The 144,179-nt window shown below is 34.8% G+C and overlaps 1 protein-coding gene across 1 annotated transcript; it reads left to right on the plus strand.

Moving 5' to 3' along the window:
* Positions 1 to 8,151: 8,151 nt before the first annotated feature.
* FSIP2 (fibrous sheath interacting protein 2) lies at positions 8,152 to 101,488 on the plus strand. The gene is made up of 23 exons (XM_087865181.1): positions 8,152 to 8,250; positions 8,575 to 8,700; positions 12,061 to 12,222; positions 12,941 to 13,030; positions 14,317 to 14,456; positions 15,593 to 15,734; positions 16,228 to 16,338; positions 19,775 to 19,901; positions 22,781 to 22,870; positions 31,828 to 31,940; positions 32,728 to 32,770; positions 34,050 to 34,156; positions 36,458 to 36,521; positions 44,410 to 44,467; positions 48,131 to 48,167; positions 50,429 to 59,381; positions 61,372 to 70,904; positions 73,578 to 74,072; positions 75,804 to 75,919; positions 92,958 to 93,004; positions 95,669 to 95,712; positions 98,965 to 99,034; positions 101,352 to 101,488. Exons 1-23 carry the CDS (start codon positions 8,152 to 8,154, stop codon positions 101,486 to 101,488), a joined length of 20,904 nt encoding a protein of 6,967 aa, XP_087721307.1.
* The last annotated feature ends 42,691 nt before the right edge of the window (positions 101,489 to 144,179 follow it).

Below are 144,179 nucleotides of genomic sequence, written 5' to 3' on the forward strand. Positions count from 1 at the left end.
CATTTATATTTTAAATTGAGAGGGTTATATTGATTATGTAACATTTTGCAACCAGGCATTATCCATAACTCCATATATTACAGTTTATTTACCATAAACAATTCTAGACAATTAGGCACATCCTGCTAAAAGAATTCCATATGAAAAGTCTCTTTTGCTAGCACCTTTGTTGTTGTTGCTGTGGCAGTAGGATTGTCATCAGTATGTTTATAGGGGGAATTAGTTCAGGTTACTTGCCTTCTTTCCTTCCCTGGAGCACTCCCAGTAAAAGAGATTGCATTACAGACCTGTAATTTAACTTCTTTCTTTTCATATGACAAGGTACCTTGGACATATTATCAAATATATTTACATTGGAATGAGAAGACCCTGGTTAAATCTTAAGAGCCAAGAGTGAAATTAGAATTTAATCCAGAATGTAGTGAATTTACATTCTTCTATATTAAGAACAGAAAATAACTAAAATGGATAAAAGTAAACACATAGATTTTGATAAACAGATATAAGGGATCAGAGTGAATTACTGAAGTATTTAAAGTAGTTTAGAGATTGTATCTTTAACATCTCAGACAGGATTGAGGAGAGAAATTGGTACATTAATCCTGCCCCTCATGTCTTAACTCAGGCTCTGTCAGGGTCATAATGGTACACAGTATAGATAATGAAGTTTATACCATGTGGTGGTTTTATTGTTGGTTTTCTATTATTCTCCCTAATTTTATACTGGTGAAGTCCAATGTGAGAAGTACATAAGTGCATAGTTTGTCAAGATTTAAGGGTAAGGGTAACTGGAGAAAGCTGGCCAAAAGGTACAAAGTTCCAGTTATAAAATAAGTACCAGGGATATAATATACGACATGATGACTAGCATTAACACTGTGTGTTAGAGGAAAGTTGTTAAGTAAGTAAGTCCTAAGAATTCTCATCATAAGGAATTTTTTTTCATTTTATTGTATCAATATGAGATGATAGATGCCAACTAAACTTACTACAGTAATCACTTCACAATATATGTAAATTAAACCACCATGCTGTATGCCTTAAACTATTACCGTGATATATGTCAATTTTATCTCAATAAAACTGAAGAAAAAAGATTTAAGATGTAAGAAATAATTTCAAAAAAATGATGAGGAGAAAAAATAATCGTTTACTGATTAAGAATTCATTTCAAAGCTTTATGATGACAGGCAGATCAATTTTTCCAAGCTCAAGTTTCCTTTTTGTAAAATGGAGATTGTAATAACTGTCTTACAATGTTAATGAAAGTGTTTCATGATACACATCTTGGTAGCTACCTAACAGAAGGAATGGTACATTGTAAGCCTTTGTTATCTATTGTTATGTAACAAATTGTCCCAAAATTTAATAGCTTAAAACAACAGACATTTTGTATCTCACAGTTCCTATAGCACAGAAATCTGGGCACAGTTTAGCTGTATATACCCAGTACAAAGGCTCTCACAAGACTGCAGTCAAACTGTTGCCCAGGGCTGGTATTTTAAAAACAAACTGTAATTACTTGATTAATAGAGTAAAAACACTCATTTTGCTGAATAAAATTTTCCAACAATTTCAGAAATTTCTCCCCAAAACACCAAATGTATACCTCATAACCCCATTAATAACAGTGATTAGGATTGTGAGGGCAATGTATTCCAATAATTAAAATGGAAAGAAAAAATCTTAATAATCAGAAAGTCCAGTCTCTCAGTGTCTCTATGATTTTAAGCTTGAAGGCATGGTACAGTGCCTAGTGCTACACTGAGCAGGACAGATTGCCCACTATTAAAATTAACCATGCCTTCATTCACCATGATCAAGTGGAATTTATCCCTGGGATGCATGGATAATTCAACATATGCAAATCAATCAAGCTTCTAAGTCCACACCAATTTCTCTTTTCCTTCATATTATGGTACTTGTGTGGCAGCATTCATGTGACACATCACATTGATAGAATGAAATAAAAGAACCAAATTATCACCTCAATAAATGCCTAAAAGGCATTCAACAAAATTCAATATCCATTCATGATAAAAACTCAACAAATTAGGCATTGAAGGAATATATCTGACATAATAAAGGTCATCTATGACAAGACCACAGCTAACATTATACTCAGTGGAAGAAGGATGAAAGCTTCTCCTCTAAGATCAGGAACAAGACAAGGATGCCCACTCTCACCATTCCTATTCACCATGGTACTGGAAGCCCTAGCTAAAGCAATCAGACAAGGAATGGTGTCAGAATTGGAAAGAAAGAAACAAAAATGTCTCTATTTGCAGATGACATGATTTTATATATAGAAAATCCTAAAGACCACCAAGAAACTGTTATGTCTAATCAATGAGTTCAATAAAGTTGCAGTATATAAAATTAATAAATAAAAATTAGTAGCATTTCTATATACTAACAATGACATTTCTGAAAAAGAAATTAAAAGAATAATACCATTTAAAGTAGCAGCAAAAACAATAAAATAATTAGGAGTAAATTAAGGAAAGAATAAAAGATCTCTACACTGAAAACTACTATAATACATTGATAAAAAATAGAAGACATAAATAAATGAAAAGGTATCCCATGTTTGTTGATTGGAAGAATTAATGCTATTAAAATGTCAATACTACCGAAAGCCATCTGTAGATTCAATACAAACCTTATCAAGATTCAAAGGGCATTTTTTTAAGAAGTAGAAAAAATTTCTTTTAAAATTTATATGAAACCACAAAAGACTCCAAATAGCCAAAGAAATCCTGAGAAAGAAGAACGAAGCAGGAAGTATCACACTTCCTGATTTCAAGTTATAATATAAAGCCATAGTCATCAAAACAGTATGGCACTAGAATAAAAACAGACAAATAGACCAAAAGAAAAGAACTGAGGGCCCAGAAATAAATCCAAGCATATAAGGTCAACAAATACTTAGAATCATCATTCCTATTCAAGAATATTCAATGGAGCCAAGAATATTCAATGGAGAAAAGATAGTCTCTTCTGTAAATGGTGCTGGAATAATTGGATATTCACATGTAAATGAATAAAACTACCCATATCTTACACACTCACAAAAATTAACTCAAAATGGATTAAAGACATAAATGGAAGACCTGAAACCATGAAACACTTAGAAAAAAACTACAGGAACAAAGCAATGACCAAAGGTAATCAGGAAAGCAGCCTGAGTGCCTAGCAAGCACCGGGCACTGCTGACCCAGGGGATCCAATTATTATACCTCTCATCAAAAGCACCTGGAGTCTTATTGAGAGCATAAGACCCACAGAGAGTCAGCAAGTAATGAGAGATAAGAGCCAGGCAATAAAAAATCAGGTGCTTATTTGTTCTGCTGTAGAGGTAGTGCTGTATTAATGATAGGGACAAAACTTCTCTTAAGAGATTTTTTAATATAAATTTTCATTTTTTTCTTTTGTAAAGATGATAATTATTTGAAAAAATCTAAAACATCAGCAAGTAAGATATTTTACAGAAATACAGAAAAACAGTTAACATTTGATAAGTTATATATCTTGAGAGGATGGTTTACTTTAATATTTGAGTCAGTTTTGTCGGCAATATAAGAAGTAATGTTTAATCAGAGGCAGTAACTAATCAGAAGCTAAGTAAGCTTTTACCTGGCAGAAAAAGACCACTTCAGAAAGTATATGAGGGAGATACTCATTTATTCTTTTTGCCTACTTTTACTGAACCAATTATGGGAGGTTAGATAATTTTATTCTATCTCTTCAAGTTTTGGAATCATTTAGAAAACATACACATCATGATGATTCTAATATCTGTAATTTTGTTATTTCTACACAGATTCTTATTTTGAGCCCTCTCTCTAATAAACATCCTAATAAAGCCTTTTTTGGCATGTCAATATATCAAACTTCCTCCATTAGCAGGACGTTCTGTAACTTTTTGTACTTGGTTGAATGGTGTCCTCCCAAAAATTTAGTCCATTCAAAACCTGACTATGAAATTATTTAGAAATACAGAATTTGCAGATGTAATCTGGGTAAGATGAGGTCATACTGCATTAGTGTGGATTCTGATCCAATGATTGGTATTGTTAGAAAACATTATACTAGTGAAAATTCGAAAAGCTCAAAAGCACACTAATGTTCATTCCCTCTTGATGCTGGAAACCCCAAGACTTCCATGTAAAAAAGCATGATCTAACCACCTAGAATATGAAAAGAACATCTGTAAAGAGTGTGCCAGCAATGCCAACCATTATAGCCATCTCAGCTGAGGCCCTGGGCATGTCAGTGAAGCCACGGTAGATGATCCAGCTCCAGACGAGCGAACTCAGACTAAAAGAAATGTCAGCCAACCCAAAAGCTGTGAGAAATAATAATTCATTGTTTAAAGCCATTGAATTTTGTGAATGGTTTGTTATGAAGAAAAGAGCAAGACAGTCTCTGAAAAGACCCCAAAGTTCATAAAATTTCAAACACATGCTCCTCTGTCATCTCCAAGAATACAACAAATACTTCTTTACACATAATTATCATAGACATCCTGCTTCTCTATTCTCACTTTCCAACTGCTTTCCTTATGAAAATAGCTCACCTTTTTGATGTGGTTTTCTTAGGGAATTCATTTACTTTTCTGGTTTTACTGCTCTCTCCAGAAGTCAAGCTTGTCATCTACTTTTGTCAGTTTCACAAAAACAATCATTCCCTCCAACTCTTTTTTTTTTTTTTTAAGATTTTATTTATTTATTCAACAGAGATAGAGACAGCCAGCGAGAGAGGGAACAGAAGCAGGGGGAGTGGGAGAGGAAGAAGCAGGCTCACAGTGGAGGAGCCTGACGTGGGGCTCGATCCCATAATGCCGGGATCACGCCCTGAGCCGAAGGCAGACGCTTAACTGCTGTGCCACCCAGGCGCCCCAACTCTGTCATTTTTAAAGTGGGTGAGATGGGGAAGAACCTGAAGTTATGACAATGTTGCTTCAAATGTCTCTAAAATCCATTCTCTCCCCTTCATTCCTATTGACTCATTATTTCAGGACTTATTGTTTCCTGCCTATGTAACTACATATCATAAAGTCTCCCAGGCCTTCAGTCTCAACCCCTACAAATCCATCCCCTATCCTGTTGCCAGAATGATCTTCTAAAATAAAAATTTTTTAAAAAAGATTATTTATTTATTTATTAATTTATTTAACAGAGACAGCCAGCGAGAGAGGGAACACAAGCAGGGGGAGTGGGAGAGGAAGAAGCAGACTCCTAGGGGAGGAGCCCAATGTGGGGCTCGATCCCAGAACGCTGGGATCACGCCCTGAGCTGAAGGCAGACGCTCAACGACTGTGCCACCCAGGCGCCCCTAAAATAAAAATTTTCTTAAAACCCTTTGATGGGTTCTCATTCAGGTCTGCCTAGGTCAAGACAACAAAAATATACTGGGGTTTCACTAAATGCTTGCTAGACACTTTGCTAAGTGTTGTGCACATAAAGTTGAATACGCCAATAGCTGCCTTCAAGGAGTTTCCATTCCCTTAAAGGGATACTGATAGGTAAACAGGTATTTTGATATAATATGAAAGCACTAAAATGGAGGGAAGCACAGAGGAAAAAAAAAATTGGCAAAAGCTTAGAATGGCAGAATAACATCCTAGAGATGATGGTACTTAAGCAGTCTTAAAATCTGATTGAAATTAGCCAAGCAATGAAGTGCAAAGGACTATCAGGCAGGGGAACAGTACAGCAAAGACACAAAGTCTTGAATCAGAGGCTCAGTGTAGGAAACTAAACTCAAACAGTTCTACATCATTTGAGGTTCAGTTTTGAGGGGGTAGTGTAGGGAAGTTATGTCTTACAAAGGGAGAAAAGAGCTATAGTAGGCAGTATGATACCCCTCAAACGTGTCTACATTTTAATTTCCAAGACCTATGAATATGTATGTTTCATGGCAATGGGGAATTAAAATTGCTAATGGAATTAAAGTTGCTAATCAGCTGATCTTAAAATAAAGAAATTACAAGGGTGCCTGGGTGGCTCAGTCGGTTTAGCAGCAGACTTTTGATTTCAGTTCAGGTAATGATCTCAGGGTCATGGCTCCATTCTCTCTCCCTGTCTTCCTTTGCCCCTCCCACAGCCATGCTCTCCCTTTCTCTAAAAAATAAAAAATAAAGAAATTACCGTAGGTCATCTATATGGACCCAATGTAATCAAAAGATTTTTAATTATAGAGAGGGATGTAGCAGTCTGAGTCAGAGAGAGATCTGAAGACACTACATGCTGGATTTGAAGTGGGAGGACAGGGAAGCTTCTAGAAGCCATAAAGAGGAAGGACGTAGATTGTATCCTACAGCCTCCAGAAGAATGCAGCCTTGCCAACACCTTGATTTCAACAAGACGGGATTCATTTAAGACTGCTGACCTCAATTACTGTAATAGTTTTGTGTTGTTTTAAGCCACTAAGATTGTGGTAATTTGTTATAGCAGCAAGAGAAAACTAATACAGGGACCAAGTCATGGAGGCTGTTATATGCTTTGTGTTAAGTCTTATGGCAACTGGGGATTTACTAGACGGGAGAGAGATGGCATCAGAGATTAATTTGATAAAAGATGGACTGTTGGGTAAAAGGTGGCAGACACCTTTTACAGATCACACAGACAAAAAATGATGAGTGGCTTAACTGAGGGAGTAATGTACAGATGGATAGGAGAGGACCAATTAATTTCAGGAATAAAATCAGTAGGACAAAGAGATCAACTGAATGTGGGGAATAAGGGGAAAAGGCAGATCTAATATTATACCTCAGTTTCCATTTTGGATAGATACTAATATTGTCACCAAGATGGGAATTCAAAAGAATAGGGCCTTAGTTTTGTACTGTTTCAGTGAAAGGGTAGGTTGAGATTGGAGTACACTGAATTTGAGATGATTGTGAGACACCCATATGGAGTGCGGGTAGTGGACTATATCCCAAGATCAAATTTCAAATTTAGGAGTCCCATATGAGTGGCATTAAAACAGAACAGATGTAAAACTAGTATATTGACTAAGAAACTGTCTCTGAGGCCATGATTTAATAGTAACTATCATTCTTCTTTAACCTTTGGAAAAAAGAGGTCATTATTGGCAAGGCTGTTATAAAGATTAAAGATGTTGAGTTTTAAGCACAGTACTTAGAGTTAGTAAATTCTCAGTAAATACTAGGTATTACTACTAAATGGCCCAGAACTAGAAAGAATAACAATGGGTTAAGGAATATTAAGGGTCTAAGTCCACACTCCTGACAAACCAGATACATTCTGTGCCCTCAAAGTACTCCTAGACTAGTTAGTTCCTTGAAGGAAGGGGCCAAATTTTACCCACCGCCACATTCCCAGTGCCCCTTTCAATGACTGGCCCCAAGGAGTCAGGCATTTTATAAAATCTGGCAGGATGGCTGACAGGAGAAAGAGGGATCTAGGAGAAAGCAAGGGAGGCAGAGAGGAGGGAGTAGGAGAAGGAGAAGAGAGCTAGAAAGGAAAGAGGAAGACTAGAGGAGGGAGGAGGACAGGAGAAAGCCAGAGCCCCAAAGGAAACCAAAGTACAGTTATGTGGACCTGGAATGGAAAGAGGTCGTGGGAGCCTGGGAATGGGATGTGATCACAGTGTCTACAAGGGGGCACATACAGAAAACCAGGCCTCTGTCCTTAGAATGGGCTATACAATCACTCCTGGATTTTATTTATTTATTTATTTATTTATTTATTTATTTATTTATTTATTTATTTATTCATTCATTCATTCATTCATTCATTCATTCATTTATTTATTTATTTAGCCCGCCAGCTACCCTCCCGCAAAGCTTTCAAAGTTTGGATTTTGGTTTGGTGTGACTGAGGGGTGCTAGTTTCTGAGAGAAATGATATTTTAACTGAGGCCCTCATAGACCAGGCCCCTAGGTCTGATTTCCCCAAATCCGGGGCGCTGTAGACCCAAGCACCGGGGACCAGCCCTCAGGAAGGCACCACCTTTCTGGGGCCCCCAAGTTCGGAGCCTGGAACGCCGCGAGCGTGAGGCCTCGCGGACGCGGGGTACTGGCCATTCCAGGTCCAGTCGCAACGGAGGGACGACGACGGGGAAAGGGGTGCGAGGGAAGGGGGTAGGGGAGGGCGGAGGGTGGCAGAAGGGCCCAGACCGGCGATGGAGCTGTACCTCAGCGCCTGCTCCAAGGCTGCCAACGTCGCTGCCACCAAGACGGCCACCAGTAGCCTGGCCGCGGACAGCCAGAAATGCGGAGACGTGAGTGGCAGCCCGCCTGGCGTCGCGGCCCTCTGGTGCCCGGGCAAGGAGAGCCGCAGACCCGTCGCGCGGTTCCTAACGGCCCGCTTCTGGCGCCCTCGTGCGGGCGGCGGGTGGCATGGCTCTCGGTCGGCTCTGGCCGCACCTGGCTGTGGTCCAGTGCCAAAACGGGTGACCCGGGAAGCGGGAGGAGGGCTTCAGGGCGGTCTGGGAGGGCGGGAACCTTCGACCCTGACTGTATGACTCTTCATTTGGAGTAGGAGTAGAGTGGCCTAATACCTAAAACTAAAAGGAAAGGCCAAACTTTCCAATTGCATCTGACAGGGCGTTCACAAAACCCACTTACCAGGGGTCGGAGCGGGTCAACTACTGGATCTGCCTCTTGGGGTCAAGCTGCCTATGATCCCAGGAAGCAAAACTTTATACTATACTACGAAGTTAAGTGAAAAGGTAAAGTAATTTTTTGTGGTCTTACGTTGGTTTTCTTTGCTCTTTTCTACTTGCTGTTAGAATCGGACACTACATACAAAGTCCATTACGGGAATTTGCACTACCATACACAGAAAAAAAATAACCAACCCCACATCTAATCTAAGATGTTGCATAGGATACATACCAAGCAACTTCATCTAGTATAGTTTGCTCAGAATCTTGGGCTAGAAAGTTTAGGTTCTTAGTTCTGCCTTAATTTATAATTTATAGAACCATATTAACTTTTCTTTATAACTTTATTTAGTGAGATTTTGTTAGAAAAATATTTGGTTGAAAGGTGAAAGGTGCTAGCTGGCCATTTAATTGTGCTATGATTTTAACCAATAATAACTTGGACAAAACTCTCATTACAGAATACTTTTCTATGATTTTGTTTTGCACTGCATTCTATTTCATATACTAAGTGGGAAAACAGTGAAGTTGAAATAACTTGACATGTTTAGTATTTAACCAACGACTCCATGATTTGCCCCAATCTCCTCATCCAGTTTTTTCTCTAATCAAGAGCCCAAGCTTCTTCCACCTGGGGTCTTCTATGCCTTACTCACACATACCACATTAATATTTCTGTGCCTTTGTTCACCTTGCTTCCCAAAGCTGACATATTCTTTCCTCTTCTACACAATCTGTAAATACGAACCATCTTTCAAGATTCTTTCTGAATTATTAAAACCCCCAATTAGCTTATATTTCCTTAAAATTTGCATTGCCCTTGGTTTGTGTAATTATATTCAACACTATAATTTTACAATTGTAATTTTATAATGAAAATCATACTGGGGTATAGTGTGCTTCCCTCAAACTCTTTCGTATTTTTAGTCCTCAATGTTACTTCTACCCTCAAACCTCCCCAGCCTTTGACCCAGTGACTAATGCTGAAGGAGGTTCAGTACATTCTTTTTTTTTTTTTTTGAGTGGTTGCTTTGATCAATAGTGCAAAAATTTTTACAAGAAAGAATTCCGAGTGATCCTTGTGCCTTCCTTCTATCTATGATGTCATCAGAAATTAGTAGAACCCCTTGGTATTTGATACTTGCCTAATAAGCATGATTTCTTAAAGAAAGTTTTCTTTCTGGGAAATATATAATTTCCCTTTGTTTTACTACAATAGAGCAAGCTAACAAAAAATATGCTACCTCACACCATTTGGCTGAGTCACATCCAAACAAATTAGCTCTCTTAAACCATGCTTGAAACCTCTTTAGGGTATAAACTTAGCCTTGTCTTTAGTCTGCTTAGTCAAATATATTGTTTGCCAAATTACCATTTCTGTCAAATATTAATTCACTTGTCAACTACTTTTTTAAAAGATGTTCTCTCTATTCTTTATTACATTCATTTCCCCCCAAACTATCTTCATTTAATCATAATCAAGCACCAGACTATTCCCCTGAAGACTGACTTTGTGAGATCCTTCTTTTTCTTTCAGTACAATCTCCTCAATGAAGTGATGCTTTACGTTTACACTTTTAGTTTTTTTCTTAAGAGAAACCAATCACTTTAATTAACAACAGAATGCATACCCTGGCTCTAATGAATGGTATGTCTAAAAGGTGTTCCTTGTTTACAGGTCAGTAGCCCAAGTTTGGTCTTGAGAAACATACTGCCATCACAGCTAAAGTTCAACAGCTAAGAGATGCTGACAGCTAAATGTCAACATCTTAAAAAAAAAAAAAAATCCATTCTTGAGTCATGATTGTTGATTGTTCCCCTTACAGGAAAGGTATGGGCTTTATATCTGGTCTCACTGAATTCAAGATACTGTCCTAAGAGATTCTTTTCTCTGCCATCTCAAGGAAGCATTAGTAATTAGGGAATTCTGCTTTATGATGTATGCCCTTGGAAGAGATTAAAGCCTTGTGTTAAGAAGTCAGAAACTTATCAAGGAAGCTTTTAAATGGAAAAGGAAAGCTAGTATCCTATCAGATTCCTCCAATCTGCCCCTTTGCCCACATATGAAACATCCTCCCACCTATCCCTTGGGGGGTTCTTTATAGGGTCCCACACAGCTAGGCTCCTTAGTGTTCAGAATCTGTCTGAGGCGACTACTGCCAGACTGAACACAGAGGTCATAAACTGGTACCTGCAGCCAGATCTGGATTGATGCACAATCCGTGGGGGCTTAGCAATGGAGTTGAATGCCTGCAAACAGGGCAGGTGCTCTCAGGTTTGCCACATCTTCCACACATTCCAGTTGTCTTTCACTTTACCCAACTACTGCTTTGACTGTACTTTAGACTAAAACTTCTGTTTTTCTGGCCAAGAAAAATTAAAGGAAAGCAAAAAGAAAGAACACAAAGGCAATATTAGGACAACGTCCACACCTACTTATATCCTCCACCTTTTCCCTTTCAGAGGTTCTCCAAAACCCATTATCATCATCCTGCCATTGAAAAAATGGACTGGGGACTCACACTCTCTCACACACACACACACACACACACACACACCCCAACCCAACTCACTTTGGTGATGTTTTAATTTACAAATGAGATGAGATAATTCAGCTGATTCCTCTAATGTAACAGGTAGAGAAACATGACTATTAGCTGATATTTTCCTTCTTTTATATGCTAATGACTACTGTATAAGGTTGTATTTGGTCTTTACACATATGAAGAAACCTCAATCCTTATCAATATCTTTTATAATTGGTTCTTCAATATGTTGAACTTTAAAATACAGACCCTGATTTTTTTCCTGACTGTAGCACTCTCAGAGACCACTGGGTTTCTTGACTTAGATAAGATCCTAACACTAAATAACCTTTATTCTACATATGTTATATCTTTAACATCTGAGTTTTACTTCTACTTTTTTGGTTAAAGTTGTTTCCATGAATCTTGGGAAAGGCTTTCTATTTTCTTCATTTTCAGATTATTGAGATAATAATAATCATAATTAGTATTATCCTTTATCCTTTTAAACGTGGTGAGTACCTTGACCTGGACGTGGGAAAAGGAAACGGAAAAATCATAGCTTTCACTGTCTTTATACATTAAAACAATTTTTATCCTATTTCTTTTCTTTTCCTTCTTTCTTCTCTGACTCAGGGCCAGGGACTGATAGTGATCAGGGGAGGAATCAGTTGCAGGAGGTTAGGTTTTTAGAATAAGTCAGGTCAGTGGGGAAAAAGAAGTCAGGATAATAAATTTATGTTGCCTAATCCAAATCTTTCTATTGCTGGTTCTTTCCCACTTCAAATTCTTCTTGCATGCTTTATTTTCAGTGAACAGTCTATTCATTTCAATAGATTGACATTTAAAAGTGAAATTCATTAGTTTTACCTTTATAATATTTTAAAATCTGTGTTTGCAGCTTTTTCGACCTTCTTACGGTTTTAACCTGACTGATCCTTACTGTCGACTTCTGGAAAACCAATATAAAAGTCTTCATGATCCACATTTAAGAGCATACTATAAGCGCAAAGATATCCTGAGAAGATTAAAGAAAGGTGGCTATATCACCAGCAATAATAAAGTGGGTTGAATATTAATTCTTTTTAATCACTGCAAACCTCCAAGACTTGATAAAGCTTGCTTCTGTACCTCACTGGGGGGTCTGTATCACCTTTAACTTGGTCATGAGAAATACTTAATGGGAAATTTCATAAATTACTCAGTATTTGGGTCAAGGGAAACCAGACAATAGTTTTTTTTCCTAAACAAATCTACTTCTTCCCTCATCTTTTCTCTTTATAATATCAAAAGATGATTACCAAATAACTTGAGGCTGTAAAAGTAATTTTCCCAAATGTATCATAGTCTTCTTTCTCTGTCTCTAATGTCACTGTATGCTTGTCAAGGATTATGTCCCACAAGCTTTTTAAAAACTTGAGACATAATAGGAACCTAGTAAAATCAGCCTGATAGAATCTTGATGGACTATATTCTTACTGGGGTCGAACATTATTATTAAATTGGTATTTTCTTTTAATAACTCCAGTTGTGTGTACTAAATCCCTTATCATGGCATTATGCATATTAATAAAGTAATGTTATCTGGATAGAAATTTCCTGTTGATTAAAAGTTGTAGAGAGTTATTGCTTACAAAATCGTTAGCAATTTATTACTCTTATACCAAAATATTATCAAATGGTATGCTATAACTATTATTCCTTGGAAAGTAATTGCTATGATTTTTAAATATTTGTATTTATATATTTTTTCATTACTGTTGTTTTGTTTTGTTTTTTAGATTGTATGTACCTTGAGGGAATTGAATAAGTACAGGCAATATCTTACTGGTTTAAAGTTAGACTTTGAAAGAAACTATATAAGAGATCAAGTAAGTTAAATAATTAAATTTGGTTCTTTACATAGGGTTTGAAAGAAAGCTTTATTTGTATGCAAAATATTTTTATATAATATTTTTACCTTTAATTTTGACAAATTACTTTTTCCAAATGAAAATTTAGAAGAGGAATAAATAATATTTTGAGGTTGCTATATTAAGCCAAGAAAAGAAAAGGGACCAAGTCATCTGTTAATATGCCAATAGTAGCTTGCATAATTTAGCAATTAAATTACTACTCAGATATGTCATTTCAACCTGAGCTAAGAGCAATAGGAAGAGTCTATTGTGGCAGCAAGATTTTTCAGCTGGAGCCCCCGCAACAGCTAGCGTAACAGGAGAGGAGTATGAATAATTACAACGTCCTATAGGTGACTGGAAGACATGTACACTGTATATGTGTACCCACACACATGCAGCTGTGTTCATTCAATAAAAAATGTTGTTCTTAAAGGTGAAGTGGAATGATTTGGTGTAGAGTGGGTATAGATAATGACTGCCTTTCAATTTTTGACTCAAAAGTTTGAGAGTGTGTGCACACATGCACATGTAGATGAGTGAATTTAGGTTTTAGGGTCAAGAGTGTTGGATAAAAATGAGAAATGTATGTGTACGTTTACAAATTTATGTTCAAAGGTTAAGAGAGTTGTAGAGAGGTGCCTGGGTGGCTCAGTCGGTTGAGCAACTGACTCTTGGTTTTGGTTCAGGTTATGGGACATGGGTAGTGGGATTGAGCCCCATGTTAAGCTCCACATTCAGCATGGAGTCTGATTGAGGATTCTCTCCCTCTTTCTCTCCCCACAACTTTTGCGCTCATGCTCTCTATCTCTCTAAAATAAATAAATAAATAAATAAATAAATAAATAAATAAATAAATAAATAAATCTTAAAAAGGAGAGAGAGTTGTAGAGAAATGGTAATGACTTCCCTATACTATTAAGTGTTCTATATTTTACCCAATTTTCCCCTTACGCCTAGAGCTTCTCCTCCCCTCCTTCCTTATTTTCATTTAATTTTTTCAGAATGGATAGAAAAGATGAAATATTTATCATTTATTTTCAGAGAAAGACAATTTTATTTTGGGTCGGTTGTCCTTGTCTACAATAGGTTTAAATGCAGTTAAACAGAATTAGCTATTCACGAAGTACAGGAATTTTACAAAGCATGTGATAGGACAGTTTTATTTCTGGAGAATGTAAAAAGAAGATTTTATATATACATAGTCAAAGTTACATATATTTATGTATATGTGTATATATGATAACACACTTTTTTAATAGGAAATGCTTGCAAAGCAAGTAAATAGACTACATGAAAAAAGTCAAATACCTAGACGTTCTGATGTTGCACGGTTCCAAAACTGGTTGTTACAGGAAGGAACCCAATCTATTAAGGACCAGGAACGATTAATAAGGCACAGGTAAGATTGAAGTTAATGCATATTTTACTTATATATTGTGGACCCAAATATGTAGGAAGATACTAGAAAGAATTGAAGGTAGGATTTTTAGAAAACTAGACACTATTTAACTCCACTATTGTCCCCGCTATGGAGAGGAAAGAAGACCAAGAGATACGGGAATTGGGAAATTATGGTGGCAAGGCTATAAAGAGAAATTTCTACCAGGGAAGACAGGTTGCTGTGAGTCCAAAAGCTGATAACTGAAGAACAAAATCAGATCCAAATTCCGTCCTATTGTAGGAGATAGAGGGAAAGTATCTTTAGCACATGCTTCTACAGTATCTTCTTATGATCATCTTTAAGGACTGATAACATTAATTTTGAGGAAGTTAGCGAAAAGTGAAAAAGGAAAGTTTATCTTATGCCAATATAAATATGCATCAGCTCTAAACTGTCTAAGTTCTTCATTCTCTAAACTGCCTAAGATAGTACCTACCAACATTTAATCATTACCATTCCATGATCAAGACCCTTTCTTGGGAAGTGAAGGGATGTTATTGGTCTTTTTCCTCCTCCACCATTAAAGTGAGAGATTGGGATGCAGTGCCTGACATTTTATATTTCATAGTTTGATTTCACGGTTGTTCCATAAAACAAATTGACATACCAGAGACCCAGACTATAGATGGAAGATTTGTTCAAGGCCTTGTAAATTACAATGGACTCAGTATCTTTTTCTTAGGAAACTCAGATCTGTTTGGGGTTTTTTTGTTTGTTTTTTTACAGGTTTGAAGTCAGTGTTTCAGTTACTTTAGTCTTCTTTGCAAACCCATATTCCTAAACCTACAAAGTTACGAATACTTACTGTGCAAAATGTTTTTAATCAATTTGCTCCACATTTTACCATTGGCTACGCCATAATAACAGATACTTATATAATAGGGAGATTTGTATAAGGAGAAAAGTATGGTGAGTTGGTGGGTCAGGCTGGCTTAAAGGTCCATGAGCAGAGCTGACAGAAAAACTGTAAAATTCCTGTAGTTTAAAAAATAAAAAGCAAGCAAGAAGGTGGTTTGGGAGTATCAAAGCAGAGATGATGCCATCATAAAGGAAACAGCTAATTCACCTTTACTTGTATATGCACTTTTACTTAGATATTGGGATATGATAAATAGGGAATTAGAACAACTTGAGCGCACAGCAGAAGAGCAACGCCTACTTCGGATGGATAGAGAAGAAAGACGACAGCGAGAATACACAAGGAGAAAACTTAGTCTTCGCAGAAAAATTGAAGAGGTGAGATAACAAATTGAAAATATTTAGATTAAAAAATGTATACAGTTGTTTCATTTGTAATTTACCTCTCCATCACACTTCCTGAAGTTATTTGAGGTCTGAATCATTTATCCACATTAATCTTTTTTCACAGCGATAATGTACAAGTTGTTAAATAAAATAATGAGGCTGACACCAGAAACTATATATATGAGCCAATATCTACTTTTAAAGAGATGATTGTGAAAGTCATTAGATGCTATTCAACTCCCCTAAAGTCCTCGTTATGGGGTGGAAATTTTTTTAAATTTAGCTTTGGTAAAAATAACCATGCCTGCATTCCTAATAGGACTGTGTAAGAAAAGCCCATCCTAAACCCAATGTATGACTTTAATTATGCTTGACCTGATTTCTGTTAGGCCCCTGACTTTTCTAATTTGCTTGTTGGTGGTGGAAAGAATACAAAGGTTTATTGTGAAAACATACTGAGTTCAGTAACTTTCGTACTCTCTAGGAATGGAAGACAAAAGAGATGTTACTTCTGACAAAGATTGGAGAAGATGTTAAAAGAGAAGCTAGAATAGAGGAACAACGGCGTAGAAGCAGAGAAGAGAGTGACAGGAAGGTAGGGTGAGCTTTAACTTCTAACTCGGGCTGTTTGAGGAGAAGCTTTTGCCAGTTTTGATATTTGGGAGTATGCTTTGTGAGATAACGATGGACCAGTTACCCCAAATGATATGCATTATACAAAACTGAAAGTTATGAAGTTCACTATATTTTGGCTATATTATATTCTGACAATAATCTGAAAATTACTGACCTATTATTTGATACAACTGCTTTTAACTTTATCTCACACCATAAACTATACTTGTAATTCCTCTAGAAAAAAATGATAAACTGATTTTTCTTACACTCAGAATTTCTTGGAAAAAGTTCTCAATATTTCCCCACCAGCTAATATTTTTAGAATAACTTTTTAATTTTAAATAATACATAATATTTTATGATTTTAGAGTGTAAACCAGTATAAAGGGAAAGAAAAATTATTTGTAATCCCAGTACCACTCATATTAAGTGGTATACACACATTATTTCTATGTATAATATTTCTATGAAAATTTATTTATTACAATAAATAAATTACATTATTGTGCCTTATAAGGTGTTTTGTAGATTGTTTTTTTCATTTAATAAAATAACACTGACAACTATCCGTGTCACTTAATGTTTGTCTAAAATTCTAAATAATTTCAGTAGCTTATTGTTGACAAACCTAGATGCAGTGTAAGATATGCATAATTTGGTTATATTGATACATACCGCTATATAGAAGTTTTTTAATATTATAAATTTAAAGATGTATGATAAGCTTTTATTCTACTTTTGTTACATGTACCTTTAAGTATTTTCAGTGCTGGTATGGTGAGCTCAGTTTATTCCACTTTACTGTGATCACAGTAAAGTCACATCAGGTCTCCTCTTTTTGCCTAATACGAATTACTATTTAAGGAGTCCCAGCCAATTTTAGGGGCAGCTAGTGCAATAGGACAGGTTCTGGCACTGGGAGTGCCCGTTAGACATGACCACTGATGGCAGGCATGGTAACGCCACAGACTGCTTGAGCAAGGTTATTGGCAGAGTTATTTGAATTCTAGATATTTCCAGTGGAGTTATTCTAAATTGTTTCTTTTGAATTATGTTTTAATGCAAGAGGTTTTCAATTCATTGCTGTCTACTTCTTAATATTCTAATCTTTTTCAGATTGAATATATATATATATATATATATATATATATATTACTCCAAAGTATGTGCTTGAATTACAGTTATCAAAATCTTTAAAAGATTTTGCCTTTGCATCTTTGTCAAAAGTTAGTTGTATAGACTGATTTTTGGACTCTTTTCTGCTCTTTGGCATATTTGTTATACATCTTTTATTTTTTTTAAAGATTTTATTTATTTATTCAACAGAGATAGAGACAGCCAGTGAGAGAGGGAACACAAGCAGGGGGAGTGGGAGAGGAAGAAGCAGGCTCATAGCGGAAGAGCCTGATGTGGGGCTCGATCCCATAACCCCGGGATCACGCCCTGAGCCGAAGGCAGACGCTTAACCGCTGTGCCACCCAGGCGCCCCTATTTGTTATACATCTTGATTATTATACCTTTAATAGTTCTTTAAATCAGTAGTGCTAACCTTGAAAGTCTGTTCTGTTTTAAAGTTGTGTTGGCTATTCTAAGCCCTTTACATTTCAATATAAATTTTAGAATCAGCATTTCAATTTCTACAAACAAATCTTGCCAAGATTTTGATTAGAATTATGTTGATTCTATAGTTAAATTTCAGCACAACTGATGTCTTGATACTATTGAGTCTTCCAACTTGTGAACCAAGTATCTCTCTCCATTTATTTAGGGTTCCTTAATTTTTGCAGCTTATAGGTCTTACACATCTTTTGATAGATTCATCCCCAGGTATTTCATAATATTTATGCCATTATAATTGGTATTTTTAATTTCCAATTCTGATTACTTGAGGTTAGTATGTAGAAAAGCAATTTTTTATATTCACCTTGTATTTTGCATTGACAAAATCACTTATTCTAGTAATTTATTTCTAGATGCCAACTGATATTCTACATAAACGATTATGTTGTCTACGAATAAAGATGGTTTTATATCTTCTCTTTGGATGTGGATGCATTTTTCATTTTTTTGCCTGATTGCACTGACTATAACCTCTGTTATAACATAGAATAGAAAAAATGATAATGGACATTATTATCAAATACTTCTTTTGCCCCTTTTCTCTTCTCTACAGGCATATTAAGATGCTTGATGTTGTTCCACACCTCACTGATTCTCTTTTCATTTTGTAACTTTTTTCTCTCATTGTTTCCTTTTGGATGGTTTCTTTTCCTGAATGTGCATTAATAAATCTCTTCTTCTGCAATGTCTATTCTACTATTAATGCATATCTCATATTACTCATCTCATACATTTAAAACATTTATTCTGGTTTCCTTTTAATGTCTTCTATATCTTTTCTTTACCTTATAAATATATGGAATACAATTATGTTTTAATATTCTTATCTTTAATTCTAACATTTGTGTCATTATGGGTCAATTTTGATTGATTGATCATTCATTTCATGGGTTATATTTCCCTGCTTCTTTTTATGCTTGGTACTCTTTGATTGGATGCCAGATATTGTGAATTTTACTTTTTGGGTGCTGAATATTTTCATATTCTTTTAAATATCCTTTAGCTTTTTTCTTGAATGTAGATAATTTCTTTGGAAACAGCTTGATTGTTATAGGTCTTGCTTTTTAAGATTTGTTAGAGGGGCCAGAGCCATGTTTAATCTGAGACTAATTTTTCCCCACTACTGAACCAAGACCCATTTTAGAACTCTACACAATGCCCTATGACTTATGAAGTTCTTCCAGAGTGGCTGGTGAAAATAGGCATGATAGATGCCAAGCACTGTCTTCTCTAATCCTTTGATACTGTCCTTTCCATGGCCTTGCTTAGTTTCCTCACACATCTGTACTGATCCATCTGTTGCTGACTACTGTAGGCAACCCTTTGAGAATCTCTAGAGTTCTTTCGTTGTGCAGTTATTTTCTTTCTGAGACATCCAGGGTCAATATTAGCCCAGAGATTCACAAAGGGAAGTCACATTTCATGTATTACATATATCTTTGGTAGGCCTGGCTGTTTCTGGTTAAGTTACTCAGGAATCCCTCCCATTGAAGATGATTTACAAATTGCCCAAGCTCTGCAGGATAGCTATGATTAAGAGACCCTACCTCATCTGTGACTGAACCAGTTCCCTGAAGGTGTACAGTGAGGTAACTGTACCTAAGTGTTCATGTTTGATCACAGATGAAAATTTACCCCTCACTGCCCTCCTAAATTTGTACCATGTAACTTTACAAGTCACACGACAGGAGTGACTATTGATTTCCAATATACACTCTCGCATTTTAAATATTTGTCTTGTATTTTTAAATAGGAAGCTGATATTAACTTGTACATATATATTAATATTTTAGAAACAAGCCCTTCTAGAGAAAAAAATGGCTTATCATTTACAAAAAATGCAAGAAAACGGCTTTAAAGGAGAAGAGATGAGAAATGACACATTTCATTACAGAGGACAAGACGGAACATATTGTGAACGTGAGATTATTAAAAGCTGATGGAGCTATGTAGAAAATGCTTATTTATATATTTACATAAAAATCCTTATGTAAAATTCTATTTGCTTACAATTGCTATCTGCTTTGTGTTAGGCACAGTTCTAGGCATTTCTCTATTACGGTTGAGGTTGAAAAGCAGACATACGTAAAAATTAAAACAAAGTAAAATAATCTTATCAAGTGGTTCAATAGACAAGCCTGCCTACACTGCAGTTCTAACCAACTTACATATGCTAAAAATACTGTATTTTTTTTTGTTACTGAAACTTTAAAAACTGTGTGTAACATAATTGCTATTATATACCAAAATGGTAATCTACTATGTTGGCAGCCAGAAAAGACAGTACCAGAAGAAAAGCGGGGGTGGGGGGGCGAGCAGGAGGTTGGGGAATAAGGGAGAGAGGAGGTAGAGAAGAAGCAAAGTAAGGAAGGAAAGAAAAAAGAAGGAAATGAAGAGTTTAAAGGAGGAATATCCAGTCAGGACTTTGCTATGCCCAATCTCTACCAGCTTTCTTTTATTTATAACATTATAATATATAGTGAGTTTATTACATTAAATTAATTAATGATATTGATTACAATTACATGGCCAGATGCAAAAATGTAAACTTGCTTTAATTATCAGGACTATGCATTATTAGGAAAGAATAAGATAATCTTCCATCCCATCAATCCTATCTCTATCCCATCAATCCTGTTTCTAGGTGAGAACCTCCCTGCGTCTCTCCAGCAGATTACTAACTAGTTTCCACTGGCTCTTTTTTCTACCTACTTCAAATCCAGGTTTCATGCTGCTACTAATTACACTTTAAACCTGTTCTGAAACTTTCTTCCAGCCCCAAACTGTAAAGATCCCCATTACTTCTTAAATGAAGCTCAGACTTTTGACGCAACCATTCATCACCATCTAGAGCTCAACCCAAACCTAACTTTTAAACTTAATTTCACACTACCTCCTTGAAGAAGGCAGTTATGATCTAGGTGTGATGTGTATAGGCTCTGGAGCCAAACTGCTGAAGTCCAAGCCCTGCTTTCCCATTACCTAGCCATGTAAATAGCTTGGACAAATTATTTAACCTCTTTGAGCTAAGTTTCATCATCTGAAAACAAAAATAATATTCCTAAATTCTCATAAAAATCTCAAAAGCTCTAGCGCACAGTAAGCTCTCAATTTATTTCACTGTCCAATCAAATAAGACTACTGACCATTCCTAAAACACAAGTAACTTTTCTTACTTCTGTGCCTCTCTTCATCCAGTTTTCTTAGCCTGGAGTGATGTGCTCACTGCCCATCTCTCCCAATCCCACAGTTCTTTTAGCTCCACTATAAATGATACTCCACAAAGTCTGTCTTAATAACCCTAATTGGAAGATCCTTTTCCAGGGTACCTGGGTGGCTCAGTCAATTAAGCATCTGGCTTCGGTTCTGGTCATGATCCCACAGTTCTGAGATCGAGCCCTATGTTGGGCTCTCTTCTCCTTCTCCCTCTGCCTGCTGCTCCCCCTGCTTGTGCTCTCTGTCAAATAAATAAAATCTTAAAAAAAAAAAAAAAGAAGAAGAAGAAGATCCTTCTCCTTTGAATCCTTTATAGTACTTTGTATCATCCTCCATACACTCAATACATACTTCCCACTGTTTTAATCACCCATAATAATCTGACTTCCACTTTTGTGTTCACAGAACAATTAGTACTGTATGTATGTGTGTGTGTGTGTGTGTGTGTGTGTGTCTAAAATATATATTTGCTAAATGGACTAGTTCAATCATTCAGCTCATTGAAATAATGACAACAATCTCATGCTTCAGAAAGGAAAACACTTTAGGGGCGCCTAGGTGGCTCAGTCAGTTAAGCATCTGACTCTTAGTTTCAGCTTGGGTCATGATGTCTCAGTTGTGGGATCAAGCCCTACGTCGGGCTCTGTGCTCAGTGTGGAGTCGGCTTCAGATTCTCTCTCTTTCTCCCTCTCCCTCTCTCTCTCTCAAATAAATAAATAAAATCTTTAAAAAAAAAACTTTAGTAACAATATACATCCCTACATCTTCAATTGTTAACTTTCTCATTTAATAGGAAAAGAGTTTCAAGTAGACATTTTAGACATTTGTTACCTCAGAACCCCTCTTCTGAAGAAGATGTAAATGAATTTAATTTATATTATCAAGGTGACAGAAGAATATCTATTTTACAAATGAAATTGAATTATACTTCCAAGCAACACTGTCATCTTCCACTAAGTAGACAGTTTCCAGAGAGACAGACAGAATGAAAGAGGAAGGGAATATTAGGTGAATTTGCTCCAGTGGGGAGAGAGATTACTCCCACATTTTACATCTCTAATGAAAATATCTCTAATGAAAGTGTAATTGAGTACACTTGATGTGAGGAGACTTTGCCCTCCTTAAGTGGTTAGAAACAGGAAATATAATTACCTTTATCACAAAGGAGGAATATGTATACAGTTGCTTATACCAGGCTGGGAGGCACATCCAAGAACTACAATAGTTACTGTGGGCAACTGCAATAGTTACTGTGGGCTAGTGGGTCCCAAGCCAGTAGCCATGTTGGTATGCATCCCCACAGACAGGAAATGACATGTTACAGTTGGTCTGTGTGTATAGCTTTCCTCTCTACCAGAAGAAAATTCTATCCCTCCAAGTATATCTTTTAACTTGAAGGATAATGTTTCAAGAGTAATTGTTTTCCCATTTCACATCTCTCCATTTGCTGCAATACCTCCCCACAGTGCAACATACAAATTAGCAGAAGGCTCACTTCCTCTTGGGCATGAAAAAATAGTCTATCTTGCATAATTCTGTCATCACTATTATTAAAAATAAATGTTTTATTACATTTCTTTAAGCTTATTCTGCAAAGAAGAAAAAGAAGACTTATGACAATACAAACTTAATTTACAATGTTGGTTACCAGACAGCAAATAAAGGAGCATATGGTAATTGAATATTTTGATAAGAAATACTAAGTAGTAATTTGGGGAAAGACTGAGCTTGGATAGCATCTTTTGGTTAAATGCTTTGAATGCTTAAATCTTGTTTTCTGTTGTCAAATGACTGACTTAGAGTGATGCTTACCAATAATGACACAATCTCTACTGCTTTCAGAATTTGATCTCTAGTTAACTGATTTAGTGTTCTAAACTTAACATTGTCATTATTTTAGAAAAATCAAATGAAGAGTCTATTGCTGTTAAAGAAACAGTATATGAAACCTAACAAGTTGCAAAATAGTTTTAATAATGCTCAAAATGATTTTAGAAAACTCTGAAGTGTGTCAGAAATTAACTCCAAAGCCTCTGTGAACCCTATTATTTATCTCATTCTGTGTTACTTGATACTGTCCATTAGGCTCACTGGATTAAACAAGGAACCCAAATTACACCCTAAAACTCCTCCAAATAATACACTATCAAAAGTGTGAGACTTAAAAATTGAGCAAGTTTCCAGGGAAAAGTTAAAGTATAAAAGTTAAAATTCCTTTGGCCTTATCAGTTCAAATCTAAAGGAAAAAAAGTCCAAAATCTTTCCTCCCTGATAATGTAATTCAATTAGTCTCCTCAAGACAGAAACTTGGGGAGTGACAAGGCTGCTTTAGTGGAAGCTGTCTTCCACTCTCAGGACCACTGAGGTAGCGCTTATTCAACACTAAGCTTCATGGGTCCTATCTTTAAAGTTCAAAGACATTTTTTTAAGACACTGGAGTTATTACAACATACAAAATTATGACAACACCAGCACCACTCTACTAAATATAGACAATAAAACTAAATTCTCGGTTTCTAAAGCAGTTATCTCACAGTGATCTAAAACTCTAGTGTTTAATGCAACACAGACTGGTCTTACTGATGGCAAAAATTCTAGTGCTATTAGGAGAGGATAGTAGATAGAAAATAGTGTTTTCAGCCTTCCCAAGCTACTAGTCTATGACAATTGTTCAGGGATCAAACCTGTAAATTTAATTAAGCATAGTTGGGAAACATTCCATTAAAAGATGAATTATGAAACTTTACTGATACATGTCTTGGGGTGAGAGGCCTTCACTCTAAGAGTGGCATGTGAATCATTCTTTTTTTGTGAATTTTAGAACTATACATCAGTGACATCACAAGTCATTGTGTGTTATTAGAGGTTCCTCTCTCTCCTAGTCATTATAATCAAACCTTCTTACTTTTCATCATTGAGCCCTGAGTATACAGTATCACAGCTTTTATAGTCCTATGGGTAATTTGCCCCACATTTTGTAGCTGGCAATTCTCCAATCTGAGTTCTGAGCCTTGAATTCCCTGTATTTCTTGCTCCTGATCTTGTGTCTGTATTTCTTATTTCCCTCAAAAAGATCCTGAGGTATTCACTTTGTTTTTTTAAATTACCTGAGGCAAAATAGAATTTTGCATTCCCATCAGTAATGCATGAAAGATCCATTTGGTATGCAATCCTACAACCATTAGTATTTTCAGCAATTTTTTTAAAAATTATTTGTCAGAGAGAGAGGGAGCACAAGCAGGGGGAATGGTAGGCAGAGGGAGAAGCAGGCTCCCTGCTGAGCAAAGATGCGGGAATGCAGGACTAGATCCCAGAACCATGATCCAAGCTGAAGGCAGACACTTAACCAACTGAGCCACCCAGGCGTCCCAGCAATTTTTTATTTTAGTCATTCTAATAGATGTAGTGGTATCTCATCATGATTTTCATTTGCATTTCCTTAATAGCTAATGATGATGACAATCTCTTCATATGTGTTTGCCTTTTGTAAATCCTGCTTGGTAAAGTATCCATTGAAGCTTTTTGCTCATTTTTAATTGGGTGGTTTTCTTACTGTTGAGTTGAAGGAGTTATTTATATATTATGAATACAAGTTTTTTTCAGATATGTTATTTGCAAATATTTTCTCTCAGTCTGTGCTTTGCCTCTTCATTTTCTGTTCCATTGATCAATTTATGTGTCTCTCTCTTTGCCAATACTGCACTGTCTTAATTATTGTAGCTTTTTACTGTCTTAAAATCAGGTAGTACAATTCTACTATTTTTTCCATAAAAATTTAAGGACTATTTTAATTCATTTGCCTTTTGCCTATAAATTTTACGATCAGTTTGTCTGCAAAAATTATGTTGGGATTTTTGAATGAAGTACATTAAATCAATTTATAGATCATTTTGAGGAGAAAAGAAATCTTTACAGGTCTTGGTCTTCCAATCCATAAACATAGTATCTCTTTCTGTTTCTTTAGGTTGTACTTGATTTCTGCTGTGTTTTTATAGCTTTCAGCATAGAGATCTTGATATGTTGTGTTTATATTTATACATAAGTACTTCATTTCTTTGGTACTATTATACATGACATTTTTAAAATTTGTTTTCCAATTGTCCATGATTATTTTTTTTAAAGAGTTATTTATTTATTTTAGAGGGAAAGAGTGTGCAAGCCAGGGGAGGGGCAGAAGTAGAGAGGGGGAGGGAATCCCCAAGCCAACTCCCTGCTCAGTGCCAAGAGGGATGTGGAGCTTGATCTCACCACCCTGAGATCATGACCTGAGCCGAAATCAAGAGCAGGATGGTCAACTGACCGAGCTACCCAACCGCCCCTGTTCACGATTATTGTTTTACTATGTCTACTTGTACAGGTTTTTTTAGTGGTTGTTGCAGATAACAATGTACTTAGTTTTTCACAATCAACTATGAATACATATTTAACCCTTTAAGAGGAATGTGGAAATTTTGACACTGTATATGACTTATCCCTCTTCCCTTTCAGTTGTCGCATGTATTCCATCTACATACATCAAACATCCACTCAGACAATGTAATAAGTTTTATTTTAAATAACTAAATAGAAGACTAGCCTATTCATTCAGATCATTACCATTCTGAATGCCCTTTAATTTCTGATAGCCCGGATTTCTTTCCAGTATCATTTTTTTCAGTCTATAGAACTTCCCTTAGAATCTCTTTTAGAACAGATTTTTGGGCACTGAATCATCTTAATTTCCCTTCATCTAAGAATATCTTTATTTTACCTTCATTCCTGAATGATAGTATTTTCATTTGATAGAGAATTTCATTTGATATAGTGTTTTCATTTTATATAAGTTGACATTTTTTTCCAGAACTTGAAAACTGTTGTTCCATTTCATTGTGTTTCCATGGTTCTGATGAGATATGAGCCATATTTGAATTGTTGATCCTCTATAAGTAAGGTGACATTTTTCTCTGGTTGTTAAGATTTTGGGGGGTAGGAAATAGTTTTTAGCAGCTTGATTATGATATGTCTTGGTGTGGATTTCTTTTTCTTTCTTTTTTTTTTTTTTCCCATTTTAAGGTTCACTGAATTTCCTTAAGCTATAAGTTTATATCTTTTGCCAAGTTTCTTTAAAGCAGATTTCCTTCTCCCACAGAAAGAACCACTATCCAAATCTGGTGCTTGTCATAACCATTATTTTTAAAATATATTTACTACATGAGTGTATACCCTTAAACTACATACATACATATAGACATAGATACCGTTAAAATATTTTAATGTAACTTATATGCTGTTGTATTCAGTCTTATGTGATTGGCATTTTACACTCAGCATTGTATTTCAGAAGTTTTATCTCTGTGCTGCCTGACATTTTATTTCATTTCACTACTGATCCTGTCCCATTGTGTGATTATACCACAATTTATACATTTGTTTTTCTGTTGATGGAAGTATCTGTTATTGGAACAATATTGCACTGAACATTCATATATATATAAAATCTCATGGTATTCACAGAGAGAAGATTTTCTAAGGGTTTTAGGCCTAGATACAAGATTTCTGGGTCATGTTTCTTTTTCTGAGAAATTATCTTTTCAAATCTCTTGTCCATTTTCCTACTGGGTTTCTTTTTCCTATGGATTTGAAAGACATTTAAAGCCATACAAGACATTTGTCTAATAATATATACTAAATATATATATATATATATACAAAATATAGTATATATAGTACTATTAGTAGTATATATACATATAATATATACATATATATTATAATAAATAACTTCTAATTTGATATTTTTTCTATTCTTTCTTTTTATCTTTTGATGACGGAAGTTCTGAATTCAATATGGCTGATGTTGTCTGTCTTATTTATAGCAAATATTTCCAGTTTTGTTAATGACTTTTTTAGCTTTTCTTATTAAACATTTCAAAAATAAATAAAAACAAACAGTACCCTTAATGTGCCTATCATTCAACTTCAACAATGACTCATGAATAATTTTGTTTTGTCTATGCCCTCAACCTCTCTCTGCTGCCTTGTTGTTCCAAAGCACATCCCATCAATATGTAAATATGTATCTAAAAGATAAGGATTTTTTTAAATGCATAACAACAATACCATTATCACATGGAACAAATAATCCTTTAATGTAATAAAATATTTAATCCTTATTCAACTTCCCAATGATCTCATAAATGTCACAAAAATATTTTGATGTTAGTTTGAATCTACATTGACATGCATTGCAATAATTTGTTACATCTCCTGAATCTTAATGTAATAGCTCTCCTTCCATATATCCCACTCTCTCCCTCCCTGCCTTCTTTTATTAATTAGTTTATTTATTGAAGAAACTGAGTTGCTCATCCTGTTGAGTTCCTTGCGGACTGGACTTTGCTGATTGTATCTGTATGTAAACAATGTATTTTATTTCTTCTTAATTTCCTATAAATCATTAGTTAGATCTAAACACTTTCAGGGTTTTTTACTGAGGTATAATTGACATACAACATTATCTTAGTTTCAGGTATACAACATAATGATTTGGTATTTGTATACACTGCAAAATGATCCCCACAATAAGTCTAGTTTCCCCTGTCACAATGTAAAGGTACATAATATGCAATACAATACTATTGACTATAGTCACTGTGTTGTATATTACATTCCCATGACTTATTTATTTTGTGATGGGACGTTTATACCTCTTGACCCACTTCTCCCATTCCTCACCCCCAACCCTGCCCCCTCTGGCAGCTACCAATCTGTTCTCTGCATTTATGAGTTTGGTTTCGTTTATCTGTTTTATTTTTTAGATTCCACATATAAGTGAAATCATATGGTATTTGTCTTTCTCTGATTTGTTTCACTTAGCATAATACTTTTCAATATATAAAATTGTGTCATTCACAAATGACAGTTTTACTTCTTCCTTTCCAATTTGGTTTCCTGTTCTTTCTCTTTTTTGCCTATTTGGCATCCTAGTAGGTCCCTTAAGCTACCCATGGGCCCTTTAATCTATCTCTTTAAAATTCTTTTTTTTCTTTCTCCTGCTCTGGGTGAATTCCACTGCCCTATATTCCAGATCACTAGCCCTTCCTTCTGTTTCATCCAGTGTGCTGTTGAACCCCTGTAGGGTCTTTTTCATTTCAGTTATTGTACTCTTCAGCTCTATGACTTAATAATGTTTGGCACTGTCTTATATTTTCTCTCTCTTGGTTGATTTCTCTGTGTTTACCCATTCTTCTCTCAAGATCCATGAGCATCTTTATGACTGTAATTTTGAACTCTTTATCAGGTAAATTACTTATCTCTGTTTCATTAAAATTTTCTTTGGTGGCTTTTCTTGTTCTTTAATTTGGAATACATCCCCCCCAACTTTCCTCATTTTGCTTGATTCTCTGCTTCTATGTATGAGGCAAAACAACTCTCTCTCCCAGTCTTAAGGGAGTGGTCAAAAGAAGACTGGGGGTGTGTTTCACCTGTTGTCTGTGCAGCATTCTGCCAAGAACTGTCTCTCTGATTGTTTCAGTCACATGGGGCCCCAAAACACAGAGCCCCTTGGCCACCAGAGAAAGGAATTCAAAGGGTGTCTCCTGTGAACTACGTGTACTTGCTGGCTTTGGCAGGGCCACAGGGGAGCATTGGGGCAGGCAAGCCCACTCACTGGCTTTAGTGGGACAGAGCCACAGGAGCAGCACTAACAGGGTAAAGAGAATAAAAAATGGCATTTGGCATTGCCAGCACTTAGCGAGGTAGAAGAGTGCTGGCACCAACCAGCACCTCCTTCCCTGGAGAGAGTTGGAAGACTTCTGCCTGTTCAGCAGTGCTTTAAGAATAGCCAGTGGATCTCCTTCATGTATGGTCTAAGTGCTCTTCAGCCTGCTGCTTTCGTGCTGAGTCTCAGGTAAGTAGTCTGTGCGCAAGCCCTCTACGATCAATGTCAGTTTCCTAATACCCTTTGAATCTCCTGGACATAAGCCATGTTGATTTTTAAAGCCAAATGTTTGGGGCTCGTCTTTCCAGTGCAGGTCCCAAGGATTAAGAAGTTCAAACTCAGGGATGTGCTCCATATTTGTGAAATCTCTCTAAACCTGTGGCTTGCTGCACTGGGGGTGGGGTTTTCAGCTAGACCACACCTCTGCCTCTCCTTTCAACTGGATGTGGCCTTTTTATGTCTCTTTTTCAGAGAGAGTTGTTCTAGGTGTAACTGGAGATTTAGTGGGCCCAAGGGAGGAGGCGAAGTCAGGGCTTTCTTATGCAGCCATTCTGCAGGTTCAGTTTCTCTAACAAGACTGATTCATAGATGGTGGTTAGTCTTTCCATCAGGTGGTGTATAATATCTCTTTTTCTTTCTCTTTGTAATATTAGCAGTGATTTATGTTCAGGGCCTAAATCCATGAATTAAATGTTGCAAAGTTGGGATATTTTAATTCTATCATTCCTTCCTCATAGATTAACTGGAATACTTGTATAAAATAAACTTCCTCTTATCTATTATTTGGTTACAATGTGGTACAGGATACTTCAGAAAAGCAGACTGATGTTTAATATTTTACCATCATTTATCAGTTTTCAAAATAGTAAATTGTTTCAGTAGAATCCTCCAACAGTGAGCAACTAGTTTTCTTTTGTATAGTTATGAATTTATAGATTTAAATAAATTCAATGTGCCTCAATACAATTCTGTTACTGTGTTTAGCAATGTTGAAATTTTGATAGCTTTGGCTAGTGGGATCTTCCTTTAGGATAATTCTTGAGTCCTTTGTGATATAACCCTAGCGATTTTTGATAGCTTCCTTCCTATCTGGGAAGACAGGATTATTCAAGCTTATCTTGTACACACTCAACTGCTTCAACATCATTGACTTTTACTGGCATTTTTTGCAAAGATAGAGCAAACATATATCGATGATAAATATACAGACAGACTTATTTGTGGAAAGTCTCCTGTTTTATTTATCTATTTGTTCTTACATGAATACAGTGTTCTTTTAATTACTATGGCTTTGTAATAAGTCTTGAAATTTGGCAGTTTGAGTTCTCTAACATTCCTGGTTCTTCAGGGCTGACTTGCTTATTGTAGGGCCTTTGTATCTCCATATAAGTTTTAGAATGAGCTTTCTAGTTTGTACAACATAGTCTGCGGGGATTTATTTGGACTCACTTTTCGTTTCCTTTTTCTTGCTGGCTAGCATCTCCAGGGTAGTATTGAATAAAATGGTGTTGTATACATCTTAATCTTGTTTCAAAACCTTAAGCAAAAGTGATCAATATAGAGTATCAACTCTAAAGATCTGAAGATAGCTTTTATCAGTGGAAGGACACATCCTCATATTCTTAGTTCACGAAGAGGTTTTATAATGAATGGGTACTGAACTTTATCATATTTTTCCCTGCATCTTTGAGATAATCATCTAATTTTCTTTTTTCTTTTAATTCTGTAAATCACTTTGACTTATTTTTAATGTTAAATGTTAAACCAGTTCTGCATTCTAGGGATTAATCTTATTCATTATATATTATCTTTATCATATATTGTTAGATTGAATTTATTTTATTTATAATTTTTGTATCTTTGTTAATGGGTGGATGTTGACTGAGGTTTTCTTTTCTTGTAATGTCTTTTAATGATTTTGGTATCAAAGTGATCTTGATCCCAAAGTATGAGTTGGGAGAGAAGTTCATTCCTCTTCAATTTTCTGGAAGTGTTTGTGTGGAATTTGTGTGATTTTTTCCCTTAGATATTAGGTATAATTCAGAAATGAAGTTCTTTGAGCCTGGAGCTTTCTTTCTGGAGATGTTTTTAACATATTCAATTTCTTTAATAGATATGTAGTTCTTCATATCATCTATTTATTCATGAATGAGATTAGTTTGTGTTTTTCAAAGAATCTGTCATTTGTATGTAAATTTTTTAACTTACTGCCATACATTTTTCATAATATTCCTTTGTTATTATTTTTAGTATTATCTATAGACTTTTGTTGTGCTATTATCTCTAATTTTCCTGATGCTGAAAATTGTGTCTTCTCTTTTTCCTGGTCAATCTGGCTTATCACTTTTATTGAAGTTTTCAAAGAATCAGCTATTAGGTTCATTATTCTCTTTTTTCTATTTCTTTCATTTTTCACTTTGATCTTTACTATTTTCTTTCTTCTGCTTACTAAATGTGGACAAGGATGTGAAAGAATTGAAACTCTGATGCGTTGCTGAATGGTATGTAAAAGGTATAGCCACTTTGGAAAACAATGTGGTGTTTCTTAAAAGCTAAACCTATATTTACCATATGATCCAGTCATTCCACTACTAGGTATTTACCCAATAGAAATGAAAACCTGTCCACACAGTGACTTATACATGAAAGTTCATAAAAGTTTGTGAGAGGCCAAAATGGAAACAACCCAAATAGGAGGTAAGTGGAAAAAAAATTGTGATGTATCCATGTAATAAAAACACTTCTCAGGGGATGAAAAAGTTTTAGTGGTATTGGAAAAGTTATTTTGATTGCAGTGATAGCTTCAGAGTTTTAGACATATTTTAAAATTGAAAGAAACATTCAATTTAAATAAGTATAATTTGTTGTATTTCAATTACACTACAACGGGTTGTTAAAAAAAAAACTATGGTGTTTCTCATTTACTTTTAGGACCTGCAGCAAATGTTATTTATCAATCTTTCAGTAGTTCAAAGACTGCTGTCAAAAAACCAGCAACTTCAGCTGGCCAGTCAGAAGTGCAAGTTAATGGTACTGAACAAAAGGTATAAAATTCTGTTTCGAACTTTTGAATGGTGACTATTTATCTAGTTAATTTTTCACTTCTATGACCTATCTCCTTCACTAGCATGATACTGATTGGCTAAGGATATTAGAGTCTATTCGTGAAGCCAGATCTTTCCCTCGGAATATTGAGTCACTATGTAATTTAGCAGAAACTAATCCAAAGATTTAGCAATTGCAATAATAATAGCTAAAATTTATTGAACATCTATTGCTGGCCAAGCCCCGTGCTGAACCAGAAGGAAGGGAAAATTAGGAAATTGGGATACATAAGATAATAAGATGAATAAAACATAATCACTCCCCTTGAGGACCCATTGCCTGATGGGACAGACAGACACAGAAAAATGTTATCACAATGAAATGATGTTCTCAAAATCAAAATAAAATTTTGAGAAATGTGTTTGCTAAGCTGTAGGCTGGACTGGAATGGGTTATATTTATTTCCAGACTGAATGACTCTAAACTTTTTAGAACCAACCAATTGAATGGATTACTATCTCTTTAAACAAAATATGGAATATTAGAAAAGGAACAACTGTACATTGCTACATATTCAACTCGATTTTAAACTAATTAAATTTGAGATCCCTAAAGAAGATATTCTAGAAGGTTGTTAATACATATTTTCCCTGAGACAATTTTCCTGTGAAAGTTAAGGGATAAATAGGGGGAAATTTTTATAAATTTGGTTGATTGATAGAGGCAAAATTTCTTTTTAGAAGTACAGTTGCTAATGAATGTTTTTCTCTTTAATGTACCATATAGAAAGACAGAGTAACTAGAAAATCAAGTGCTTTTGATGATAGAGGTAAGAAAGTGAAAAACAGTCATAATTGTTATTTTGTTATGTTCATAATCATGATTTTATCATATAGTTTTTCAAGTTGTTTTACCTGATTATAAAAACCATGGTTATTTTGGAAAGTAAGGCATGGTATAAAATTATTTATAAATATGGATATTATAATTGGCTCATATATTTCAGTGATTGCTTGATGAGGATGGCTTTTAAATTTTGTAAGGTGTGGAAAAGTTAGGGTCCCTGCTGTGGCTGTTTATAGTGCTACAGCACATTACTGATATATTGGTATTCAGTAAGGTACAGTACAGAGAACTGTCTCCAGCAAAGTCCCCATACTCCACTGTCATCAATTCTCCATAGATAATCATCTTATTTCCCATCTCCCCTTCAATGGACTATATATTAGCTATTTTTTTTCTGTGCCTTGTTAGATTTCTGGAAGTCACTAAAAAATACTTCCATGCATATCCCATATATATATATATATATATATACACATATACATATATATGTGTATATATATATATATATATATATATATATATATATATATATATATATATATATAAAATATTAGACACCTCCATCCAGTGGCCAATGATCACCTCAAATTCAATAATATCAAACTCATCATCTTCCTGATCTTTCTTCTGTTTTTACCCAGGTGCAAAATGTGAGTTATCTTTGACTCTTCTTTTTTGTATTTGTGTCCCAAAGTTACCACTTTCTGTCTAATCTACCTCCTTAATTTCTTCTGCCCCTTTCTTTTTTTTTATTCCCACAGCTTCTACCCTTATTTCCTTCATCCTTGACTATTTCGATAACCTTCCTCCATTTCTTCCTCCTCTTTTTAATCCACCATAAATTTTACTTTGAAAACATTCTTCCTAAAACACAGCTTTGGTTATTCCCCTATCCAAGTAGTGAGTGGTCTTCCATTGCAAACTGAATGAAATGAAAACAATTAATTCTGGCAGTGGTCTGTGTTTAATTATAGGGATTAAGCTGACATAATATTAAATAAATTGGGATTAGAGGTTAAGGATTTCAGATTTGTCTCTAAGGGCAATGGTAAACCACTGGAAATTTGTAGCCAGTGAACATTTAAAAAGGTCATGTTATTCTTGGAGATACTTCCTTAACTCAAATATATCCCTAATTGTGGTAATTCAGTCACTGTGGCAGCTCAGCAGAGAGAACACTGGATCAAATATATTCATTAGCATTCACCCTTACTCCAGAAATATGATCTTCTCATATGTAAAATTATCTCTTCTTTCTCTAGGAGCTGCATACATCTCAACTCAAAATTCAGTTATTTCACCCCAACTTTCACCCACAAGAAATTGTCCAAAATCTTCACAGTCTTACTTGGATCCTCCAAAAGATGAGGTATATAATATTTCTTTTGCTCTAAATGCAAGTGGAATAAATGAGATACAATTTTATAATCAGCATTGGTATAAAAATTTTCTTCGTGAAGTGACCATGCCAAACTGCTTCACTCCCTGAAATTAGTCATATCATAACAAAATTTTAATAGCCCTAGGATAATCTTTCTAAATACAGGCTACAACATTGTAGTTCACAGTACATACCTGAAGCCTTCAGAGGAAGTACCAATTTGGCCTTTGATTGGGATTTGACGACTACTGATGGACTGTTCAGAGACAGCCATGTTATCTGTCCTCTTGGCTCTTGACCGCCCATCAGTTTCCTGCTATTGAAAAGTTACCAGCAAAGATTCAGGGTATGTCTTCTGATATAAATTAGATTAGAAGTCAAAACCACATCATCCATTCCATTAGTAGTACTGTGTTAACTGTTCAACCGTGCTAAAGAGTTAACATGATTTGTAAGTGGTAATTTATTAAGTTCTTTCCAAATGAATTCTACTTGACTAGGGTAGGAAGTGGCATCATTTTCTTTTCTTCTAATGCATAATAATTGACAAGACTACATTACACATAACTTCTAAAATACCATACTATGCTTCTCTGTAGTTCAGTTTCATTATAAACATTTTACAGTTCAGTGTTCTACTATGTCATTATCCATTTTAAGTATGCTAAGAGTCAAAAAAAATTTCTTAACAACTTCAATATTTAAAATCCTCATATTGTCCAACAGATTGCAAAAGCTATGTCCTTTACTAAAAAAGAAACAAGCAAGCAACAAAAAAAAAACTCCTGTAAAAACAGTATCTAAATTTTATTACTGACCTTTTTTTGGTTAATGTGTGTATTATTAAATTTGCCACCTATCTTGATCTCAAATCAGTACCAAATGTCCACAAATTACTAATATATTATGAGAAATAGTATGGCCATTTTATTATACTAAGTGTTACATTCTGCTTCCAACATGTACACAGCCTATCACTGTCAGGAAATGTATTTCTAGTGGCCTATGTTCAACTCTCAGACCTGGGGGACAAAAAAAGAAGCCTATTATTTCACTGGATTTACCTCCCTGAGCATGTTGAGTTCTTGAACAAGTCTAGAGAACCACATCCTCTGTATTCAGAGAACCTGTTCTCTGCTCCAGCTCTACTTAAACTTTTCTGCTATTGTAGCTTTGTTAAAAATCACACCTATTCTTTTGTCCCACTGAGTTCATTAGCTTACTTACTAATCAGTGCATTTCACAGAAATTTTTACAATGCCAGTGAATACTATGTGTAGGAAAGAGTTAGCATAGCAGACTTGAGACTGCTGTCTTTAGAAGGGCCTGCTTTCATTACTTGTGTATAACACCCAGTGCACCATGCAATATGTGCCCTCCATAATACCCATCACCAAGTAATGAATCATGGAACTTTACATCAAAAACTTGGGATGTACTGTATGGTAACTAACATAACATAATAAAAAATTTTTATAAAAAATAAAATAAAAAAGTACTACCTAGATGTTTTGAAGTTCATATGGAAAAATGAGCAAATAAAAAAGTCAGAACATCAAAAAAAGGGGGGGGGGCTGCTTTCAACATTGCCCTTTGGCTGGTGTTGGGGAAGTTAGCTTTCATAACATTCCCTAAGTGATATGGAACTTTCCCTAGCTGAATGGATGGTGCACTACATTGCAAATAATGTGATTTTTGCTGAACATATGATTTCTTTTTAGGAGGCTAGTATTTTGATATGCACTAAGACAGAGGGTGTCATTATGACCAGCTTTCAATAAGGACTTTGCATGCTGAGTTTCTAATGGATTTCTCTAGGCAGAAACACTGTACATGTTACTGGATTTTTTTTTTTTTTAATTCCTGGAGAAAAGAGCATGCTTAAGTGTGTCCTCTCACAGGAAGAGAGAGCATAAGAAAAACTATGCATGGATTTTTCCAGACTCAGCCTATGTCTTTGCCCATTCTTTATCCTTTAGTGTATCCTTTTACTGTAATAAATCTTAGATGTGAGTACAACTATATTCTGAGTCCCATGAGCTTTAGCAAATCACCAAATGTGTGGGAGGTCTTGTGGACCTCCCATGATACAACTGTGAACTTTTAAATTCTGTAAATAGATTAAACATAAACATCAAAAAATGTGTGCATTTCTAAAAAACTGACATTTAAGAGAAGTTCAAAATCCTAAAATTTCTGTATTTTAAATATATAAGTAATAGTTGATGTTCAAATCCTGGGGGGAAAAAATCCTTTGAGGATGTTTGTTTTGTTGTTTGAATTATGTAGAAGGAGATAAATGCTGATTGGAATGAAAGATCAAACAAGAGATCAAGCTACTTCTGCGAACCAGGTAAACATCAGTAACAGCTATTGAGTAAGTTATGCAATCTCTTAATTCACTTTTTCAACTAACATTTATTGAGCTGCTTCATGCCTAGTGTGGTGCTAAATATTCTTTGAATGTTTGGTACAAATCACTGGCAAAATATTTAACCTGGTCCTGGCTCTCTTAGTGAGAAAAATTTTAAAACTACAGATTCAGTTAGATTTGAGACTATATATTTTTGTTTCTTTCTATGTTTGTTTTCACAAGTTACAATTTTGAATAAAGTTTATTCATCTAAATTTTCAAATTTCTTGGCATAAAGTTATCATGTATCCTATCCACATGGATCAGATTATAAGAAGGCAGTATAGCATAATAAGTAGAAACATATATTCTGGCAAGACTACTTTAATTGAATCCACACTCCAATACTAAAAATTTATGTCTGACCAAGTTATTTAATTTCTCTGTTCCTTGGTTTTTTTCAGCTATAAAATGAGAATGTTATCTAACCCAAATTCTCTGCCCATCTCTGGAAAGGCCAACCAAGAGATGACTTTTGATTGGAAAGGAATTTGAGCTTTATTCGGGAGGCCAGAAATCTGGAGAGAGGCAGACTCTTGTCTGAGGTTTTTGCCTGGCCATAAGATTTTTAAAGGGTTTTAATCAGTTAAGGGAGTGCAGTAGTCTGTTACATTTTTTGATTACCTGCAGATTTGATGATGCCAGTTACAGTTGTCTTGGAGCTCAGAAGTTGTGCAAGAAGTTCTAGTTCTTTCCTGTCCAGGGTGGGGGTTGTGCAAGAAGGTCTGGTTCCTTGGTACCCAGGGGTTCTGCAAGACTACTCTGTTCTTTCCGCAAAGAAGGGCAAGGTCTACAGATGCACAAAGAGAGGTCAGTAAAGTCACTGTGTGACCTTAAAAAAGAAAAACATTTTGCTAAAAGATTGTTGGGCTAATCAGAGTCCAGGTGGCTTCAAACTGATTTCTGGCCTCTGTGGCCTGGGAATGTTCTGGTCCTTCACTTCCCAAGGCCAGTGGTCTGCAGATCTCAAAGAAAGTAAATTAGTTCTGTTACAGATCAAGGACCTTAGGTCAGTAAGCAAGGCGTGTGTTAACTTGAAGCAAGCTAACTCTAAGACTGGCTGGAGTGCTGTTACATGAACAGTAATAGTACATCATTCATGATTATGGTAATTCAATAAGTTAAGATTTGTAAAAGTGCTTAGAGTAGTGTGTGGCACTTAATTGGTGATATATGAGATTTTGAAATGTACTCTAAAACTTAATGTGCAATATTTTCATTTTTTTCTAAATCATATCTAAATTTCAATTTTGTATTATTTTGTATTTATAAGTTAGTTTTAAATTTTCAAGTATATTGGATATCTAGTTTCCTTTTTGTTATTGATTTCCAATTTAATTGCTTTGTGGACTGACAGCATGGCCTTTATGGTACCAGATTTTTAAAATATCTGCAGAATTGCTTTATTGGCTTAGCACACATGATTAATTTTTTACATGTTCTGTGTGGTTGAAAATAATAAATATTATCAATTTTGTGGTGCCATGTTCTAAATATTTCCATTCAATCAAGATGTTGAATTGTATAGTTCAAATATTCTGTATACTTACTTTTATTTACTCTGTTCTAAAAATCATTGGGAATGATTAGTTTATCAACTCTTCCATGTGGTTCTGCCCATTTTAAATTTTATTTCATTTTATTGTCCACAGCCGGGACATCATGGTGAATTGAGGGTTTTTTAATTTTTTAATTTAAATTTTAGTTGTTAACATACAGTGTAAAATTAGCTTCAGGTGTAAAATTGAGTTTTTTATTATTATGTATGATCTTTATCATAATTGATTTTTTTGTCTCAAATTTAGTAGGTCTGATACTAATACAGCTATATCAGCTTTCAGTCTTAGTATCTTTTTGTGTATAGATGTGGCTTTTGTAAACCCTCCACACCTGCATCATCTTGTTTTATTTTTATTGAGTCTTGGAAATTGACTTTTAATTGAATTTAAGCCATTTACATTTATGTTAATTCCAACCTTTGGAAGATTTTTACTGCCTTATTGGTGCTTTTGCTTTTTTCTGCTTTTTTATATTTTCCTTTAATTTCTCCTTTCTTGCTTTCTTTCAGAGTATTAAACTTATTTTTTTATTATGTTATGTAAGTCATCATAGAGTACATCATTAGTTTTTGATGTAGTGTTCCATGATTCATTATTTGCGTATAACACCCAGTGTTCATTGTAACACATCCCCTCCTTAATACCCATCACCAGGCTACCTCATCCCCCCACACCTCTTCCTTTCTGAAACCCTCAGATTTTTTCCCAGAGTCAATAATCTCTCATGGTTCGTCTCCCGCTATGATTTCCCCCCCTTCAGTTTTCCCGTTGTTCCCCTAATGCCCTCCATGTTATTTCTTATGGTCTATTCTGGAGAAAGTTGCATGTGCATTTGAGAAGAATAAGTATTCTGTTGTTTTAGGGTGGAATGGTCTGTATATCTCTCTGAAGTCCATCTAGTCCAATGTGTCATTCAAAGCTCTTGTTTCTTTGTTGATCTTCTGCTTAGATGATCTGTCCATTGCTGAGAGTGGAGTGTTGAGGTCTCCTACTACTAAAGTATTATTATCAACATGATTCTTTATTTTGGTTAACAGTTGGCTTATGTAGTTGGCTGCTCCCATGTTGGGGGCATAGATATTTACAACTATTAGATCTTCTTGTTGGATAGACCCTTTAGGAATGATACAGTGTCCCTCTGTATCTCTTACTACAGTCTTTAGCTTAAAGTCTAATGTGTCTGATATGAGAATTGCTACCCCCACTTTCTTTCGAGGTGTGTTGGCATGATAATGATTCTCCATCCCCTCACTTTCAGTCTGGATATATCTTTAGGTTCAAAATGAGTCTCTTGTAGACAGCATATGGATGGGTCATGTCTTTTTATCCAATCTGCAATCCTGTGCTGTTTCATGGGAGCATTTAAGCCATTCACATTGAGAGTGACTATTGAAAGATACAATTTTAGCGCCATCCTGTTGCTTGTGAAGTCCCTGTTTCTATAGACGGTCTCTGTAAATTTCTGTTCTATACTACTCTTGGGGTCTTTCTTCTTTTATAGAACTCCCCTTAATATTTCTTGCAGGGCCTGGTTGGTGGTCACATATTCTTTCAGTTTCTGCTGGTCCTGGAAACTCCTTGTCTCTCCATCCACCCATTCTGAATGGCAGCCTTGCTGGATAAAGAATCCTTGGGTGCATGTTCTTCTCACTTAGTATCCTGAATATACCTTGCCAGCCCTTTCTGGCTTTCCAGGTCTCTGTGGACAGGTCTGACATTATTTTGATGTTTCTCCCTCCATACCTAAGAAATCTTTTCCCCCTAGCTGCTTTCAGGATTTCTTCCTTGGTTCTAAGATTTGCAAGTTTTACTATTATATGCCAGGGTGTTGATCTTTCTCCTTGATCTTGGGAGTGGTCCTCTCTGCCTCTTGGACACAAATGCTTGTTTCATTCCCCAGATTATGGAAGTTCTCAGCTACAGTTTGCTCAAATATATCTTCTAGTCCTCTCTTTCTCTCTACCCCCTCAGGGATCCCAATAACTCTGACATTGGAGCATTTCATGGTGTCATTGATCTCTCTCAGTCTGATCTCTTCAGCTTTCAGGAGTTTATCCCAGGCCTCTTGGGCTTCCTTCTTTTCTATCATCTATCCTTCTAGCTCACTAATTCATTCTCAGCTTCATTTATCCTGGCTGTCAGAGTATCCTGTTTAGACTGCATCTCATTCATAGCATTTTTAGGTTTGGCCTGATTAGATCTCATTTCTGCCTTTAGAGATTCTATATTGTCATTAATAATTTTTTCAAGCCTAGATATCAACTTCATAATTGCTATTCTGCAGTCTGTCTCTGACATCTTGCTTATATCCATACCCATTAGGTCTGTGGCTGAGACCATAGTGTCTGATTCTTTTCTTTGTTGGGGGTTCCTCCTCTTAGTCATTCTGTTGAGGGGTGGTCGAGGGAATGTACAGAGTTCAAAGTATTAACCATGACCCAAGCAAGATGCACCCGTTTTATAGGGACCCTAGGGTTGTCGTCCTCTTTTTCTTCCAGCCTGTCTTCTGGAGGAGGGGTTTGCTGCACTTTTACTCATGCAGCCCTGCTTGGGCAGAGCTGCCCTGCCCCCTGTTGGGGGCGGGGGAGTGCTCAGTGGAAACTGGTTTTTTGAGGTTTTGTTCTCTGGTGGCTTTCCGTGTCTCTTCTGTCTTTTCTGAGAGTCAGAGCAGAAATGACTGCACCCAAACCTCTGACCCAGAGCAGAGAAACTATAGTCTGCTCTTCACTGAGCTCTCCAGGACACACAGTCTCTATTTCTGTCTGCGCTGCTAAAAACCGTGGACTCCCTGGTGGTGCATCCCACAGCAACTCTCCCAGAGGTTGATCCCAGGGCTGGGCATGTCTCTGCCCTTTGTGCTTCTAAAACTGGGAGCCTCCCAGCTTTGTGTGCACACCCAGAGCTCCTGGAGCCTGTCTGGGAGCTGCTCTAAAGTCCTTTCCCTGCTGCTACCAGTCTGCAAGTCTATGCCTGATCCCAGTGTAGGACACTTTTGCACTCTGGTGTTATATCATCTTCCCAGCACCAGCTTATGGTGGCTCCCTCCCCCTTCTGTTTATTTTCCGCTATCTGCCCTCAGAATCATGGCTCTGCCCTTCATACCTTGCAACTGCCAGAGATTTTCTGCTTGTAGAGATCCAGATATATGTTACATTTCAGCCTGATTTTGTGGGTGTTCAGAATGGTTTCGTAGATATCCAGCTAAATTCAGAGGACCAGTTGAAATAGAGTTCCCTACTCCTCTGCCATCTTGCCTCTCCTAAGCTTATTTTTAAATATGCTGTGTATATACCTTTTGACAATTACCTTTGGATTTTGCATGTAAGCTTAAAGTAAAAGTCAAAGTTAAAATAATTAACTTCTAGTTCACTATCTCATATCATATTTAACCAATAATTTAGCTGTGGCTTTTTTACTAGCTAAATTAAAATTCTGTTTTTATACAGTCAGGTTTTGTTTATATTTGTCCGTGTTTACCAATATTTTTTTGTTCACCATTCCTTTTTGCATTTCATACTTTCTAGAATCACCTTCATTCTTCCTAAAGTAAATGCATTCTTTAGAAATGTCAGTAGTGAATGTATTTGGGGAGTAAATCCTCAGATTTTGTTTGATAAAACTCTATTTTACCATGTTCTGGGATATAATTATGGCTGGGTATACAAGTTCTTGAGGACAGTTATTTTTTCTCAGAACTTAAAGATATTATTTTACTTAAGTGTTCTATTTTTTTCTCAATTTAATAATTCCTGAATAAATGATTCTCCCCCTCCCCTATCCACACACACTTCAGTCTGCTTTTAAGGTCTTTCCTTTGTTTTTCGTTAGTATTATTATGGTGAACAGTTCTGGACAAGTTTCGGCTATTTTTCTTTCCTGTATTGCCTCTCCCCACTTTATTATTTTCTTCTAAAACTCCAGTTATGTATATTTAGATCTCCTTTTTCTCTTCTACATTTTAGCAACTACCATATTTTCCATTTCTCTGAGCTGCATTCTGGTTAATTTCTTCAAATTTGCCCTCCAAATCACCAATTCTTTCTTCAGCTTATCTAATTTACTATTTTATCAATTCAATGTGTTTTGAAATTTCTCTGATTTAACAAACATTCTATATCTATGTGCAATATATATATATATATATATATATATATATATATATATATATATATATATATATATATATAAATTTCTGAAAAGTTATTTTTCAAATTTGACTGGACTTTTTTGATAAGTTCTTGTTCCATTCCTGTTTTCCAATCCCTTCTTTATATATTTAAACATATAAGATGCACTTTTTAAATATTCTATATCTGGTAATTCAAATATCTGAAATCATTGATGTTTAATTCTAATGCTTTTTTTTTCCCTGCTAATAGTCGTGGGGATTTGTTTCTTCATATTTGTCTGTGGGGGGGGGGAATTACTGTTATATAGAGCTCATTTTTGACAGAAATGTACCATTGGGAATTCTGTATTTGGATAGTATGTGTTGCTCTATAGAAACTCAAATTCAACACATTAAATAGGTGCAGTTCTTTGAATACCAATTATACCCCTATAAAGCAGGTTAAAAATTTTCCATATGCTTCTGCTAGGCATTTGGAAGAGGTTAAGATACAGGTTCATTTTACATTAATTTCCCACGTGGAGTTTTATGACCATATGATAGATTTGAACCTCAAAGTCATATAGGAATTCATAATGACAGATTATCTCTTAAGAGAGATTTTTATTTTTTTTCCTCTTCTTCCTCTATCCATAGCTGAAGCCAAGACATAGTTTATTTGTGCTGCTACATCTGTGGCATGAGTTGTTTTTTGTTTTTTGGGGTTTTTTTGTTGTTTTTTTTTTTCAGACAACTCTTCAACAAAGGGTATAGCTCTTTGGCATCCAGTATATTTTTAGAGGCTCTTACTTAGTTTTGATTCCCCATTTTGTTTGTAGGTATTGCCAATGCTCATAGAGCAAACATCAACTTCAAAACCAGCTTACCACTCTAGATTTGTGTTACTCCAAATATTTTACTGTCAAAGATTGCTTTTAATGTGTTTGAAAGCTTAGCTGCTTTTTAGAGGGTGGGCTTAATGATTTATATAGAATTCTAGGCAAATTTTTTAGATATCTACTCCAGCATGTTAATGGAAACAGAAAAGCTTTTTGGTTTTTTACTTTGCTTTTAAAATAGTATTGTCTTCACACTTAATTTCTCAGATCTGTGCACTCTTAATTCCAGTTACTTCTACCAAACTGAACATATACAAAAACGTATCTACAAAAACAAACTCCGAAAGCTTCACAGGAGTTAACTAAGACTTTTTATACACATCGTTAGTACCTATCGGTTACTCGTTTGCTGGAAGAAACAAGAGTTACCATTTAAACTTAACTTTAACTAGTTCTAATTACTAATACTACTTTCTGAAATTAGGGCAATCTTTTTGTCTAAAACTTTCATTCATTTGTGTTCACATAATTAACATACACCAATTCAATATGCCTTTAGAAACGTACTGCAGAAAGACTTCCTATATCACTTCAATCCCAAGTATTTACCAAAACTCAACAATAGAATCTTGCTGGATTATATACAAATCAAGTTAGATAATATTCAAGTAGGAGAAGATTAATGGCAGACAAAACAATGAATAAATGTTGAGGAACATTTTAATTAAATAATGGATTCAACAAATGTTACTGAATACTTATTGTGTGTTAAATGCTGCGGGTATAGTGGTAAATTTATGTCATAGTCAGAAAGACAGAAGAGTAAACATTTAATTATGATATGAGTTTTGTAGCAGAAACGTGTAGAATGCTTCAGGAGCACTAAAGAAGGATATTCATTCACTTAGGCAAGGCTTTCTAGTGGAATTCATACAAACTGAATGAAGCCTAAAAGATGAGAAATTAAAAAGAAGGCATAGGGTGCTCCAGACAAAGGAAATGGCAAAAACAAAGGCCCAGAGGTGTGGAAAACATGATATATTTAGCAAATTAAGTCATTCTGTGTCTATGGACCATAGAATATGTATGAATGGATAGAGACTAGACAAAGCAGACACTGCAGAGGTAAGTGAGAACATCAAATTGTATGATATATTTTATGCCTTCCTAAGGAATTTGGGCTTCATTTTGGAGAATCTCTGGAGGGTTTTAAACAAGATAGTACCAAAGAATAAAGATCTACTAGAGGATATTAATTTCCATTTTACAAGTTGCTGGGGAAGAATACAAGCTAATTACAGTTTTCTTTTTCTAATAAATAGGACCTCAGGTTCATGCCACAGCCCAGGGTACTTTCCCTTCTCATGCTTTCTCAAATACGTAAGTATCTAAGAAAATTAATGTGTAAATATAAATTAATATTTTAATAATTACATGAGTGCTATTGAAAAAGCAAATGATTACATAGAATCCTCTAGTAGTTTTACTTGGATTTAGTGAAACTTCTGTCTTTTGCAAACTCTCAGCATTAAGCTTAAATTGTAAGGCAGACAAAGCGAATGCTTTTCCTCTTCCTTCTCTGTTTCTTTATCCCCACTGTGGTTCTACACTTCCCCCCTCACTTCAGAGTCTTCATGCCACATTCAAGTATATCCTACCATAATTCCTCCTCTTCAAGAGATTTCCAGCATCTGGACTTTGTTCCTTTGCTTTTATCTCCTTTGAAACATTTACCATTTCTTAGGCCTTTTGAGATTATTGGCTTCCCAAGGATGGTAAGTTAGTTTACTGCAAATATTGATGACTTAACCAATTATTCTTCTCCTAAAGGGTATTTGCAGTATAATCCCAAAAATATCCTCTGATGATGGAAATTGCAAGTCTCTGGAGAAGAAATTTGGGGGGGGGGTGCTGAGGGATTTTCATTCCTCAAACCTCAATGGCCACCTATTCTGTTGCTGGTTATGTATGGTTTTCTCAACTCTAGGGAGAAAAAAAAACTATTATTTTAGACCCAATATTATCACCTTCTTAAAAAGGTTATATGCCAAATAATGTCCAGGATATACTTTAGAAACCCCAAATCCCTATGAAAATGGTGGGTCAAACTTAAGTGATGTGTGGTGGTAAATGGTATCAAAATTTCAGATCAAACTTCTTTGGAGGAAGTATCTTGATTTAGGACTGATGGCTGTCAACTGACTTACTGAGAATTCATAGGATATGTAGCACTGTAACAGATGCAGAAAGAGGAAAACTGACGAGTTCAGTTTAAAGTACAAAGTGGAGGAATGATGATCATGTGTAAATAATGACTATTTTTATTTTATTTGTTGAATAAATACATTTTTATTTATTGGAAATATAAATACTTGCCTCCTCATTAAACAGGTTAGAATAGGCTCATAATAAAGTCCTAATTCCTGCCTCTTCGTTTTCTCCCACCCAAGATTACAGAACTAGAGAATTATTTGAATCTTTCATAGCAAATATTTTGGCTACTCTTTCATTAAAAATCTTAGCTCAGCTAAGATGATTAACTTTAGGCATGGCCTGGAGCTTCTTCACCAGTCCCTCCCAAAATGACAGGAATAAAATACTTTTAGGTTCACATACCCATCCTAACCTCAGGTCAGAGTATAAATAAAACACAACTAACAATACTTTCCAGTCTGACCCTGCCCATCATACACATATAACATCCCTCTTGTTCTGATTTAACTCCAGATTTCCTAAGACTTTACGATAGAATCATCACATCTGATCTACTGTCCACCTCATCTTCCCTCTCTTTCTTCTATTGTTTAGTTCTATTTTTTTTTCTAATGTTAATATAAAAGGCATACAGAAAGTTTTATAAAATAGACATGGAAATTCAGGACCAAGAGAATGAAGACAAAGCAAATACCATAGCAATGAGGGTAAACAGAGTTGCAATAATTATGTACTGCACTTAGATAATGAGTAAGTCCATATTATTGGGATGGAAGACATAAGGAGTAACAGAGTGAAGAAGGCAGGAAGTCTGCAGCTATACAGACTGTGGTCAGGAATTTAGTTTATTTAATGGGTGGCACTCTGATGGTTTGGAGGGGGAATGTAGTGGTCATAATAACATGCATGATAGACAACTCTGACAGAAATATATAAGAAAAATTGAAGGCGAGAAATCAGGAACCAGTTCTACAAGTCCACTAGCGACCTGCACAAAGGCTTCATTTTGTAGTAGAGAGTAGGCCTAGATCCAAAAGACTTTAAATGGGAATTTATTTATCAAACATGTATTAAGAAACTACTATGTTCAAAACATATGTTAAAATGTTAGGCAGATACTACAATGAACAAAGCCATGCCCCTGTGATTGGAAGATGTTTTTAAAGGATACCATAGAGCTGGAGAAAGGGGATAGAAATAAGGCAAGTTAAAACCCCACAAAGCTCACTGTTTTTATCTAGATCAACCATTTTTCTTGAATAAACATTCTCTGGAATGCTGAAAGCCTTTGGTTAATTTTCAGAGCTCAGAAAACTGAAAAAAATGACTATAAAAACATTTACTATGAAATTATAAAAAAAAATTTTTTGCCAGTTTTCCCATTGCTTTTATGGAGAAGTTTTCAGAGCTCCTTCCTCTGCCTTTTTCACTGATATACTTTATCTGGTTATCACAATTGTTCAAAGGGGTCTTCATTAAAGCTTTCTGTTATTTGGTCAATTTTATTCTTAGGTCTTTACTCTTTGTTTGGATCTATATACATGCCTTTGGGGCAGACACCCTGTTGGGGACAGTTATCAGTCAATAGATTGGACTCCTTGAGTTCCATATGGCACCTACAGTATAATGTAAGAAAATAGAAAGATGAATCTGGGAGAGTTAGATTGCAGAATGTCTAAAAGAAGAAAATTATGCTTAGGTTGACCTGAGAAACCAGATCCCAAAAAAATAAACAAGGCCAAAAGATAGAAAACATGTCACCAACATCAGTTTTCATGCTCCAGGTTCCATACTGCAAAAAGGTTTTAGTCTAAATATGGGTTGTTACTACCAAGCCTAATTTCTGAGCTGAAACCAGTGAAGACAGGGTGTTTCTGTTTTGTTTTGTTTTGTTTTTCTGCCAAGATTTAGGATGTAATTCTCAGTCTTGCTATTTCTCATGATTGAATTTTAGACTTTGGGAAAAATTGCATGTTACAATGTATAGCACAGGCCTATAAAAATGAAAAAGGAATGTCAATTTTCTTTTAAGAAAATAGGAAGAGGATTGAAATGTATGAGAGTATCATATATCTGATTATAAGAAAAGAGCCCATGTTGAAATTTATAAAGTATCATATGGTCTTTGATCTGGTTTTACTATTTGTTTTTTCTATAATTTTTCTTATTTTCTTTTATTTGTTACAATTCAGAAACTATTTTTTTTATTTCATTAGTGTGTGTTGATAAATAATTCTAATTAGAATACATGATAGAATATTTTCATACTAAGAAAAGGTCTCCATCTAAATTAGTATTGCATATGGCTAGGAACCTATTATTTTAACCCATAGTTACTGAATAATCATTCACATATTCCCTTCCTGCTGTTTGATGAAAGTGTAGGTGGGACCATGGGATTTAAAAGGGTAAGTAAAGGATATCAGAAAGCTCTGGTCAAATACTTTGCCTCATGGTGCCTTTTAGCAGACGGAAAGGACTAAGCCACCCACTCCCTCCAATTCTGTGTCCTCCCCCAGAGAACCACAAAGCAGGCATGGCAAAGGTGGCTCAGAAGTAGACTTTGTAGATAGATATATTTTTTATACAGTAGTTACAATTCTATTCTTACAAGCAATAAAGTATGTGGGGATCAAAGGAGCAGGATAAATTAGGGAGGCAGGATTAGACAAAAAATAAAGTTTATTCTTCCTTTTGAAATTCTGTAGAAAAACTCTCAGATATAAAGAAAAGAAACAAATGATTCAATGATTAGAAATTTTGGAAAAAGTTATATAAATTCTTGACCCTAGGTAATAACTAAGTGCTCAACCTTTCTTGACTTTACAGAGAACAGAACCTTCTACAAAACTGCTTGCAAGAGAAAGTATGTATCATAAAATCCATTGATAAAGCAACATATTTATGGTACTTCCTAATGTATCATAATAGAAAAAAAACCTGTGAATCAAATAAGGAGTAATCATCTATTGATATTAGTCTATCTCTGACTTTTTTTTTTCTTTAAAGTTTACTTTCAGTTAATTCTTAAATTTTGCAGGGATCTAAAGTTCTTATCAAAAGATAATGTTGGCCCTTCAGGAAAGAGTTTCATGGACACAGAAGTGTGTAGAATGACATTAAAGGAACTAGTCATCATAACAGCATCAAATACCACAAACTCCTTTTATCATGGGAAGCCATTAGTGACAGCTATGCAGACTTGGCTTGTGTCTGGCTCTAGCCATTTTAGTGAGAAGGACCTGGTCACCTAAGACTGTCACATAAAAAAGTACCTGGTCACCTATGAGCTGAGACTTGGAACAGGCAGATAAGATGGTCCAATTTACAAAACCCAACTCTGGAACTAGTCAGAGCAGTCAGGAAAGACAAATGTGTAGGAGAACAACACATACTCTGACATACTTTTTCACATGGACACTTACTCAAGTCATAGAATGTGTAGCAAATATTAAGATTTGACTCAAGGGAACATATCTCACTTTAATATTAAAATGGAAAGCAACTGAAAACTAGGTTCTAATTATTATATTTCACTACATAGGAAACTTTAGGAATATCTCTCTTTCACATATAAAGTTGGAAACTTTCACACCTAGTGTAAGAGTAACAATGTAGATTTTTTTTAGTATCTCTGGTAATAAGAAAAATAATATATACTGAATGTCTTAGTTTTTATGTGCTGTAGTGGATTAGAAAAAAATGTTTTTTTCTGTTAAAATTTAGATTTTATTTTAAAAATGTTCGATTTAGGATGTCATTATGTAAAATAAGTATTTTATAATATATGCTGTCATCCAAAATATGTTTTTAAACCACTAGCCATTGTACAATAAAGGAAAAAATACATTAGGAGGCTCATGAATTACAGCAAGATAGAATTGCTTTTCCTAAGGTGTCTCTAAACACTCTCAAATGTGTCAGGAAAGAGTATGTTACATAGGTGTTAAATTTTCTTTGAATGTTTGACTGAAATGTGAATATTTCTGTGCTAATTTAAGGTAATATTTTGGGTATGAACAGCCCCATTATAGGAATCATATTGTTTAACCTAGTACCTACATACCAACCTTCTAGGCTTTGCTGCCAATTACTCATATTTACATCCTTTATGTCTCAAGAGTAATAACAATTTAAAACAGACTACTCGTTTATTATAGGCAAAAGGATTTTTTCAAGCCCCAAATTCATTTTTAGTAAATAAGAAGCGGTTTATAGAATTCTACAGATGCATTTTTTCTACTTTTGGTCCGGTTTAAGCTGTGACATCACCACTGACTACTAAGGGATGGTTTTCCAAATCTGGTCCCTGTATTTCTATTTCTGGCTCAAAAACTAATACAATTTCCCTACCCTTGTTCTTCTCCTGACTCTTTCAGACCCAAGTCTAGGGGGGCCCTTTGTTTCTATCTTAACTAATTTGTTCCTTCTTTGCACCATCTTTTCTCAGCTTTCCTATCTAAAACAGTTTGCACTGATACTCTTTTGTTGAATACAAAGCCAGTCGGTCTCCATAAGCATTAACTTTTTTGTTGCCTATCAAATAATTTTTAATAGTTAGCTGCACTCATTTCCATATACACAAATCAGAGGTTCACCTCTGTAGCAGAGAATGGGAAGAAGAGATGGCTTATTTTTCATCCTTACATCTTAGCTAGACAGATGCCCCTGAAGGCACCCAAATGTTTTGACCACATCTATTTTGAGAAATACTTTGTAATAAATTATCTGACATATTATTAAATAATATCATTGGATTGCAGACACTGTTTCTTTTTGCCAAAACTTGCATGTTATTTGGCTAGACAGCAATTTGGTGATTTTTTTTTCTCTTTTTACCAAAAAGTCATTTATCTCAGCAACAAATGTTGGGGAAAAGCAACAAAAAACTTGGGGGGAATGTGAATCAAATAGGAACTTATAAAAAAAACTACTTTAGTACAGAATACATCAACTTGAAAGTAATCTGAAATTCTAAATAAATTCTTTACTATGTTCTCTTTATAACCATGATGGTATCCAGCTCTAGGTACTGTTTGATGTAAAAAATTAAATGTTACCCTCTGTCCCAGAATAGAATAAGTTGTTACATGATTTTCTCTCCATTCCTGCTTGCCTCTTTTCCAGGTAACTTCTGAAGAACTGAATAGTATAATTCAGAATATAATGACCTGGGTTGTAGCTACAGTGACAAGTATATTATACCCAGCTATCACAAAGTACGAAGAAAGGTTGCGAACTAAAGCATATCCAGTGTCTGATGACTCTGTCCTCTCTTCAGAGAGCTCAAGTTTCTGCAGCACATGCAGTGAAGAGTTTACACATGGAAGCTACACATCTGCAACAACGAAAACATTTCGGGGAGAGCCCTGTGCATTTACAGTTGACCTATCAGTAAGGCGACCAGCCACACCTTTAAAACCACCTCCTGCCCATGTGGAAAGAACAATTGTGGGTAAAACATATCACACGGAAGGACAATCTATGACATCTGAACTCAAATATAATAAAACCAGTATGACATATGCATATCCTAAGCTCAGAACTTGTAAATCTGATAGTCACCTTTTAGCATCATTTGAAACAGGCACAAAAAAATCTAAGGATGCCACCACTGAAACAGATGGCTTAGAGGGTCCACTGTTTCCTGATCAAAGAGAAAAAGCCATGAGTGAAATGAAGAATTTAAAGAATGTTTTTGTTAACTTTAAATGTCACTTAAAAGGGGAAACTGAATTAATTTTAGAAAGTATTTTTCAAGAAATAATGTCTGATTTAACGCAGGCCATTCCTTCTATCTCTTCTGTTACTGCTGAAGTTTTTGTTGACCAGAGTGAACCTGAAAAAGGAGATTTGCTTTCCAATGTTGATATCTGCTCAGCAGCTTCAGAGATTGTAGAGAATATGCTTGAGAAGCTACAGTCTGCAGTTGAGAAAAAATGTGTTGAGATATTTTCACAAGAAGATCTGTCAGTTGACATTAAACCAAGCTTACCACCCAGTAGAGAACATCTCAGTCCATCAAATGGAAAATCTTTAAAAGTTTCACTGCCTTATAATTTGGAACCCATGTGTGATATTGCTGAGGATATGGTACATGCCATTTTAGAAAAGCTGATGACTCTTGCAACTTGTAAGCAAAATGAACTTCCTTATCTTGAAGATCCAATTAAACTTTCTGATCAGCAACCTATGACAGACCCAACATACATATCCCTTGAAAGAGACAACAAAAAGAAAAGTAGCCCTGAACCTGATGCAGCTAATTTAATTGTTAAAGATCAAATACAAAATTTAATTTCAAATATTTTTTCCCAGTCCTCTTTGGTTGGATATATAGAGGAAGCAATCAGCACGATACTAGAATACATACAAACTGAACTTAATAACGAGAGACTTACTGCATCTGAAGAAACAGTAGTACTCCTTCAGGTTCTTGATGATATTTTCACTCAGCTACATCAGGAGCCAGTAAAAGTAGATGTTCAAAAATGCAGACACTCTAGACCAAGAAATCTTCCTGACACTGAAGAAAAGTACAGACTTACTGGCAGTAGATTATCTAATGGTCCTAGGTCTAGAAGATCATTTCTACCTATTAATGTTCCTGGCATGGTCCTTTATTCTGAAGATGATAATGAAGAAATAGACAAAATTGTGAAAAACGTGCTTGATTCATCTTTCAAAGATGAAAAGCCAAAATCACAGAAACAAGTTCCTGAGAACTGGTTTACAAAAGGAAACACCAATTTTGAATATAAAAGAAATAGCAAAGCACCTACAAATGCTGCTTCTCGAAGAAGCAAAGTTGCATTTTGTGATGGGGGATTAAAGGCTGAGCTACCATCTTTTAATATTAAAGAAATTTTAAAGGAAAAACCCTGTTTGAATAGAGACATTTTGATTTTCAGCCAAGATCAGAAGCATCACATACAAAAGGCTTCAGAAAACATAGTTAAAAGTATTTTAACAGAAATGCTCAAGGACCTATCTTCTGTTCCTCCTGGTCACTTACACAATAGAACTGGCAAAGAAGCTTCAGTTCTTGTTTCAGAAAAATCTCAAGGACTGTCACATCAAGAATGGATGGACCAGATGTTCTCTGTGTCAGAAATTAGTGCAGTGGCTCAAGAAATAACAGATGCTGTGTTAAATATACTTCATAAGACTTCAAGCTGCATTCCCAATACCACCAAACGTTCCATTTCATCACCAATTCAAACTTCTCTAGGTAGTTCTGATACTCCGCACATGGTCAAAGAAGCACCGAATAAAAAGTCATTAAAAGTATGGTTTGACAGTGAAAAGAAAGTGAAATATTTATCTTCATTCGATGTAGATCCTGCAAAACCTTCTGTGTTAAAATCCGAAAAAAGTGAACCTCAACCTGTAGATGACATTACTGATAAGATCATTAATACAGTTTTTAAAAGGCTGAAATTATTCATTTGTCCAAAATTGCAAATGGGCTTCAAACCTTCAGTTGTGGAGCAATCTTCATTACAATCTCAACTTAGTACTTACACAACTAAAGTGGTAAACATTGTTTTGCGTGCTATCCAGAATGAACTAGAACTCAATAAGAGAAGCCTAAATCGTAGGGAAATAGACCATACCAAATCCCTTACAGGTAAAGGATTTTTTGCTGACACTGATAAATTAGAATCTCTTGTCTCAATTATGGAATCTCCATTATTAACTTGCATTTGTGAAATATTATCAAGTGGACATTCTGATCAAAGCAATATATCACTCCCTTCAGATAAGCCAAAGCCTGCAACTTCGTATAGGTCTGACACTGTTGATAAACAAAATGTTTTGCCAAGTAGGCAGGATAAAAAATCTTTTCACAAATATTTGGCTACTCCATGCGCTTTCCATAGTGTTGTAAACGGAAAAGATCTTAAAGACAATGCTAGACTGCAAGTGTTAGACAGTATTGGGGAAACACTATATGAAATGTTATGTAACCTCATAGGAACCCATCAACACCACCAGCCACCTTATAGTAAACTAAACAGAGAAAAGAATGAAAATGCCAAAATGGCTACTACATTGCAGTCTAATATTCAGCTCATTTCCAAAACAATTTTGGAATACATCCTTGCAAAATTATGTAGTGTTGATATGGATACCAGTTTTGCGAGTTCTGGATTTAAACCCATCTCAGAGTCTCTTGATATTGACAACCTATCATTTGCTTCAATTATTGAGGAAATGGCCAAATGCATCGACATCATCTCAAGCATAGTTTCCAGGATGATTCAGGAGGGTAATAAAGAGGTGACAAAAAGTAAAGCAAAAACTATTGCTCCTGTGTCTTCCAAAACAGGGAGCACAAAAGAAATGCATCCAAATGAACTGAAAGCTCTAGCTTCAGATATTCTAAATATGGTTTTTGATAAACTGGAAGGGTTCGCTAATGGAAATTTAGAAACTCTGGGTTCTATTAATGATGGAAATGAAGAAAGCAATAAAATAGACTTGGAATTTGAAAGTCCCAGTACTTTCACAGACACACATGAGGAACTATTGCAGTCTGCTTTATACATAAATGCAAAGAAGATATCAAGTACTATTTTGAAAGCTATTCAAACAGAATTAAATATGAACTCATTAGATTTGAGGACAAGTGTAAATACCCCACCACCTGAGAAACAAATGCTTAAGAATATAGTCAATTTAATTTTAGATGCAGTATCCTCAGATATGTTTAATGAAACTGAATCTGAAGAGAGGGGCATTGAAACACATCGATACAGGCCAACCTATGGAAATTTTCTTCCTGGAGGAGCTGAATCAGATTCATTTCTAGAAGATGTCTCACATACAGGGAAAGAATTCATTGGGGACAGAACATTACTAAGAGAAGAAGCTAAATCAGATTCTCTTAAACAATGGGTTCTAGAAAGAACCTTGAACAAAATTGAAGTGAAACTCAAAGAACCACAGAAATCTCCAGTTGTTCCCATTATAAGAAATATTTTGAATGAAATTTTTCAAAATGCTTTGGTCAATCAATTAAATGTGCTTTCTCTTTCCCACTCTCATTTAAGTGGCATCGTTCACAATGTTGATGAGCCAATTCCTCAAACATCTGTTCAATTTACAGATAAAATGATAGGTCCTTTAGTATCTGAAACAGATGTTATCATAGTGGCAGATGATGTTGTTACAACTGTATTTCATAAACTTCACTCAGCTGCTATGCTAGAAAGAAATGAAACCGAAAATAGGTACAAAACCATCACCTTTAGAGCAAATGTTTCTTTACATGAACACACCCATGGAGGGAAGTCCTCTGTTACCGTGCTAGACAAGAACCCATGTCCTCTTAAATCCAGATTCAGTGTTGACAAACAGGCCAAAGTAAATATAGTTGAAGATATTGTACAGGCAATATTAACAAATTTAGAGACTTTTGCTACTTCCAAAGTAAAATCTCTCTTTTGTCCCCAAATCAACTTCGCTGTTCCAGTGGCTTTACCTATTCAGCAGGATAAAAGTGCATTAAGCAAAGCATTACCAGCCAAAGATTTGTATTCTGATGATCAATTGTCCTCTTGCTTAGTGGATCATATTACATCAGAAAAGACCAACTCGGTGTGTCAACTCTCTGTGAATAAATTAAATACATATGCAACAGAAGTGGCTAGAAAAATTTTACAAGGAATCAAACATGAGTTAGATAAAGAAAGAGAAAGTCCTTTCTTAACTCATAACATTGTGGTTTCTGAAAGTATTGCAAGTCAAGTTGTTAACACAGTGTTAGATATTGTAACATCTAAAGGCAAATGTGACAAAAATTCTGAGAAAGAGATTAATTCAGATCAACAAGAAGGTATTATTGAAAAGCTGTTTAATAAGACTGAATATAGAAAAGTACTTCAGTTTCAAATACAAGATATCATTGAAGGTATCTTATGTGATATTTATGAAAAAACACTGTATCAAAATAATCTATCATGTGCCACACCCACTCCGAAATGTAGCATAGCTGGGAAACATTCCGGAGCAAATTCTGAAATATTCATCGAGGACGCAAATAACATTATTCCAGAACTTTCAGTTCCTAAATCAGATGTCATTTTGATATCTAATGATATAGTGGATATTGTTCTTCATAATCTCAGTTCTGCTGTCATGCTTAGCATAAATGCAAAAAATCCCATTTCTGCAAGATTACCCCTGACCACCTGTGACACATTTTCAAAAGCAGTGTGTCAACAGCCTCCTCTTATGGGGTCAAAAAGTGAAAGAACAACAGAGTATTTGCCATTCTCAAGAAATCTGAAATCAGCTTATGCTGATGATTGTCAGAAAACTACAGCAGAGAAAGAAGATGCCAAGGAATTTGCTCCTGACCCATGTGAGGAAAATGCTAACTTCATTACTAAAACCATTTTCAATCGGTTAGAAGCTTTTGCCACAGAAAGAATAGATTCATTAATTACTCTTGCTTTCCAGTCTAAAGAAAAGTCGATTGCTAGCCTGGAACTGGAAAATTATAAACAAGATGATAGCATCTTTTATGAATCAAGTCAAGTGGAATCAAACGTGAATGTCCTGAAAATATCCACTAAAACAATCCTCAGCCAAGAGCTCACAGATTCCACTTTTGCAAGTTACAGAGAAAATCTTCGGTCCACAATTCATCTCTCACAAGCTAGTCTTAAGGAATATGCGGACATCATTGCCAGTGCCATTTTGAAACTTATTAAAAATGACTTAGACTTTGAAATTCAAAAGATGTATCCATATCCAAACAACATTTCATTCCAAGAAAATATCATTGTGAGTGGAATTGTCAGCAGTATCTTAAAGAGTTTATATGATAAAAGATCTACAAAGGAAATTAGTGTTTACTCAAAAGACAATCCTAAATTATTTTCACAACTAGCTGTATCAAATGAAATATTGCTGGGACAAAGAGAGCAGGAAAAAAACAAATTATCTTTGTTTTCAAAATATCCATTGGAACAAAACCAAACAACATTGGAAAGAGAAAGCCAGATAATTGTTTTGGAGGAAATATTTATGAGAAATGGAAAATCAAAACAAAAAGAAAAGACCGCATTGCTCAGTGCAGTAGAAGAAGTTTTAACTAAAGTGCATCAAAGAATAATGGAAATCATAGGCCATTTGCCTCCATTTAATGAAACCCCCCACTTAATATCTAACTCTAAAATTAAAACATCAGACATAACACAAAAAAACATCTTTCAATCACAGATTAACAGCGTAGCAAATGACATAGTTGAATGTGTTTTGGGGAAAATGTACTCTATAGTTGTTACATCATTAAATGAAAGTAACAAAAAAGTAGAAGCATCTGACAACAATGATACCTTGTCTAAGAAAGCAGCCTGCATCAAAGAAACTAAACAAGCAGGAAAAGGAAGTCATCCCCCCAGATATGTGATACCACAGGTTTATTCTTATGCAGGTAGTCAAAACGTCTCTCTATTAGAAAACAAATTTTTGCAGTATTCACCATTGCAGGTGGGAAAGGATTTAGTCCAAATGGTTCTTAATAAGGTAATAAATTTTGCCTCAATTCATGTAGAAGAGACTTTGTCCCCTGAAAGTTGTTCTGATGAATTGCAACCTGTAAAGCCACACAGTTCTAAAGTGAGCTCTAAGGGCAACCCTACACCAGATTTTAAAACAAGTTTGAAAGCAAGATCAAAGGTTACTCCTTTGCCTAAATTTAGAAAAAAATCACACATAGGACCTAGTGGTGCTAAGGTCAAAAGCAAGACCAAGTTAGGTCCTGGAGAGAAGACTCCAAAAGGCAGCCAGTCCAAGACTACCACTGGGCTGCCATACACACTATCAACAAAAGATGCCAAAAACTTGCTGCAAATGAGATTGCCCACTTCGGAACTAAAAATGTATGCCAAGGATATAATAAGTAGTATCCTGGAAACAATTGTGAAAGAATTTGAAAAGGTGAAACAAACTAGAGCAATGATAAAGGTTAAAGCTTTGCCATCCGATCAAATCTTGGCAGCAAATAAAATAGTTAATACAGTTTTGCAAGGATTATATTCTACAAGTAACCACAATTTGGCTTATCCAACCAAATTCTCACATGTGGATCATCTCAAACTTACACAGGGGAATTTAGATGCAGAGTATCTTGCCAAACCACAAGCATGTTTTTACTTGGAAAATGTTTCTTCACAGCTCGAACAAATTTTTCCTAAAGAAGGTATATTTAAAAAAATGTTTGACAAATGGCAAGCAGAATCAAATGATATGGAAAATGAAAAGTGTAAGCTAATGATGATAGCTGAAAATGTTTTGACTGAAATTCCAATAAAAGCAAAAGAATTAGAATATTCTCTTTCACTTTTAAATTTGCCGCAACTTGAGGATTGTGAAAGCAGGTGCTATCATCATTTCAAAGGAGCTTCTACTAGAGTGGAAGATACCAAAGCACAAATTAGTATGTTTGGAAGGGAAATTGTTGAAATGCTATTTGAAAAATTACAGCTGTGTTTTTTGTCCCAGGTGCCCTCCCCAAATAGGAAAGAAACTGTAGCAAGTGGGAAAGAATATATTAGTACTAAAAGTAAATATGATTTGCCAATCAAGGACATCCTCAGCAGTGTACCAATATATAACACAAAGACAGTAGACCAAATTTCTTTGGGCTCCAGCAACCAAATTGTTCGAGAAATTGTTGAAAGGGTTTTAAATATTTTAGAGTCATATGTAGACTTGCAGTTTAAATATATCTCTAAATATGAGTTTTCTGAAATAGTGAAAATGCCTGTAGAAAACTTCTTCCCTCTCCAACAGAGACTATTAAGCAAAAAGATGTTGCCAAAATTACAACCACTGAAAAAGTTTTCTGACGAACCCAATTCAAATACTATTATTTCCAAGGAAAACATACAGAATACCCTTCTACAGATTCACTCATTCCATTCAGAATTACTTACATATGCTATTAATATTGTCAGTGACATGCTCAGTATAATTAAGAACAAGCTAGACAAAGAAATAAGCCAAGTGGAGCCATCTTCAATTAGCACATTGAAAGAGACCGTAATAGCAAGTGAGATCATTGGCACACTGATGGACCAGTGTACTCATATCAATAACCTTCCAAAGAAAAGTTTGTTCCAAGGAGCAGAAAATACCTATATTGTTAATCAGGTTGAATTAGCAACTAATATGAAAATGCCCACATCAAAGTTAAAGGAAGTTAGTTTTGCGAATAATCCTTCACAAACCAGTGTACCTGGTTTTGTGTGTTACTCGGAGGAAAATATGAAAAAAAAGTATAGGGCTTCATCAAACTTACCCTCACATGCCAGAACCTCTGAAGAAGATACAATTAAAAGCTCAGAGCCAATGGAAAGGCTTGATTCAGATAATATACCAACATGCTTTAAAAACAAAGTACAAGACTACAGTCCAAGGGAATCGAACTTTGGTCATTTTGACCAAAACATTCAAGGAAATAGCTCTCTCCCTGAAGGCAGTGTCTTACAGAAACTGTTTAAGAAAGCAAATGAGTCCACAGAAGCAGCATTAAAGCAAGCCATGTCATTCATAGAAATAGGAAAAGGTGAAAATCCAAGAGTATTTCATTATGAAACTCTAAAACCAGTTGAGTCAAGCCAAATTCAGACAACTGTCTCTCCACTCAAAATATGTTTAGCTGCAGAAAATATTGTCAATACTGTGCTGTCAAGCTATGGCTTTCCAAGTCAACCACACATTAATGAAAACATGGAAACAATGAAACCATTTTTCCTATCAAAGCAAAACCCTTTGTCTGTAATATCCGGAGGACAAAAGAATGAGGAGAAAAGTTTGCTTAGAATGTGGGATAAGAAAATAAACTGTATACCTGAAGAAGAAAATAAAAAACCCAAAGCCAGTGGGGAAGATTTTTCTTTATTGCAAAAATGGGAAAGTAAGAGATCCCCAAATGGAAAGGCTCTGAAGGAAGTTAAAGTCATTGCTTTTGCTGATCATGAACTGGGTCCAAAGGAAATTCATTTGGTAGCAAGACATATCACCACAACCGTGGTCACATATTTCAAGAATTTTGAAACTAGAGGTAAGCAAGAAATAACCTACTTTAAAAGTTGGCATAACTTAGAAAAAATAATCAGATATTTTTAAAGTTCTCCTATCCAGGGAGCTGAATTTACTGTTTTGTTTTGTTTTTGCTTTCTGAAAATAGCCTTGGAAATGGAGTATTTAATTACTTCTTAATATATCAGGATACAACACACACACACGTTTAACATTCACATGGTTTGAATCTGAACAAGTCTGTTACTCAGTTTTCCATAACTGCAGATGAGAGAAAATAGCATCACTTTAAAGCAGAGGATTTTGGTTGAGTATGACATAGAAGCTCCAAAGAGTTTTTAAAGTTTTTATGCATGACTTCTTTATAATCATGCCAAATATACAGTTAATTGATTGAAGGTTCATGATTCATCTTTTCAAGGTGAACAGTTGAATTCTTTGCCATCATTAGTCACAATGTATAAGAACAGTGGTATTTGCTTTGTTTGTATTCCAGTATTCTTAAATTCCTTAAATCTTAAACATATCCTCACAAAGTTATTTTCACTCTTTTTCTAAGAGGTTGAATCATATGTAAGAGCCATTTTTTGTACATGAAAATCTGTTGATGATTGGCAATTTCATTATTGACAATATTCTAATAATGCTATAGTACCCCTGAATTGGATCAATAATTCCAGTTACCAGTAATCAGCTGCTATAATACCAGTTCAGATACATCATTTGCCAATCATTCAAACAGGAAAACGCATCCTACCAGTCCTACCCATCTTCATGGGAGGTTGTTTCTCATCCTTAAAACTGGCATTCTTTAAAGATGGATAGCTGTGTGTCTAAAATTTCAAGCTCATAAACAGATTTTCTCCAAACACAGCCTAACTAAACTTAGGAAGTTATAAAGAAAAACAAAACAAACAAGAGAAGATCCATGATTTCATCCCACTGGTATTCTTCTCCATAAAATCTATTCTCTATATTTGGACACGTTCAGAGCCTTCCAGTGATTCTACTCCTGCTCCTTATTCCTTTTGGAATACTCTTTCCTCACTTTCTTCATCTCAACATAGCCAAAGCCTCCCTAGCAGTCAAAGCTCAGCTTAAAGCTTCTCATCTCCACAGTTTTGCCTGATTTCACATGCAGAGGTATAGCAGATAACTAAGTTTTGAGAAAGTGTTGAGAAAAAATAGTGTGTTTCTCTGGCTGCCACTGAAGAAGTTGGCCATCCCAGGTATGTATCTGATTTGCAGTAAATACTCTTTTGAATAGAAAAAAGAATAGAGTTGTGACAAACTAAAATCTAGGGGTTAAAGTACTACTGACACTGCAACCTATCCCTAACATTTCTGGAGTTTAGCACATTTTCATTTCAATCAAGTCATCATTGCAACACATCTCTGTAGCTCCCTAAAAGTAACAGAAGGATGCTTGGTGGCTCAGTTGGTTAAGTGTCCAGATCACGGTTCTGGCCAGGTCATGATCTCAGGGTCGTGGGATCAAGCCCCCCATTTGCTCTGTGCTCAGCATGGAGCCTTCTTGTCCCTTTCTCTCTGCTCCTCCCTGCCAAAACAAATAAATAAATTCTTTAAAAAAAAAAAAAAGTAATGGATAACCTAACATTAAATATTTTCACTAAAAATAAATTTTAAATAATTAAATGAGCTCTCTAGAGATCACTGCAGACAAGCTAAATTGTAACATTAAACTTGGAAATCATTTTTCTGCCATGATTTCCAGCTTCTTAGAACCCTTAACCCATCTAAGCAAGACAGATACCAGCACTTAACTGACAGACGAATTCTTCAGGGTTATTTTCTCAATTTTCTGGCCAAAATTAAGATTCCAGAGGTGGAAAATAAGTATCTGAAGAAAACCTGATTTCTTTCTTGACTATGTTTTTCTTTTTCTTTAGTGAGATACTCCATAGGTGAAATTCATATGTAAGTAATTACCAGTATATTGAGTTTTACATATTTCTCTTAATGCGTACTAAAATTCGTAATTTTTTTTTCAGTTTCCAGTGAGGAGAAGGTGTCTATTATTTCTACATTGTCAAGGAAAAAATGTGAATCAAAACAGCCTCTAAGAAGTATCTACAATGATTCTTCACTTAATCAGTTTTGTGAACATCTCACTGAGTCTATTGTTTGCCATTTAACTTCAAGCATTTCTGGTAACACCAAAGATAGTAGAGAAAAAGAGGAAACACCAGAAAGCCAAAATGTAGGATTTAACAAGATTATTTCAATTGATTCTCAAATGTCTGAAAGCAGGTCAATTTCTATCGGGAAACTTGCTTTAAGTATTTCTGATATCATTACTGAAATCCTTTTTAACAGTAACATTATAGAGGTTAACGTTGAACAGCAAATGTTTCCTTTAAAAACAAAGTACATTTATTGCCCAAGACCAGCTTCTGCTGACATTGATAATCTCTTTCAGGATCTCTTAACAGGAGTGATTCATGTAATGTCCAAAGAAATGGGAATAAACCATCATCTTGAAAGCAATGGAAGAAAAAAATCATTTTCCATGCTTAGAAGAAATAGTGTGACTATTTGCAATGAAACAAATACCATGGAAAGACAGAAAGGCTCCAGAGATTGGGAATCATCTAATTACCAAGTTGATCACCTCCTTCAAAAAAGTAAATTAAATTATCTGGCATGTAAGTTAGACAATCTGGTTAGTACCCTAAAAACTCGTGAATCCAAAGAAGTAGTCAATAAAGTTTTTAATATTGTTTTAGATTTATTTTTACCAGATGAACATCCAGGTGAGGCTATGAATTCTGATAAAAAAGGGGGAACATTTTTTTCATCCTCAAATGATCAGCAAAGTAATAGCATACTTGGAAATAACTTAGGCCTCACCCCCAAAGAAGTTTTTCTTCTCAATGTCGTATGTGAGAAACTTATCAGAACACTTTTGGAAAAATGCACAAATACTGTTTTTCTTGATAGTAGCCCTCTTTCCAATGAAATATCAGCAGAAGAATATCAACTTTTAAAAACACTGCAAAGTATAGAAGATGAAGAACTTGATTACTGTAAGGGAGCAATGGACTGTGAACAATTTCAAGGAGATTATATGTCAGACTTTTTAGAAAATCTGGCAGAAATGGATCAAGATTTATTATCATCAGACTCTATGCTTACTATTATTTCCCACAGCTTGGTTAAATCATTGATGAACAAACTATGTCACAGTGTACAACTCCCCCAAAGCCCACCTTTTGCAAACAAGCCTTTGAAGTACACAGGAAAAGAAATGCAGTCTAGTTTCATAAATGCAAAAGGGCCAGAATTAACAGAATTAAGACAAGGTAAGGCCTTTTTAGAATTCATGAGTTACGATGGTAATGCTCTGACAGGATCCCTGAATAACCCCATTGGGGTTAGCTCCAAAATACAAGAACCATTTGGCAAGAAATGTTCAGTAAATTCCACTTCTGTGCCACCTCTCAAAAGACAGGGAACAAAGGATATGAATTCAATACCCATCCATAATAAGCTATATCCAGGAGATATAAATACAGGTGTGTACTCAGCCACATTTTTGGAGGAAATAATTTCAGAACTGTTTTTTAATCTCTCTACTTCACTGTGGGACAAGAACAAAAACTTCACTGAGGACCAGCTCTATGAGATGAATACACTATTTGTCAACAATGTAGTTAATGAGTTTAATAACGCACAAGTCACTGTTTTACGGAATGTTGAAGAAAGGCTGTATTTTCCTCCAATCCATAAAGAAACTATTAGTAGAATTGTTGACTCAGTTTATTATGATGTTTTACAGCAATATAAATTGGAAGTGACCTGTGATGATAATCTAGCATGTGACAATACCTCAATAGCAGAACAAATAACTAACGGCATATTGTCAGAGATTTTAGACTACCAACTCCCATCTTGCTTCAGAGGAAAGCTCATACCAAACTCATATTACCCTCTCCAAGCTGAAATTATATTGCAGAAACTTCAAAATAACCTGAGAAAATTTACTTCCCAGTCTAGGTCTTCAACAGGCTACAGCACCATGTTGTCCCACTCATTTTTAGAAGATATCATCCGAAGACTTTTATCTCAACTTATTCCTTCACCCAACAAAGCTTCCCCTTTGGGAAACAAATATTGCATGAGTTCAGATTTCAATGAAATGTCTACCTGTATAATAAATAAGGTTATATCAGCCATTTCGAAACATAAAATTTGGTTTACTATATACGATAATCAATATCTATGCACTGGAAAAAACCTCCAGAAGATGGTGGATTCTGTTTATAGTAATATCATGCAAATGTCTGACTCTCTTGTTTCAATACAGAAAAATATAGTCAGCCAAAGCCCAATTATGATTGACCGAATAGCCAGTTTTATTATCCAAGAGATTATTGAAAATCATCTTCAACCATTTTTGTGTGGAGAAGGTTTACTTCGTCCAAAGACTCCACTGGATGCAGTATCAAATATGGTTAGGCAGGTTCTCAGTGAAGTCATAGAGTCACACAGACCCCAGACACCATCACCCTTAGGTATTTATCCTGATACATTCGTGGGGGAAATTGTTGCCAGACTTTTATCGAAGATTTTCAGTCCAAAGCATAACACTGAAATTGAACTAGAAAATATGACCCAAAAAATAGTAAATTCAATAAATAACCATTTTAACAAAGCTAAAATTCACTTTCTATATGATGACAAAGAACAATCTTACACCTCTGTAAATACAGATATTGTGGATGAACTTGTCACCTCAATTTATAGAAATGTTTTAAAACAGCACCGGCTAGACCCTGAAGTTGATAAAGAATCTGAAGACAGTGATATTTTTGTGGAAAATATTACCAATTTAATTGTAGCAGCTATTTCAGATTACCTTCTTCATCCACTCTTTTCTGGGGATTTGTCGTCACCTTCCCATTCTATTGCAATGGCTGAGAATATTGTTCAGGAGATTCTCAGTAACATCAGTAAATCTACCAAACCAAGTCAGAGTTTATCTCCATATAACACCTTGCTGCCATACACATTTTTAGAAGACATGATAAGAGTACTATTATCTAGAATCTTTCCTTCTGCATCTAGCAATGTTCCAGACAGAGAAACTCCAAAAGACAGATCAAGAGCGAATTTCAATGAAATTGCTTCAAAGATAATCAGTGATATTAGGATGAAAATTTCCCAACATGAAATTCGGTTTTCAAGAAATGAAGAAGAAACCAAGTTTGTTTATTCAGAAGATGATGTTCAGCATCTTGTTGATTCAGTATTCAAAAATATTTCACAAAACTCTGAGTCTCAAGAAACAGTTGAACAAAATATCACAAGCAGTAATGATATTCTTATTGATAGAATAGCAGGGTTGATCATTAAACATATCTGTAAACAACATCTTCAGCCATTTGTGGATGGAAAGTTATTAACTTCTTCATCATACACATATTTTGACGATGAGAGAAAGCAGTGGTTTTATGCCACTGTTTATTCCTCAACTTTTTTGGAAGATGTAGTCTCTGGGGTTTTAAGCAAAATATTCCACAGGGTGTTAGGCATTGTACAAACAAAATCAGTAAGAGATTCAGAAGATGAACTGTTTGATAAAGCTGAAAAACTCATATACTTGATAGCAGAGGAATTCTCAAAATTTAAAGTTAGCATTCTAGAAAATGCTGAGGAACAATTGTGTTTGCCTCCAGTGGAGAGAGATATAGTCAAGAACATTATTGACAAGGTGTACAGCAAACTTCTGCAAGAATATGAGATGGAAATAACACCTGATAAAGGTTTTCTGAATGACACAAAGATATTAGCTGCAAGGATAACCAAGATCATCCTTGCTGAAACTTTTGATTTCCAAATTCATCCAAACCTTATAGGAAAGCTTCCTTTTAAGTCACACTCCAAACTCAATACTAATGTTTTGATGAAGAGAGTTCAATGTAACATTACCAAATTAAGATTTCAAAGGCAGGCATCAACAATATATACTACCATGTTATCACATACTCATTTGGAAAAAATTGTCACTCAACTTATATCTCAGATGAGTCCACTGGCCTGCAGAACAGAATGCCCAGATACTTCAGAATCAGACCTAAGTAATACAGTCATAAAACTGATAAATGAAATTATGTCAATAATTTCAAAACATGCAATATGTATTATTAAACATGGAAATGAAAAACAAAGTATGATTTCAGAAAAAGATATCCAGTCTATGGTTGATTCCATTTATGCTGATCTTTCATATTCAAATCTATACCAATCTCTCACAAAAGATAAAAAAGGTATAAGTAACATACCTGTTTCAAAAATAGCAAGTTTTATAATAAAAGAAATCTTTAACCACCATCTTCAGTCATTTTTTTCTGGAGATAAAACTCTTGTTTCATCTGTGGTTGATCAAACATATAAACAGAAAGCAATAGATCCTAAACAAAGAGAGCTGTCTTTCATTGTGAACTCAGCTTTCTTTTTGGAGGAAGTAATTTCTGAGCTTTTATGTAAACTCCTTTATGCATTCTCACATAATTTATTGGCTGCTGAAAACAGTAAAGCCAAAATTACTAACATGGTTACAACATTAGTAAATTCAATTGTTCAGGAGTTTACCACATCAGAGATTTTAGTTGCAGATAACTTTGATGATGATATGCGTTTTTCTGAAGGATATAAAGAAATTGTTCAAAAAACAGTCAACCTTATTTATGAAAAAATTTTGGATGAATATAAATCTCTGATTCAGGTATACATGGCTATACAAAGTGACACTGTTTGTTTTGGAAGAAAAATATATCATTTGCTATTAGAGGAAATTTATGACTATCAGGTGCAATCATTAGTTTCAGGAGAATTAGTGTCGTCTTCCTATTCTTCCCCTCAAGCTGATAATATCATCAGAAATGTGCTCAATGCCATCACAAGTGATAGCCATACCTTGCCATCATGTATTACTGTGCTGCCTCGTTCTCTTTTGGAAGATATGATTTACAAGCTGCTAGTGCATATCTTCCCTTCACCTGACACTGAAACTGAACTAAAAGAGGAAGAAGTTACATCAGATTGTGAGTTTGTAGATGCAACTTCAAAGCTGACAGATGAAATTATCGAAGAAATTTCTGAACATGAGATCCGTTTTGCCACAGCAGAGGAGAATGCAGAAAGTATGCAATTAGAAATGATTGAGAATTTGGTTGACTCTATATGTAATAATATTTTGAAAAAATCTGAATTCCAAGCTGAAATACAGAAAGGTACAGACAAAAAAGAAGGCTCATTCCTCAGTAAAATAGCTGGATTCATCATGAAGGAAATCATGGATCATCATCTAGAGCCATTTTTACATAGTGAAGAATCATCTTCCAGTGACGTATCTGATTATGGGCATATGTCTGTACTTAGTAAACCTGGTAAAGAAAAGACACAGCCTACTCTATATTCAGCTACATTTTTGGAAGATGTAATCGTTGACCTTGTTCATAAATTTTATTCTCTTCCAAGTATTACTGAAGATTCTAAGAAAAAAGAAATGCTAGAGCCAGACATTGTGGGCTTAGCTATAAAATTTGCAAACTCTCTGATAGGAGAATTTAGGAAAAGTAAAATTAAAGTTCTACCAAATGCTGAAGCAATGTTTTCTTTTCCACCAATTGATAAAGAAACAGTTGACAAGATATCCAATTTTGTATATGATCAGTTCATAGGAAAATATGGCTCTAGTGATATTCAGAAGGATGGTAAAAGTAACATTGTGACAGAAATGATTGCTGCTTTAGCTCAGAAGGCAATCTCTGCTTTCAAGATTCAACCACTTTTTTCAGGAGACTGGTCTTCCACCTTCTTTTCATTTCTAAATCCAGATAACATCACCCAAAGGGTTCAGCACCTACCACAGCAAACCTCTAAACAGATAAACAGATCCTTGAAAGGAAATGAACTTGCTTTACCAAAACAATCATATAAACACACTTCTGTAACCACAGGCCAGAATAATGTGTTGGATGCTTTGGAAATAGACAGTGGTGCAATAAGTAGAAAGAAAAGTTTCAAAACTGAAGAGACATCAATGAAAAAAGGTGACATCCAAGATCCAATAGTTACCTCTATAACTAGAATGATGAAAAGCAATGTGATTAACATGTTATCAGGGCCAGCTGCAAGTGTGGCAAATGAAAAGAAAGAGACAGAAAATAAAATGGAAATTTCGATTAAAAAATATGAGAATGTATCCGGAGTTACTTCTCCAACTACTAGTATGAAAAGTAAAGATAGGCAGGAACCAGATTTGAGGGTGACTCTTAAAAATAATGAAATTGAGAAGAAAAGCATATCAGCTTCAAAAGATGAGAAGAGACAAGGTAATAAGGTACACACACAATCTCCAGTAGCTACTGATGTTACAGAATATAAAGAGGAAATACTTGAACCAAATTTTGAAATAAACAATGAAAAGAAGACTGACAAAACTAGAGAAAATACATTTAAAAAGGAAGACAAGCCCTTTCAGTTATCTTTGACATCCGAAGTGAGAAATACAGGGACCACAACAAAAAATGTTTTGAAACCAGTTATCCAAAAACCAAAAAGAGAGGATGGAAAAAACTCTCCATCTCAAACAGATATAAATGAGGAACAGTACTCAGATTATGAATATGTTCAAAATGTCATTGAAAACATTTATGACAATATTTTAGAAATATATCATTCTCCAGAATCAGCAGATTATTCAAAACCCCAAAGTCTCCCAAATGATACAACATCACATGTAATTCAAGAAGTTCGCCAAGATTTTACACAATCTGTTTCAACAAAGGATTCATCCCTCTCAATTAACAAAAATCTCCCAGTCAAAGAGAAAGAAGAAGAAGAGAAAGAGAGAAATACCATAAGAGAGAAAGAGAGAGAGAGAAAGAAAGAAAAAGAGAAAAAGAGTGAGAGAGGGAAAAAAACAGAAAAAGTGAAAAGTGAGGAAATTAAAAATGAACCTAGTAAATCAGACAGTCTTCACTACCAACCAAAAAGTAAACCTGGAATTGTTCCTGCTAAATTTTTAGAAGATGTTATCATCGAAATGGTTAACAAATTGCTCTTTTCTTCCTCATCAGAAGCACAAATATGTGATAGATGTCAAAATGTAAGTGATGATAAAAATCAAGCTGAACTTTATGAAGCAGCAATGAAACTTACGGACTCACTGTTGAAGGAATTTTCAGATGCTCAAATTAAGGTATTTAGGCCACACAAGGGAAATCAGTTTTTTCCATGTGTAGACAAGGTGTCATCAGTTCCTAAAGCATTTCCCAGGCATAAAGAATCAACTGCAGATGAAACATCATCCAACGTTAAGAAAATAACCGTGGATAAAATGCCACTAACGCATAAAATGACTGAAAAACTGTCATCAAATAAGATACCTTTCCTGGATAAAATAGAGGTCATTGACAAGACATTGGTCAACAAAGTTGTTCATTCTTCTGTGTGCGATATTTTGAAGGAATATAAATCTCAAGACTTGATTTGTAAGAATATAAAAAATAATGGGGAAAATTTAGCAAGAAGACTAACCAGTGCAGTGATAAATGAAATCTTTCAACATCAGCTTAATTTCATATTTTCTGATGAGGTTCCAGCTTCAGCATGTTTGCCCCTGGAATCTAAGGATGTTGTTAGAAAGGTCCAAAAGGTGGCACAGACAGCCAGCAAAGAATGTCAAACATCATCACCATATACCATCATGCTGCCTCATGAATTTTTGGAAAATGTGATTTCTGCTCTTTTATTCAAAATTGTCTCAACAGTATACAATACTGAAGTAGAAACATCTGAATACAGTTGGTTCACAGAATTGGATTTCCTTCAAATGAAATTATTAAATACAGTTACAATAGCAATCTCCAAAGATAAAGATATGACCATACAATATGTGGAATCCTTACATCCCAACGATGATGAAATTATTCAATTAGTGACTCATTCTATTTATAATAATCTCTTGTCACAGTTTGGATCACAAGAGATAATACAAAATTGTGTAGCCAGCGGATGCAGAATCCTTTCAGAAACCATAGTTGACTTAGTCCTGAAAGAAGTGACTGGCAATCAATTGCAAAACTATTTTTCTGGAAAGCTAACTCCACATCAGTGTGCAGAAGTTGACAGTGTTGTTGAAAATATTCTTAAAGATGTTAGCCAAACTGCTGATGCTCCCCAGCCTCAACCATCACATGTCCATATACTGCCTTATAACGTTATAGAAGAAATTGCTGTGAAATTTTTATCAAAGCTTTTATCTGTGTTTCCAAAAGTGGATAAGGAAAGAACCAAATCTCTAGAAAATGACATGCAAAAAATAAGCTCAAAAATATTAAACTCAATGCAAGAATTTATTTCCAAAAGTAAGATTAAACTTGTACCACCAGCCAAGGAATTGCCTACTGTACCTTTAGCTAACAATGAAAGTATTGAAAAAGTAGTTAACTCTGTTTATGCCAGTGTTTTAAAGCACTCTGGCTCACACACAACTATATTTCAAGATTTAATGGGTAAGAGCAATGTTCTCTCTGATATAATAGGTCTTTTAATGGTGAAGGAAATTTCCAATTCTGAATTTCAATCTCAAGTAGAGGACAAAGTATCAAGTTCAGAATTAGCTCTGGAAGCTGTCAAAATTATGGAAAAAGTGGTCAAAATTGTTGATGAACTTAAGCCCCAGGAAAAGTCTTCATCCAAAAAACGTTCTATGTTAGATGCCAGGTTTTTAGAGGAAGCACTGGCCTTGTTCTTGGCTAAAATAGTAAGGCTGCCAAGTGCCTCAAGCAAAGATGCAAAGAATTTATCAAAGCCCGAGTTAAATAAAATTGCATCTCAACTTACGAAATCTGTGACAGCTGAAATTTCCCAAAGTAATATTAATCTTGTTGCTAATCCTGAAGAGCACCTTTTAAATCCAGAAAGTGTAGAAATGATTTCTCAGGTTATTGATTCTGTTTATAGTAACGTACTACAACAATCTGGAACCCAGGAGGAACTTTATGATGATATAAAATGTACAAACACTGTTTTCCCTAGAAAAGTGGCTAGTTTAATTATTAATGGAGTTTCACATTTTCCATTAGATACAGTTAGCAGAAAGAATTCAAATGCTAATCTCTTTGGAAATCTAGATGTTAATAGAATTATTCAAAAGACCCAAAAGCATGCTGCTATTAATACAATGTATGAGTTAGAGGAAGACGAGCCATATCAAGATTCAACTGGAAGTTTTCCAATTAAAATAGTTCCTCATTTTGGGAATAAAGCAATCAAAATAGATCCAGAAATTATCTCAGACCACTTAGCAGTAATTTCTGTAAAAACTCAACCTCTTGAGAAACTCAAGATGGAGTGTTTAAGAAAAACCGGACATAGCATAACGGAACTGAGAAAAGCATCAATAAATGGGAGAAGCTACTCTTTACCAGACACATCTAATGTAGAAAAGATAAAGAGAGAAAGACGTATCTCATTGAATAAGTTGGGACGACTGGATGTAAAACCCTTTGAGGTAAGTGCAAAAACAATAGCAAACACATAAGTGAATAGTGAGATATGGTTGTTCTGTGATTCCCTTCCTCTAACAGGTATATGGGAATGCATTGTTATTGTTATTGTCAAGCCCAATAGGAGAACTGGTTGCATGAGTTCATCCATACAGCCATATAATTTACTGGGACTTGCCATATCAGCTTGGGGGCTCACTCTAAAGGTCTCAGGCTAGTTTTCTTATGAAAATCAGTTTAAACTGGCATTTTTTTAAAGAACAGAAATACAGAGACATACCCTTAACAGTAAACTAAGGCCAAATGAAATTATTATCTTTGATTGCAAATTCAGAAGAAACACAACCTCATATAGTTCCCGTAGTTCTTTATTACGGATATTGAAAACAGTTTTAAAAAGGCCAGTTAATAGAATATCAGGATATGTGAGGTTTCAAAAACTATCTAAAATAGTTTAATTTCTCAAATTTATAGCTCTACCACAGTAGTACTCTTTTTACTTTTAGCAACATTCATTAATAAACATTACACTACAAATGCTAGATTATACTGGTTTCTTATTTATTTCATTTCAATTATATTAGCCTTCCTCAAATTCTTCTATGACCTCAGTAAGTGCCCAGTTTCCTCTTCTGTCCATATTCTAGACCCAGCTGCCCTAATGTTGCCATTTTGATGAACCAATTTCCTCTTGCTATGGACCTAGCTCTGCCCTAAAGCTCCATAGTAGGGCCCCAAATATATTTAATTAATTAGGACTTTAAAATGTCAAAACTATGTCCTTTTTCCCTGGAAACTATACCACTGAGGACAAAGGGATTGTCTGGCCTATACATTTACACCAACCTATAGATTTTGATTTTTGTCAAATCCCCTTGTACTGATGGTGTTCACTCATTAGAAGACTGAGTGTATTTAGGGAAATAATCTATGGCCTGGGGCAAAGTTTTATAGAACCATTCTCTCTGGAGCATAAACTTGAATTGAATTTTTTTCTAATACTGTTCAGCAACACACTGAACTAAGTCTTAGGGCTGGTAAATACGTTACTTAGTGCTTTATGTTTCCATACTCAAATACCGAGATCATCATGAGCTGAGGCATAATTTAATCTCCTTTGCCCTAAACTTTTCAGATCAAAGGACGGTCCTTTTTACCCCTAAGATTTGCTCTTCTATATGTGTTCTCATGTATTAGCATATTACTTAGTAATCTTCGTTTATATACAAGTAATCCCTTGGGGGTAAAATCTGTGGGAATAGACTATAGAATAACATTACTCAAAATTAGCTTTTAATTATCTGTAGAACTGTCTGTCACAAATCTTACTCTTAGTCATTGCCTCTCTTTATTTAAGTCATTTATAGACCGCACAAAGCAGGAAAGAGAATATTTAATAAACCAAACAATACCTTGTGTCTTTTTAAGGGAAAGAAAAGCCATCCTAAAAATTAAGAAAAAAAAATTAAAGAAACAGATACAGAGAATTCTATTAAGACACATGATTTGTACCAATCTGGGTATCAACACTATCTATCTCTAGTATAAGGACAAAGAAGAGACAAAAGAACAGTAGATTTGACCAAAGAACATAGACATTTGATGGTTCCAGCTTTGTTTTCTGTTTTGAGTAGTATAAATTCCCAACACACTAGGCAAATACATATCAAAATTATATATAGTAACAAATTCCAAAGCCATATGGAATGATTTTTGATTTTCTAAACCATTAATTCCCTCTAGTAACACAGAGAAGCAAAATTGACATGTTTTAATTTCTTAAAAAAGCTGTTTCTATATTTTTTTCCACAGAAGATATTCTTTTAGGGCACCATTGTCTGAAAAACTGGCACACAGTATTACAAAGGGATATTGAGATCTACAATTATTAAGTCAGTTTGAAGGTTGTGTAGCATCATCAAAAGCTACAGAAATTAGAGAAATTCTGTTACCTAATTATAATTGTCTTTTCTTTGATCTGTCTTTAGACATTGAAAATGGAAAGTAAGACTTGACTAGAAAGATTTAAAAAAATAAGATTTATGTTTTGAAGGTCTTTGGGAAAATATAACCAAAGGATCAGGGGTGGAAGAATAGGGATTAAGGAGTCAAAGACTTTCATAAGTTTGGTTATTCATCATTTTTATAAGCCAAGATCAGACAACACCTTGATTTTTTTTGGTGAATGTGTATACGTTTAGGATTCTCTATGATTGCCTATCTAGAATTTTCGAAAGATAGATAATAGTGTCTACTCTGTCCCCAAACTTCCAAGGCCAATAAAAAAAAACAAAGAATAAATTATAATGCAACAAAATATAAAGTTTAAGCGAAAAAGAAAAAAAGAAAAGAAACAAAGAAAGAAAAATAAAAGAAAAAAAAAAGAAAGAAAAGAAACCAGTGTTAGATGTTCCTCTACACTTTGGAGTAAGTTTTGATAGATTAATATGATCTCTGAACTATAAAAGACATGCTAGACACCAACAAATATTTTTCATAACTTTCATTTGTTTCTTCTTTTTAAAACATTGTTAATATACAAATAGTGGCATTTGAAGATAATACTCATTAATCTGAAACTTATTATAAATCATATTAAAATAGTTCAATTACAATAGAACCATAGGAAAAGTGATTGAGGCATTTGTTTTTAATATGCATTGTACCTTCAATTACAGGCTGCTTGCAGAAATTCATTTCAGAATATCAGAAAGCCTGATATCACCAAGGTAGAGCTTTTAAAAGATGTTCAGAACAAAAAAGATCTTATCATTCGGTTAGTAGCTCATGATATTGATCAAGAAGATTCAGCAGGTACCTTAGAAGAGGAACTAATGTCTGAAGATGAAGTTGTTTTAAAAGAGATTGTACAAGAAGAATGCTTAAGAGAACAATTTGAAGACCAAGTGACAAAAGCCATGAAGCCAAGAGAAAGCAAAGTTGTTTCTTCCAAGCCAACACTAAGCACAAACAGCCTGAAAAAATTTTTGTCTCTAAGCAAATGTTGTCAGCCCACATCCAGTGCAAATATTGAAAGTACTGAAGCAACCTCAAATCATATAATAGAACCTAAAGAAAGGAAAGTTAAAAGAGCTATTACTAAGCTTGACATAGCCACGTGCTCAACAACCATGACTGAAACAGGCTCTTGGGAGAAAAAGCCACAGAGTAAGGTGAATGAAAAATATAGCTGCCAATGACATATCTATGGAAAGAGTAGAGATCTTCAGAAATTCTGTCTAAAAATGTATCTTAATTAGCCAGAAAATAATACTAAAATGGTTCTAGTCTCATTCTAAGCCTGGTAATATTTACAGTATAAAAGAAATTATTAACAGATGAAGCCATGAAACTCAGTGGAGGGAAAGCAGATAATGGCAAGAGACTGGATTAGTTAGAAGCCTAAGGAGAACATAAAATAGAAACCATTGAAAAGAAATGCAAGCTAATTATTTAAATATATTATTAAATAAATTTCAGTCCCTTTGTATTTTGGCTGGTAAATATCCACTGAACATTTTATGTAAAGAAAACTTATACAGGTAGGATAGGACTAGAGATTGGGTCAATGCAGGAGGAAGTAAAAAAAGATTCATACAAACTTAGATTGTCTGGGTCTGAATTCTGACTCTCACTTAATAGCTATGTGTCCTTTGGGCAAGCTACATAGCCAACTTTTTTCTTAAAAGTTACTTAGCCAACATGCCCAAAATTAACAGGCTAATCAAAATATTTTAAATACCGCCCTTACAATCAGCCCACAAGCTCCACTGTCATCATGGGGTGTAGCTCTTGTCGCTAGTATCATACCCCTCAAATGATGGTCTTGATTTCAGTGATCATTGGGGCTTGGCCCTGTCCAAAAACTGGTACCAAAATATGTTTTTGGAAAATGTATATGATTTACGATTTCCTGTTGAGACAATTCTATTGATTATCCAGTTGACATGATTCCTGGGTATATAAAAAGCTGAGATGAACAAGAGAAAAAGAACAGAGATACAACTCTGTTCGATTCAGAAGCTTAATGGGTAAATTATCTTAATGCATATTCTGATTTATTTGTAGGAAGCTATGTGTGATTTCATGACCAGATGCAGTCTTCAGAATACTTCTCTTGAGACTCATAGTCAGAAATGCTGGCTTTATAGATAGCTAAAGAAATGTTATAGCATAACATTTGCAAAACTCAAAATGGAGGGGCGCCTGGGTAGCTCAGTGGGTTAAGCATCTGCTTTCAGCTCAGGTGATGATCTCAGAGTCCTGGAATCGAGCCCCGTGTTGGGCTCTCTGCTCAGTGGGGAGCTTGCCTCTCCCTCTCTCTCTGTCCCTCCACCTGTTTGTACTCTCTCTCTCTCTCTCAAATAAGTAAATGAAATCTTTTTTAAAAAACTCAAAATGGATTATGTGAACAATAATCCTAATAATAGTAGCTTTTTTGAGATTTTAAGAAATATCACAATAAAGATATTCTCATAAAAAATACGGCCATGAAATCACACATGAATTCCCAACAGAGTACATGTTAAGATGGTTGACCTGAAAAACTTCTGAATTGACCATAGTTATGTCTCTGTTCTTTTTCTTTTTGAACTCAGTAAGATAGGATTTAAAATATTTGCAAAGGGCAGAAATGGAAAACTATATTCCTCAAATACTGTTTAAATTTATATTTAAAATCTATTCAAACTCCAATATTATAATATAGATCATCAGCACTGAGCTATTTCCAAAAAAACAAAAAAAGAAATGTATTGGAAAGAGACCTTTTAATTAGAATTAAGGGGTTCATTCATCTTTCAAGTAATCTCTAGAATTTTTTTCATTATAGTGTAGATTAGAGTGCAAAATATGCCAATAAGATGAGAAAGTACATGTCAAACTGTACTTTATGTAACACATGTTTTTCACTTTTCCAGAAAGAAAAAAGGAATCTTAGTACTGAACCAACACATTACTTCATACATAGAATCATGAGTTCATCTTCATACAACCAAGAAGATCTGATTTCATCTGCCAGGTATGTGAAATTAAAGCAATATAAAAATAGAAATTTGAGATAAAAATAACACTTATGGGAAGAATGGGGTCCCTAGTAATATTATGGTTGGGCAAGCATTCAGTCTTGGATTTTCCCTTATTTATTCTTATTCTTCCCTCCTATACTTTCTCACTGTGGAGACTTCTTGAGGCCTTCCCCTTTCTACCTGATCCCTGATTTCTAATTACCTGGTTTCTACATCTTTTCTAGTATAGCAGTGTCTTGGATCAAGAATTTGCTAGTGTATTTTGGTTTTGGTTTTTAACCTGGAGATAGGTAAAATGGTATCTGCACTATCAGCCCAAAGGGTTCCTGCTCAACTCTCTTCAGTATCTAAATGTTCCAGTGTATATAACTGCCTTTAAGAAGAATTCAAAGATGAAAGGGGGCGTTGTAAGGTAGAGCATTCAGAGATGAAGTCTAGAAAACAATGGAGCTTGATATGGGCTTCTAAGTATAGAGAGGATTTATATGAGAAGATAATTCAGGTTTGGACAACTATAGGAGCAAAGTCTGGAGTGTGTGGCAATTACAGAGGACAGAGAGAGTAAAGTATACTGTAGACTTGAAATCTAATAACTATATCTAGAAGAGTTAAAACTTGTTTAAAATTGTTCTTAAGTTTATGAATATTCTTATATTCTTACATTCATAACCCAGAAGAAGTAACATTTTAAATTATAGGAGAAGGAACGGGTATAAGAAGAAAAATCTGCCTGGTTACATTTCTTTCCACACAGCATGAAGGAATTGTTTCTTTTGACACTGACACTAACATTATTTTGGGGCTACCCATCATTACCTCTCTTTCCTGCATAATGGTTATTTTAAAATACATTACTAATGCAAGCATGTCCCTATTTTTTACATCAATGATGAAGACAATGCAGAGATAACATCAAATAAAAGTTCATTTAGAGAAAGATGGCAAACCAGGAAACTACAGGCCCGTGTTTCCTCAGGAAATAAAAACAAAACAAAACAAACAAAGCAACTACAGCAGGTAAAATAACTTTATATGAGCTCTGAAAAACAGTCAAATATTTGCAATAATCAAGTGAATGTGTAATCAAGGTAAAGCCACATTCAAAATGGTAGACAATTCCAGATTTTTGCTTGCCTTAGCACAATCCCCTCTGCAACATGACAAGACACAGTTGGGAAGAAATGGCCCAATTCCCAGATCCTTCCCTTGGGATGGAAAAAGCAGACTGGAACTTGTTTTCATTGTTCTGGTATCTGTAGGCTGCCTGAGGGAATGTTTCCATCTCACCTAAATAGATTGAGACAGTGGCATAGTTTGGAACTATGCCTGGAAATTATAGAAAGCAGATGATGAGTGCCACAGTGCATGAAAATTGCAGAGGACTACAAGATGCACCTGAGAGCAGGAGATTACTGGCAAAAGAATACAATGAATATTGAAGGCCCTAAAAAGAAGCATGATGGGAAGCATTCTTGGGAAATAAAACATTTAAAAGAAAATCTGACAAAAGGGAGTCCTTGAAGTTCGGGCAGACGGCAGAAAGAGGACCCTAGGCTCACCTTGTTTCCTGGATAAAACTAGATAACATCCATGCCAGTGTAAATAACCCAGGAAATGACCTGAAGACTGGTACAAGAAACTCCACAACTAAAGGCAAAGAAGAGGCTACATAAAAAAAGGTAGGAAGGGTAAAACATGGTCTGGGAGCAAAATGGACAATGGCCTTCCACAGTAAGGAGGGAGCCAATGGCATAGAGAAGGGCAGAAAACAGACTTTTCACACTGGGAAGCTCCGGAAGAGGGAGGATGAATCTCCATAACATTTGCCTTTGAAAGTGAGAGTGGCTGAATTTCATGAGTTCTTAAAACCAGCAGGACTTAAAGCCTATTATTTTTAAAATCAGCAGGCTTGGCTGTGGTAGAGCCCAGAGATGTTAGGAATTGGAGTCCGTGTCCTTAAAAAGACAGAGTGACAAACAGCCCATGCAGATACAGCATACAACCAGCAGTTTGAAAGAGGCAGGCGACAGACAGGAGGGACAGTGAGGGACAGGGATCATGGGTAGGCCCCTCCAGGAAAAAAGTTGCTGGCAGGTGCCAATTCCCTCCCCTGACCCCCAACACAAACAATGGCCACCTATGGGAACCAGTGCAGCACCAACACTCCTTACCCAACTTGTTTGGACCATGCCCCACTTGCCGCCCCCCCCCCCCCCACAGACACACACTTCAGCAGATCCACCCTTCTCATTCATGCTCACCTCAGTCCTGGTACTGCAGGCCCCTCCCTCAGAAGACCAGCCCAAAACCTGTCAATACCACATCACCTGACCCCCGAGTATTCTGCAGGACCTCAGTGCCAGCAGTAGTGGGGGCAGGTCTTATTTTGCAAGCAGACCACTGCACACCTTGCTGCCCACAATAGGCAAAGACAGCCTCTGCAATCAACTGGACTAAAGAAAAAAGAGACCAAGACTCAACAGCAGAGCACACACAACAAACATAAGAGATACTCCCTGAAGTGTCAGGCCCTGGGGAACAGGAAATACTGTGCTGCAGGGCACTACAGGACATCTTCTTCATAAGGCTATTATCATTAAGATCAAGTGAGTAGCTAACTTTCCTAACATATAGAAACAGACACAGAAAGTCACACAAAATGAGGAGACGGATGAACATCTTCCAAATGAAAGAATAGGACCAAACCACAGCAAGAGACCAAAGTGAAATGGAAACAAATAATATGCCTGATAGAGAATTTAAAGTAATGATCATAAAGATACTCACTAGACTGCAGAAAACTGTGTGGGGTGGGGACACCTAGGTGGCTCATTTGGTTGGGCATCTGACTCTTGATTTCAGCTCATGTCATGATCTCAGGGTCATGATACCAAGCCCTGTGTCAGGCTCCAAGCTCAGTGTGGAGTCTGCTTAAGATTCTTTCTCTCCCTCTGCCCACCCCCTTCTCTCTCTCTCTCTCAAAAAAAAAAAAAAAAAAAAAGAGTGGAGGACATCAGTGAGATCTTTAATACAGATAAAAAAGAACCAATCAGAGATCAAGAACACAATAAATGAAGTTAAAAATATAATTGATGGAATAAATAGCAGGCTAGATAAAGCAAAAGAACAAATTAATGACCTGGAAGACAGAGTGATGGAAAGTAATCAAGTCAACAAAAGGAATGGAAAAAATATACAAATTGAGAATAATCTTGGGGAGCTCAGTGACCCCATCAAGTGTAATAACAGCCACATTATAGGGAACTCAGAAAAAGAAGATTAGATAAGGGAGCAGAAAATTTATTTGAAGAAATAATAGCTGAAAATTTCCCTAATTTGGGGAAAGAAACAGATATCCAGATCCAACAGTCACAGAGATCCCCTCAAAAATACAAACCAAGGAGGTCCAAACCAAGACACATACTAATTAAAATGGCAAAAGTTGTGATAAAACATTTTAAAAGCAGCAAGAGAAAAGAAGACAATTACATACAAGAGAAACCCCCTCAAGTCTATCAGTGGATTTTTTCAGCAGAAATTAGCAAGCCAGAAGAAATTGGCATGATATATTCAAAATGCTGAAAGGGAAACACCTGCAGCCAAGAATACTCCATCCAGTAAGGCTATGATTCAGAACAGAAGGAGAGATAAAGTGTTTCTCAGACAAACAAAAACCAAAGGAAGTCATGACTGCTAAACCTACAAGAAATATTAAAAAGGACTTTATGAGTGGAAAGGAAGACCTAAGTGAGAGTAGGAAAAGTAAAAAAACAAAACAAAACAAAACAAAACAGGCAAAAACAGTAACAATAAATATTTCTGTAAAAATTAGTCAAGGGATTCATTAAAAAAGGATGTAAAATATAACACCATATACCTAAAATATGGGAGGGAAAGGAGTGAAAAATGTATTTAAAGTTAAGCAACCATCAATTTAGTATACACTGCTCTATACATAAAATGTTATATGCAAACCTAATGGTAACCATAAATCAAAAACCAGTAATAGATATATAAAGATTTAAGAGAAAGGAATCCAAGTATATCACTAAAGAAAGCCAACAAATCATGAAAGAGAGCAAAAGAAGAAAGGATCAGAGAAAATCTTTTTTTATTTAATTTAATTTATTTATTTGACACAGAGAGAGAGAGCACAAGCAGGGGGAGCAGCAGGCAGAGGGAGAGGAAGAAGCAGGCTCCCCACTGAGCAGAGAGCCCAAGGCAGGGCTCAATCCCAGGACCCTGGGATCATGACCTGAGTCGAAGGCAGACACTTAACCTCCTGAGCCATCCAGGCACCTCAAGATCAGAGAAAATCTATAGAAACAACCACAAAACAATAAAAAAGTCGTAATACGTATCTACCGATAATTACTTTGAATGTAACTGGACTAAATACTCCAATCAAAAGGCATAGGGTGTCAGAATTGATTAAAAAACCCATCTATATGCTGCCTACAAGAGACTCCAGACAAAAAGAAACCTGCAGATTGAAAGTGAGCGGATGGAGAAATATCTATCATGCAAATAGATGCCAAAAAAAAAAAAAAAAAGCTGGGTAGCAATACTTATATCTGACAAAGAAGCCTTCAAAACAAAGATGTAACAAAAGACAAAGAAGAACCCTATATAATTATAAAGGGGACAATCCAACAAGAGGATGAAACAATTGTAAATATTTATGCATTCAACACAGAAGCACCCTAATACATAAAACAAATGTAAAAGAAAAATTTTGTTAATAACAAACATAAAAGAAATACTTGGTAGTAATACAATAATAGTAAGGGACTTTAATACCCCACTTACATTGATGGCAGATCATCCAAACAAAAAATCAACAAGGAAACAATCATTTTGGTTTTTTTTTTTAAGATTTTATTTATTTATTTGACAGAGAGAGACAGAGAGAGAGGGAACACAAGCAAGGGGAGTGTGAGAGGGAGAAGCAGACTTCCCGCCGAGCAGGAAGCCCAGTGTGGGGCTAGATCCCAGGACTCTGGGATCATGACCTGAGCCAAAGGCAGACACTTAAGGACTGAGCCACCCAGGCGCCCCAGAAACAATCATTTTGAATAAGACACGGACAAGATGGATTTAACAGACATATTCAGAACATTCCATCCTAAAACAGCAAAATACACATTCTTTTCAAGTGTACATGGAACATTTTCCAGAATAGATCACACATTAGGCCACAAAACAAGCCTCAACAAATTAAAAAAAAAAAAAATTGGAGTAATACTGTGCATATTTTCTGACAACACTATGAAACTAGAAAGCAACCCCAAGAAAAAAATCTAGAAAGACCACAAAAACATGAAGATTAATTAATGTGCTATTAAATAATGAATGGGTCAACCAGGAAATCAAAGAAGAAATTAAAAAAAATTACATGGGAAACAAATGAAAATGAAAACACAATGGTCCAAAAGCTTTGAGATGAAGCAAAAATGGTTCTAAGAGGGAAGTTTGTAGCAACACAGGCCTACCTTAAGAAAGAAGGAAAATCTCAAACAACCTAACCTTACACCTAAAGGAGTTAGAAAAGAACAACAAACAAAATGTAAACCCAGGAGCACAACAGAAGGAAGGAAACAATAAAACTTAGAGCAGGGATACCTGGGTGGCTCAGCTGTTAAGCGTCTGCCTTTGGCTCAGGTCATGATCCCAGAGTCCTGGGATCTAGCCCCACACTGGGCTTCCTGCTCGGCGGGAAGTCTGCTTCTCCCTCTCACACTCCCCTTGCTTGTGTTCCCTCTCTCTGTCTCTCTCTGTCAAATAAATAAATAAAATCTTTAAAAAAAAACTTAGGAGCAGAAATAAATGATATAGAGGCAAAAATAAAACAAAACAAAAGAACATATCAAATGAATTCAGGAGGGATGGCTGGGTGGCTCAGTTGGTTAAGTGTCTGCCTTTGGCTCAGGTCATGATCCTGGGATCCTGGGCTCAAGTCCCACATCAGGCTCCTTGCTCACCAGGGAGACTGCTTCTCCTCTCCCTCTGCCTGCCGCTTCCCCCCTCCCCCGCTTGTGCTCTCTCTCCCACCCACTATGACAAATAAAAAATTAAAATATTAAAAAAAATGAAATCAGGAGCTTGTTCTTTGAAAAGATCGACAAAATTCATAAGCCTCTAGCAAACAAAAAAAAAAAAAAATAAGAGAAAGAGAGGATCCAAAGAAACAAAATTATTATGAAAGAGGAGAAATAACAATCAACACCACAGAAATACAAACAATTGTAACAGAATATTGTGGAAACATATGCCAACAAATTTGACAACTTAGAAGAAATTAATTCCTAGAAACATAACTTACCAAACTAAAGCAGGAAGAAATAGAAAAATCTGAACAGATCAATTGCCAGCAATGAAATTGAATCAGTAATTAAAAAAAAACAAACAAAAGTCCAAGACCAGAGAGCTTCACAGGCAAATTCTACTAAACATTTAAAGAGGAGTTAGTACCTGTTCTTCTCAAACTATTTCAAAAAAATATAAGAGGAAGGAAAAACTCCCAATTCATTCTATGAGGCCAGTATAACCCTGGTACCAAAACCAGATAAGGACACACACACACACACACACACACACACACACACACACAGAACTGCAGGCAGATACCTCTCATGAATATAGATGCAAAAATATTCAACAAACTATAAGCAAACCAAATCCGATAATATGTTTAAAACATCATACACTATGATCAAGTGGGATTTATTGCCAGGATGCAAGGGTGGTTTAATATTCACAAAACAATCAACGTGATATGTCACATCAATAAGAGAAAGGATAAGAACCATATAATCATTTCAATGGATGCAGAAAAAGCATTTGACAAAGTACAACATACATTCATGATAAAAACCCTCTGCAAAGTAGGTCTAGAGGGAACATATCTCAGCATAATAAAGACCTTATATGAAAAACCCACTGTCAACATCATACTCAATGGTGAAAAACTGAGTTTTCCCCTATGGTCAGGAACAACACAAGGACTTCCATTCCCTTCTCTTTTATTCAACAATGTCCTAGAATTCCTAGCCATAGCAATTAGTCAAGAAAAGAAATAAGAGGTGTCCAAAATTGGTGAGAAAGAAGTAAAACTCTCATTGTTTGCAGATAGAAAACCCTCAAGGCTCCACCAAAAAATGACTAGAACTGATAAATGAATTCAGTAAAGTTGCAGGATACAAAACCAATGTACAGAAATATGTTGCATTCCTAAACACTAATAATGAAGCAGAAAATGAAATTTAGAAAACAATCCCATTTATAATTGCCTCAAAAACAATACTATATCTAGGAAAAAATTTACCCAAAGAGGTGAAAGACCTGTACTCTGAAAACTATGAAACACTGATGAAAAGAATTCAAAATAATGCAAAGAAATGGAAAAACATTCCATGATTGTGGGTTGAAAGAACAAATGTTAAAATATCTATACTACCCAAAGCAACCTACAAATTTAATGTAATCCCTAACAAAATACCAATAGCATTTTCTCAACAGAACTAGAACAATCCTAAAATTTATATGGAACCACAAAGACCTCAAATAGCCAAAACAATCTTGAAAAAGAAAAACAAAACTGGAGATAACACAATCCCAAATTTCAAGTTCTATTACAAAGTGCTGGTCATTAAAACAGTATGTTTCTGTCATAAAAATGCACACATATATCAATGGCATAGGACAGAAAACCCAAAAATAAACCCACAATTATACAATTGATTTATCTTTGACAAAGGAGGAATGAATATCCAATGGGGAAAAGACAGTGTCTTCAACAGACTGTGTTGGGGAAACTGGACAGCAACATGCAAAAAAAAAAAAAAAAATCCAAAAAACAAACAAACAAAAAGGCACTTGACGACTTTCTTTCACCATACACAAAAATGAACTCAAAATGGATCGAAGTCCTAAATATGAGACCTGAAACCACAATTATCCTTGAAGAAAGCACAGGCAGTAATGTCTCTGACAACAGCCATAGCAACATTTTTCTAGATAGGTCTCCCGAGGCAAGGGAAATAAAAGCAAAAATAAAGTATTGGGACTACATCAAAATAAAAGGTTTCTGCACAGCCAAGGAAATAATCAAGAAAACTAAAAGGCAGCCTACTGAATGGGAGAAGATATTTTGCAAATGACATATCTGATAAAGGGTTAGTATGCAAAATACATAAAGAACTGATATAACTCAATACCCAAAAAACAAAAATTCAATTGAAAATGGGCAGAAGACATGAACATATATTCTCGAAAGAAGACACAGTTGGCCAACAGACACGTGAAAAAATGCTCAACATTACTCATCATCAGGGAAATGAAAATCAAAACCTCAGTGGGAATATCACCTCACCAAAAAAAAAAAAAAAAAGAAAGAAAAAAAGAATATCACCTCACTGCTGTCAGAATGGCTAAAATCAAAAAAACAAGAAACAAGTGTTGGTGAGAATGTGGAAAAGAAAGGATTCTCTTGCACTGGTGGTGGGAACGAAAACTGGTGCAGCCATTGTGGAAGAATTTTGTAGGTTAACCAAAAAATTAAAATAAAACTACTCTATAGTCCAGGAATTGAACTACTGGGTATTTACCCAAAAAATACAAAAACACTAGTTCAAAGGGATACATGTACTCCTATGTTTATTGCAGCATTATTTACAATATCCAACTGTGGAAGCACACCAAGTGTCCATTGACAGGTGGATGGATAAAAAAGAGGTGATATATATATACACACACACACACATACACACAATGAAATATTATTCAGCCACAAAAAATGAATGAAATCTTGCCATTTGCAGTAAGATGAACAGGGGCACCTGGCTGGCTCAATCATTAGAGCATGCAACTCTTGATCGCAGGGTGATGAGTTCGAGCCCCATGTTGGTCTTAGAGCTTACTTAACAAAGAAAATAAAAAGAAAGAAAAAGAAAAAAAAGAAAGGAAAAGAAAAGAGAAAAAGAAAGAGAAAGAAAGAAAATAAAAAAGACCCGTGCAATAATATGAGTAGAGCTAGAGAGTATAATGCTGAGTGAAATAAATCAGCCAGAAAAAGACAAATGTATTATCTCACTCATATCTGGATTTTAAGAAACGAATGACCAAAGGGCCAGGAAAGAGACAGACAAACCAAGAAACAGACTCCTAACTATAGAGCACAAAAACTGATGGTTACCAGATGGGAGGTGGGTGCAGGAATGGGGGAAATATGGGATGGGGGTTAAAGAGTAAAGAGTACACTTATCATGATGAAATAAAATAAAATAAAATAAAATGATTTTTAAAATAAGCAAAAAAACAAAAACAAAAAACAAACCAAAACAACAACAACAATAACAACGAACAAACAAAAAACAAACCCAGAACAGACAAACTGAAAAAAGAAAACACATACACAGACCCAGAAGGATGTATGTTGAGAAAAGACCTAAGACCTTAAGGCTCTGTCTCAGGCTATTACCAAGTTTGAGTCCTGTTAATTAGTGAAAGGCTTCCACACCAATCTTCCAATACTGGGAGAGGTAGCTGTTTCTTCAAATGCCTAAATGTCAACATAAGTTCCTTATACAGGCAAAGAAACATGGAAATAGGTCCCATTTAAAGAAACCAAATAAATTTCCAGAAAATGGTCATGAAGAAGCACACAAGTGGACATATACAACAGACTTTAAATTACTTTCTTAAATATGTTTGAAAGCTACATGAAAACACAAAGAACTAAAGAAAATCATGGGGAAAGTATATGAGCAACATGAGAATAAAAACAAAGAAATATAAATTATAAAAAAGAACCAGACAGGGGCGCCTGGGTGGCACAGTCATTAAGCGTCTGCCTTTGGTTCAGGTCATGATCCCGGCATTATGGGATCGAGCCCCACATCAGGCTCCTCCGCTAGGAGCCTGCTTCTTCCTCTCCCACTCCCCCTGCTTGTGTTCCCTCTCTCGCTGGCTGTCTCTATCTCTGTCAAATAAATAAATAAATAAATAAATAAATAAATAAATAAAATCTTAAAAAAAAAAAAAAGAAACTGGTAAGGAGAGAGAAAATGATTAAAAAAAAAAAAAAAGAACCAGACAGAAATTCTGGAGCTGAAAAATGCAACTGAATTGAAAAATTCACTACATGGGTTTAAGAGCAGACTCAGGCAAAAGAGAACCTGAACACAAGTTGTTTGAAATTATTGAATCTGAGAAGTATAAAGAAGACAGATTAAAACATAAAAAATGAACAGAGCTTGAGGAACTTATGGTATACCATCAAACATATCAATATAGGTACTATGGGACTTCCAAAAGAAAGAAAGAAAGAAAGGGGGCGGGGAGATTATTTGAGGAAATAATAATTAAAACCTCCCCAAATTTGAAAGATGTCATGAATATACAAATACAACAAGCTTAATGAACTCCAAATAGCATACACAGAGACCACACCAAGACAGATTCAAATATAAGTGTCAAAAGCCAAAGATAAAAAGGGAATCTTGAAAGCAGCAAGAGAAAAATGACTGTCATGGTCACAAGAAATCCCCATAGAACATTCAGGTTAATTTTCAGAAGAAAGCTTGTTGGCCAGAAGGCAGTGGATGATATATTTAAAGGGCTGAAAGAAAGAACATCATCAAATGAGAATTCTATAACTAGCAAAAATACCCTTTGTAAGTGAAAGAGAAATCAAGACATTCTAAGACTAAAAAAAAAACAAAACAGAGGAATTTTATTACCATCATACATGATCTAGAAGAAATCCTAGAAGAAGTCCTTCAAGTTGAAAGTAAAAGATGCTAAACAATGACTCAAAGCCATATAAAAATAAAAAGTTCTCTAGTAAAGTTAAATACATTGACAAATATATAAAAACCAGTATTATAATTTTGGTTAATAACTGTACTTTTATTTTCTACAGGATTGAAAGGACAAATACATAAGAAAAAAATTATAAACCAGTGGTGATGAGTACAAAATATAAGACATAATTTGGGTCAACAACAGCATGAAAGGAATGGGGATTAATCTATAAAGGAGTAGTTTTGTATGCAATTGAAGTTAAGTTGGTGTCAATTCAAGACATAATGTCGTCATTTTAGGAGGTTATATATAATTTCTGTGTTAACAACAACAAAAATAGTATAGAATATTCCTAAAATAAAATGCAAAGGGAACCAACTATGTATCTGCAAAATATCCACTAACAAAAAGGAAAGCGGCAGTGAAGGAAATGAAGGATAAAAACATTATCAGAGATACAGGGAAAAAAAACCTAACAAAATGGCAAAAAAAGTGCTTCCTTATCAGTAATTTAGTATAAATGGAACAAACACTCCAATTAAAAAACAGAGATTAACAGAAGGGATTTTAAAAAACAGGATCCAACTACAAATAGTTCCCAACTTATAATGGTGCAACGTATGATTTTTTTACTTTATGATAGTGCAAAAGTGATACCCATCCAGTGAACCTACTTTGAATTTTGAATTTTGACCTTTTCCTGGGCTAGCAATACACCGTATAATACTCTCTTGTGATGCTGGGCAGGAGCAGTGAGCCACAGCTCCCAGTCATCCACACAACCATAGGGATAAACAACCAATACATGAACAGTCATTCTGTACACATATAACCATTTGGCTTTTCACTTTCAGTAAATATTCAATAAATTACATGAAATACTTACGCTCTATTATAAAATAAGTTTTGTATTAGATGATTTTGTGCAAGTAGACTAGGCTAATCTATGGTGTTCAGTAATTAGGTGTATTAAATCCATTTTTGTTATATTTTCAAATTATAATGGGTTTATCAGGATGTAACCCTACCATAAATCAAAGAATATCTGTATATCCTGTCTTTAAGAAACTCACTTTAGATATAAGGACACACATAGGTTGAAAGTGAAAGGATAGGAAAAGATACCCTATGCAAACAGAAACCAAAAGCGAGCAGGGTTAGCTACACTAATATCAAGCAAAATAGACTCCAAGTGAAAAACAAGAGACAAAGAACATTATTATAATGACAAAAGGGTTCATTCACCAAGAAGACATAGCAATTATAAATACATATGAAACAAACCTAAAAGCTCCAAAATACACTAACAAAATTGAAGAGAGAAACAGTCAGCTCTAGCTCTCCAATAGTAATAGAGGTCTTCAATAAACTACTTTCAGTAGTGGATAGAACAACCAGATGGAATATCTGGAGGACTTAAACACCACTATAGATCAACTGAAACTAACAAACCAATACAGAACACTCCAACCAACAACAGCAGAATATTTTTCTCAAGTGTACATGGAATAGTCTCCAGGACAGACCATATGTAGATCACAAAACAAGTGTTCATAAATTCTAAAATATTAAAATCATACATAGCACCCTTTCCAAGCACAATGGAATGAAATTAGAATATGTAATACAACATATTTTCCAGAAGAAAAACTGGGAAAATTCAGATATGTAAAAGTTAAACAACATTTTCTAAACAACAAATGGGTCAAAGAACAAATCGCAGAGGAAATTAGGAAATATTTGAGACAAATGAAAATATACTAAAACTTAAGGGATGCAGTGAAAGTAGTACTAAGAGGGAAATTTATAGCTGTAAATTCTTAATAAAGATCTTATAACAACAACTTACCTTTATACCTTAAATAACTAAAAGAAGAAAAACAAACTAAACTTAAAACTAGTATAAGGAAGGAAATAATAAAAAGCAGAGATAAAACACAAAATAGAAAAATAATATATAAAACCAATGAAACCTAGAGTTGGTTCTTCAAAAAAAACCCAACAAAATGAACAAAATTATTGTAAGATTGCCTATGGAAAAAAGAAGAGACTCAAAAAACTGAAACTATAAATGAAAAAAAAAGGGACTTTACAACAGATCTTACAGAAATAAAAAGGATTAGAAGAAAGTACTATGAACAATTATATGCCAACAATTTGGATAACTCCGAGGAAATGGATAAATTCCCAGAAACACAGGACGACCAAAACTGAATCATGAAAAAAAGAGAAAATCTGAGCAGACTTATAACTAGTAAGGAGAATGAATCAGTAATCAAAAGCCTAACAAAGAAAATCCCAGGACCAGATGGTTTCACTGGTGAATTCTAGCAAACACTTAAGGGAGAATTAACATCAATCCTCCTCAAACTCTTCCAAAAAAACTGGATAGGAGGGAATATCTCCAAACTCATGAGGCCAGCATTACTTTGATACCAAAGCTAGAAAAAGGCACTACAAGAAAACTACAGATTAGTATCCCTGATGAATGTTGATGGAAAAATCTTCAGCAAATTACTGGCAAAAAGAATTCAACAGTACATTAAAATATTTTACTCCATGACTCAGGTGGGATTTGTCCCAGGAATACAAAGGAGGTTCAATGTATAAAAAATGTAATACAACATATTAAGATGAAGAAAACACACGCACATTCCCATCTAAATTAATGCAGAAAAACCATTTAACAACTCAACATCTTTTCAAAATAACAAAACTCAAAAAACTAGAAATAGAAATTAAATCAAAATAATAAAAACCATAAATGGAAAACCTATAACTAATATTGTACTCAGAGTAAAAGCCTGAAGAATTTTCCTCTAAGATCAGAGATAGTTGCCCACTCTTACCACTTCTATTCAACATACTGGAAGTCCTAGTCAGGGCAGTTAAACAAAAAATAAAAGGCATCTAAATTGTAAGATAAGAAGTACAATGACCTCTATTCACAGATAAGGTTATCTTATATGTAGAAAAGCCTAAAGATTCCATACAAAAAAGAATAAAAAATTTTAGCATAAATGAATTCATCCAAGTTATTGGATACAAAATCAACACAGAAAAATCGATTACATATTGCATGGAGCACTGGGTGTTATATGCAAACAATGAATCACGGAACACTACATCAAAAACTAAGGATGTACTGTATGATGACTAACATAACATAATAAAAAATTTTAAAAAAAGAAAAAAGAAAAATCAATTGCATTTCTATACACTGACAATGAAGAATCTAAAGAGAAAAACTAAAACTACAAAACATTCCTGAAGGAAGCTGAAGGAGACAAAAATTAATGGAAAAATCACGTGAAGTGAAATAAGTTAGACTGAGAAAGAAAAAATACTGTATGATTTTACTCATAAGTGGAATCTAAAAAATAATGAATAAACAAAAAGAAGAATCAGACCAATAAATATAATACAGAACAAACTGATGCTTGCCAAAGGAAGGGAGTAAAGATGAATGGGATATATAGACTTTCCGTTATGGAATGACTTAGTCATGGAAACAAAAGGCACAGCATAAGGAATATAATCAATAATATTATAATAGTGTTGTATGGGGCCAGATGGTAGCTACACTTGTGGTAAACATTGCATAATGAATGAACTTGTCAAATCACTAGGTTGTACACCTGAAACTAGTGTAACATTGTATGTCAACTATACTCAAATTAAAAAAAAATAATTAAAGGGGCACCTGGGTGTCTCAGTCGTTAAGCATCTGCCTTTGGCTCAGGGCGTGATCTGAGTCCTGGGATGGAGCCCCGCATCGGGCACCCTGCTCCGCTGGGTGCCTACTTCTTCCTCTCCCACTCCCCCTGTTTGTGTTCCCTCTCTCGCTGGCTGTCTCTCTCTCTGTCAAATAAATAAATAAAATCCTTAAAAAAAATTTAAAAATTCATAGATTGGAAGATTTATTATTATTAAGATGTCAATGATTACACAAAGTATTCTACAGATTAGTATTTTTACAGAATTACATTTGATGGCATTTTTTGCATGTAGAAAAAATTCATTCTAAAATTTGTACGGTCTCTCAAGGGACTCCTAATAACTAAAACAATGTTGACAAAGAAGAAGAAAGTTAGATTTACTAATTTTAAAACTTACTGCAAAGAAACAGTGATGAAAACAGTATGGTACTAACATAAAGACAGATATATAAAGCAATGAAATAAAATAAAAGGCCTGTAAATAAATCTCTCATATATGGCCAAATGATTTTTGATAAGCATGCCAAGTTCATTTAATGGGAAAAGAACATTCTCAACAATGGTGTTGGGAAAACCAATAATCACACACACACAAAATGGAAGTCAGACACTTATCTTATACCATATATAAAAATTGACTCAAAACGGATCAAAGATCCAAGTAAAACTGTAGACCTCTTATAAGAAGAGAAAGACAATCATCATATGGTTTCATTCATTTGTGGAACGTAAGGAATAACAGGGAGATCGGTAGGAGAAGGAAGGGAAGAATGTAGGGGGGGTAAACAGAAGGGGGAATGAACCACGAGAGACTATGGACTCTGGGAAAAAATCTGAGGGTTTTGGAGAGGCGGGGGGGTGGGGAGGGCTAGCCCGGTGATGGGTTAGCATAGGAGGGCACGTATTGCATCGAGCACTGGGTGTTATACGCAAACAATGAATCATGGAACACTACTCAAAAACTAATGATGTACCGTATGGTGACTAAACACAATAAAAAATTTTAAAAAAGAAGAAGAAGAAAACATGGGGGAAGGGGCGCCTGGGTGGCTCAGTCAGTTAAGCATCAGACTCTTGATTTCGGCTCAGGTCTTGATCTCAGGTTGTGAGACTGAGCTCTGACTGAGCTCAGTGGGAAGTCTGCTTAGGATTCTCTTTCCCTCTCTGCCCCCCCGCCCAAGCTCACACATGTGTTCTCTCTCTAAAACAAGAAAAAATACACATGAGGAACATGGCATTGGATTTGGCAATAACTTCTTGGATATGACACTAAAAGCATAAGCAACAACAACAAAAATTACATAACTGGACTTCACCAAAATTAAAATCTTTTGGCTTCAAAGGACAGAGTGAAAAGAATGGGAGAAAATACTTGCAAATCATATATCTGATAAGAGGTTACTACCCAGAATATATAAAGAACTCTTATAACTCAATAACAACAAAAAAATCAAACAACCTGATTAAAAATTGAGCAAAAGACTTGAATAGATATTTCTTCAAAGATATACAAATGGGCAATAAGTACATGAAAAGATACTCAACATCACTAATCATTAGGGAAATGCGAATCAAAATCACAGTAAAATGCTATTTCATATCCATTAGGATAGCTGTTGTCAAAATAGAAAACAAAACCAAACAAAAACAGAAAATAACAAGTGTTGGCAAGAAAGTGAAGAAATTGTGATCTTTGTACATTGCTGTTGGGTATTTAAAATGAAATAAAATGGTACAGTTGCTGTGGGAAACAGTATGACAGTTTAAAAAAACAGAGTTACCATATGATCCAGCAATTACACTTCTGGATATATACCCAAAAGAATTGAAAACAGTCACTCAGATATTCATACACTCATATTCACAAGCAGCATTATTAGCAAAGCGAAATCCTGGAAGCAACTCAAGAGTCACTGATAGATGAATGGTTAAGCAAAATGTGATATATACATTCAACAGAATATTATTAAGCCTTAAAAAGGAAATTCTCACACATGCTACATGTATGAACCTTGAAGACATTATGCTAAATGAAATAAGTCAGTCTCAAAAGGACTAATATTACATGATTCCACTTATGTAAGATACCTCACGTAGTCAAATCATGGAAGCAGAAAGTGAAATACTGGTCCCTGGGAACAGAGAGAGAGAGTAATATGGTGTTAATATTTAACAGATACAGAGTGTCAGCTGGGGAAGATGAAAAAGTTCTGGAGAATAGATAGTGGTGATGGTTGCACAACAGTGAGAATGTACTCAAGCACAGAACTGTACACTTAAAAAGGTTAAGGTGGCAAATTTCATGTTATGTATATTTAACCAAAATTTTAAAAGTGAAAAAAATGTCAATTTAGAAATGATCTTCATTTGATTTGAAAACTCGCTGGTAAATTATTCCAGGTTTACTTCCATATGAAGAACAGCTGACAGATTGTTCTTTTGCTTAACCAGTAATTTCTTCATTCAATAAATACACAAAAAATGAAATGTTTTCTTTCTTTTGTTTTAGTGAGACTGAAGATTTTACCCCAGATTCAAGTGACAAATTATTAGAAGGTTGGATTTATAATTTTTCTTAAATTAGAAAGCATTCAAAAGGAGACTGCTTTACTGCTTTAATGAACTTTTCAGTTACTGCTTTTTGTTTGTTTACTGCTTTGTTTACTGCTTTGATCAATTTTTCAGACCTGAGGTTGATACTTTTTTTCCTGTGAATTTACTTATTATTTGGAAAATAATCCAGTACTATATCACTCAGGTGTTAAAATGAGCCAAATAGTTTCCCTTTGTTGAATTGCTATCAAGATTTTACTAATGATTTTGATCAAGAAAATGGTATGACATTATGAATTCACATTTAGCATGCTCCTGTGAAAAATATTCATAAAATAAGGATGCATCACACAATAGCTTTTATCTGAGCCAGAGCCCATCATGCTAGGATTTAATGATTTCTTACCCTTCCTTTGTGCTTAGTCCTACCAAAATGTACAAAAAGTGTGTGTGGGGGGGAGAGAGTTTTTAGAGCTAAATTTGCTCACATTAATATCTGACTAGTATGGTCTTCATTATTTTTAAAAATCTCTATTAGTACCTACTCCTTAGAACATTTATGAAAACTTTTTGGTTCTCTATTTTTTGAAATCTCAGAGGATCAATGTGGTTCCAACAATGATCATACGTACAAGAAGTAGAGTGTCATGTTTACTGTAAAGTGGCCTTAAAACTCAAACCACAGGTTTACTGTTGGCTAATTCAAACACACAACCCACTCAAGGAATTACTTTAAAAACATATTCTCTCAACTTGGAAGGGAAATTATTTTCATTAAGATGATTCCTAGAATAGCAATAAATATGCCAGAATTATATGAACAAACCATAATCAGAATATGTCACAACAATCAGTGATCATACCTGTAGTGTGGAATCATAGGCTGCTAGAGTCAGACAAAAACCATTTAATATAAACCCCCTTGTGTTTACATGAGGAAACAAGCTCAGGATGACGAAGCAATTCTGCCAAGGTTACTCTGAGTCAGAGGCAGAGCCGATTCTGGATCCTAAGTCTCCCGACCATAAATGCAGTGTGGTGTTTGTTGTTGTTGTTGTTGTTTTCCAATTTTGTTGCAATGATCATGCTTAATTCTTACATCTTTCAGTAGTATTTCACCTGCCCAATTCAATCATCATTCATTCATTCATTCATTCACTCAAATATTTACTGAGCATTTCCTTTGTTCTAGAACCCCACGTGTGAACAAAACTGACCTTTAGCTCATAGAATTTACACTGTAACCTGGGGTGGGCATCAAAGGGTAAGGACATAAACAAGATATTGATAAATATTCTCCATCTCATCTGGGACAAACTCCGAAGAAACTACAATAGCTTGCAAACCCCTATATCATCTGGATATCACCCCTCCCCCATTACCTCTCTAACTTCCTCCTCTGTTTCTCTTTCTGGCTCTCTGCTCCAGCCTCATGGACCTTACTATTCCTTAAACATTCCAGGCATTCAGGGCCTTTGCTCTTGCTAATCCCTGTGTAGAGCTCTTCCCCCTACATCTGCATTGCTCATCCCTCACCTTCAGGTCTTTGCTCAAATTTCACCTTCTCAGTGAGGTCTTCTTTGACAATACTCTGAAACTGTAGCCTCAGTCCCACTATGGCATTAACTATTCCACTTCATTGCTTATTTTTCTCACTGGCACTTATATCTGACAGACCGTTAATTATTTTTTCACTATCTCCTTCTAGAACGTAAGCTCCTTGATGATCACAGCTGTAATCCCAAGAACCTAAAATAGGCATATAGTAGGAAGAGCATTTAGTAAAATAAGAGGGACAATAGGACATTGATCCAAAGGATAATGCAGAGAATGACCACTTGTGTTGGCCCTTGATGATTACATTTCTATAAAAATGCACAATATTTTTATATAAGATATCTCATTGCATCCTTTTGTGAGACAGGCAGGGAGGATAGTCTCATTCCTACATAATGAGGAAACAGAGTCAAATAAGTTAGATTCAATTTGCCAATGTTCACACAGCTCTAAGAAGTGAAGCTAAGACTCAAACTCAGATTTTCTGCCTCCCTAGTGGTGGGGCTTTGTAAAAATATTCTCATCATTTCTAACTCCTTAGGCTAAATTTGTTTTATAGGCATACTAATCTCCCCTGCAACTTAAGCAGCTTTTGGTTCTGTAGCAATTCCTCCAGATTTCTTCTTGGTATTGCCTCAAATTTCTCCTGTTTCTCATTCAAATTGTTTCATAAGACCAGCACTTTCCTGTTTGTTCTAATTATCTGATTTTAATTAGCTACGTACAATGAGTGTTAGAGCTGGAAGGCCCCTAGGAATCATCTATAAGGTAATCTCTCATTTTACACGTAAACAAATAGGCCTATAGAGATTGAGTAATTGTGCATAAACATGTGGCTATTAAGTTACAGAGGCTGACTCTCCTACCAAATCATATTTGATCTTTCATAATTCCTAAAGGAAGGTCTAAGACACACCCCAGAATTCTAGGGATCTTACCTATTTCAGTTTTATTCCCATTGTTTATACACTGAAAGTAATAATAATTTCTAGAATTCTTTCTAAATTCTAGAACTTTCTGGTGAAAAATGGTAAGACCGGGTTTGTCTCAGTACTATTCATGCCTCCAAAAAAAATACACTATTTTTCCTGTTTTTCTCCTCCCCAACAGGAAGTTCTCAGGAGAAAACACCAGAGAATTCAAACAGTGTTAAGGTAAATATTTTTCAATAAACTGTAATTGGTATACATGGGGTCCAGTTGAATATAGCCCAGTTTTCAAGGTCAAGTCAGGGCTTGGGTGGTATGATTCGAGGAACATCAGGAAGCATACCCCTGTTTACAATTTCTTCAGCGGGCTGAGACCTGTCCATGGTACTGGAGCAATCCCCTAATCAAAATTCTCATTTTACAGTTAAATTATTCCTTGCTTAAGTACACAGAATAAGCCACTGTTCTTCACTAGCACCTAACTACAATTCCATTCCTAAACTCTGTTACTGCAGTCTCTGAAGAAAACCCTACAGGGAGTCACTTGGCCCTATATAGGACAGGTAGACCCAGGTGAGGAATTTTGAGGAGGCAGGGAGGGAATAGCAGCTTCAAAAACAGACGAAACTGGCTTGCAGGAAATTAGTGCAGATTCCATCTATTTTTCTGTATTCCTAAGGACTGATTGTTTAAAGGCAGCTTTCCAAAAGGCCCAGATACTCTCCACCATAAACTCAGGAAATTTCCTCTTCCTTAATCCTTTTTAGGAGTTTCCAATGAGGGCTGAAGTACAGATACTCTTCTGTTTTTATCACTTTGTTTCTTGGTTCAATTGAATACCACTTCTAAAATTGAGTTTCCCCAACACCATGCATACATAATCCATCAATTTTCCAACCCCTTCTCATTATCAGAGTAGTTTTCAGAACCAAATCTTACAATTCTTACTCGTACCAAACCCTTAAGATGCAGGGCTAGTTTCTCATTCAACCTAATCCTCATTTATGAATATAAACATCTATGTGACAACCTCAGGCTTCACATAGACCATACTTTCCAAGTAAAATCATATGGAAATAATGGGGAGAAAGAGAATCTCTAGGCTGATGAGCTGATTACAGACTATTCCCTGTGCCAGGCTGACTCCCTGGCTAATCTGGACCCTTTTGGCTCTTTGCCCTTCCTCTCACTTGCAGTTTTTCTCATAGTGAAACATGCTTGAAATTGGTATATCCAATTCAGTTCAAAGTAAGGTGGAGGAAGCACATCCCACCCCATCTTTCTCTTTTTACAACTAAAAAAGCTGGACAACTACTGAGGATGGCAAAAAATAAACAATAGCAGGAGTTTGAGGATGGAAATAAAAACTCAAAGAATCACCAATACAATCATGAGTTTTTCTGCTGCCCCCCCCCCCCGCCCCGCCGCATATCTCCTAGTTTAGACCCAAAGCAGTTCAAATCCTGGAATTACATAGAAAGAATAGGCAGAATAAATCTTCAGGAGAAACCATTGCTCTCTTACCAGAATTAGGAAGAAGTTCCTGTGGACTGGGAAGTAGAAGCACCTCACTTTTTTCCCACTTTTCCCACCTCTCTTGGTTCTGCCTCACGGCAAGTTTCAGACATGAAGCTACACAGCAATGGCAGCAGAGGTTGCTGAGGCACTTAAAATTCAGAGAAAATCCTTCCCTCTGATCAGAAGAATTAGAAATAGGTCTCCAGTAACCTGAAGATATTAGAAGGAAATCTGCTACTTTTTCTCTGCTTTGTCATTTCACCCTAGACCTGGATGCAGTTATGGGATGTGTGAGACAGCACACAGGGAGGGTAGCCACAGCATTTAGCTGTAGAACCAGAAAAGGGGACTTCTGAGTGTTAGAGATACAAAAAAAAAAAAAAAAGTCACAGAGGATCATCAAAAAAGGATCCCCTATAAATGTTTCTGAAAAGTCTCTCCTGAGCTGTACATGTATGGAACTGACCTGAACTTGTATAAACAAAAGGCTTTGAGAACTTGAACTATAGCTTTAATAGTGGTACATACACAGGGATACAGAAAGTATTGCCAGGATTTTGGAAATTGAATTTACATTGGAAACACAGCCATAGAAGGCAGAGTAGGATGTGTGGTCTGAATCTAAGCGGGGTAATTACCTACTTAGCAAACAAACAAAAAACTCAGCCATCTACAGAGGATTCTAACAGTTCTTGGAACCTCATAAATTATTTAAAATGCCAAAGACAGAATCAAAAATTACTCAACATGTAAAGAAATAAGACAATGTCTACAACTTTAAGGGAAAGGACAAGAGATGCCAAATCCAATGCAGCCAAGATTTTGGAATTTTCAGACAAAAACCTAAAGCAGTGATTATAACAGTGTTCCATGAAGAAATGGCAAATACTCTTAAACCTAATGCAAAGATAGATGTTTCCAGCAGAACTTACATGTACTTACTCATCTCAGACACTTGGTAGCATCTGCCCTCTGCTTTTAGATTAGGGATTCTCAAGCCAGTCTCACACATATGGGCATTTTTAAAAAAGATATCATATATGCTCCACCCTCAGAAATTTAAATTCAATTGGAGGTGTGGGACCCAGGGATTCATAGATTCATTTTTTTTTTAATTCCACATATAACTATTGTGCAGCCAATACTGAGAATCACTGCTTTAGATAGTCTTGGCTCCATTTTATTCCTCAGCTATCCAGAAATATATTAATAAATAAGCTGCCTCAAGTCCTCTTGGAAGAACTATGATAAAACTCTTATAATACCTGGTGGTCTTTACAGAATCTATACATAACACATTTTATGTTTCATGTATTTAGGCCTTCTTTCATTTCTCTTCATTGATTTCCTTATTTAATAACTAACATTATAAAATATACACAATGAAGCCCAGCAACCTATCCCGGTCTATTTTATACATTTCTGAGAAGACTGCTGCTTCTGGATTCAAAGAGGTGATACAGGCCTACAGAGTAAAGCTAGTATCTGAGCCATATTCCCTACCTGACCAGGTCCACATAGCCACTTTATTGCTCCAGGCCCCAAAATGCCTAAGATTTCCATAACAGGAAATTGGAGTTACAGAGTGAACATCCATTTTCCTTCCCCACTTACCATTATCTCTGGCATCAGAAAAGAATTTATAATTTGTTACTTATTTGAATTCACCCAAAAGAGGGAGGGGGCAGACAGAGCTGGCATTTCTTGTGACTTAAAATGCCTGATCATCATTTAATGGTAGCTAAGGTCCACATCTATGACAAGGGTCAATCCTAAGTGCTATAATTGGCGAAAATCATGAGCCTAAGTCTCAGAGAATAATTCTGAGATGGCAGAGCACAGATACTATTTATGTAAGGTGTTACAATGGTTATACTACATCTTTTGGGGATTTCTAGGTATCTCTAGTGTGTAGTGTCCAATAAAACATTAACTATGTACTTTGCTTTGTTTTGGCAGCTTATCACCATCTTTGAAGGAAACAAGAATATTACCGGCAGTGTGTATTCCTCAAAAGAATTCATTTCAGGTACAAAATATAATATCCTTTACCATTCCTCCTGGAATGACTGGCTCCTCCCTTGCAGTACTAACACCCGAGATTGAGTACTGAGATTGAAATAATATACTTAACTATGTATACGTATGTGTGTACAGCCATTTGCAGTTCATTATGTAGTTCTTTTACTTTAACCTCAAACCTAGTAATAAATAATGGAACTAACATATATTAGGTACCAGATATCTACATTTTATTAAAGAGGAAAGTGAGAGTCATTGAAGAGGAAAGCAAGAGTAGGTTACTCAAGGTCACCCCAAGGCTAATAAGCTGCAGAGCTGGGATTCAAACACATATCTGCCCAACTTCAAAGCTTAAACTCATTCAATATGACCATAATTCATATACTCAAATGCCCACAGGAGCCAGACAGTTACAATAAACAAGATCAGTAGATTGATCAGGGGTCTGTGGTCTACTGGAGATGGCATGTCCCATCTAAAGGAGGGAGCTGATACATTTAATCACTGACATACTGGGTTGTTGCTAGGTCTTCCAGTTCAAGTCTTAACATTTTTCAAAAGAAGTTGGAGATGAAAGTTTTATGTGAAAATTCCTGACTTTTAAATTTTATCAAATAATTCAAAGCTTTTGTGAAACGTTTTGTGGACCAAACTAAACTTGTCTTTTTCCCCTATACCATACTACTCTCTGTCTGTCAATCATAAAGCCCTAATTTAGAAAAGAGAAAATGGAGGTAACAACTGCCTGAGTTTACACAGTCAACAAATGGAGAGGTTTTAGGGTCCAAAAACAGATCTTCTGACTTTGATCCTTCATTTTTGCTTCCCTCCATAATGTGGTTCCATATTGTTGCCACTGCATCCCAGAATGAGCCCCATATTAATGAATGACCAAAGACAGTCTATAGTTTTGCTATGAAAAGAACTATTAAAAGACAAACACAGGGTTCACTACTGTCTCTAGGGATGAGCTTCATGTACGTTATTAACCTATGATACTAGCCACCCACTGGTCTTGAACAAGATACAAGGAATCTAGAATGGATGCATATTTGAGGCAGTATCCTCAGTGTGTTTCCAGGAACTGCTTTGCATTAGAATTACCCAGTGTATTTTTTTAACAATGCAGATTCCTGGACCCTCTCTAGACTGCCTAAGTTAATATCTCTGAGTAATGGTGCCCAGGAATCTGAATTTTTAATAAGACACCAATTTTTAAGAATGGAAGCTCTTTAACCTCTCCAATGAGAATTTCAGAAGTCTTATGACAATGCTGTCAGTAAAAAATTTATCTTACTTTTTCAGAATGTACATCTTTCTCTTTCATCCATGCTTTTGCGTCTTATCTGCTGCAGATTTTGGCTGTTTCCTTTTAAATTCTTAGGGCATTTTTAAAAATAACAGCACAGTTAAAAACCTAAATATGCTATTTGTTGTTCATGGTTAAATTTACTGTAGGCTTTCTTAGCTTTAATCATAGAATATTATCTTGCTAGAAGATACAACTCTAGGTAACTGCAAGAGGTATAATCATGAACTTTGGCATGTACTGGAATTAAGAAAATATCGGTTTTTACCGTCATGTGTGTTTTTACACCCTGTCATACAGTTTCAAAAAAGTACATAAATGTTCACTTTTGTCTTTATATGTTTACATGTAAAAATATCATTTCGTGATAATTAAAATATGATATTCTTTAAGAGCCCATACACTGAATAAGTCATGTAGAAAAATGAATCCAAATGACAACTCTTTTATTATCTATACAGTCTTATCTCACATAACAGAAAAATCACTTGAAGTTAGCCAACTGAAAATTCACCCAAAGTAGGTGAGAAATTATAGCAATTTTACTGCACTTGTACTTTGACTTAAGTACTCTAAAATAGATATCCTTACTGTAGAGAGTTGAAAGTTACTTTCCCATGTGAGTTTAGCTCATCAGGCATTTTCCAAGAGTGTTCTGCTAGATAAAGAAAGACATTCTTCGCACACTTGACTAAAGAAACATCAGAATGCAGTAGGTATAATGATGCCATGAGAGTCACAAAGCTGGACCCTGTTCCCAGTGTGGCCATTTTCTAGTCATATGACCTTAAGCAAGGTATTTGACCTTGCCAAGATTCAGTATTCAAAAATGGAGATATTGTTCTTCCTATTTCTCTCAGAATAGTGTTAGAAGGATCATAAGAGTCTTTGTGAATGTTTTTTAAATCCCATAAGGTGTCTTATAAATGTCTCTTTCTGAATTCTAAATCATCAATGCTTCTCTCAATTAGAATGTCTAATAAATATCCATATTACTTTTTTGCTTTCTCCATAGAAACTCTCAAGCCTAGTATGTCCAAACAAGGATCTAAAATGCTGGCAAAGGTATCTTCAGCTCTCTCAAAGGTGTTTTCTCGAACTAACACCAATATTTCCCAATCTTCCTCACCACCTCACCAGGATGAACAATGAAGCTTTTATACCTGATATATCTATGCTTACTTCCCTTAGAAAATAAAGTGGTTTTTAAAGCATAATATATTGTCCTATGAGATGATTTTTATAATATTGAGCAAAATTTTAAGAGCAAAAGAAAGTGCAGTAGAAATATGAGTAAGAGAAAGGTTTGATGAATGCTTTTGATAAGCATTTTGGTATGAAATGAGGCAGAATGTTAGTACTGCCTGCATGTCATAAGGATAAAGAGACAAAAGTGTACACAGTAATCAGTCAGCACTTAAGCAACCACCAAAAAACGTCCTTGGATGTTTCCTGTTAAATTTTTAGAGGGTATTTTCACCAAAATAGTTAGCAAATTGAGATGACACTCAAATGAAATCTAAAACACAACTATGAAACTGATTGGTTCACTGTTAAAGGTGTATTTGGAGGTTCAAATAGAAGGATACCAGATACAACAAATCAGTCTTTCCCATCTGCAGATGTTTCATCAGTTTACAAAATATCTCCTGAGCAAAAAGATCCAACTATAGATAAAGCATCATTTAGAAGAAATTAATTACTGTGGATAAAATGCATAAAATGACTCCTGTCACTTCAAAAAAAAAAACTTTTCAGTAAAGACAAATGTATTTTGTGGATAAATTACCATCAATAAATAAATTGTTAGTCAGCGGTCATTAAATCCTTTATATAAACATTTTCTCATGAATATAAAGGCTCTATTTGTAAGAACATAGAAAGAAATGAAAATTTAACAAGAGAAATAGTACAGTGATAAAGGAAACTTTTCAAAATCAGTTAATGTGCTACGTTGTGATATGGATCCAACTTCAGCATGTTTGCCACTGGAATCCAAGGATCTTGTTTAAAAGATCCAAAACAGCAGAGTGTCAGTCATCATCACTATCTACCCTAATGCTGATTCATGAATTTTTAGAGAATGTGACATCTTCTCTTGCATCTAAAATTTTCTTGATAGCAGCCAGTGCTAAAGAGGAAACATTTGAGAAAATTTTGTTTTACAGAATTAGATTTTAATAAAGTTAGTGAGGTAATGACAGGAAGCTCCAGAGAAAAAGATGTGATTATAAGGTAGAATTTCTACATTCTAATGATAATGAAGTGATTCGATTGGTAATTTAGTCTATTTATAATAATCTCAAATTATTTGATCTCAAAGATCACACAAAATCATGTAGCTTATAGATGCAGATCTTTTCAAAAATGTTCGTTGATGAGAAATGACTGGCAGTCCAGTTCAAAACTATTTTCAGAAGAATTCTACCAATGGGTTTAAATTGATAATACAAGTTGAAAATATCCTTACAGATGTCATCAAAACTACAGATATCATATGCTTTTAAGCTGTCTTTTGGCATAACAGAAGATTTTGCTGTACAATTTTTTATCAAAGCTTTTACCCATCTTTTCAAAAGTTGATAAGGAAATAAGCAAATCTCTCACAGTTGAAATTCACTCTGATTTTAAGGCACTCTGATTCACAGAGTTCTGTTAAATATTTATCCAGTTAAATATTTATAAGAATAATGTACTCATATGAAGTTTTTTTAATGGTAAAGGAGACTTCCAATTTTTTCCAACTCAAGTAGAAGGAGCATCAAATTCAGAATTACTTGTTAAAGCTGTCAAAATTATGGAAAAAGTGGTTAAAATTATGGATAAATTTAAGTGCCAGGAAAAACCTTAATCCAAAAAGGTTCTGTGTTAAATGTCATGCGTTAAATGAAACTTTGGGCATGTTTGGCTAACCTAATGAAAAAGATGCTAAAAGTATCAAAGATTAAATTGGGAAAAAAGCATAACACCTGCTAAATTTTTTGGTAGCTGAAATTTCTGGAAGTAACAGTCTGAGCTGTGGATCCTAAAGAATGTCTTTTAAATCCATAAGGCATCTTAGGTTGTTGATTCTGTTTATGCTGTGCTAAAACACAGGTTGGCAAACTTTTTATGCAAAGGCCTAAACAATAAACACCACAGGTTTGCAGAGTACATGATCTCTTTCAAAGCTATTCCATTGGGCCTTTGTAGCACAAAAGCAACCATAGAAAATATATATACAAATAATGGATCCAATGAAAATTTATTTATAAATAGTGAAATCTGAACTTTAATTTTCACATCACAAAATATCATTCTTCTGATTTTTTTCAGTGATTAAAAACTGTAAAACCATTCTTAGTTTTCAAGCTGGTCAAAAATAGATGGCAGCTAGATTTATGCCACTGGTGGTAGTTTGCTTAGTGATTTACTATAAAAATTTGGGACCCATAAATCAGTTGAGTATGATATGAAGGATACAGAATAATTCTAAAAACAGTAAACTTTACTAGTGAAGTACATTACAAAAAATGAGTTATTACAAAAAAATCAGTATATAAATTTCAAATGTTCATCTCTTTAGTGATTTAGTTACTAAATATATTGCCAAGAAGGTACATGAGCATTCTGCTAAAATATACCTTGAATTAGAAAAAGAAAAGTTAAATCAACTTTAATTTGAAGCTGAATTTTTAGTAAAGATTATTTATCTTGGGAATAGCCAATCAAAATGGATCCAGACATACTTGTTAGTTATATTTGTAAAAAAAAAAAAAAAATCTCATCATCAGTATCCATTGCAGCAAAAGGGAGTAAGCAGCTCCAAGTTCTCATCTCCCACAGAAACACTGACAAAAAAGCAAAAACTCAAAATTAACTTAGAATTCTGGAAAACAGTCAAAGGTTTGAACAAATTGAACAAGAAAAAGGTAACTTTAAAATGGTAGCAAAGATTTGTGGTGTATTTACTTGCCCTTACTCTAACTCCTCCCCAGCAAGCAGTCTTGAAAAAGAAACCTGCACCCTTAGTATAAGTCCTTGGTCCCTAGTTCTATAAGGAGTATAACAAACCTTATAGGAAAATTATAGCATATGTACGTCCATCCCAAACTGTTTGGGAGATGCTTGAATGAAGGATGCAAGGCACTTGTCTCTGTTTCACATAACCAGAAACTCTAATCAGAAAAGCAGGGGACATTGCTCAACAAAAGTGCAAGCCAAAGGTCACCTAGATGGCTCAGTGGTTCAAGCATTTCACTCTTGATTTTGGATCAGGTCATGAACTCGGGATCAGGAGATCGAGACCTATGTCAGGCTCTGTGCTGGGCATGGAGCCTGTTGAGTTTCTCTCTCTCTCTCTCTCTCTCTCTCTCTCTCTCTCTCTCTCTTCTCTCTCTCTCTCTCTCCTCCCCACTCACACTCGTACTCTCTCTCTAGAAAAATAATAATAACAAACACATAAATAGATAAATAAACAGTGAGAGCCAAACTAATAACTCACAGATGCCTAGGGGAAAAGAGTATGATGGAAACAGAAAACAGATGCCAAACGCCCTGGAATTAAAAAGTTAAGGAGCTGCATTAAGAAGTTAAGACGTTCTGTGGCGCCTGGGTGGCTCAGCTGGTTAAGCGTCTGCGTTTGGCTCAGGTCATGATCTCAGGGTCCTGGGATGGAGCCCCACATTGGGCCTACTTCTCCCTCTCCCTCTCCCTCTGCCCCTCCCCCTTGCTCGTGCTCTGTTTCTGTCTCTCTCTCTCTCAAATAAATAAAAATTAAGAGAAAGAAAGAAAGAAAGAAAGAAAGAAAGAAAGAAAGAAAGAAAGAAAGAAAAAAAGAAAGAAAGAAAGAAAAAGAAAGTTAGAGTGTTCAAAAGCTCCATGTGAGGAAATTTAGAAAGCTATGCACATGCCCAGAGCAACACTCATGCTCAGAAAAAAATGTGAAAGGCCCTAAGGTTTCACCTCAGACTAATCCTTAGGCTCACTGTAAGCCTCCCTAAGTACTGAAGCAGTGCCCTAACACAGAACCAATGTGCACAGACTGAGGGGTGAATTCTTTGTTTCCTTGTTTGCTTGTTTGTTTTGTTTGTGTGTTTGGGGGGGGCGGTTTTGTGTGTGTGTGTGTGTTAGCTCCTGGTATTCAAGGAAATCTCTATGAAAACTAGTTTAACACAAAGACAAGAGACTTCAGTGACCATAAAAGACAAGCAACACAGCCTTTAAAAAAATGGTTTGGGAAAATCATTCAACAAATGGACTAGTACAGCTTTCAACAGTCAAAAAACAACAAGCCCTGGAAAAGAGAGAGAGCTGATTTCCAGAGTTACAATGTTATAGTATTCAAATGTCTGGTTTTCAACAAAATAATTCACAGAATATAAAGAAACAGGAAAGTATGGCTCACTTAAGAGAAACAAAATGATAAGAAATCATCCCTGAGGAAATTCAGACTTTGGGTTAATTATACAGAGTATAGAACAACTATATTAAATATGTTCAAAAACCTAAAGAAAAATACAAAGAGTGAAGGAAATCAGAAAAACAATGTATAAACTAAATGAGAATATCCATAAAGAAGTAGAGATCATTAAAAGGAATCAAAAGCCACTGTGGAAAATTTTGACATTTCTTTAGGAAAATACTATTCAGCCTTAAAAAGAAATAAAATTCTGACACATTCTGTAACATGAATGAAACTTGAAAACAATATGATAAGTGAAATAAACCAGATACAAAAGGGTAAATGTTATATAATACTACTTACCTGAGGAACACAGAAAAGGAAAATTGTATTAGAAAGAATAATGAATTTTAATAAGAACTGGAGACAGTGTGGAATGGGAAGTTATTGTTTAATGGGTACAGACTTTCCATTTGGGAGGATGAACAAATTCTGCAAATGGATAGAAGTGATGGTAGCACATTTGTAAATGTACTTAATCCTACTGAATTATACATTTTTAAATGATTAAAATGGTTATCTTTTGTTAAAATGGTTACTTTTACATAACAACTTTAAAAAAAGACCAACAAATTCTAGAGGTGAAGAGTACAATAACAAAAAATTTACTTAGAGGGGTTCAACAACAGAGTTAAATAAGGAGAAGAAATAATCAGTGAACCTGAAGCTAGGACAATTGAAATTTTTTAGTTTGAGGATTAGAAAAAAAAAGAATGAAGAAAAAATACAGTCTAAAGGACCTATATGAGATGCCATGAAGCAGACCAAAATATGCATTATGTGAATCCCAGAAAGAAGGAAGGAAGAAAAAAGGACAAAGAATATTTGAAGTAGATCTTCATATGTACCACAATTATTTTTTCTTTTACCCTGTCCTAAAGCCAGATGTCCTAAAAATTGCTAATTTTATACACCAGTTTTAATTCGAGAGCTTAGCCGTTCAACAGTTTATACTCTATTTTGAAGAAAGCATAGATTTCATGACCAAATACAACGTGCAATTTTCCTCTGCAGCATGGTCAGAAATGCTTATAGAAATAGAAGGAAATTTTAAGGCATTGTTTTCTTAATTTACATCACTCTTCTTTGTCTAATACCTGACTTGTATTTTTTTCCAAAAGAAAGATTACCGAACCAACGTATTGCTTCATAAATAGATTTGTGAGTTCACACTCAGATATCTAAGAGGATCTGATTTCATTTGCTGGTTACATTCAATTAAAGCAATTAAAAATATAATTCTGAGATATAATTTATGTGTTTGGTAAAATAAGGCCCTGATAAAACTGACTACTTGACCATCCCTCCATTTCCCAAACACCTAGTAAAGTCAGTTTCTAGACCTCCCTTTTCCATCTGCTTCCCCATTCCTGTTTCCCTAATTTCTACTTTGTTTTCTTGAGACCTACTTTGTTGTGCAATGATGCAAAGGATAAAATTTTTGTTAATCGTTAGATGGGATACAGGCACTTACTCAACAATAGGGCCTTCATACTCTAGGCCTTGGTTTTATATTTTTGTTTTTAGTGTTCAATTTATCCAGTTTATAAGTCTAAGTCTTCTTAAATTTATAAACACAATTTATAATCTGTCACTTACAACAGTTAACTTGTAAATAGAGTAATCTGTGTTAAAATTAAAAGCACTACTTTTACTCGTGTTCTTTGTTGAATACTCAGTCTATCATTTTGGCAGTGAGGACTTACATTAAACACCACAGTTTACAAGTTTCACTATGTAAATTCTTTAAGCTATTTCAAGGTACATGAAAAAATTAGTCTATTTTTCTCAAGCATTCAAAATTTCTACATCTCAATCTAGACAACAAATGCTTCCTACTATTTATAAAACTTAAATTTAATAAACTAGATCTTTAAATTAGAATAAAAATTCAAACACTCTAATGCATCTCAAATAAAGCTTAAAGAAAAGCATAGGGATTAGAAAATTTGTCAAGTACACCCACACACATATATACAGATAAATATTATTATGATTGCAAGATAGCTCTAAGCTTCTGTGACCAAAAACGAGGTTTTAGCTTATGGATTTCATTGGTGGGTATCTCACATGAGAGTGCCTGAAATGACTGAAGTTTGCCAGAAACTATTCAGGGGTTACCATTCTAAGGACCAGACCAATCTAAGAGCAGTGATCATGGAGGAAACCCAACTGACAATATTTACTCAAATTAAGTAAAGTCATCTTCAAAAGACTATTTGTTCTCTGACGCATTGTTTAAACTGACTGAATATATATGCAAAAGAGACTACTTGAACATGAAAGATCTAAGATGTTGTAGATTAAGTAGTATATTTCCCAATAAGCAAAGTGCGATCCCACAAAAGTCCATGGAAAGGAATATTAGAAAACTTAGAGAAAGACAAAGAGATTAATGTTTTCTCTGAATGCCTCAGTATTATCTGAATAAATTTGAAAGGTTGTGGCTGGAACGTTTGGCTATGACTTTGGAGAGTTTAAGAAATCCTCTTCCTGAAAAAACAAGTATAAAACCAGGCAAAATTGTTAAAGCAAACCATATGATGAATCTGGAGATAGACATATGGCCAAAAAAAAAAAAAAATAGGAAGGGATTATTCATAACAACCTGCCAGAATTTCAGGTAAGAACAGAAAGAAATCTGGTTTTGCATGAGGCTGCTTACTACCTTCTCTCTCTTTAACTTGGTCAGCTGGAACAGTTTTCTCCAGGCATGGATGACCACCATAACCAGAAACTTTGCTTCAAGAGAGGGCACATGATTTGGGGCATAAGGTAAAAACATGAGGTGATTTTTTCATTAAAGGTAGTAAACTCAGTAGAAAAGAAAGGAGAAAACCTGCAACTGTGCTAGGAGTGGTTTGTAGTCATATTTGGTACACAGAGTGCTCTGGCCAGAGATCCTGGGTATTAGAGAGCTTATAAGGGTGAGATATGCTATCCACACATTTCTGGCTAACTAAGAGACTACATGCATAGGGCATACTTGAGAGACCCCAAGATCTTGGATAGCTGAGATACGTCAGATACTAAAGAAGCCCAGGAAGAATTATGATTGGCTGTATTTTTAATGCATTCTAACACACATAGAAAATTCAGCTGAGTTTTATTTATTTTTTTAATAATATTTATTTTGTTATATTAGTCACCATACAGTACAACCCCAGTTCTTGATGCAATGTTCCATGATTCATTACTTGCATATAACACCCAGTACACCATGCAATATGTGCGCTCCTTAATACCCATCACTGGCCTATCCCAATCCCCCACCCTCCTCCCCTCTGAAGCCCTCAGTTTGTTTTAAAACCTTAACGACTTAAGGTATTTGAGCATATCCTCCTCCCCAGTCATTGACTGATACTTAGCTTTGCAGCCCTAGAAGTGACCATTAAGATACCAGGCTAAAAAAGAAATAACTAGAATAAAAAATACAAGGACAAATATATCTAGACACATTCTTTGAGGTGATAGATTTGGCAGCTTAATCAAGAAAAGTTACCAAAAAATTTTAAAAATAAAGAAGGACCTAGATTTGCTATATTACCTAAAATGTATAGCTGTCAATAAAGTTAGGAAACATGCAAAGAATCAGGAAACTGTGACCAATACTGTGGAAAACAAAACAAAACAAACAAACAAAAAAACAAACCAGGCAACATAAATGGACTTTAAGAGAACCCAGATGTTGGATTTAGGAGACAAAGATTTCAACCATTATACAAATGTTTTAAAAATTAAGATGGGATAAAATGACTCAAGGAATAGGGATTGGCTATCTTTCTGTTATTTTTAGTTCAATTCCATTGTGGGCTGAGAGCAGGCATTATATGACTTATATTCTTTTGAATTTGTTAAGGTGTACTTTATGGCCCAGAATGTGGTCTATTTTGGTGAATATTTCCTGTGTACTTGAAAAGATTCTGCTGTTATTGGATAAAGTAGTCTCTAGATGACAATTAATGATCCAGTTGATTGTCCTTATTGATTTTATGCCTGCTAAATCTATCCATTTATAATAGAGGGGTATTGAAGTCTTCAATTATAATTTTATCTTTCCTCCTGCAATTTTATTAGTTTTTGCCTCATGTAGTTTGTCACTCTGTTATTAGGTGCATACATGTTTAAGATTGTTACATCTTGGAGAACTGACCCCTTTATCATTATATAATGTTCATCTTTGTCTCTGACATCTTTTCTTGCTTTTAATTCTCCTCTAAAATTAATATAGCTACTTCTGCTTTCTTTTGATTAGTGTTACCATGGTATATTTTTCTTCACCCATTTATCATTAATCTATATGTATCTTTATATTAAATTAAGTTTCTTGTAGACAACAAACACACAATTTTTCTACCCACTCTGACAATCTCTTTTCAGTTGGTGTATTGATATTCAAAGTAATTATTAACTATAAAGGAAATTAAAGATCAAAACTTAGTAATCTTACCAAATTTTATAGATCATATTTTATCAGATTAATGTCAGAGCCTTTACTGGAAAATAAACTGGTACAAATATTGGTATATTATAAATTAAATTGATCATTTGAAGGTCTCAAAAACACTAAATTATAAATTTTCCAATATCACACAGAAAAATTGTGCTCTCAAATATTTCTATGCTGTACCACTTAAAAAATTAAGAATGCTATTTAAGCTTTCAAAAGTTGAAAAGTATAATGAAATATATTTTTGAGAGGAAGATTATTTTATGATAGTACATTTGATAACTAGCCTTTATTTTGAATAAAATCACATTTGGAATTTCTAAGAAATATCTTAATTCAAAATTTCTTACTGAAATTTTAAGAAAGTTATAGCAGAGAGGTAACTTAGGGAAAACAGAAAAGTTATGATAATTAAATGATTTGTAACGCAAAAAGCACTTAAATTTGACAAAACAAATATATAAAAAATTTAGACAAAGATGTGCATGGTACTATAATTTTAAATAGAAAAAATTAAACTATAATTAATTTTCAATATATGAGTTTAAATAAATTATAATCCAGTTGCCTAAATCAATTCCATTAAAAACAACTCGTTCTTAATGGGCAAAGTAATATCATTGAAACTGAAGTTTCCTGGACTCTCAAAATATCTTGACCCAAAACATTAGATAACGTCTTTGTTTTTTAGAATTTGGTTATGTAAATAATTAAAATAATTATATTGATCTTCCTTTTTTAATTAAACCTTTTTTATCTACTATTGTGTATTCCTTCTATTATGAAATGCATGTCCAAAAACATAATTTTTGGTCAATCCACATGTAAGCATTATAATACGGTGAATAATAATGCAGAGCTGGGAAACAAACATACCTAGGTGCATATTCCCTCTCTGCCATCTACGACTTTTTTTTTTTTAATCTCAGAAACGTTACTTACTCTCACTGAAATACTAAGAATTCTTATTTTATAGAGATGTTGTGAAAAAATATGGAGACATGTGATGTTGAATTACTATCGTTACTTTGAATTATTAACTACCAAACCTGTTTAGCAATTTCATTTTACAGATGAGAAAACAGAGATCCAGAAAAGCTAATAGGCTTATCAAGGTCATCGATTGTAAAATTTAAAGCTAGGTTTACAACTATTTATTTTAAATAACAATTACTTTGCTATACAGCATGTTGATCGACTTTAGTTGAATTTACTGTTCCCTCAATTTATTCCCAAAATTAATGAATTAAGACTTGTGTAATTCATGGATAGCTTTCACTCAGATCAAATATCCTCATTGCCATAACTCAGAACAATGCACTAACGTTTGTTCACAAGCCACAAATATTCACTCCACTACTGAGTTTTGTGTAGATGTTCCATAGTCTATAAAAATATGAGGAGAAGGCAAAAATCTCACCCACCCCCACTGCATATCCAGAAACCTTTCTTGTACTACAATGACAAAATGGTTTCCAGGTAATAACAAGAAATTCATGAGACTCACCTTGTTTGTTTTTCTTTCCTCAAAGGATCACAGACTTACACTGTATTTTTTCCAGTGTCTGAAAACAATATTTCATATATTTTTGTCTGCTTTTAGATTTTATTTTTGCATAAGGAGAGGGTAAATCCAGACCACTATTCTGTTATGGATGTAAAGAGAAGTTACTGTTTCATTTTTACTCTCCTTTTTAAAAAATTATTATTATTATTATTATTTTTGGCAAATCATTAGGTAATTTTAGTTGGAAACTTTCTACCATGGTCTAGTCAGTTGGTATGCTAAAATATTTCATACTGTAGGAGTTTTTTTTTCAGTTTAAGTATTTTATACACTAGAGTTTTATCAGTTCAGTTCATGATCTCGAGAGTTACATATATTCCTTGTTGAATTCCCTCTAAGCCCTGAATTCCCTCTGAGCTTGAACCACTAAGTCTAAATATACCTGACCTTAGAAAACTAAGAGTATATGAGTTTAGTTTTTTATTGACTGAGAAGTGTGCTTTAGATAAATCATTTTTTGATGTTCTAAACTGCTTCACCTTCCATCATATCATTCAGGAAAAATTATATTTTGTGTTTTCACATTTCCCATTGCTAATATGTGCCACACTCTGATATAATTAAATATATTTATAAAATTTTACATCTGATTATCTTTTATAGATGATTACACAGAAGATTTAATTTTCTTTAAAAGCTTGAAATATGGGTCTTTTTTGTCTTAACTAGGAAATAAAAGTTTCAAAATAATACTACAACATGCTTAGAATAATTGATCATTATCAATAATAACTTTTGGGTTAAATTTTATATTCATTTTCTGAAAATTACACATTTCTAACTTGCTGACAGCCCATTTTAAACACTGAATAAACACTTTTACTCTCTAATGTATTTCTCTTATGATTTATTTTTTATTGTAATATAAGGAAAAAGAAAGCAGCTGCATACTCCAGCTGTGACAAAGTGTTCCAATAAATGAGGCAAGCAACATCAGTAATAAATAAAGCAATTTACTTCTTTACAAAAATGACTATCTCTATTTAATATCAAAGCTGTAGCTAGTAGTACAGCCTAGCAGCTGGTATGGCTAAAGTGAATACTCACTGGAAAATTAGGTTGCCATTATGTCAGCTATATTATACTGACAAGGCCATACTAACATTCCTGTGGAAAACATTTAAAAGCTTTCCTTTTGAATTCAGTACGAAGAAACTGTCTCATTTCACTTAGGTCACTGATATTGGTTGAGTGACAGAATGCAGTCTGTTGATGCTATTGCAAAGCAATTAACTTCTACTTCCCACTATAAGCAGAGTCCAGAGTGCTCTTTAATGATAAGTAGGAAGAAATATACTAAATCCATAAGATTGATGGAAAAAATTATATAGCTTATACAGAGGTTGCTATGTTTCTAGAACAGCTAGAGGTTGTAGAAATAGAGCATGTTCCAATATGAAGCTCTTAGGTAATTCATCATTTTATGAACACAGACACACACACAGACACACAGACACACAAACACACACACACACACACACACACACACAGACACACACTTCCCCTAGTTGTCAACTATCACAAATTAGACTATATAACAAAATTAAAATTTCCCAAAATATCTTCAGAACTAATTGTGTTTTCTAGTAACCACTAAATCTATGAGGATCTATGGTTAAACTGAGTTTTGTAAGGCTCACTGGAGAAACCACACAACTACTCAACAGCTATTAATCACCTCTCAACCTGGATTCATATTCTCACACTAATATTTGGATATTAGAGATCAAGGCATCACCTATTCATGAATCCAGGTATGTGTCTTGAATGTACATATATCAATGACTAGTATATCAAGGACTAGTATTATTCATTGAAATATTTATAGCTTATATTTGTATATCACCTTGCAGCTTACCTTATATTGTTGTGTATATTAATATATTTAATAATAATGAAAGGAGTTATTGCCCCACTTAAGATGAGACCAGTCATTTCATAAGGGTAAATAATACTAAAATGCTGCATATCTATCTGCTTGCAATCTTGCAGTTTGCTAGACTGTGAAAAGGGAAAATTCCACAAAATAACTGTCAAAATAAAGTCATCATTACATTAATATACCAAGTTTGGGAAAGAAGTTAATGATACGATGAAAAAGGAAGAAAAAAGAGAATGCTTATAATAGAGAATTTAAAAAGAGATGATTACAAAGGAATTTCTAATGAATTTGTATGTTTTCATCAATGTTTCATCTTCTATTTTTTATATGGCCTGAAATGTATTTCTGTACATAAGAAACAAATTATTATGCATATTATTTGTCGAGAAATTCTGCATTCTAAGTGTGCTGACATTCTTGTCAACTTGCTTAAGCTGCTCAGTGCTTACCAGGTACATACTGAGCAGAATTTTTATATCCCCAAGGGTGTATATCCCCATACTGAGGACAAATTAAAGAATTTTTCCATAACTGTCAAATGGTACAATAAATGATTATAGCAAACTACGAGGTTAAAAAACTGCTTATTGATTTTCTATATTTCAAAAAATGGCCAGTGAGGTAAAACTATTTTCTGAAGAAAAAGACAACAATAATGACAATGACAAGTTTGCCTTTTTCATGCTCACACTCCCGTATTCCAGATCATATGATGTGTAATATTAAAACAAATTAAATAAGCCCTCTTCTAATAAACCAAACACAAAAGAGATTTTCAGAATGATAGAACAATGTCAGTCTTCTTGCTTTGTTTTAGACATTTTTAAAGTTCTATAAATATATAGAATATTTTATAAATATTCCATAAAATATATTTGTATTATTTGTTGTTTTATATATTATATATGTTTTATATATTATATATCATATATATATTATATATGTTTTATATATTATATATATTATATATTCATTTATTAAATAAATGAATAAATATTACAAAAATTCTCCAATTAAATTTCTAATATGGTAAATATAAATAGAACTTACCCACATTATGGTTCTCAATAATTTTTAAGAATTTAAAATTTCCTGAGAACAAGTTTTGAGAGCCATTATCCTCAAATATTAGAGCGTGTTACACCGGATACATAGCTAATATAGCCATCTTTTCAAATGGGAACAGAGTTCTGCTTCTGTTACATATAGCTAAATATTTTTTTTTCTAGTCTACTAATTGAAAGTTTTAGGAAGATATTTTCTAATAGCATTACAAATATTGGTACATTATCATTAAGCATACATAAACAAAACTTCATATTAATGACATGGGTCAAAAATTTGTCATTTAATTTGATAGTGTATCATTATTGGCAAAGAACTTTCCTTTTCATAGCCATGAAAATTAATTAATTGTTATATTAGTGAGTGTCTATAAAACTTATATATATCAGAAGTAGTACATTTTGAAGTAGAGGGAAAATATGCAAACACCCTTCTAGCAATGGTCAAAATGATTATTGCAAATGATATCAATAATAGTAGCTTCTCCTTTGGTGTTTACAATAAATAAATCTAAAAGACTCCTGAAAGCAAATTTTGAGAGCCATTCAGAAGTACGTGGGTATTAAAATTTTTTTTGAATGAAAATAATTCTACTCCCTTATAGCACAAAATATTTAAGGTAATCGGAAGTTAGAAACTACCTATAGTATGAGAATGAGAAAATTAAAACTGAAGTAATTGGAATGTACACTGTGGGATGTGGACTGGCATATCTTAGACTACCTGAATAATCACTTAATCCTCTCTTCTACAATTTCTAGCACATGTATATATGAGGTTACATTTTCACTTCAACATTTTGTGTCTTGTGAGCAAAACTGGAATACAAAGATAAAATGGGTAAGTCTCAGGACTGGACTACACAAAATTCCCAGTCTCTTCATATGAAAAGTATATATTTATTTTTGCTAAGTTTTATTGGGTCATATATAAGAAAAAGGTTGTAATGACAAAAAAATCTTAATTTATGTAGACGCTGGGAAGACCTGAAATAGACTAAGGGGTTGATCTATCAGTCTACTATGTCTCCTGAAACTCTCATATAGAATTATAGTTGGTCATTTTCTATCACCTTTGGGAGGTCCATTTCATTATGAAATATAATTGAATATTTGGTTTGTTTTGTTCTCCTTCCAAGGGAATCTAAAAGGACTAACTTGATCTGAGTTATGTTAGTTCTGCCTGCCTTGGTTTAAGAGTCAATCTTAGATTCTATCTTGGTTTACTTTGTTTTAGCACCAATTTCTGGTCCATATTTAATTGTTTTGATCTTATTGGAAGAAAATTATATAATTTTTAATTTTTCATTCATGGATAATAATAGTGGTAACTATCTGTGATCACTAATAGTGAACTATTAGTGATAACATAACTAAATATGCCATTTGTACCTAAATTACACTCTTTGTCTATACTATTTTATTAACCTAACCATATACTTGTGCTTCAACAGTTGAACAGGCATCCTAATTTATTGAAATCAATTGTGTGCAACTGCAATTCTACTAGTCAGAAATTATTACTAGAGCTCATACATTGAGAATCTAGAAAATCTAGAAATCTAGTTAAAACTAGCTAATCCTAGTTGTCTGGCATGGGGAAACAGTTTAAGCAAATGATTTATTGATATGACAACAAAAGCACAGGCAACAAATGCCACAAACAAATGGAGCTACATCAAACTAAAAGCTTCTCTGTAGCAAAAGGGAAAAAAAAATGAAGAGGAGACCTAGAGAATGGGAAAATTATTTGCAAACCATATATCTGATAAGGAGGTAATTATAAAATATATAAGGAACCATATATATTCCTGCTAGAATGGCCATTTAAAAAAAAATGAGTGTGATGAGCACTGGTGTTATACACAACTAAAAAATCATTGAACACTACATCAAAAACTAATAATGTACTATTTTTTGGCTAATTGAACTTAATAAAATATTTTTTTTAATTAAACTAATTAGAAAAAAAGTGTTGGGGTGCTTGGGTGGCTCAGTTGGTTGGGCGTCTGCCTTCATCACAGATCATGATCCCAGGGTCCTTCTCCCTCTCTCTCTGCCTGCCTGCCCCCCTGCTTGTGTGCTCTCTCGCTCTCTCTCTCTCTCTCTGTGTCAAATAAATAAATAAAATCTTTAAAAAATTAAAAAATAAATATTGGTAGGAAATGGAAAGTTGGAACTCTTATACACTGTTGATGTTAAATGGTATGACAACTATGGAAAACAGCATAAAGAGGCTTAAAAAAATAAAAATAAAAATAGAACTATCATGTAATCCAGCAATCCACTTCTCAGTATATATCCAAAAGAACTGAAATCGGATCTTGAAGAGGTATCTGCACTCCTATGCTCATTGCAGCATCATTCACAATAGTCAAGATACAAAACAACCTGTGCCTGTGTACTAAATGAATGACTAAAGAAAATGTGGCATACACGTATAATGGAATATTATTCAGCCTTAAAAAGGAAGGAAATCATGCCATTTACAACAACATGGATGAACTAAAGAACATTATACTACGTGAAATAAGCCAGTCACAGAAGGACAAATATTGCATGATTCCACTCATATGAGGTAACTACAATAGTCAAACTCATAAAAGCAGAGAATACAATAATGTTTGCCAGGGGCTGGGGTTGGAGAAATGGGGAATTGTTATTTGATGAGTATAAAGTTTCAATTATGCTAGACGATTAATTTCTAGAATATTTGCTGTACAACATAGTACCTATTGTTAACAATACATTATTATGCACTTCAAAGTCGGCTAAGAGGGTAGATCTCATGTTAAGTGTTCTTTTCATGTTAAGTTTCTTACCACAAAAACAGATGATAGATGACAGATAGATTGATAGATAGATGATAGATAGATACAAACAAGAAAACTCTGGGAGATGTTGAATATGTATATTACCCTGATTGTGGTGATGGTATCATGGCTGTTGGCATATGTCTAAACTCATGAAATAAACTCATATTAAATATGGGGGTTTTTTGCATATCAATTATACCTCAATAAATCTGTTAAAAAAATAATAGGGATCTTCCTCAACCTGGTACAATGAATGTAAAAAACATCTACAGCCTAAATCTTCTTTAATAAAGGAAACTTGAATCATTTCCCTATGTAATGAGGAAAAGAATGATTCCCACTTTCAACATTCCTATTTAACATTGTTCTAAAGGTCTTAGCCTTCGCAAGAAGGAAAATAATAAATAAAAGACATAAAGACTCAAGGTGCCTGGATGGCTCAGTCAGTTAAGCATCTACCTTCATCTTAGGTCATGATCCCAGGGTCCTGGAATGCAGCCCCCAGGCAGGCTCTCTGCTCAGCAAGGAGCCTGCTTCTCCTTCTCCTTCTGCCATTCCCCCCCTTATGCTCTCTGGCTCTCTCTCTGTCAAATAAATAAATTAAATTAAATTAAACTTAAAAAAGACATAAAGACTGAAAAGTAAGAAGTAAACTTTTCATAGATAGTGTAATCGTTTAAACAGAGAATTTCATGGAGTGTACAAAAAAATTACTAAAATTTATGAACGAACATGGCAAAGTTCAAGGAAAAATTTACAATACCACAATCAGTTGTATTTTTATTAACTAGTGGCATTAATTATAAAACATTTCCAGGGATACCTGGGTGGCTCAGTGGGTTAAGTATCTGCCTTTGGCTCAGGTCATGATCTCAGGGTCCTGGAATCGAGCCCCACATTGCACTTCCTGCTCAGCAGGGAGCCCGTTTCTCCCTCTCCTGTTGCCCCTCCCCCCACGTCTGTGCATGCTCTCTCTCTCTCTCCCTCAAATAAATACATAAAATCTTTAAAAAAATTAAACATTTCCATTTCCTATACATAAAAAATAAAACACCTAGGGAAAAAATCTAACAAAAGATGTACCATATCTCTACAATGTAAATTATAAATAATTAATGATAGAAATTTTTTTAAAAACCTAACTAAATGGAAAGATAATATTCAATGACTAAAACACTCAGTATTTTTAGGATAGCAACCCTCTTCCATTTGAACTATGCATTAAATGTAACTCCAGTTATACAAATTGACAAGCTGATTCTAAACAAACAATTTAAAAAAAAAGAAGATTTAATCCACCTAATTCCAAGAATAAAGCTACAAAAATCAAACCTGGTATTAGTGAAAAGATATATAGATCAGTGCAACAAAATAAAGCATTCAGAAATAGGCCCACATATATATTGGGTCATTTTATTTTTGACAAAGATGCCAAAGCAATTAAATTTAATCTGTATCCATAAAGGCTGAGCATTCTCCCTTTCCTCACGCCCTGCATAAAAGTATTCAAAATGAAAAGCATGTCTCAACTTGTTCAACCAAAAAGCAATAATATTTCTTAAATAAAATATAGTTTATTTATGATCTCGCAAAGGTTTCTTAGAAGCTAAACAAAACATAAAACATAAAAGAAGAAAATGATAAACTGGGACTTCATTAAAAAATGTTCTTCATTTATACAAGAAGACATCATTTATACATCATTTATACACTTAAAACACTTCATTTATACAATTAAAAGAAAAGCTATTGAGCCGCCAGGTATCAGAGCAGTAAATTAGGACAATGAGCCAAACCAGAAGTAATAATCCAGCCTTTCTTCACTTACAGTGTGCATTAGTTTGCTAGGGCTGCCATAACAAAGTATCACAGACTGCATGGTTTAACTTCAGTTTTGGAGGCTGTTAAGTCTGAGATCAAGGTGTCAGCAGGATTGTTTCTTCTGAGGCTTTTCTCCTGGGCTTGTAGGTAGCCCTCTTTCCCCTATGTCTTCACATGGTCTCTCCTCCGCATGTTTCTGTCCTAAAATACTCTTCTTACAACGACATCAGTCATAATGGATTAGGACTCATTCCAATGATCTCATTTAACCTTAATTACCTCTTTAAAGTCTGTGCTTATATTCCGAAGTACTAGGGGTTAGGACTTCAACATATAAATTGTGTAGGGACACAATTCAGCTCATAGCACTGGGATAGTACAGGCAAGAGGCAAAGAAAAAGAAAAGCGCAAGCTGACCATGTTCCACAGAATGGTACAGAGAGAGGATCAATCTGATGACATGGAGCACGGTGAAAAGAATCCTCCAGACTCATATACCCAGGTAGCCAAGAGGAAACGGTCAGGGATGTGCTAGGACAGAGAAAGTACTGAGTCAGAGTGGTGGAAAGTTTCTTAACGAGAAGGTTTCAGCTGAGGTACCTAAATGTACCTAGCCTGGGAATGTTTATATGCATTTAACCATGGCTGGCCCAGGAGTGGGGGGCTCTGTCCTTGACTCCCACTTCCTCCATAGTAAAACTCTCAAACCTGGGTGTTCATGAATACAATGTATAAATAATTGGAAGTCTACATTTTTAATATAATACTAGAAATGTGTAATCAAGAAGCAATTAAAATAAATTAAAATTGTCAGTGTACTAATAAAGGAACTGTGGAAACAAGTGAAGACTACCCAAATGAGAGGGAGCAGAGGCTACTTATTCAGAGCTTGCTATAACAAGGGAGTCAGCCATCAACACTATTGTTTGGCAGATATTCAAAGGCAGGCAGATGAATGGGAAAGCTTTATATGGAAAAAAGGGAAGGCTTTAAGTATCCTCATTGGAGGCTGTTGCCATGGAGAAGCTGTTAGTGGGCTAACTAAAAGCAGGGCAGCCAATATGATTGGTTATGGGAGCGTATCTTCTTTTCTCTGGCTGGTCCTAAGTTGGCAGCAGGGGCAAAAATTAGGGAAGCTGTCAGTTACTGATCAGGTCCTGGCTGTTTTGGGCCAATGGCTACTGAGACTATTGTTCAGCTTCCTGGACTGATTGTGGCAGGTCGAGGGTCAGAATTCCACTTTTCTATATGGTCTGGCTCTTACCCATTTGTATATTCAGTGTCTCAGTGAGAAAGCAGTAAAACATTAGCACAGAATTTTATGACCAAATTATCCTGTCAGTTTCTGAATAAAGCCCAAGTAATATATATTCTCTTGCATTTTTTTCCTGGAAACTAGAGTTTATATGTGGAATTGAAAGTAACGGTAACATGTCATACATAATTAGAATTAAAATTACATTGTAAAGTAGGAAAAGTGTTCACAAAGCACAAAATTAAGTGCAATAAGCATGAACATACTGTAAAACACTTAGGAGGAAAAAGAAAAGCAGGGACTTCCCCAGAGGACAGGAATGCAATGCAAATCACAAATAAGGCATCACATAAAATCAGCAGATTAGAGATCCTAAAGGCAAATTATAATTTTTTTAATTTACCACATATTTTTTTCCAGAGAAAACTAGCATGTTAGAGAAGGCATATATTCTAAGGCATTGATGAAATTAGTGACTGGAGAACAAACCCAACCTTAAGCTGTCCCTCAGCCAGGGTGAAAATAAATGTCAATTGCATTTGCTCTCTTTGTTTAAAAGAATGAAGAATACCAAAACCTCAAAGAAAAGAAAGCAATGTTTCATTTTAAATATTAAGATATATTTCTCATAGTTTGACAGTTTGATATGATGATCAATAGTGTAGTCTCTGCCACTTATAAACTGGCCATTTCTCTGGATAACATGGGATTCTTGTCAGGATAATGTATCATATATTTAAACCATTTAACATAACACCTGGCACATAGGTTAATATCTCTTCTTTAGCTGTAAATACATTATTCACATAAAAAATAAATATTGAGTGCCTAATACTTCCCAGTCACTGTCTTAAATAATGGGTTACAGTAGTAAACCAAATAGACACAGTTCCTGCTTTTGTAGCTGCCATTCTGGGGCAATATAAATGCTGTAAATACGATGAGGGCAAAGTAACAGCTGGAGAGTGGAAGTGCAGAAAGGAGTGTTCTATATAGAATAGGCCAGGAAGAACTCTTCAACAAAGGAAACTTTGAGAAGATACCTGAAAGAAGAGAGGGAAAACCCACATGGAGAGGTAGAAGAGTGTACTTGATAGAAGGAGCTCTGGAGTGTCAAGCACTTCTCAATGCATTCTTAATATGTCCTGAGAAAAACAAGGCCATATTGGTAGAATGGGAACTGTGGGGTATTTTGAGCTAAGCAATGACTTGATTTTATTTTCCAGAGATTATACTGGAGAACAAAGAAAAGATTATTATCTTTGTCACTGTCTCCACCTCCCTCCCCCCATTCCTACTTCCTCCTTCCTAACATCCCTTCATCTCTCCTCTCTCTCTCTCACGTTTACTGCTTAATTAATTTTCATTTTAATGAGTAAATTTCCCTAAACATCTAATAATGTTTACAAACTTGATTTTATCAATTCTTCAAGACATTTCAAACTCCATCTGAAAACTGAGTCTATTTCTCTCAACCATTTGAAATACCTACTTCCAGTTGTAGCCACCTTCCCAATGTTTCAAAAACTCATTTATATCTAATAAATCAGACTCAACTTTTTAAAATCCACTTAAGTGCTTCAAACAAACATATAAACAAGCACAACGATTTTAAAACTTGTCACTATACCTGATAAATGCAATCTAAACCAAAGTTTTAATGTTACAGATTTTGATAAAAAATATGCACGTAAACACTTGTAACACATGTGCATAAATATGGATAATTAGGAACATAGAGGAGCACAGCAGTAAAAATAAATATATCAACTAAACACTGATCCACTCATAGACACCTCCTACTTTCTCTCATTCTCCCATCCGTCTTCTTTTATCACATTCAAACCATTCATACATGCCCATATGAAGACCCATATATCCAAAAGTACACACAGAATTACGCACATATAAATATAACTAGAATTATAATGTAATATTATAAATATTATTGGAATAATACCAACCTACAATAATCTTGTATATTAATTTATTCTGATACTTTAAATATACATGGGATATAATGAACAATATCAAAATACTTGTAAGAGCTGAATCGCTTCAGTTCAGTGTTGCAATACATTCACATGAAGAATTCTTGTGGAATTGGCAATTATACAGTATACCTGTTAAAGATTTGCTCCAGATCTCCAAGGAGTCATTTTTAATCCTCCATGTGAAGGTCATAAGGAATAGAGTATTTTTGTATAGTGTGTTTCCTTAGATGTCATCACTTATTTCAGCCATTTTATGATTATTTTAGGCTTTGTAAAAGCTTTCGACTTGGCCATCGGAAGTCTTGCTGCAACTTTTGAACAAACTTATTACTAAGAAATGGAGTTGGTAATGAATGACTAGCTGAGAATGGTCATTATGAAATAGTATCTGAGTTGTATACTCAGCAGTAATGGAATTTGCAGAATGAAGCGAAAACAAAACAAAACAAAAAAATTAAAAAACTAACGTATTCTGTTAAGATTGGACTTTAAAATAGAAGAGATAATTTTATGTAGTGAATGGTTGATTTATTTCTCAAAATACAAAACCCCTACTAATTACCTTCAGAATAAAAAATATTTTTGTGTTCCGTTTATATAAACATAAAGTTTTAATCCTTTAAAATATATGTAGATTTCAGAAATTGGTCTAAAGATACAGTGTATTTAAGTATATTTTAAAATTAATGTTGAATATGCTATAATTCATCAATGAGTTTATTTTTGGTTTCAGTGTGATTCATAATAAGATCAACCATGGTTTGAACATAGTTTATGCTTGCAACCAAGAAAGTAAATATTTTGCATAATTGAATCATAAATTTTACCCATTATACCTGGACTTTACATCCATATCCTTCAGAAGAGCTCTAAGATCTTAATTGCATCCTGTATTATTTTTGTAAAATAGCTTTGTTTTATAGATTTATTGCACAATTATTTCAGAACAATATGAGGACACAGAGAAATCACATTCATTTTTATAAGCGTATTTTTCTTCCATTATGTTTTATGGCTGTGTAAGGAACTGTAGTTCTGTATTTTGTGTTTTATTTGAATACTGGATACTGCATTAATTTAACTGAAATTTTTAAAAACTTATAGTAGTCCATAGTAAAGAGACTTTATTTCAAACTTTTTGTTAGATGTGGAGATGTACCACCAGATCTCCTATCAGGAAGGTACTGCCTAACAGTGGAAAGGAAGGTCAGCTCAGTCAGCCTCCGGGCTGTAACTTCTTCAGAGCCTGCCTCAGCTGCAGAGAGCTGCCTTCCCCCAGCTTCTGGCACTTCTCAGGCAACCTGCATCCAATGACTGAGAGAGATGAGAGGATAAAGGTCTGATCCTTTGGGCCCAACACGGTATCATCAGAGGTCCCTGCCAGGGTGACCAAGGATTTTCTTGAGCCTACATTATAGTATATAGGTATTCCACCCAAAGCCTATACCAGCAGCAGCAGCAACTGTGACCTTTTTAAAAATTCAAATTCTTGGCCAATCTCAAACTACTGATCAGATATTCTGGGAGTGACTATCAGCAATTTCTGCATGATGACAATAGATGCTGAAGTTTGAGAACCATTGCTTTCCTTAATCCTTCCTTCTCTCCCTTCCCATTACAAACATTAATCTCTAATAAATGTCTTACAGCCCAATTCCTTCTCAGCATCAGCTTATTGGGAACCTGACCTGTGACAACTTTGTTGTACCAGTACCTATATGAATCAAGGCTCTTGCTATCAACCTGAAAATATATATGCATAACATTTTTAGGCACTCAGGTCTTTAGTATGGTCACATCTTACCTGATAATACCACCTCATCCCTTTAGGTCTCTGCTAAAAGGGTGATGGGAGGTTTATACAGCTTTGATTCTCTGGGTGCCCTTAGAATCTCTTTTATCCTCTTCTAGACTTTATCCATGAAAACAGCAGCCTGCATTTAATCTGTGCTTTGTTTCATTTTGTTTCACTGGACCATGACTTACACAGAATGTTTTCTTTGAGCTGGGGGAGGAGTGGTCCAAATTCTTACACATCAGGAAGCTTTAGTGTATAAAGGTGGAGACACAATATGAAAAGATGTGGTAGCATGAGAGCACAAGGCAAGTCTTATGAGAAGTCCTATACTGGAAAATCAACTTTAAAAAACCCAAATATTTAACAAAACCACATTTTAAGTACCGTAAATGGTTGTTTTCATACTGTGTGCATATATAAAACACCAGCTGTAAATTATAAAAAAAGGTAACCACCACATCTAATTAGAATCTGCTAAATTATAAATTAAAAGGTATACTGAGGATTTCCATCAATTAAAGGTTTGTAGTTTCCTCTTTAAGATATGAAGTTGTATGTTTTCTATGTTATATGTTATATAAAAACCTTAAGATTGAAGGCAATATTTAACTCAATATTATAGACAATTCCAAATCATTAATGGGATGCATTTATATAAAACTATTGCAGCATGCAATCTTGAAGATACTCCTATCTCATTGCCCTACAGCCCCCAGCCCCAGACACCCATGCCTGTTGGAAGTCAAGCCCTGTGTAATACCCTACCACTGAACGTGGGCTGAACTTACTCATTTCTAGTGAGAAGACTACAGCAGAAATGAAGAGATGTCACTTCTGGTCAGGTCATCAAAAGGCTGTAGCCTTAGTCTTTCCCATTCTCTCTTGCTCTGCCTTAGATTACCTGCTCAGATGAAAACCAGCTGGCATGTTCTGAGGCAGCTCTGTGGAGAGGCCCACGTCACTATGCCTAGAAGCAGATCTTCTGAGGCATGCCAAGAATCATGAGAGTAAACTGACACATGAATCCTACTTGAGTTGAAACATGAGGCACCTACAGTCCCACCCGACACCTTGACTGCAGTCTCTTCAGTCTCTTGAGATTAGACAGAAATACCCAGCAAATCTGGCCTCGGGACCCACAAAGACTGTGAAATAATAAATGTTTGCTGTTTCCAACCACTAAGTTTTGGAGTAATTTATTAGGCAGCAATAAATTACTGATACAGGTTTTGATGCCTGAATGGAAAACTGCCATCAAGAAGACCTAACATGTGGAAATGACTTTGAAATTAAGCAATGAATCTGGAGGAGGGTGTTAGTGAAAACTTCAAGTGCTTCAAACACACTATTTGTGGAATTTTGAACTTTGAGTGTGCTGATGGTGAGGACCTATAGTAAAGGGAAGAAAATCTCTTTGAAAACTAGAAGAAAGGGAATCCTTGTTATTTAGTGGCAGAAAGATCAGCAACACTCAGCTGGATTGTGTAGAAAGTAGAAAACGTCCCTGAGTTTTCTCCCTAAAGAGATGTCTAAGAAAAGTTTTGAAGATGAGGTCTGGCTTTATGCATGTTGGTAATAGTGAAATGCAACAGAAAAGAGATAAATGCAAAGAGAGACTTAAAAAAAAAAAAAAACACAACACCAGGGCTTGAACATTTAAAAAGTCCTCAGCCTCTCCAGACCATTGCACACACTAAAATTAAGCTAGTACCAAATGAGAGGAGGCTTTTGTACCTTCAGAATTTTACCTGCAGGAAGCAGGCTACTACATCTGCTTAGCTGCAAAAAAAAAAATCCTAACGTTTATGTAAAAGGAAATGACTCCCAGGGTGAAACCAGGAGCCCAGGGAGAAGACATAAGTGCCACAGGGAATTTTTCCTGGGCCTTGGGATATAATCAAGGAGCTTCCAACATGTGGATAGATTTTAGAATTCTAGGGAAAGTGACTACTCTGTACCTCTCATTTCCCCCTTTACATCCAGAATACCTATAGCAATTATCTTATGCCCAGCTCACTACTAATGCTAGTTAGGTATATTGAGAGCAAGTAACTTTCCTTTCTGGCTTCCTAGTTATACAGATTGAGAGAAACTATAATTGAAGAGCTGTACTAAGGAAACACAGCTGAAGGGCTTCATCCAAGCATAGACCTGATTTAGATGATGAGATTCCTGGCTTTAAGCTGATTCAGTAATGAAATAAAGAGGTCTTTAAGGAGAAAGAGATGATGTATGTCAGAGAATAAAATTATTTTGAAATGGGAAAGAACTTCAAAAACTATTCAAACTTCATTACTTTTTAAAATCATGAGAAGATAAAGTAAATTTTTATAACTCTTTGAAATTAAGTAAAAATTAAGTAATTTTTAATCCAAAGTCAGAAAAAATAAAATGAAAAACTAGTTGAATGTCCACTAGTATTCTTAAACATAATTTATTGGAAAGTTTGAAAAATAAATCATTTTTATTTTATTCCTCAAAATTATCAGTTCTAAATGTCTCAAATGTTAGAGTTAGCACTTAAATTCAGAATAGAGTTAATGGAAATATAAATAAAGATTCTGTGGACAATTTCAAAGAGAAATTACTTAGAGATTGTAAGTATATGTATATTATAAAAATCCTAGTGTTTTGTTTAGAAATAAAATGGAGGGGGGGTCCCTGGGTGGCTCGTTTGGGTAAGTGTCCAACTCTTGATTTCAGCTTATGTCTTGATCTCAGGGTCCTGAGTTCAAGCCACGCATACTTAAACAATAAAAATCTAGAAGGAAAACGGAAATGAAAGATATTTAGCAAAATAAAAAAGGTATTTCTCCTTAAAAGTATTTATTTGTATAGTATGTTAGTATAAATATACTTTTAAAAATAAGGGAACAATAAAGCTTTCTAACTCAAGTCATTTTCTTTAAATGAGTTATGAAGTTTTCCTTAAACCAAGCTTACAAATAGGAGTCTAGAAGATATAAAGGCAGCATCATAATACTCTCTGTTTAAATAATAAGCTCTCTACCAGCCAACCAATAAACAAACAAACAAAAAAAACTTTAGGGGAGACTGGGTACTTTGCATGCAAGAAGGACATGAATCACGGGAGAACAGAGGGTATACTTGGATCAGTGCCTCTATGATGCCCCCAACATTTATCTTCTCTTGGTATTCACACCCTTGTGTAATATCCTAACTTTGTGTGTGTGCTAACTTACTGACTCACTTCTAATAAACAAATATGACGGAATCATAGGATATCATTCTGAAATTACATTATGAAAAGGTTTTTGTGGGGCGCCTGGGTGGCTCAGTCGGTTGAGCATCCAACTCTTGATTTCAACGCAGGTCATGCTCTCAAGGGTAGTGAGATCCTGCCTTGCCTGGGCTCTGTGCTCAGCAGACAGTCTGCTTGAAATTCTCTCCCTCTGCCCTTCCCCCCACTCACTCACTCTCTCTCTCTTTCTCAGATAAATAAATCTTAAAATAAGTAAGTAAATAGGTTGATAATAAATAAATAAATAAATAAATAAATAAATAAATAAATAAATAAGGTTTTTGTCCGGAGCACTCACCTGTCATCTATTGAGGCAGCCAGGTCCAGAGAGGTCCCTGTCACTGAGACTGCAGGTAGATCTGAGGCTTTCCAGCAGTCTTATGAGAGACTCTAGCATAGGAAAATATAGCTAACCCCTCTCAGCTTCTCAGCCTACAGACACTGTGAGGTCATAAACTTTTCTTTCGGGGGCTGCTAAGTCTTGGGATAATTCAGTGCACAGCATTTGATAAGTCATAAGCCAAGTCACAGAATGGAAGAAAATATTTTCAAAACTCAATAACAAAAACATAATCTCTTCCTCATTTTTATTAGATTATGTTCTTGTTATTATTGAGCTACAGTGTTCTTTATATATCTACGTACAAGTCCTTTATCTGATAAATGTTTCCAAAATATTTTCTTCCATTCTATGACTTGCTTTTGTTTTTGCTTACATAATTTTAATTTTGATAAAGTCCCATTTATCAGTTGTTTTTAATTTTTAGGTCATAATTTTTGTGTCCAGTCTACAAATCTAATCCAAGGTCACAGGATTTTTTTCCTTTGTTTTATTAGCTTTCCAATCTTAGTTTTTACATTTCTGTCAATAATCAATTTCGAGTTAAGTATTGTAAATGGTATAAACTAAGCTTTTTTTTTTTTAGAATTGTATAAACTAAGTTTTTAAGTTCATTTTTTCCCATGTGGGTCTTCAACTTTCCCATAACTATTTTTTAAGACTGTTCCTTCTACACTGAATTTCTTTGGCACATTTGTCAATATGAAGTTGATCATATCCATGTAGGTTTATTTCTAAACTTTCTATTTTATGCCACCAATATATGTGTTTATGTATATTTACATAATACCACATTAACTCAGTTATTGTAGCTTTATGGTAAGTCTTGAAATCAGGGAATTTAGATTCTTTAACTTTGCTCTTCTTTTTCCAAATTGTTTTAGTTTTTCTAGTTTCTTCACATTTTCTTATCAATTTTAGAATTTGCTTGGCAATTTCTGAGAAAAACTCCCAGTAGGGTTTTTATAAAATCTAGTGTTTGCAATGTTTTACATATGGCTGTTTGCTAAAGATTACTAGTATACACAGAAAATAACTTAGCTTTGAAAACTGCTTACCCTAGGAAAATATAAATTATTAATTAGACACTAATATGGAAAAATATCTTGGCCAGTTGGTTTGTAATCAATAATTTTCTTCATTAAAGTACATGAAATCAGCAATAATTTTTTAATGTAAGAAATATAATATTGTTTAACTCCCTTTCTGTATCTAACTTTACATCATGAAAATGTCCTCCTCACTCGATTACAGGTGAAAATTAAAATGTTGGTGCAAATTAACAAGACTTTCTATAATAAGCATACTGTAGACCCTTCTTAATGTTTTTAATGTTCATTAATGTGATATCAACACATTTTATATATTATTATTTTTCATAATTAGCACTCTTCTTCTTCTCAGATACACCACTTAATTAGTTTGATGATACAATTCTCAAGAGAGAGCAATATATAGTTCTGCATGTCTAAAAGCAAAGTCTTCCTTAAGTTTGTCTTAAAAGTAGCTGACTTAGGGGTGCCTGGGTGGCACAGTGGTTAAGCGTCTGCCTTCGGCTCAGGGCGTGATCCCGGCATTATGGGATCAAGCCCCACATCAGGCTCCTCCGCTATGAGCCTGCTTCTTCCTCTCCCACTCCCCCTGCTTGTGTTCCCTCTCTCGCTGGCTGTCTCTACCTCTGTCGAATAAATAAATAAAATCTTTAAAAAAAAAAAAGTAGCTGACTTAAAAGTGCATATAGTTCTCATACATGTTTTAACTGCTTAAATAACAGGATACCAATTTAATATTACACATCCAAAAACTTTTAGGCTTAAGTGACACATTTATAAATAGTCACAACATCCTGTCATCTCTTTTGGTCCACATTTACAATACATAGCCTTGATACAGAGACATCACTAGACATTTGCACATTTTTTTGGTTGGAATGGCAACAGGAAATCATGGAATCTTGGAGAAATATATTTTGGTATTCTGCCCTCTGGGGAGCAAAGGTTCTGAAATACCTCAACCTGACACTATTCCCACTGAGTGAGCTGAAAAGGGCAGGCAAGGGCCCCAGTATTCACAGGTATGTTAGCTTATTTGTTACTCGGTTTCTCCAGATAGTCAGTATGGGATAGTCAGTTGGCTAATCATATTTCACAGTTAGATGTTTAGACTGATCCATACGTCTGAAACATTGACCACTTTTTACTACATCCACTGCTATGAACTGTATCACCACCATTTCTCAGGTAGATCATCATAACAGATTCCTAACTAGTGTTTCCTTGCATTTCTACTGTCTTTTTTATACTCGAAACCCAGAGGGAGGTTTCTAAATCATTATTCATATCATCTCTTTCTATTGCTCAAAACAACTCAGTTGGTTCTCCATTTCACTCAAAGCAAAAGCCAAAGTTTTCACAATGATCTTTTCCAAGATCTGTGATTCTCAGTAAAGTTAGGTCTCTACTTCTTTCAAGACAGTATTAAAGGCCGCAAGAATAAGCCAACACGATTCTACAATCTGACATTTTTCTTCTCAGTTCTCTAAACTCCCAAACCCTGGAAGCATATGATATATGCCCTGCACCAACACACACACAACCACTCTGAGATCAAGAGTTGCATGCTCTACTGACTCAGCCAGCCAGGCACCCCTTCGGATACTTCTGACTGCACATGATATTTATACACCACAAAGCAGTCTAATATAAGAAAATATAGCACCTATCTTTTTTTTTTAAGATTGTATTTATATTTAAGAGAGAGAGCATGCAAGTGGGGGGGGGAGGAACAGAGGGAGAGGGACAAGCAGACTCTGTGCTAAGTGTGAAGCCCAATGCAGGGGTCAATCCCACAATGCTGACATCATGACCTGAGCCAAAATAAGAGTCGGAGGCTTAACCAACTAAGCCACCCAGGCGCCCCAATGTAGTGCCTATCTTAAATGAGAATTTGAAGAAAGGAATTGAGTTCAGGCCTCTCTTTTCCCATTGACTTGATGTTGCTTCCTACTCTGTGGGTTTCTTTTCAGGAGCTCCACAGATGGGCTTGCAGATGAGATGAAAACCAGAGTCCCCAATGTCACTTTTAGCAGATTTAGACGGGTATTTTTTGTTACTTAAAATCAATGCTTGAGAATGTACTTCAATGGTGCTCTTTAGATTATATGCCCATTTGTTTGACAAACATTGCTAAAGAAGGAAAGAGAAACCATATTTGGCCTGATCTTGATCACTGTTCCTCTAAAACCTGGAAGTCTGGACTGTTGCAGTGCCTCACTAGGGGGACTAGTGTGTAAGAAAGAGTGATTCCTCAAAGGAAGGGATGCTACATATTCCACCTTGGTGCGGCTGAGAAGAGGAAAATTCTGATTTATTTGCTGTTACATAGAGTGTCTGGACTTAGGTGGTAAGATATGGAAGTTAGTAACATTTGCCACTTGCAAATTCTGCATCTTTGACTATAATAAGGATTTCTATCCTGAATAAGAATGCAACATTTACATAGAAGAAATCAGCAACAGCTCAGTATTGAATTTTTGCTCTCAAGAAACTTTATGGGTGACCCATATCAGTGAACAGTAAAGGAGCTACTATGGTACTTATGAAAATATAATATGATTTTAAAGCCACACACAGGTAAGGCCTCGAAAAGTTTAAATTCCATAACTGAAACAAACTGCTATAATTATTAACAGAAAGAAGAAAGTTTTTTGGATCTAAGAACTTATAATCTGATGGTATTTTTCAATATAAAAAACAACCAATTATAAAACTATAGCAAAAAACAAAAAAAATAATATGGATCCCATCTAACAAAGATATACATAAAAACTTTATGCATAATTTTAAAACTCTATTAAAGAACATAAAAAGATATCTACATAAATGCAGACATATACCATGTTCATAGAGTGATAAAAAATATCAATATTGTAAAGATGCCATTCTCTCCAAAATGATCTATAAAAGTAAATCAATACAAACCAAAACATGAAATTATATAAAGGGCTCTTAAAATTCACATGGGAAAACAAATGCCCACAGTGAGTGGAAGCAATTAAAAAGAACACACATATGAGAAGCCAAGGAAAATGCACCTTAACAGATATTAAGTGATCTGGACTATTGCAATTAAAATAATAAATAAGTGATATAGATACAACAGAGTCCAGAAATCATCATGATTTATATAGAGGCATCATCACAAATAAATTTGAAAGTAATAGAATTTTCAATAAGTTATTTTGGGAAATTTGACTCACTTTATTTTAAAAAACAGAATTTTATCATTATTACTAATTCACATCATATATGAAAATATGTGTTCCCAGATGGATTAAAAAAACAGATTTGACAAGTCAAATTATAAAGCTCAGGAAGATAGAGCTAACGATGACTTTATAGAGCGGGAAGGATTTCTAATACAGGACCAAGAAACACACTCTAAGGTACATTTTTGATGAATTTAACTACAAAATATAATAAGAAATGCATGTCCATTTAGCTACTGTAACTTTGATCTAAACAATCTCTATACCCAATATAAATTCGTCAATAATTATTATGTACTTAGTAAGTTAAAATTAAAAAGTGCTAAACGAAAAAGTGTTATTGGAAATACAAAAAGTAAATGAAACAAAAATCCCTGTTTTTACAAAAGTGACATGTGCATTGGTAATAACTATAACTCCAAGTAGAATTTGATAGACTTTTTAAAAAGATTTTATTTATTTATTTGACAGAGAGAGAGAGAGAACTAGCAGGAGGAGTGGGAGAGGGAGAAGCAAACTCCCCGCTGAGCAGGGAGCCAGATGCAGGGCTCAATCCCAGGACCCTAGGATCATGACCTAAGCATAAGACAGATGCTTAACTGACAGCGACTGAGCCACCCAGTTACCCCAGAATTTGACAGGTTTTTAAAAATAACTCAAATTACTGATCATTTTATCCCACCTTATACCTTTAAAAGCACAATTTGTGGAAAATATGTTCTCTTCTGTTCAGATAATTCAGCATAGAAGGTATGTTTAATAATTTTACATGAATTCTTATTTATGATACTACCAGTCAAACTTACTAATATATTTGCAAAGCTGCTTCAGAGTATTTATTTATTTCTACTTAACTTTAAGCTAACCTAAAACTTTAAATATTGTGTTAAAAGTATGTAGGTTTCCTGCCCCCTGCCATGACTGTATTATGAAAATTTCTCTGTAAGCCATATGCCATATGGACCAGACCAAAGAAAATTCATTCAATATACTACAAAAGGCTGTAATCTTGGGGCGCCTGGGTAGCACAGCGGTTAAGCGTCTGCCTTCGGCTCAGGGCGTGATCCTGGCGTTCCGGGATTGAGCCCCACATCAGGCTTCTCTGCTATGAGCCTGCTTCTTCCTCTCCCACTCCCCCTGCTTGTGTTCCCTCTCTCGCTGGCTGTCTCTATCTCTGTTGAATAAATAAATAAAATCTTAAAAAAAAAAAAAAAGGCTGTACTCTTCTCTTTAATTAGGACTTTAATGCCAAGAAATTAAATCACATTAACCACTGCATCCCAAGCTAGCCATAAAATTATTAACTCTAATGCTTAGATTTAATTAAACATTTTGTCATCCTTTTCAACCTGGAAAGATGTACGCCCTTTCCCCATGTCTAGTTACAAGAAAAGAATGGTAAGTAGCTAATAAATTATCATTGTTTTTATTATTTTATATCCAGAAAAATTAGGTATTTTTAATATGCACTTTAGCTTATCTGGAATAACCTAAAAGTGACATCAAGATATAGCCAAGTAACATTGTGGCATTCAATCTGTTATATTTAGTTATAATGTGTTGAATGATGAACATTTACCAAAATGCACAACATAATGTATCACATATTGTAAATGTTCAGTAAATATCCACTTATTTTCTATTGTCCTTTCTCTTAAGACAAAGATAACATATACTCATTTATGGACCACTATAATAATCTCCTAACTATGCTCTTCACCACCAGCTTCTCTCCTTTGAATTACCCCTGAATAGTGCTGCTTGTTTATTCTTTCAAAAGCACCCTCAAATGATGTCTCTGTTCAAGAGTCATCAGTTCTCCACTGCCTGTAAGAAAAATGTCTATATTCATTACCTTAATGTCTTTTATAATCTTGCACAAATAGTTTTTCAACTATATCAACTAATATCCTACAGGAAACATGCATTTAAAGATCAAGTGTCTACTTAAAGTCAATAACTAACTTGTAATTTACTCAAATCATCAAGTAACTAGGATGCATCAGCTACCACTTTAGTCATCTTTGTTCATCTAGTGTAAATCACATGACAACCTCTGCTTATTCAAATTATTAAATGTCTACGTGTCTTTCATGTCCCAGTACAGACCCCACCTGTCCCATGAAACCTTTCTGGATTCAGTCATCTCTACTTGAGCCAAGAATCTATATTCTGTAAAGTCAGAAATATGGACATAACATGCTTCTTTGTGTTGTGTTGTGTATTTTCTCATATTATTTTATGTTTTGAAATTTGTTGGTTTCTTTTACTAAAATTCAGATGTATGTGTCGTGCAGAAAAGATAATCAGTCCCTTCAGTACAGAGACAAATACGAAATATGAATAAGAAATTCTACCTGCTTTCAAGTGCTTTTACATTCCAAATAGGCAGCAGATGACCACTCAAATATTTTCCTCTTCTATATGGCTCATCGGGCGTACAGACTATCAATACACATACACACACACACACACACACACACACACACACACACACACTAAGCTGTCATACTAACTTCAAGAAAGCACTTCTCCAAAATTTACTTACATTTTTCTTTCACTCACTCTTCAACTATCTTTAACTACTTTCCTATATTTTGTTCTCTTTTCAAAACTCGTATCTTTCTTCTTCCTCACTCTCTGTTGATGACCTTGGTTTCTATTTCGTGGATTGAAACAAACAAAGAAACATGACTCCCAGCTTTTTGTCTACTTATCTGTTTGAATCTGTTCCTGTAGACTCTGCTTTCCCTCCTGTTACCATGGTTAATCTGTTCTAGGTCCTGTCTCAAGCCAAACACTACACTTGTGTGCTGATTCTAAGGTTATAATACATCCTTAGCTTTCCCAGGATAGTCTTGGTTTACAGATGTATTTCTTACGTAATTACCACTAGTATGATTATATACATAAAGTGCAATAAAACAAAATTTCATTGTCAGTATTTCTTTGAGGCTATTATTATTGTTTTTATTTTCCATGGGTATAACTGAAAATGATTTCTTTGTATAGAGGAGGAAAGTGTTGAGAAATGATCTGTTCTTGGTGTTGAGTACATTAAGTATGCTGTCTCCATGTAGATAAATAAATCCAAGGATCAATTTACTCTCGTCCACCTATCAGTAAAGTTAACAAAGCTGATCACATCCTCCTCCTTGAACATCCTTTCCCTCAGGACATCATTCTCTTAAGTGTTTCTCCCCCTCATCAACCACAACTTTTTAGTTTTATCTCTTTTCTTGGTACCCCTTCATCTACCTGACCTGTAACTGTTGGAGGCTCACCTCAGATTTTATCTTATCTATGTCAATGCTTATTCCCAAAGATATCTCATCCAGAATCAAAGCTCTTAAGTATAATTTTAAAAATGTTAAAATTATGACTCTTTGAATTAGTTATTAAAATAGACAAATTTCTAGCCAGATTGATCAGGGTAAAAAAGAGAATAGAAACAAATTAATTACAGAGTAGCATACAAGAACTAGTAGAGGAGATTTCAATACAAATGCTGTAGAAATTAAAGGATAATAATAAAACATTATTAAAAAATTATGCCCATAAATCTTATAAGGTAAATGAACAAATTACTTAAAAATGAGGAACTATCAAGGGTTTGGGGAAGCATGCACTATTTGGTACCTGTTCCAGCAGCTCCTGCATTCCTGCCCCACTGAACAGAGCTCTCCATGCTTTCTTATGAGCCCCCAGGGACTCTCAAGGAAAGAGTTTGAATTTCTCTTGTGTCTAGAACTCTAGTCATCCTAAACTGCTACACTAATTCACACATAGCATTTAGAAAATTTGTTAAAATCATAACTGATTTTTTTCTCACCTATTTTTATGGCAGTTAGCTCTGACATGCTCTAATAAAGTTGAAACAGTTCCTGTGACCTGTTTCTCCTTGGAGCAGTTTGTCATTCTTTGAAACTTGGGTTATTTGGTGGCCTTAAAACATCAGCTCTCTGATGGTTTTAAGGCGCAGTATGATATATATATATATATATATATATATATATATAGAGAGAGAGAGAGAGAGAGAGAGAGAGAGAGGTGATACATATATATATATATATATATATATATATTTTTTTTTTTTACATTGTCTGGTCCTTTCTCATTGTTAGAAAGGCAATGATGTTCTCTTACAGCTTTTGACTAGAGCACAAACAGAACTTCCAGGCACTTGTTAAATTATATAAATTTTTAGTATGCTTGAATTGCTTAACATTTACAATTGTTCTTTCTTTAAAATTTAGCTTTCGCTGTTGTTTCACTTTTTATTTGCGGCTTTATTGAGATTTAAATGATTTACCAAAAAAACCTGCACATATTGAATGTATACAATTTGATAATTTTGGACATATTTGAACACCCATGACACCATCACCAAAATCAAGGTAATAAACATACTCTTCACCTCTCCAAATATTCTTGTATCCCTTTGCTTTGTGCATGTGTGTGTAGGTGTATGTGTGTGGTAAGAACAATTAACATGAGATCTCCCCTCCCAACAAAATTTTAAATGCACATACTGTATTTACAACTATAAGCACTGTATTGTATAGCAGGTCTCCAAAACTTATTCATCTTGTATAACTCTAACTTTATACCCATTGAACAACTTTCCATTTTACCCTATCCTAAGCCCCTGACAACAACCACGATTCTACTTTCTGCTTCATCTATGTGTCCTTCTCTGACTGACTTATTTCACTTAGCATGTCTTCCAGGTCTATTTGTGTTGTTACAAATGGCAAGATTTCCTTCTTTTTAGAGGCTGAATAACATCCCATTATATGTATATACTGTATTTTCTTTATCCATTTGTCTGTCAATGGACATCTGAATTGTTTTCATATCTTGACTACTGTGAATAATGCTGTAATGATCATGGGAGTGCAGATATCTTTATGAGATCCTGATTTTAATTCCTTTGGATATATATCCAGGAGTAGGACTGCTGGATCATACGGTAGTTCTACTTTTAATTTTTTTGAGGAATCTCCATACTATTTTCCATAGTGGCTACATCAGTCTGCACTCACACTAACAGTATACAAAGGTTTCTTTTTCTCCACATCCGAACCAACACTTGTGTTTTTTTCAGAGTAATATAGCCATCCTAACAGGTGTGAGATGGTATCTCATTTTAGTTTCAATTTGCATTTCCTGATTCATGATGTTGAGCACCTTTCATACACCTTTTGGGCATTTGTATGTCTTCTTAGAGAAATGTCTGTTCAAGTCATTTGCTCATTTTCTTTAATCAAGTTGTCTTTTTTGCTATTGAGTCACAGGAGCTCCTTATTTATTTTGAATGTTAATTTTCTATCATATGTGGTTTGCAAACATTTTCTCCCACTTTACAGGTTCCCTTTTCACTCTGTTGGTGGTTTTCTTTGCTGGGTAGAAGCTTTTCAGTTTGATATAGTACTACTTGTTTATTTTTGTTTTTATTACTTGTGCTTTTGGTGTCACATGCCATAAAATCATTACCAACACTGATGTCATAAAGCTTTCCCCTATGCTTTCTTCTAGGAATTTTACAGGGTCAGGTCTTATGTTTAAGTCTTTAATCTATTTTGAGTTAACATTTGTGGATGGTATAAGGTAGGGGTCCAATTTCATACTTTTGCATGTTGATAACCAGTTTCCCACTACAATTTGTTAAAGAAACTACCCTTTCTTCCGGGTATTGTTGGCACTCTTGTTGAGGTTCAGTTGCCCATATAATGTGTGGATTTACTTCTGAGTTCCCTAGTCTGCTCCATTAGTCTATATGTCTGTGTTTATGTCGGTACCATATTTCTTTATGTCATACCATATATTTTTTAATTACTGTAGCTTTGTAATAAAATTTGAAATCAGAAAGTGTGATGCCTCTAGCCTTATTCTTTTTTCTCAAGATTACTTGGCTTTTCAGTCTTTTGTGGTTCCAAATGCATTTGAGAATTTTTTTTCTATTTCTGTAAGAAATGCCACTGGGATTTTGATCAAAATAGTACTAAATCTGTAGACTAGTTTGAGTAGTATGGACTATTTAACGATATTCTAATAGCTTTCCAATCCATGAATATGGGCCATCTTCCATTTATTTGTATCTCCTTTAATTTCTTTCATCAGTGTTTGTACTTTTCAGAGTACAAGTCTTTTACCTTCCTGGTAATTCTATTCATGAGTACTTTATTCTTTTGGATAGTACTGTAAATGAGATTTATTTTCTTATTATTGTTGTTAATGTAAACAATTGTTGTTTGTTATTATTGTTATTGTAAACAATTTATAAGTAACAACAATAGTAATATAAACCTGATAGTGTCTATTGTTGTTAATGTAAACAATTTATAAGTAACAACATAGAAATATAAATCTGATAGTGTCTATACTTTTTACCTTGTTGCATAAAACTTTTCAAAGTATAAACTCTTCGACGTATGTGCTGTCCATACTCTGGCTATCACTCTGTTATTTCTCTTAGGAAGGAACTCCGTACATGTTTTCACTACCTAAAATCCCTTCCCTACATTCACAAAAGCCAAATCTTTTTTATTTTTTATATCTCAGCTTATGTCTTATTACTTCAGGGTGTTTTCCTTGGATATCCCATCAAAATGATGACCTCACACACGTCTGCTATTTACTCTCAAAGTACTTTCCACCGTTTCATAAGAGCAGTTACATAGTTTTCCTTCTTCCTGAAGAACATTTAACATATCTGCTGGTGAGGGAGTCCCTCAGTTTTTGTTTAAGAAAGTCTTTTTTTCATCTCCCTTTTTGAAGAGTATCACTGGATATAGAATCCTAGGTGGGTGGGTTTTTTTTTTTTCTTTCAATACTTTAAATATTTCACTACACTCTTATTTGTATGGTTTCTGATGAAAAGTCTGCTGTAATTATTATCCTTATTCCACTATATTTTGTTTTAGTTATAAAAGTCTCTGGCTTCTTTCAAGATTTTATCTTTGTCTTTGTCTTTCTGAATTTTGAATACACTATGCCTAGGTGTAGAATTTGAGATATTTATTCTGCTTGCTTTACCTGAGCTTCCTGGATCTGTGATTTGGTGTCTGTCATAAATTTGGAAAATTCTTAGCCATTGTTACTTCAAATATATCCTCTATTCTACTGTCTCTTTCTTCTTCTGCTATTCCAATTGCATGCATGTTATACTTTTCTAATTGTTCTACAGTTGTTGGAGGTTTTGTTTTTTGGTTTTTTGTTTTTTTGTTTTATTCTTTTTTCTCTGCATTTGCCTGGGAAGTTTCTATTGACTTATTGTTAAGTTCACTGATTCTTTCCTCAGCCATGTTAAGTCTACTGATGAGCCCACTAGAGGTATTCTTCATTACTGTTACAGTGTTTTTGAGTTCTAGCATTTCCTTTTGATTCTTTTAGATTTAACTTTCTCCTAACAATAGCCATTGTTCTTTAATGTTTTCAACTTTTCTCATTAGAGCCCTTAACATATTAGTCATACTTATTTCAAATTCCCTGTCTGATAATTCTAACATCTGTGTCATATTTGAACCCAGTTTTTATGTTTGCTTTGTCTCTTCCAACTATTTTTATTTTTGTCTGTTACATGCCTAATAATTTTTTTGTTCATGTCAAATATGGTGTGGTAGCCAATAGGAACTGAAGTAAATAGGTCCTTAGAATGAGGTTTAGTTGGTTTGGCTTTGTTTAATGTTTGCTGTGCCTGTAGTTTCAACTTCCTCTAATGGCCTTCATTTTGTCTCTTGTTTTCGTTGACGTGGGCTTCCTTAAGTACTCTTCAGAGAGTCCATCTTGCAGCTCTTTCAGCTGTGACCCAGAATTACTAGAATGGAGCCCTTTCAGTGTGGTGGTAAGGTGTGGAGGAAGAGAAGCATTCTATAATCTTATGTATAAATATGTTATTTAGTGAGCCTCTGATCCTCATCTGCGACCCTCACAAATGTTTCTTCTCCTCTATCGCCTTTTTGCTGACAGAAGGCTTCAGGGGGCTGAGTGAGAGACATGCCCTGTGGAATAAGGCTCTGGAAGATCTTTTCCCTTAGAGAGTAGGCCTTTGTTATGAAAATTGCTCAGGAGCTATTCCTCTATTGTTAATCTTCCCCTATTTCTGTATGAACCATGAGGGGATCTTCCCTGGCTTTTCTTTTTTTTTTTTTTTAAAGATTTTATTTATTTGACAGAGATAGAGACAGCCAGCCAGAGAGGGAACACAAGCAGGGGGAGTGGGAGAGGAAGAAGCAGGCTCACAGCAGAAGAGCGTGATGTGGGGCTTGATCCCATAACGCCGGGATCACGCCCTGAGCCGAAGGCAGACGCTTAACCGCTGTGCCACCCAGGCGCCCCTTCCCTGGCTTTTCACTGTGAGAACCCAGTAGAGTTCCTGAAGATAAAAACCCACAGGGCAGGTGCCTGGGTGGTTCATTCAGTTAAACGTCTGTTTTCAGCTCAGGTCATGATCCCAGGGTCCTGGGATGGAATCCCACATCGGACTCCCTGCTTGGCGGGGACTCTGCTTCTCTCTCTCCCTCTGCCCCTCCCCTATGCTCCTGCTTGCTCTCTCTGTCAAAATAAATAAATAACATGACATAACATAATATAAAATAAAAAAGACCACAGGGTGTGACTCCTAAGACTACAACACCCAGTTGTTTCTCACTCTCAGAATAGTACACATTCAGCCTAGAGCAATTTGTCAAAATTGCTATTTAAATGTTCCTATCAGTTTATGCCTTCAGCAGTGTCTGTGGATTTCCCCATCTCTCCAGATTTTGGACTGGGAAGTTTGCCCTTGGATATCAGTTCTCTAATGGGCCTTAGAAAAGTCATTGGTTTTCAGTTTGTTCAGCTTGTTTCTTCTTATAAGAGCAGGAGTACCATTTCTAATTACACGTCAGAACTGACATTGCAAGTCCTTATGTATTTATTTGTACATTTATTACTTCTTTATTCTTCCCTCCAAAAATTATAAATTACTTGAGGACAATAATTACATGTCTTCATTATTGTGGAACCAGTCTCTAGCACAGATTCTGGCACATGACAGCTATTCAATTAATTTCTTTGAATTAATGAAAATTTAATATTGCATATAAGAGAAGCATTTCATGATAATATCCCAGAATATATTTTCCATTGCTAATTCCAACTTTGTGGAGGGAAAAAAATCAAATGGATATTTGGTGAAAATTACACTTTTGATTACTTAAAAAAAGCCTAACTTTTTCCAGTTGGGAAAATTTTCATATAAATGCTTCCACAGTGATCATTCCTATTATAGGTGCATGTAATCAGCAGTCTTATAGTTAGAAATTATGAACCGCAGTAAAAAACCTTAGAAAAAAGACATCTTTTAAAAATATCAAAAATTTAAACTTGATTAATAGTCAAAGAATTTTAAAATTGTTAATCATCCCTTTCAAAAACAGATAAGCAATCATTATAGAAACAAACACTTCATGTTTCCTGATCCTCTTTCATAGAACATTAAATGAAATCATTATAAAGGCTTTGTTATAATGTAAATTATACATGGCTTTAAAATGAACCAGAAAGGGAAGCTACAGGATTTTCCGTAAGAATCAAGGTTTTCTTCTAAAATAAACTGCTATATCCTTTCTAAATTTAAAAATATGTATTATTCTACTTCATAGAACTATTATCCACTTTTGACAGATAATAAACCTCAGATATGGAATCAATTTTAAAAGCTTACAATCCTAAATGCACAGCTGATGTTCACTTCACTTCATGGATTTGCACAGGCTTTCTACAATCTGTAAGCCAATTCTCTCAGTATAGTGAAATAAAACTCTACCCATTATTGGTGCCTTATAATAAGCACTACAATTCATTTTGCTTTCAATGTCAAAAATATCAATTAAAAATATTAATGTTTATTTTCATGACACAAATATAAAGAAAAGTACTGTAAAACTTGAAATAAAAATCAATTATGTAAAAACAAAACCCCCTTTTTAATAAAGTTAAATGTATGTACATATCTTGGTCCTTTTGGAAACATAGCATTGTGATTGATATTTTTTAAGTCATCCCAGTAGAGCCTGTAGTTACTGATTATCCTTTCATTTTACTGAGGGGTAACAGACAAAAATGTTACATAGGGCCAACACTACTTAATGGATATTGTGAATGTTATCTGAAAAATCTCCACTATATTGCTGAACCCAGTATGAGTACCATTGTTTAAAGAAGCATTTCTCAAAATAAAGTCCTAAATAGCAGCATTAGCATTACCTACAGACTTGTTACAAATGCAAACTCTCTGACTCCACCAAAGGTTACTGAATCAGAAACTCTGATACCTATTTTAACAAGCCATCCAGGTATCTCTGAAAAAAATGCTAATGTTGGAGACTTATACCTCCAAGGTTGAGGACCCTCCATCTTTAAAGCCAGCAATTGCAGGCCAAGACCTTCTTATGCTTTGAATCTTTCCTCTTTCTTCTATCTCTGACCACAGCCTGAGAAGATTTTTCTACTCTTGAGGACTCGCGTGATTAGATTGGCCCTACTTAGTAACCCAAGACAATCTCCCATCTCAAGATCTTTAAACTTCATCACATCTACAAAGTCTCTTTTGCCATGTAAGATAATATATTTACAAGATCCGAAAATTACAACGTGAACACCTTTGGAGAAGAACAACATTATTCTGCCTACCACATCTCTGAACTCTATAAGGTAGGTAGGAGGACAGTTTTCCCAAGAAGGCCTTATAAACATTGACTCCTTAATGTCAAACTTAGGCATACCTAAAATTTCCAATTATGCTCTGATATAAGGAGTATACAGATTTAATGAATTTATGCAAATAATTATAATGCCATAAAAATAAGAGTTTTCAATTCTAGAGAAGTCAGGCAGGGAAAATAACATATATAAAAATGTTTATTTCCATTTACATTCACTTAGTCTATCAAATTGTGAATGATAGACAGCTTAAGAGAAACAAAGAAAGGGTTTTCTTTATGTATTTAATAAACAGAAAATTAAAATATTAATAATTCCAAATAAAAATCAGTCATCCCTCACCAGCTCATACCTTCTTACATAATTAGTTCTTGTTTGCTCTATCTTGAGTTTAGCAGTCTCATGAACCCATCTGCTTTTCAACTAGAATTATGGAATTCCTGACTCAGTTCATTAGTTTAAGTTTCAAATTTGTTTAAATGATATCATCAGAAACTGGTCCCCAAAAGGAGCTGGCATAGTTCTTTCTCATGGAGTCTTTTTTCATGAGACAGCCTTCTTTGTTTAAGAGGAAGTGCTATAGCCTATAGACCATGGCAAGTGCTTCTTGGGAAGCATTGGTGTAAAACAAAAAAACTACTCGTAGATGACAAAAGACTTGAAACTGCTGTGTTTACAATTAACTTATTACTGCTAATTTTCAAAAGTGAAAGATCTGATGAGAGTTCATATGAAGAACAGTACAACTGACAATGACATCTAGTTGTTTCTATGGCATGCAAAATTAGATAAGATCAATCCAAGACCATCTGAGAGAAAATATCTATAAATATAATTAACCCTATTTGAAGAGTGTGGATATTACATTAATCCATAAAATGGATGAACATAATCATTACACAGAAAAAATCATTAGCCATAATATATAATAATCCTGAGACATAATATACTGTGAATAGAACAAGAATATAGTTAGAATATACCAAGTATACATGAGAAATATCAGTAAACAAGATTCAGTAGGTCTGGAGTAGGGCATAAACATATGTATTAATAAAGCTCAATACATAACTGACATGAATCTCCAACTGTGAACCACTGGCCTAGAAAATGTAAAATTTACATTAAAGAAATAAAGTAGCAATCAGTTGACATTTAAAAAAATTAACTGAAATTA

This window comes from Ursus americanus, chromosome 1, assembly GCF_024610735.1.
Source record: "Ursus americanus isolate L20-20 chromosome 1, mUrsAme1.1.p, whole genome shotgun sequence".
Taxonomy (NCBI): domain Eukaryota; kingdom Metazoa; phylum Chordata; class Mammalia; order Carnivora; family Ursidae; genus Ursus; species Ursus americanus.

Bases quoted from the DNA above. Each gene is read 5' to 3' on its own strand.
- FSIP2 (XM_087865181.1), top strand. From the start codon at position 8,152: ATGGAGCTGTACCTCAGCGCCTGCTCCAAGGCTGCCAACGTCGCTGCC. The intron at 93,005-95,668 runs GTTGGATTTATA...CCTCCCCAACAG, and splicing joins AAGTGACAAATTATTAGAAG to GAAGTTCTCAGGAGAAAACA. The intron at 99,035-101,351 runs GTACAAAATATA...CTTTCTCCATAG, and splicing joins CTCAAAAGAATTCATTTCAG to AAACTCTCAAGCCTAGTATG.